The 122,442-nt window shown below is 39.8% G+C and overlaps 2 protein-coding genes and 1 long non-coding RNA gene across 9 annotated transcripts; 1 reads left to right on the top strand and 2 right to left on the bottom strand.

Moving 5' to 3' along the window:
• Nucleotides 1–4,589: 4,589 nt before the first annotated feature.
• Nucleotides 4,590–10,397, bottom strand: LOC124214523 (lysosomal acid glucosylceramidase-like). Of its 2 annotated transcripts, none has more exons than XM_046616857.1 (8): nucleotides 10,248–10,397; nucleotides 7,874–7,997; nucleotides 7,412–7,733; nucleotides 6,736–6,998; nucleotides 6,081–6,512; nucleotides 5,893–5,972; nucleotides 5,249–5,526; nucleotides 4,590–4,867 (listed from the first exon to the last, which is right to left on the bottom strand). In XM_046616857.1, the coding sequence occupies exons 2-8, from the start codon at nucleotides 7,914–7,916 to the stop codon at nucleotides 4,768–4,770; spliced, it is 1,518 nt and encodes a 505-aa protein (XP_046472813.1). In that variant the 5' UTR covers nucleotides 7,917–7,997; nucleotides 10,248–10,397; the 3' UTR covers nucleotides 4,590–4,767. The 2 variants fall into 2 exon arrangements, with proteins under 2 accessions (XP_046472813.1, XP_046472814.1); XM_046616858.1 differs by having other exon boundaries at nucleotides 7,874–7,954; nucleotides 10,248–10,387.
• Nucleotides 10,398–15,517: 5,120 nt separating this feature from the next.
• On the bottom strand, nucleotides 15,518–122,194 carry LOC124214524 (uncharacterized). Of its 5 annotated transcripts, XM_046616860.2 has the most exons (6): nucleotides 121,126–122,194; nucleotides 120,733–120,991; nucleotides 34,539–34,787; nucleotides 19,064–19,179; nucleotides 18,161–18,494; nucleotides 15,518–17,694 (listed from the first exon to the last, which is right to left on the bottom strand). In XM_046616860.2, exons 3-6 carry the CDS (start codon nucleotides 34,569–34,571, stop codon nucleotides 17,467–17,469), a joined length of 711 nt encoding a protein of 236 aa, XP_046472816.1. In that variant the 5' UTR covers nucleotides 34,572–34,787; nucleotides 120,733–120,991; nucleotides 121,126–122,194; the 3' UTR covers nucleotides 15,518–17,466. The 5 variants fall into 5 exon arrangements, with proteins under 5 accessions (XP_046472816.1, XP_046472817.1, XP_068990698.1 ...); XM_046616861.2 differs by lacking the exons at nucleotides 120,733–120,991; nucleotides 121,126–122,194 and adding an exon at nucleotides 90,748–90,800; XM_069134597.1 differs by lacking the exons at nucleotides 120,733–120,991; nucleotides 121,126–122,194 and adding an exon at nucleotides 52,753–52,855.
• On the top strand, nucleotides 71,759–73,391 carry LOC124214526 (uncharacterized). Of its 2 annotated transcripts, none has more exons than XR_006882142.1 (3): nucleotides 71,759–71,837; nucleotides 71,921–72,099; nucleotides 72,938–73,391. It is a non-coding gene; the product is annotated as an uncharacterized lncRNA (long non-coding RNA). The 2 variants fall into 2 exon arrangements; XR_006882144.1 differs by having other exon boundaries at nucleotides 71,921–72,143.
• Nucleotides 122,195–122,442: the final 248 nt, after the last annotated feature.

The raw sequence follows: 122,442 nt of genomic DNA, 5'->3' as shown, positions 1-122,442 counted from the left end.
TCTATATTATATACTGTCCTAAATTTTAAACACACAGCACAACAATGGCTGAAAGCACAATGGCAAGAAGAGAGGAGCTTTTTGCATCTTAATAGCACAGCGATGTCACGTCGGAGGATACGTACTAGTGGATCACTAGATGGGGCACAGAACTGAAACATAATTATGTTGAAAATCTTCAACATCTCTTACAGAAAGTAGGTACGTTGCCAGACCTTATATACCAACAATGAATATTCATAGAGGCTGTATTCATAAATACTTACAAAAGTAAGCTAATATTTTACCCGCATTTGCTTATTACTGATAACTTCATATGATAATATCCCCTTCCCGCCCCTCCCCGCACACATCTGCTTCTACTCCTACTCTACTCTAACTCCTTCTACTACGACTACTCCTATTCCTACTCCGACTTCTAACACTTCTACTTCTACTCCTACTACTCCTACTCCTGATCCTACTCCTACTTCTACTCCTGATTCTACTCCTATTCCTGATCCTACTCCTACTCTAATGAATATAATAAAAATGTTATACTCACAGTGTGCAAGTCCTCGTCCTCCTCCTCACTCACCTCGATCACCCGCAACCACCGCAAACTACCTCGGGTTATACCTTGAATAGTAATGAATATTTTTAGTATAAGAACACATCAAAAATATTGTTCAAGGATTAATATAATTAATTAATCAATTAATAATATAATAAATTGTATAAACTTATTCATAGCTAGTGAATATGTGCTCGCACGAAAAATGAATTGAAATAATTTATTGTAAACGTGACAAGTTTGTAACATTTCAGATGAAATATAATTACAATTGCCATCAAATATTATAAAAGTGTTTTACTCACCCAGCACAAATCCTCGTCCTCCTCGTCCTTCTCCTCGTCCTCCTCCTCGTCCTCCTCCTCGTCCACCTCCGACCACCTTCAACCACATCGAACAACCACCGATAACCACCTCAGGTTATACCTTGAATAGTAATAAATATTCTCAGTATAAGAACACATCGAAAATATTGTGTGAGGATTAATATAATTGAGTAATTAATTAATTAATTGATTAATTCATAATATAATTAATTTTATAAGCTTATTCATAGCTACTGAATATGTGCTTGCGCGAAAAATGAATTGAAATAATTTATTGTAAACGTGACAAGTTTGTAATATTTTAGATGAAATATAATTACAATAGCCATTAAATATTATAAAAATGTTACACTCACTATGCACAAATCCTCGTCCTCCTCGTCCAGCTTGTTCTCCTCGTTTTCCTCGTCCTCCTCCTCGTCCACCTCCGACAACCTCCAACGACCACCGCCAACCACCCCCAATAACCACCGGCAACCACCTCGGGTTTTACCTGGAATAGTAATAAATATTTTCAGACTGAGAACATATCAAAAATATTATGTAAGGATTATTATAATTGATTCATTAATTACTACGTAAATAATTTTATTAGCGCGTTCAAAGCTACTGAATATGTGCTTGCGCGAAAAATGAATTGAAACAATTTATTATAAACATGACAAGTTTGAAAAATTTTAAATACAACATAATTGCAATTGCCATTAAATATTATAAGAAAGTTAAACTCACCGAGCACAAATCCTCGTCCTCCTCGTCCTCCTTGTGCTCCTCGTTTTCCTCTTCATCCTCCTTGTGCACCTCCGACCACTTCCAACCACCACCAACCACCTCGGATCATACCGCGAAAACTAATTAATATTTCGAGTATTAGAAAACATCAATAATATTATGTAAGGATTAATGCCCAATTGTAATTGCAATTTTTTTATTCTGGTCGTTCGGTTCTTATGCTGATTCAAAATGTTATCCGAAGCATGCTTATTGGATCGATACTACAAAACATGACGTTTCCATTAATGAAACTTGTAAACTTGAAAATTAGTCCTGAAGGTCAAAAGTCACCAGGTCAAGGACCTGGACAGCCAGAACTATTGAGCGCTAGTCCTGGAAGTCCGGTTTCACTAGGTAGCGGACCTGGAGCGCAGGAACCATGGAGGGCTACGAAAAACTGGAAAACTACGGAAATTCCATCCTGAAGGTCGAAAGTCACTAGGTCTAGGACCTGGAAAGCAAGAACCACGGAGCGCTTGTCCTGAAAGTCAAGTTACATCAGGTAGCGGACCTAGAGCGCAGAAACTATGTAGCGCTCTTCCTGGAAGTCGAGTTTCACCAGGTCGAGAATTCTTATTCATCAGTTTCACCAGGTCATGGTCCTGGAGCGCAGAAACTATAGAGCGCTTGTCCTGGAAGTCAAGTTTCGCCAGGTAGCGTACCCTGAGCGCAAAAACCACGGAGCACCTGTTCTGGAAGTCGAGTTTCACCAGGTAGTGGACTCGTAGCGCAGATACTACGGAGCACTAGTCCTGGAAGTCGAGTTTTACCACGTACCGTACCTGGAGCGCATGAACCACGGAGCGATTGTCCTGTAAGCCAATTTTCACTAGGTGCGCACCTGAATCGCAGGAATCACGGAGCGCTTTGTCAAAAGTCACCATATCAAGAACTTGGACAGCCAGAACTACGAAGCGCTCTTCCTAGATGTCAAGATTCACTAGGTGGAGGACCTGAATAGCCAGAACTCCGGAAAATTAGTCCTAAAGATCAAAAGTCACCAGCTCACGGACCTGGACAACCAGAACTACGGAGCACTTGTCCTGGAAGTCGACTTTTATCAGGTAGTGGACCTGGAGCGCAGAAGCCATGGAGCGCCCGTTCCGGAAGTCGAGTTTCACCAGGTAGTGGACCCGGAGCGCAGATACTACAATGCACTTGTCCTGGAAGTCGAGTTTCACCAGGTAGCGTACCTTGAGCGTGGAAACTACGGAGTGCTTGTCCTTGAAATCGAGTTTCACCACGTACTGTACCTGGAGCACATGAACCACGGAGCGCTTGTCCTGGAAGTCGAGTTTCACCAGGTAGTGGACACGGAGCGCAGAAACTACGGGGTGCTTGTCTCTGAAGTCGAGTTGCATCGGGAAGTGGACCCGGAGCGCAGGATCCAGGAGGTATAGAACCCGATACTTGAAATCTGCGGAGCGCGATTCCCATAAGTCCGATGTACTGCGCGGTTGTTTCCAGACTGAGAAATTCGACTAGCAGATTTTCAAGTAGATCGATGATGTCAAGAGAAAAAAAATTTTGTGTGACGTCTCTTTCTGAACATCTGACCATCCAAACTTTGGTTTCGAACTTTAATACTATGTATTATCATGTATGATGTGATGTGTGAAGATGTATGATCTATGATGTATGATCATATGATATGATGTGTAATGAGTTCAGTTTTCACATTTTATACAAGAAATACCCACTTCATCCTTCCTGCCGATTCCAGACTCAAGCGGCCAGGCCCTTCGATGGTCAGCCCTTGACTGAAGATATATCCTTCAGTTAACGGGTCACCTAATAACGCTGCCGTTCTGCGACAGTTGGATTATGAAAACTTTTGCTCGTAACTTCCAAATGTGTGCTAAAATACACTTGAAGTTTCAAGTAGCTTCGTTTTTTCTCTCGCTATCACCTTATCAGGTCTTTAAATCACTACACTGCGTTAAATACCGTCTCATGTACGGAGCATCAATTTCATCTCGATCAAAATTAGCGCATTCGTGATGTATTACAGTTACTCTGAATATTTTTTCCCCCAAACAATTTTCGAAAAACAATTCTTCTTCTCTACCTAACATAGATACTCTACTTGCGACTAGCTAAATCAGCGTTTCGTTTCTACGCCTACGAAAATTCAAGATCGAGAGAGCAAATGAAAAGTTGTTGAAATAATTATGAATACTAATGTTATGGAATAAATCTAGCGCTCGTAGAATAGAATCCCATTTCGAAATGAATAATCCTTCTCTTTTTATATTATAGCCGTAATATTGTAGATAATCCAGTTTGTCTCCTGGAAAGTTATAAAATTCGTAGCATGCATCACGTATTAATCCTAAACGTATCATATATAACAATATCGTACCTGAACCACATATACATGTATACTTTTTGGTCTCTGCATCATTATGACATCAAATCTATTATTATTTATGATCTATGTATACATTTTTCTCTTGGGCGCGTATACTTCAATTAAATCATTGTTCTGCTATTGGATATTGGATTGGAATATTGGAAGATTTTTAGTCTCGTCATTAATTTCTTGTATCGCCGACAAGTCGGTAAGTACACACAGGCTCAGTACTGGCTTGGGCTCACCATTGCGAAGACTGTGTTACTCGTAAGGTGGATGCAGCCAGCATCATGTGGAAATCGGTAACTCTTTGATGTTCTGCAATAAGTTCTCAATTCTACCGTTGGAACATCTCAGGGGGCGCAAGCGCAAGACGATTTTCGGTTGTGACACCAAAGCCCATTACGGCAACTGCCTTTATATTCATGAGTCAACGTCTTATGTAATGGAATCAGCTTTTCTACGTCTAACCACTCAGTATCTTTTGTTTTTCTAATTATATCGTTCGGTCTATTATTAATCACCGAGAATTAGAAGTTTAATACGTCAAGTACAAAGAAATCATCGAACTGGTAACGTGATCCACGATTAAATATTCACGACGGTTTTATTCAAATAAGTTGTACATATAATGAAGAAGCAATTCGCTGACGTATAATTTCTCAATTCATTCGATTTGTAATCGTTATTTCAATAGAAATACTTCGTTGGAACACTATAATTTCTCTACACACTGCATATATTCAGTATTCCCATGTGCGTCATTTGTACAAAATGGTGTGAATTGATTTTGGTGGCAAATGTAAGTGGATGTTTCCTCTTCTTGGATCATTAATAGCAACATTTTGGTCTGTTGTGCAACTGAAAAAAAAAACTATATTTCAAAACAAGTTCTGCAATGAACAAGTGAGAAATCGCTTATGGAAAGTGCCCACGTAAAGTGAGAACCTGAATTATCATTAGTCTCATTATTACATCGTTATCGACTGAGCAGGACAGCTGGAGTAGTGTGAGATAAGCACCACAGTTTCCTGTCAATCGTAAGCTCTTAGTGCATGTGAAAATACATTTGATTGGTCGTTATAACTTGAATTAAAATGTATAATATAAGTTCAAAATTTCCGCAATGATGTCTTTGAGATAAAATCTTAGGTACAGTTCTCAACAAGTTTTAGTGATCATAACTTCAATTTCACGAACTGTGCCTGTTTCTTTGAAAGTCGTGTAGAGACTTCTCCTTACTTGTTATATATTAGAAGAATCATCTCTTCTTTGGGTGTTTCGAAAGCCATAGCTTTGACTGATGTATTGCCATGAGCAAGTCCTACCCTTATCGACCCTGGTGGTGTGAACTTGCTGAAATGTGTAAGAGCGTAGTATAACGGTTGTTTGTAAAATTCATCGACTTCCGCGTTCACGATAATTGCAGCATCCTTGTAATTGCCTTGATAATTGGGCCCACCGTACATGTTCACAGCGAGATTCCAGTCCACCCATCCAGCTACCCAGTTTTCAAAATTCTAGAACATGAACATTTTTTAATTACGAACCATCAATTGCTTGACATGAACAAAGTATTATTACAGTATTATGAAACGAAATGAGATAAGCTTTCATGATCGGCTCCAACTATAGAGTACAGGTGATTTCATTTTCCGGATAAAAATCATTTGCTTCGAGCAAATGTGTGTTTTACTTGTTACGTAAAACTTTGAGTCCTTACACTCAGAGCTAATATATTGTATTATCTATTGATAAACGTGTTCCGCAACACTATATCTGATTTCCAAGATAGAATGTTCACAGCAATCACGTGGAAAATATTTCCATAATTAATTCTGCACTGTGTATTAAGCCAACAAATACTCAGTAATATAATTACATACTTGGAACATTTCCATTATGTACACTTCGGCAAAGTCCCAAGATCCCAAAGGTACAAGTCCAGTGTCTGGTTGTGGATCCCCTGCAATAATCAAAACACTATTACGCCGTGCTACGAATTGATATAAATCGTTGTGCACATTCGCAATGTCTACAGTGTGTAATACGCATAAATCGTGATATCACTTACCCGTAGAAATCTCGGTCATGAATATGAACTTGTCGGGGTAATCTTGGTGAATTTTTTCAACTAGGACTGTGGGATACAGTGTGTCCTCATACGTATGAATAGCAATGGCCGCTATGTAACTCCTGGCTAATTCGTTCTCAAACATTATATTGATGAACGAATCCAGGTGTGATCTTACGTCGTCGTAAGTAAGAATGAGAGTTCTGTTATGCTTTGATTTGCTAATGGTTGGACCGAGGTTATTTGCAACCCACTCGCCCATGTGTTTTGGTGTGAAGCCCATAGCCCCATAGTGAGATATGTTTATGGTACCAATCCAAGGTTCGTTACCCGTTGACAGAGCCCACATTTCTAGCCCGTGATCTTTATACTTGTCCATAAACTTTAAAAGATAGTTGGCGTAAACCTGATAGTATTCTTCTAGTAGAAATCCTGTCAATCAAAGAAATTGCAGTTTAATTCAAAGATTTTTTAACAGAAGCTATGAGCTAAGAAAGTAGTTAAACAGGATCAAATTCTGCAATAGATCTATGTCGTTTCAAAAATTTGAAGACTTGAAGCTTACGGATTGAAACGATTTTCAACGAAATATTCACGTAGCACGAAAGATGATTTTGCGTTGATCAAAATATGATACGAGCTGTGCAATACACACCGTAACCTGTATAATTGTGATTCGTCCTCATCCAAGGTGGAGCAGTCCACGCTGCCGCAAAAAGTTTAAGGTCCGGATTAATTTCCAAAGCTCTTTTTATCACTGGTATTTTGTAGAGTATGTCTTCCTGTGCTAGACTGAATTTTTCCAGTAGCACATCTCCGTCGTGATCATCGTAGGTATATGCTCTTGTGGAAAAGTCAGTTGCACCAATCGTAATACGTCCAAAATTGTAATTACTACCTTCCTTACTGAAGTATGTTCTAGAAATTCGTTATCACGAAATGTATTACAAAATAAACCGGATATTGAACGATTCTGACTTAGGTACTGTATACTTTTACGGTTGGAAATTAAGAATTGCTAATATCGATGTGAGAATCGTATCCAAACTCTTGACGGTGTAATATAACTGGTGATTAACTCCATATACTGTCCAATCATATCACACCCAACAAGAATATACTGTTGCTGATAGGTAGCTATTCGGTATTTGGTCTTATGTTGTTGATTTATGGAAGTAATAATTTTCAAACAAACGTATATTTTGATCATGGTCACTCTCAACACACGCAACAATGCGGTTATAAGTACAGTACGTGAGATTATAGCCTTAGCCTGATTTAGTCTGTCTTAGTCTGTCATCTGTTGGGTTCCGTTACAATTGTTACCAAACCTCATTAAGTTCTCCTGGGCCCCTGAGCTCAAGTTTTTTATGTTTATGCACGCTGAGTCACTGAAACCGCCTCCAAATCCATAAATTGGTTGAAAAGTGATGCTGGGGTCTAGTCGGAAACTGTCAGAATGAGTAGGCACTTCTTTGCTAAAAACGCCATCGGTCTTGGAAAACCTCAAGCCGTCTTTAGACGACGTATATCGGATATAGAAACCAACGTCCGGAACCTCGGGTACCGGAGTGCTGTCGCAATAGGTAGCATTGCATACACAGACTGTTCCATTGTTTCCAAAATCGCGATGTACACAAGGATGACTTCCTACTGCAAATTTCAATATTCAATTGTAGGTGCGTACTTCTCTGAATGCCTTATATACTAAAAATTATTCGCCACTGGGTGGAATCACATGGAAATCAATGTCAAATAATTGTCCGATTCAACGAATTGGGTTCAAAATTTACCTGCGCATATCCACGTGGCCAGGAACAAGATGCAACGTCGCATGACTTTTCTTTGATCAATTACTCAGTGCAATAGATTTACTGCGAAAATTTGTATTTTTTGGAATCAATTTGTCTTCTGTAACTGCGGGCAGTAATAATTATTTGCAATGTTAGTTATTATGCATGAGCGATAACGTTAATAAGAACTCTTAGATTAATGAAAAGTAGAGTTCCGACATGTGACGGTTGCAGTGTAATAATTTTTTTCATTTTGACTTCAACTAGCAGTAAACTAATAATCGACATTGCGAAAAGTGTGCCACCTGGGAAAGCACTGATCAGTTAACCAAAGTTCAACGTCTCAACTACTAGCAAACATCAAAATATAGTCTAATGAGACAACCTACATAACATTGCACAAACGTGCATGAATCATTGCAGAATAATAAACAATCCACACTATTTATATTTTGGATGGAAAGTTTGCCTTTTCAGTCGTAGATGAACTCTGTCAACTGAACTGCAAACGATATCAAATATTATTTCAAGTGTTCACAAGAGGATAATATTCACGTTCTTTGCGCGCTTTCTATTACACTTGTTGCAATACAAATAAAAAATTGTAACCATATTGTCGCGAAGCTTTCGTTCGCAATATTGATTTTTGCAATGTAGCATATTGCGTCTATTTGAAATTCGTAGGAATGTAACGATGCAATTAACGACACACAGTAGAACAGTGACAACAGAGTCTTCGCTAGCACAAAAAAAAACACTATGTTTTTCGAAATAGCTTGGATTGATTCTTGATTGCAACATTTTCAACAGAAAAAAATTAGTGTTTTTCGTCAAAAATCAAATTTTTTCAATTTTCCAGTTTTTGAAACCCAAAAAAATCATTTGGTCATTCAAGAATTTCACTGTTTTTGTATAAGTGTATTTTTAGCAAATTTAACCCGCGATTCTCAAGTTAAGTTGCCAACTAATTTTTTCCCATATTTTGACAACGTTATGGAAAATTCAAGCAAAGAATATTAAAAAAAAGCTTCTGCGTCGGTCTTTATGGCACATTAACTATAACAATTCACAGTTAAAAAATAGTTCTTACAAAATTTTTAGCTTTCGTATGCGTAGCAACTTATAATGTTATACGATTGTGTTTCCGGAGAATAGTTCGAAAATAGTCTGTTATTTAAGGGGTTAGGTGGGTTTCAAAATTTCAAAAAATCGAATTTTTTTTTTTGCTTATCTTATAATTGAATATGTTGAGAATATTCCTTTAAAATTTTAAAACGATCCGAGTCATATTCTAAGAGATATAGCCTTTGGATGTTTCACCCATCAGGCTATAACCGAGCGTGACGCAGGTATATGGAGGCAGATATATCGAGGCAGCTGCTTAGCTATTGTTCGTTTATTTTTGTGATGCGAATACTAGGCTTAGGACTTGCCGGAAGTAAAAAATTCTGTGGTTTGATGGATATAAGTTCCTCATTCTTGAATGCATCAACGTACAATTTTTATGTTGATAAAATACATGAGTGCGTCATAACTGTTGCCGAATCAATTTTGTTGTCTGCTGCAAATCAAGAAAAAAAATTAACGTGTGATGAAAATAATGTTGAAGATACGACAGATGTTACCGCGTCAGGTGATGGCACGTGGAAAAAACGTGGGTTTGCATCATTATACGGTGTAAGTACGATTATTTACATGTTATTTGAATGTAAATCTTCAATCGCGTTTTTCTCGAAACTACATTTTTGAAATCGGTAGTCACGATTTCTCGAAAACTTATGAACCGATCTCTTTCAAATTTTGCACACTTCTTCAAAATAACATTATCTCGTGCTTGAACGAAGGAATTTTTTTTTTCTATTCCAAGTAATTTTTCAAGGCCATGAAGGGTGCAAATTTTACTCAAAATAAGGGTTTTTTGTTTTCAACGCCGCCAAAAATGTAATTTTTTTTTTTTTTTTTTTTTCCTTCGTCCAAGTACGAGTTTTAAACATCTACTAACAGAAAATTTTTAGTTTTTGCATTTCAGATGAATCTGTCATGAGTTATCCTGACTACGCCGAGAGAACTTTTTTTTGTGGGGTCATAGCAGACGACGTGTCCACGCCTTAATTTTCAATATTTTTCAATGAAAATTTCACAAACTACTTATAAAATATGTATCTTTTATGTGTTAAATTGATGGAGTGAAATATTCTGTTAATTAAGTAAAAAAAAATTCATAAAAATGTACCTATTTTGAGCTTTTGAAACCCACCTAACCCCTTAAAATTTCAGATTAAAAATACCCTCGACATTTGCACACAGTCTCAGAAGTCCCAATTACGTTCATTTTTTTTATTTTGAAAATTGATTTTTCGTTTATCAACCTTACCTTTCCTAGCACTATTCTCGTCAACTCGACGGCTGCTTTTTATTCCACGACGAGCGCTTCAAATGCACCTGGAATAAAACTAGTGTGCAATACTGACTGAGTGATCTAGTAAGTTCAACTTGCACTGTGCGTCTGTCTCTGCCGCGCCAGCTTTTCATACATTTTCTCTCCATGCGCAATTGTGTTTTTACTTAATGCTGCATACATATTGTTGATGAGGAAACAAATGATCAAATGCCTACAACCGTCATGTGGACGATATTATTACCAAACGATCATACCTCGGATATGAATACACAAGAATAACAGCAACAAAAACTGTTGATCTGGCCATTTCTCACTCACAATCGGCAAGAAACATTTTTATGATTCTCGCAAATTGCTATTCTCATATTCACTTTTTCTTGAATCATATCATATTTTGGCAAAACGATACAGCAATTCTTTCACCACATTTCGTTGGCAAATATTTACTATATTTCAAATATTCTTGTTTATTTTCACTGTGTAAATGTGATCCAAATTGAACAGGCATATAAATCGTGACTAGTTTGTAGAGCAAATTGCCCCAAAAGTTTGAATATCAAATCTATTTGAGTTCGTTCAAATTTTATTATACAAGCATAGATTTTTACAAATATAAATAAAGTTTCAACACGTATATTTTCGTATATTTTATTTCTAAACTACCTGCAGGAACAAATTTCACACATACGTACGTATGCACTTATATCCGTATGAAACAAACATGAAATTTATTTCGGATCGTGTGAAATTTTACTGCTAGCTATCTTAATTTTTGTCACAGAATATTAAACAATGTAATATCACTATGCGACAAATGTTCTCATATGCGTCGCACTTTGAGTCGTCACGCGCGTGACGACATACAAATGTGAGAAGACTCCAAAAATTATTGACAATATGTGTCGCATGAAATGAAATTGAATAGCATGGTATCTAAATTCACGATTCTTCAATGTTTTGTTACAAATCCCAGTCGAAAAAATGTAATTTTCATCCGCATGAACATTGGAGTAACAATCGCCTATATTAAGAAATAATGGAGGAGGTTGCAAAGCTTACGTACAAAAGGCTATGGAAATATACATTATACTGCGTTGCATTTTCTGTTGCACATCATTTGTAAGTTTGAAACCAATCCGGAAGGTATAGAATTAAAAACATTATTAGAAATGATATACATTGTATCATTACATATAGGAAACAAGAATCAATATTATGTAATTTCGGAATTATATATATTTAACACGACGGCTGTCTTAATCTTGGAAAAATATAATGTGTTAAAAGATCGTTGATTGAAGATTTATAAAGACCTAGTAGCTACCTTTATGGGACTTTGTGATAAGGCCAAGTTCTACATTATCGACAAGCATTACGGTAAATACAACTTCATCAGCTTGCACTCACGGTGGCCGCACGCTATACTCACCGAGTGCGACCACTATGACGTTGACTGAAAAATATAAAGACAAATACCCTTGGATAAATTTTTCTGACCAGTTTTCGGCATAAAGTAGTGTCGGTATGGAAGCTTGAGATTGAGTCGGTACAAAGTGAGTACGTAAGACTACTTGTCGACTGCGACTTAGAAATGTCGATCATCCCCGTGAGAAGACGCGTAACCGCGTCCACCGACAACCACCCCAACTACCACCTCAACCACCTCTTCCCATATCCGACCACCTTCGTCCTCCTCGTCGTCCTCGGCCTCCTCAACCACCTCCGATCACATCCAACCACCACCAAATACCTCCTACTCCCTCCAACCATCTCCGAACACCTCCTACCAACTCCGACCACCTGCAAGCACCTTAGACCACCTCGTCCTCCTCGTCCACTTCGTCCTTTTCCTCCTTCTCCTTCTCTTCCTTGTCCTCCTCGTTCGAAACCTCCTTCTGGTCCTCCTTGTTCTCCTCCTCCTCTTCTTCATCCTCCTCCTCCTCAGAAAATCAAAAGTCACCAAGTCAACGACCTGTACAGCCAAGACTACGGAGTGCCTGGAGGTCGAGATCCACCAGGTGGAGGACCTGGAAAGCTAAGTCTACAGAAAATCAGTCCTGAAGGTAAAAAGTCACTAGGTCAAGGACCTGGACGGCCAGAACTATAGAGCACTTGTCCTGGAAGTCGAGTTTCACCAGGTACCGTACCTGGAGCGCAGGTACTACGGTGCGCTTGTCCTGGAGGTTGAGTTTCACCAGGTTGCGGACTTGGAGCGCAGGAACTACGGAGCGGTTGTCCCCGGAGTCGAGTTTCACCCGGTAGCGGACCTGGAGCGCAGAAACTACGGAGCGCTTGTCCTAGAAGTCGAGTTTCACCAGGTAGCAGACCTGAAGTGCAGGAACTACGAAGCGTTTGTCCTGGAGGTTGAATTTCACCAGGTAGAGGACCTGGAGCGCAGGAATCACAAAACGCTTGTCCCTGAAGTCGAGTTTCACCCGGTAGCGGACCTGGAGAGCAGAAACTACGAAGCGCTTGTCCTGGAAGTCGAGTTTAGCCAGGTAGCGGACCCGGAGCGCTTGTCCCTGAAGTCGAGTTGCATCAGGAAGCGGACCCGGAGCGCAGGATCTAGGAAGTAGATAACCCGGAACTCGAAATCTGTGGAGCGCGATTCTCATACGTCCGCTCTAGTGCGCGATTGCTTCCAGACTGAGGAATTCGGCTAGCTGATTTTAGATTGGTTACGTCACTTTCTGACCATCCGACATCCAAAATAGGGTTTCGAACATTAATACTATGTATGTATGATGTATGATGATGTATTATGGTTCTTGTTTTCATATTTCAGACTTTATCGTTCCTTCCGATTCCAGACCCAAGCGGCTAGGCCCTTCGATGGTCAGCCATTGACTAAAGATATATTCTTCAGTTAATGGGTCAGCTAATAACGCTGCCGTTCTGCGACAGTTAGATGATGAAAATTTTTGCTCGTACCTTTCAAATGTGTGTTGAACTACACTGGAAGTTTTAAGAAGCTTCGTTCAATCTCTCCTTATACTGTCTCATATACGAAGCATCCATTTGATCTCGATCAAAATTAGCGCATGCGTTATGTATCATAGTTACTTTGAATTTTTTTCCATCCGAATCCTTTTTGAAAAACAATTCTACTCCTCTACCCAACGTAGATACTTTACTTGCGACTAGCTAAAACAGCGTTTCGATTCTATGCCTATGAAAATTCAGGATCGAGAGCAAATGAAATGGTTGGTGGAATATTTATGAATATTAATGTTATGGAATACATCGAGCGCGTTTCGAATAGAATCGCAATTCGAAATGAATAATTCTTCTATTTTCATATTATAGACGTATTATTGTAGGTAATCTAGTTTGTCTCTTGGAAACGTATAAAATTCACAGGGTGCATCACGTATTAATCGTAAATGGATCATATATATTAATATCGTACATGGACCGCATGTACATGTATACCTTTTGGTCTCGCAGACACTACACACAGGCCAAGTATTGGCATGGGCTTACCATTTCAAAGACTGTGTTACTCGGAAAGTGAATGCAGCCAGCATCATGTCGAAATCGGTAACTCTTTGATGTTCTGCAGTTCTCAACTCTACCGTTGGAACATCTCAAGGGGTGCAAGCGCACGACGATTATCAGTTGTCACACCAAAGTCCATAACAGCAACTGTGTTTATATTCTTCCGTCAACGACTATGAGTAGTCATCAGGGCGTGCTAGCATCGTGCACAGAGAAATTTCATTTGTTATAGTAACTAAAAAAATTCAGTAAAATAGGTTACGGTATAACAAACTGTTTGAATATTGGTGGAATTACGCAAAACGAGGTACACGTAACCATTTTGCGTTATTGTCGATCCTTCGCAATGGGGATCATTTCACACACAGGTGTGTATAAAATAATCCTTTTCTAGTGCTTGGCAATATTATTTTTTTGAAATATTGGAAGCAGCTTCACTCAAATATTTTATTCCAGCAGTTGTAGAAAAGGCGCCATAGTTTCAATACACATTAATGAAAAAGAAAAACCCAAGTTCCTCAACTTTACAATAATGTTATTTTATTGTCGAGAGGAACACTTTGTACCAGTCTCCCCTATGTCTTTATTCATAATCTGCGTTTGCTTGTAACTCGATCCGTGTCTTTTTTCAACTAATCAATATAGCTGCATAAGACATTCAATATTTCAACAGCTGGTATTCTACGACAGTCAAATAATAACGGTGCTGTTTGATCAAATAAAGCAAGACGGACGTTGACTAAAGATGAACGTACTGTACATAGCATTCCAGCCGAATCGGATTGTTTTCTTATTGTTCTGGTTCTACTTTTTCCCTGTTTCAGAATTTTTGATTTTTTTTTCTCTCAACTGACACGTCACGGACGGAATCAGATAAGTCAGTCCTTCCTTCTCTTCGATATCGTGCACTACCTAAACGTACAATTAACTGTTCATATCCCACGTTTGTTGGTAACGAAGCTACAGATATTGACTAATTATGTTATCATGCGAATCCTGTTCATCCTCAATGCATAGTCGAATGTGCAGCAGTCGATAATTCAGATAATGGTAAGTAGCAGTCTCCTATCTGAAGATATTCTCGACTTATATAATGCGAGCCATCTCCAGTAGATGGCGAAAGTACTAATTAATATTCACTTCACTGAAAATTGAGAAAATTCTGTGTAGTTATTTGATTTTTTCGATACAACCCGATTGAGCCACAAAAATAAATAAGAGAATAAAATTTTGTCGAAAAGCGCTTTACTGGGAAAAAAAAATTATTTCAAATAACGATGGATAACCTGTTTTGAAACCTCAGCGTTCTTTGAAAATGTCACTGCAAAAAATTCGATAGAATATACTTTCTTGCCTAAAAATTCTGGTGCTTTTTCAGTTTAATAGAAGTATAGTTTTTAGCATCCTAAAAAATTGGTTCAGATATCCACATTTTGTTTTTTAAACGTTACGTATCTAGTTCGCAATACGAAGACAACTCTTTCTTCAAAATTTGAGTGACAAAAAAAAAAAAAAAATTCACGATGAAATTATTTGAGCACACTTGGACATTTCATTAATAAATATCTGTTCGAATACTCGGAACTTTCATTCAGCGATAGAGGAAGAATTATTATTTGAATAAGTTTTGAAAATTAGTGAACTTAAACGTTTCATGACAAATATACGTATGAGGTAAATGGGAATGAAGCATTTGAAACGAAATAATATTTCACATTTGTATTAATAGTGTTTATGTACAATGTTTACACGGATGTACAGAGAGCTGCGTTTAGTCTCTGGAGGCCAAGTGTTGTATAATACACGGAAATTAATAAAAGTTAATGTTGCTACCGAGTCTCTCTCGATAATTGCATTGGGTGAGAATATTTATAGTAATTAATGATTCAATTACGTTAATAAATCGTATTTTCATTTTAGATACATTTTAACACATATTCATAAATACAACATGATGTTGTACATGGTGTAGTAGCCAACGACTGTTGCATCTTTGAGAAATTCATTCTTACTCATTACAGAAATCGATCGAAAATCACTATATTATATGATCATCGAGTTTGACAAGACTTTACTTTTCAATCAATGTTACTCTCAATATCGGTATGCCAATGATATTTTCAATGTTATCTAATAAGAATTTACGGCGATAGTGTCTTTCATTATTTTGTCGACGGTAGATAGGATCTTATCGGAAATGAAATTAAACAAATTTTTCATACCTATGTATAATAATCTACTATCGAAGAGAACAAAACAATTCGAAATAGAAGAGCGAGAAAAAAAAATCCCGAACACAATTTTTAAATTTCAATCACACCAGATTGCTCAAAGATATGGCGTCATAATTGGCACACCACGTACATTTTCTAGTCAGTTCACAAGTATCGCGATATTATACATATGTATATATGCATATATATACACATACATATATAATTAGTTAATCTATTCAATAGACAATTTCATTAAATATTTTCTAGTAGAGCTAAAAAAAAAAAATAAAAATTTTAATAATATTTTTTTTCTTAACATTTTTACTTCTCTTATTTGTATCCGGGATATATTTACATCCCAGAATACGCCCAGATCCATCAAACAATCAGATATTACTTAGAATACTGACGCGCGGCATAACTGCGCGCGTAAATCTTATGATAATTATGAAGAAATCTAATCATACATGAAGTAATCAAATATAGGTACAAATTTTCATATACAAGAATTAATAAGAACTGGCCGCATATAAAAACTATAACCTAAACGTCGTAAAGTTAAATTATTAGTGTAAAGTGGTCTCGAGACTTTTCTTTTTGTTTTATTGAATATCCCCTCGGTTCACTGATCCCGACTCACACTGAAATGTCGCGCTGATAAGTACCAAAAAGGTGAGCAGGGTCTTGTATTTCAATATCTCAAAAATCCATTAACGTTTCATTTGGATAAATTCGGAGTGATAAACCACATTTTTGCCATATCGATTTACACCTATAAGCGATAAGAGAGTCACGAAGCGCTTTTGAAATTTTTGTCACTACGTTTAAAATATGAAAACTCTTTGCACGTTATCGAATAAAGCCAACAATCAGTCAGATCCTAAGCTGACCACAGGGAGTCGAGCGAAAGTGAACTTCGGTGTATCGATAAATCGATGTATATTGGGACTCTAAACCGAAGAAGAAAATCACGATATCGTAGTTGAAAGCCACAATAAATTGGCTGTCAACTAGAATTCTTGTAAAAAATTCTTCTCCCGCCACTTATTTTTCTCTATCATATAAATGTTGACGTATTAATATGTAAAAGTTCTGACAATAAATACGATGATTACATGAGTTTTGTTTGACGCACGTGTGTGCGGGTATGAGGCCGAAAACAATTGGTCCAGATAATGGTAGGTCAATGATAATAAGGTCGTCGTCACCATGCCAAGGTTTTACTTCCGTGCGGAAAAATTGGAAAGCTTGTTAAGCGATTTCATAGGCTGCGGTCCTGTAACAACTAAGTGACAAACTTCGCGTATGTCTAAGATATAAGAAGACGTATTTCTCACTCCGCAGGTTGACTCTTGCCCGAATTCCCTGCAACATGTTCACATCGGGAAACAACCTTTAAGTTTTTCTGGACAAATTGGAAATTCCAGGGCAAATATTTACGGAATTTCTAATATGAATTTATAACAGATAAGCGTGAATCAGGCTTCAAAGTCCGGATCGTTGTCTCTTGGCTGTCGCTGTTTGCTTCTCGCCCTTTTAGCCTTCGTCGCCGAGGCTTTCTGCTTCTTGGGCTTTGGCGAAACCTCGCAGCTGCATCCGCTTCGGACTTTGATGTAGTCCAATGCCCACCCAGAACCCCCGGCTATAGTTCCGGGGACCGCCAGTATCTGGTGTCCGTGGTGGTGCCTGTGCTCGCCCAAACCACCCTGCAAACCGAAGAAAATTATTTTCTGTACCACCTTGGAATTTTGATAAAAATTACCAAAACACCATTAATTTCCCATAAAAAATCCCGAAACACCATGGATTTCCCATGAAAAAATCCCAAAACACCATGGATTTCCCATAAAAATATTTGAAGCCGCATAAAAATATTTGAAGCCGCATAAAAATTATGAAATTGTGATGAATTTCCCATACGTATCGAAATAGAAATTTTCATAATTTCACCACAGAATAGTTATTAAAATCTACATTGAAAAGTCTAGAACCGCAAACCCGGATGGAATCTCCATATAAATACATCTCCCGTAAGGATTCTTAACACTATGTCACAATGTCCAAACCGTAATGATAACTTGGAAATTACCACCGTTTCGGCATAACGAAAGGCGCTTAGCTGAGATACATTTTCTTATTTTCATATCAGGAGGTTGAGGAACTGAAACGAACCTTGTGATCGAGGGTTTTAATGATAGCGTAGGTGTAGGAGAACTTTTGTACGCATCGAGATTGGCTTTTGAGCTTCCGGTCGATGAACCTGCACGGTTTGTCGAGGACCTCCTTTTTGCAAGAGTATTCATAAAATCGTTGCTTGTTCTCTCCGTCCCGGTAGAGGTCGACGTACATGTTATCCCGGTTCGTTCCACCCAGCGGTTCCGACATCTCTGCATCGGTTGGGCAGCAGTCGACCGGGTTACCTTCGTCACCAGCCTCTCGGCGCAGCATCTTCTGCATCTCACGATACGTCATTCGCTTGTTCGACGTTTCATCCAACGGCACGTTCCTGCCGAACCATCATATCAAATGAGATTAAGTGTTTCCAACAGTTTTTTTTTTTCGAACATAAAATGGGTACATATGGGAACTTTGTTGAAGGATTGTTAAATCGTAACTAAATCCAATTCCAACTCCCAGGTAACATATATACTCTAAAGTCATTGCCAAGTAATTATGGTGCACTAAAATTTGAAATTTGAACAAAGTCGTGGATTAGTAGGCGCTTACTACATTACAGCATATAAACTGTCATATGGTGATGCATCATGCAAAGTAGTACAACTATCAAATATTACAATTCGAATGGAAGTCATCACAAGCAGCAAAATCCTTTATGCTATTCACTGTGCATGACTGAAACTCATATTTTATTGACTTTTTCACGTATTACTATTGTCTTTGATTACATATTTTACGGCACATTTTCTGTCGTCGTTGATTTCCAGGTTATTCTTGGTCCCTATTGAACTGTTCAACATACGGTTATTTTTTGTGTTTGGGAACGCACGATCGCTACTCAGGCAAGTATAATGCTAACCAGGAATAAAAATAAGTAGATACTAAATAAATCCGCACCAGGCAGAGATGTGTCCTCTGAACGGATGATCCCTGGGCCGACGTGACGTGAAGGAAGAAGTCAGGTTATTCGCGGCAACAAGCCACGGACACAGGACTGCGGTCACCCAAACCACCTGCAACATGAAGAACGATCCACGAAATGTTAACAAGTTATTCGTAAGGCAAACATGCCTGGAATATAAGAACGTTGGTCAAATGCTTTGCGAAAGGAGGTGCAGCCGCGAGACACCGCATTACTCATACGCTTAGCCCAACAGAGTTACGAGCTGAACCAGCAAGTGTGGTGCGCAAGCAGATACGGATAAAATGTGCATGTATGCTTGTAATGATGCTTGTATCTGCCAACCAGTTGGGCGAAGTGATTAATTCAAGTACCGTTCTGCCGTTAAATAATTTTTCCCACCCTCTCCAGTTTTTTTAAAAGGATTTTTTAGTCGTACCATACCAGTAAAAAGCTGTCGTGACATTGACAAATGCTTGACAGATCAAATTTAAAAGCATCAAGATTATGAAATACTATTTTTAGGTTGTCGAAGATATCTACACTTTTACAACAGTCGACTGAGAAAATTTTGAAAAATTATTGAAAGTCTGTTGATGTCTTGAAAATAGGTTCACAAGCGAATTCATTTCTACTTTTTTCTTTCTCAATTTCCACGGGACAATGCACAGTACCATGGGACCGGTTGAACAGAGGTTACGTATCGGGCATAGAACCGGGACAAAAGTAACGTAAGGTTCCAAGATCTCGTTGTGTGGTCATGTTGATCTGTTTAATTTGAATACCACCTCGGTGGCAGTGTGCACTTAGATGCCGTTAATTACACGAACACCCAACCGCGGGATGACTTAATTAAGTATCATGAACCGTTATCTCGTATCGCTACTTCTCCGAACTTGGTGTCCTTTGTATATTCAACCGAATCTCACGAACGGTGCCTTATACATGCAGCTGCCTCGGACACCGGACCTCGACACGCTGCATTCAATGCCCGACGAACCAATCCTGAGTCCTGGCCAAGAGATCAATTTTACTGCCTAGAATGCATAGAAACGCTCTACGGTAGTCTGGACTGTGGCCCAAAGGTCTTGGAATGCACTATAAGCGATACTTAATTCATTTCAGATGGCGATAATGTATGGACCATGTCCGTGGGCCACGGGCAGTATAAAACCGTATTAGGTAGATTGGGTCCCTCTACCTGAATTCAGGATATATGCATTTCATTTTCAAGTAACACTGTGTATGCTGGATATAGCTGATAACAGTTTCAGGCTCATTGTCAGTAAAATTCACAAAACAATTCATCAATAAGTCAAAAGATGGAAATCTTCCCGCTTGTTCTTTCAATCCTGCGAGTCATTCCATAGATATATTATATCTATGGTCGCGCGATGTCCGCGATCATTCGAAGCGACCACACATCGAGCTGCTGGACACTTCTTGCATGTAATCAGCTTACGGGTGTGAAGAGAATCGAGAACACGCCGACAGGTACGATTCCAAACTGTCGATAATGGACTGAGCCGAGACTCATTAGTATATCATGTCATCGCAAATAACGTCAATTTATATGATCGAAATCCTTTGCTCGCCACGTGCATGCGTAGGCAAAATTTTATCCTCGATGTGATCTGACATTCGAATAATTACCCAGAATTCATCATTTGCTCATCAGTCTGCAAATGGGATCCTATCTTCTCGCTTTCGACATGTGAATAAGTGTGGAAATAGGATTTCCTTCGTGGGATGTGACGAAATATCTCGCAACGACTTCATCCGTCACATGTAAATCGGTGCAAAAGCACCGAGGCCTGATGGCACAAGAAGATCATAACTGCGGTGATGGATGATGAGGTCGTTATCGGGACTTGATGAACGCTGGTAACAGGTTCGCACGTACTTGTCAATGATTTTCACGCTATGTTAGATTTTCTCGATGCAATTATTCGCGCAGCACACATATGTCAGCTTTCGTAATGTGGGCAAAATTTGACGTTATCCAGACGGTTAAGGCTTAACACAGACATGTGATCGGCGTATCTCGAGGACCTAGCATAGAATAGACGTTGTTATCTGAAATGGCACCGATCAGAGTTCAGTTGTTGAACGGAACCAGGAAACTCGGCAACTCGCAAAACGAAATATGTTCAACGATGCTTGAGACGAAGTGGGCTTATTCTTATTAATGAGCTTCCACGTTCAATACTTCGTATCGGACATCGGGCATGCGGTTTGACATTTCGTAACGTTAACGCTCCGAGAACTCTTGGCGATTGATACCAACGCAGAGAGTTCGAGCAGGCAATGAAACTTAATTGACGACTTTTCTACGGCTTGTATTTCAAACGAGCACGCCGACTTTCAGTGACATTCATTCGCTCAGCTGAGAAATGTGATTACACATATATTTTGTGGCTCTCTTTAATCCTACGGGTGCACATCATACCTTTCACCGTTCAACGCCGTTCTCCGTTATTCGACAGACACTGGATTGCGATTGGAGAACATGAAATGGTAGAAACTCTTTCGTTCATGTTACTGCTTTTCGAATCGTCAACATTACTTTTTGTCTTCAAAGTGCATCAAAAATCAATTTTCGATGCTTCAAAAGTACTCTAAGTACTTCTCGAAATGGACTTCCATGTATTATAACTTGCGAACTATCACGCATTACGGTTTTTAATGAAAAACCAATCGCCGAAAGAAAAAAGTCCCTGATCAACTGGCCGTCATTTCTTGAAGCCCAATGACTCGCGGACTGTCGAAGACATGATCTGATTGGGGTTACCAAGAGGTGCTGAAGGTCGAAGCAAGGAGGAACCTGGCGCAGTCGATATCGGGACCCCGCGTGAAATGCAAATATGTCGCTCCTCGAGAGAGAAACAGAGAGAGAGAGAGAGAGAGAGAAAGAGAGAGCCGAGGTACCACATGCACTTATACAACCATGCACCACTTCCCGGAGCTTGTCGTCGATTAGACAGGAATGTGCTTTCCTAGTCCTCAACGATCTCGACGGGGCAGAACGAGTCGTCAAGCAGCTCGTTCTCCGATCATCTACTGATCCGCCGGGAATATGTCCATCGAAGAAACTGGAGCGCGGCTGGTATTCAGACATCGATTCTGATTCTGAAGTTCGATATCGCCAATTTGCGACGCACGTTGGAATCTCGGCACTCGTATTACGGGGACGTGATGGTTTTTCTATGGATTTTTACGACTTCCATGCTGATTTTGTCTAGATGTCCACGCTTTTTGAATGTTATTGAAAATATGTTTCTCGATTCATCGCAAAGGGAAACAAATATACCCTGACCTTACCCCAGTCTTTACGCTGCATTTTCGAAAAGATTTTAACAATCAACCTCAACGATTTTGTTTCAAAAGATACGAAAATAACGTGATAACCTCAAAATGATTTGATACCTACAGTTATAAAACATTATGTCTCGATAATTATAGAGTGTATGTTCACGAAACGTCAGTATATAATATTGGGCTGTCCATAAGCTGTGTAGCTCCATTTTGTGAATAGCCCCTATGATTCCAATTATTTATTTTATTGTAACAGAGTCCAATTAAAGTTGAAATTCAGAATAATGAGACTGGCAAGCCCTGTTTGTTCCATAATTTTTCAAACGATACTATTTGATTCATTCATGTTCCAAACTTGAAAAAGTTTTACGCTAACACAAAATTTGGCCCACTTACTACTTGACAATAAAAAAAATCGAGGGTTGTACCATTATATGTTATTGAGATTAGTAAGGGTGCTTGAGAGATTGCGATTGATCTTGATCTTCATCTAATCGCGAGGCTTTTATCGTAATGAACATAAATTAGTGGGGACGTGGTATATCGGATTTAGCCTGGGACGCAGCGTATTCTGCTTGCAGCAGTGAAACTGGCTTCGTTTATGAATTGTATTAATCGCACGTGCGCTGCTGAGGTTATACTTTGCAATTTGGAATTGTCCCGAGTTTACAGTCCAGGCCAGAAGGGTTATTTCATGCGACAAAGAAGCAGCGATTGGCTTTCACCGGAAAAAAATTATTAAAAAACGGTGAGTCGAGAACGTGGTAAGTTCCACAATATTTACGAAGCCGTCAATGCACCGGGAGTATCATTAGCATAGCCTTTGTGTGTTCAGGAGAGAAGAACTTACGAAGAAGAAGAAGAAGAAGAACAACCCAAAGGTAAAGGCGATTTCAACACTTGGTTCGCTTCGCCATTATCGGACGTCACCGATGTGCTTCTCATTATATTCTCCAGCAGGGCGATTCCTAACGACCATAAAAAAAATCCCGACATCCATTTCTTTCGCCTCATCGATACAACGCCGATGATCGTTCCTCATGCTTCGGGCTTCGTTTCGCACCTCGCTCGCTTCAACACCACGTGTCTCTCATTTTCAGGCATCTTATTTGTGAGCCATTAACTTTGAGGATACGTTCAGAGACTTCCGTGAATGGTAGACGAGGTTCGGCGCGTGGGTGCGTTACAGTATCACGTAAAATATAAGGCACACCGTATAAACTGTATTGGCAATTAGCCAACGATTTAATGACAGTACGAAACTTTATAGCAGCCCGATCGCGAGGCCATCGGACGGTTTAACTTATTCGTTGCTTGAACGTCTTTTCCACAAAGAATCATCGTCTTAATGTAATTATTCAGTCCGCAGTCTCACTTATCACAAATTTATTACCAAAAATCTTTGCTTTGGCAAGATCTGTTTCAAAATTTGTTCTGGCGTCATGGCCCAACTTACTGTTTCAGTACAATCAGATCTGGAGATCGGTCTTAAAAGAAGTGGGAAACGCATATTGAACTAGTTGTAAGAGATGCATGTAACTCATTCTCTTCGTGAAACGATTCTCGATTATAATCCTTGTGTAGGGTGTCAAATTTGTTGCTTTTTAACTGCTGAATAGACAAAAAATATGGCCTCACCTGAACAGAATGTGAAATGATCATGAATGAAGAAAACTTCAATTCTGTTTCTGGTCATGGTTTTAGACGATTTTTTTCAATAATCGAAATTACAGTCGTGTAACTAATCACGAATAGCATTACGATCATAGTATTGAAATATTCATAAATTACGATCACTTTGTTGCAAAATAAATTTGTTTGTAATGTCTATCAACTCGTGAAATAAAAGAGTCAGAGTCGAATCATTAAGATTTGTACTTCACAATTAGATAATACAATGAAATTTTTTTTGCATATTTTCAAGTGAATCAAATGGTCTCTAAACACACCTTCCAGTTGATCAAACAAAACCATGGATCTGCGTAATGAGTATGAAATACGTCGAAAATACTAGAAGACCAAAGAGGTGATCTATCGAGGAAGTGTCTCTTGAAATATTGGAAAGGTATTAGATCAAAATGAAAAAAAATAAACAAAAAATAAAGAAATCCAGCAAAACGGTAAAAAATTAGAACGAACGTTAGATCCAAGAGCTGCTGTGCAGGTATAGAGCCATTCGAATATAATTAAGAATTTTCACCCAAACAATTTATAAATATACAGTAGCCGCACGTATGGCAAGCGGTAACTATTTAGTGCCACTTTAAGTGTCGGTAATAACAGGGATTTTTTTTTTCTCCCCGCTCCGGTACACAATGAATACCACCGTCTGTACTTCTACATAGTAACATTACCGAGTTGCGGCATTGAAGCTCCGTCGTTCAGTTGCGGGTACGTAGCACTGTACGTATGTATAGGAAAACGTACCTATGGGACTGTCTCTCTACGTTCGTCTCTGCCGGTGTCTGCGATGCCTCTAGGCTGTTTAGACAGTGAACTCTCGCCGTGTGTTGTGATTGACATATATCAACATTTACTTAGTCGCGTTGCCGTTCCGTGCTTGCGTGCTTTCGTGCTTGCGGACGCGCATGCGTGCTTGGTTTTACCGAACTCGTGAGTGCCCCGAAGATAGCCGCGCGTGGTTTTTCACATCGGTACCCGTGCAGCTTTCCCTAAGTCGTCTTTGCTTGTCATCCCCTTCGGAATGATTCGTTGCTTATCGTCGTTAGCAGACACTGCGTGAAATTATTACACGGATTTACCGACGCCAATGTTTGGTCAACGAACTTTTTGCCTTCGCAAAAAATTATGCAACGAAGGCTGAAAAACGATATTAAACTTCATCGAGCTAGTAGAACTGAATTTTATCCAATGAACATCCTTTGAGTACATAAACAATTTTAAGTAGGGGTATGCAATTTTGTATCTCAACAATTTGTAACAGATAACAATATTTCAATAACTTTTGTAACGTAAGTTGGATATAATTTTTCTAATTTTGTTGTACATTGAAAATCCGATTAAGGTGAGTGTATTAAGAACTAATTTACGATTGAAACGAACCGAACAAAAGTAGTGAAAAGTAGACAAATCGTTCTACGATAAAGAAAAATTTTAAGCATTCCTTTCGAAGATTAAAATCAACCGTTGAATGGATCCCAAGTCTGACGATTTTGAAATCTTCGTCATTCATACTCGGTTTGGTTGAACATGGAACTTTTTATTTCGTCGATATTTGGCTAAGGAAACATGCATGATTTAAAAGGTATTTGCTTTTTATTCGACGACTCGTACAATTACCCAGCGAAAGAAGGAAGAAAGTCTAACGCATCGTCGTATAATGATGACATATAATTATCCGCTGCAGGTAAACAAATCAAACCAATTATAATCGACGACAAGTGTAATCCGTGGCATTAGCATCCGTGCAGTCGTCGAGTTGCTAATATCGTTGAATAATTTATATAAATTTTCAATCCCTAATGAGATGTTAGAAATTAGAAATTAAACGAGTCTCCATTTACGCGTAGGTAGGTACGTACACACGTGCTAGTCGAAGCGGCATCGAGGTATCGTAATATCCTCGTAACAGCCTGAGACGAGTGTTTGAAACGCGGCGTTTTACTTCTGTGCAGCATCCTCGAGGACTTCGCACAGCAAATATCCTCGCTTATCCTCGCGAAATCGCGCAGCTGCTGCACCGCTGCTCGACGAATGAATTAATTACATACAAAGTGTTTGGAAAAGTGACTTTTTATATTACCTAAAGAAATTCATATTATCTGCAGCCACACTGAGAAAAATTTCACTTGTTACAGTAACTAGAAAAAGTCAGTAAAACAGGTATCGTTGAAAAAAAAAAAAAATACTGTTTGAATATTGTTGGAATTACGAAAAACGAGGTACAATTTGGATCCCTTTTTTGGGTAATTGCAACGCAAAATCTGTTTCTGAGGTTTATACTCTACTTTTTTAGCTAAACGAGGCTTTAATGTCAATTTATTGTTGCACAAGCATTAAATTTTCGCAACAGTTACAAGAAAATCTAGTAACAGCGATCGTAATGAGAAGGAATAGTAACGGATACTAGACTTCCTGTTAACAGCTACAAAACTAATTTTCATTTTGTACCTAGAACTATATTCTTCAATTGTGGTAGAAGATGAAAATATTTAAGGACTGAGCGGTGACCGGAATTAAAAATTTCTCTCAGTGCAGGCTGGCAGATAATTGATTTAATATAACGCCCACATGGTGCGCGATTCGCAATTGTCCTTGGTGTGTTTATTCCATTGTAGTGTAACCGCGCAGATTATGCAATAAAAAAACGCGAGACTGTTTGACGCGTGGTAAAAAATTTCCATCCGATAAGATTCAACGTTTCTTGTTATTTGAAATGAAAAAAAATAAATAAATAAATAAAAAAAAAAAGTGATCGGTACATAATCTTATACGTATGTATATAGTGGATAAGTCGCATACCTATTCGTATGTAGAACCGAGCATAGAGGTGATAAAATTCTTTCTCACGCGACTCATCAACTGGTACTAAAAATAAAACTCGAGTGAGTGAGATGCCGATCTGATCAAATTCGAGTGATTAAAAATCGAAATTTTGAGATTTAGCTTACCCGTTTTATTTCAACGAAGCGTTTACGTTCGATTTTCTCTTCATTGTCGGGGGATAGTTTTGGATACCGTTGGATTGTATCACCGTCTACTATTGTTATACGCCTTAGACCAATGGTCTAGATAAGAAAAGTTGTTATCAGGCTCATCTGGCTCTGTGACGTAACGATTTCAATTATACGACCTACTTCGATACTTTGCGCCAATTAGGAGATACACGGGTTGTCTAGTGAATTGTTATTGTTATTGTTATGTATGTATACCTGTACGTGTACAATATAAGCAAGGTGACGAAGTAACGACGCGTGAACTAAATTCACGTGATATCGGGACACGTTTTACATTCGGTCCGATGATAATAATTAAGTTAATTGATCGCATTCCATAAATCACAGACATTCTGCGCCTGCGGGAGCTCCGATCCCAGTAATTGCCACAAATTAACGTTACTCTTGTCGGTTCAACCCGACGAGTATACCTGTATCTTCATGCTTGAAACTCGTTTTGTCTCGCATGGAAATCGTAAACAGTTGCATAAAATTACTCCCCTCGTTCAACATAACGATCACTCATTCGGTTAATGAAACCTTTCGAGAGTATTCGTTTAACCCTGCAAGCGACAAACTCTACTTATTTAGGATGAAGCTAAATTCAAGACTGTATTTGAAAATTTAACTGTTTTATAATCATTCACAGAATTCAAAATCAGAATTTTTTATTACATTTTTGGATTGAAGATAGAAAAATTTTCACTTTTAGAAGAAAATTTTTTTTTCAAATTAACCCCTGTCCCCGCAATTCAGTGAATAAAATTTTCAAATCTTTACGAAATATCTATTGTACAAAGGACTATTGAAATAAGTATTTGCTTGGGTTTATCTTTTATTTTTCTTCGCAATGATGAGACATCTTTTCGCACAAAGCATAAACAATTTTACCGAAAACACTCTTACAACAATATTGCTACGATATCTCGAAAACGTTTAGATTTTTTACTTGAAATTGATACGCCTTATCCATATAATATGTCTTCATTAATTCATTGCTGCATTTAGTTTGAATTTATTCCCCCAACTCTCGTCTCTAATAATGTTTACGTTTTGGACAAATTCAATTTTTTTATACATTCCAATCCTTTACCGAAAAGTTACTTTGTGTTACTTTGAATTGTTAAAAAATTTACAGATCTGCTAAAAAAAATCCTTTGGCAAATAATTGTGCAGATTTATTCAGTCTCGGGTAATTTATTTTTCAATTTCATCCCATTTACTTGACAAGGATATGTGACTGTTATTTTTTCAAAGTATCCGCAGCGAACATCGTCGGCGGTTATAATGGCCATTCCCCGGGTCGATTTTTCACGGTTTTACTCGCTCGTTGAGTAGCCGGTATGCAATTTGCATACGGTGGTAATTATCGCATATTAGTGCAATAACGATTGCCATTAACGAGTATCGCGATATCAACCTATACTGGTTTGATAATGAGAAAGTAATAAGTCTTTGAAATTGCCTCGGCTCATTTCAATCCGAAGAATAAACGCAGAGCGCAGCTTTTGCCGCGTCGCGTTGCGACGCTAACTTGGATAGGTACTAATCAGTTAAGTAGCAATACGTGTAGCCGTAGATATCTGTTCCTATCCAAATATGCGCAGTACCCGTAGAAGGCTTGCGTACCTGAACGTCGCATGCCGCGTATTGAACATTCGACGCAACGGGGTAACAAACTTTGAACAAAACAAAGCGAAGCAGCTGAACTGAGAAAATTTTGTGTCCCCTCTCATGAATGTACAGATAAAATTGTACGTTATTCTTCGAAAGCTTTGATTCGACGCTTCGAATGACAACCATTTGAAAATCAAACATATCTCTGAATGTTTTTAAAAATTGGACTCAAAAGCGTTCCAACAAGACAGAACTTTTGTTGAGAAATTTAAGAAAAGAGCGAGAAAAGTTACATTTTTTCTGGAGTCTTTTTCTAAGTTTGAAACTTGAAAAATCCCAGACGATATATTATGAGAATGAGAAGTTTCAATTACCTTTTTCAATGATCGTGCGAAAGTATTTGATCGCTGAATATTTTTGCTTTGTTTTATTAAACGGCGAGTAACTTAAACGCAGTGAAAAGGAATCAAATTGCAACCATTTGAAAAACCAACGAACATATCACGTCACTTCGTGACGTCAAAATATCTCGGAACGTTTTTAAAAATTGGACCCAAAAACGTTCCAGCACAAGACAGAACTTTTTTTGAGAAATTCAAGAAAAAAGCGAAAAAAGTTACATTTTTTTTCTGGAATCTTTATCCAAGTTTGAAAATTGGAAAATCCGAGACGATATATTATGCGAATGAAAAGTTTCAATTACCTTTTTGAATGATCGTGCGAAAGTATTTGATCGCTGAATATTTTTGCTTTGTTTTAGTAAACGGCGAGTAACTTAAACGCAGTGAAAGGGAAAGGTTTATTCGCAAAAAAAAAAAAAAAACCAGATAAAGTCAGAGTAATAACGTGACAAGAATCGAGGTGAAATATGTCGAGAAAATGGGATCTCGAAAGCGTTTAAAACGAGAGTGGAACGTAAGATGAAAATATCGCGGAATCAATGACAAGGGTGAAATAAAGGAGTGATGATATCTCTTCTGCAGCAGAATTTCAAACTGTATACGTATATATATATACGGTTGTGAATTTACACGGAGGAAGCATTGGAGTGGTATCGCTGACTCGAATAAAGGACCTCTTTGGAAGTGGCTGAAACCCGGCGGCGAGATACACCCACGACTCACTAAATCACTCAAAAGATACGGCGTCGGATGAGGCGAGCCTTCTATGTATAATCCATTCGTAATATATTATTTGAAAATTGTTTTAAATTATAGGCTTCACGGCTGGGATGCCATCGGTGATAATAGAAGAGCGTTTGCTCCTCGACAGTATCATCCTACAAAAACCCTGCAGTCTGAGGATCCTGGAGAAGAGTGAGTAGAAAGTGCGAGCTGAAATGCTTTCCTTGCTTTTTTATTTTTGCCTGACATCGCTGCGCTGCTCTCGGCTTTTAGTGGGAAAAAATTATGCCGATCTCTTCTGCGTCCAATTCAGGGTTCAACGATTTTTGGGCGTCGGTTGACAGACGACGGAAACTCGGAAACGTTTTAATCGCGATTCACTTCAAGTTTACAGATAATTTTCTCGGATAATTTACGATTTACTTTTCGATAAAACTGGGACCCTTGAAATTTTACGAACAACTGACACTTCTTTTCATCTCTCAGTTTTTTTTTCATTCTTTGTTTCATTAACTGCTCAAATGATCAAGCAATACAATAATTTATGATTTTCTGATTTCATTTAGTTTTATGTCTCCGTGTTAAGTCTGATTTTTATCCGGACTTCTGTTTCCGCGACGTTTACAAACTCAGGATTAAAACAAACTAGATTTCTGACTAGACATTTGAATTGGGCCCGTTTTCTGCGTTGTTAACATAAAACATCGATTCATTCATTCTACAATTTTGTCAATTCTTAGTCATTATTCGCTGTCTTTTTTTTTATTTTTGTTTCAATAATGGATTACAGATATACTCAAACTATTTGAAAACCAGTTTTTAATCCACGTACTGCACACATGTATACGTCAATAACAAGCAACTTCATTACGTTCAACATACTATCAACTAATATAATTGGTTGTAAGAAACGAGCTTCAAATTCCGTTAGCATAGCCAAGTTTCGCTCGTAAAGCGATTACTTTATATCTTAATTTCTATCGTTAAATAAATATTCGCGAAAGGTCAACCGCGAGTCCCGATGTTACGCCCATTTTTATGTCCGCACTTCCGCGGCTTCTGCTTTTTTCGACAAACGATAATCGTCATCTGCTGAGGTAAAAATTCAGGTGAAACGAAAAAATGAAGAGAACAACGAGTGAATTGAACTTAGTGTCGATGATCCTGAAGAACGATAAGACTCTTCGAAACGAGGGCGCTTTTATGTCGTTACGATATTTGGTAATTTTGTTTCTCTTTTTCCGGCTCATTTTTTCCCTTACGAATCTGTCTCTCGGTACCTGATCTTGACCAGATGTATAATTTATAATACCAGCGATGAGATCCTCGAGTAATCCCTGCCAATTACCGAGTTTCCCACCAGCAAGAATGCAAGGAAACGATGATCATCGATGCGATCGATTCGCCGAGCGCGTTAAGCGGATTATTTATCGGAAATATCGGCGCCAGTAAATGATTAGCATATTAATATCGCGTTGCTGAATTGGCGCCGCGTTTGCGATGCGAAAAGGAATAATTGATTGCATTATACGTTAATAATTTGTTTAAAAAAAGAAATGTATCCTAATCCCTATAATCACGCCCACTGTCGACGAGCCGCGAACAGTTGTGTCGAATTGGTGCAGAGCTTGTAACAAGATAATAATCGAACGTGTCCGCGTGTCTGTGACAACCGATAGACACGCGCATTATACCTGCGGCTGCCAATAATAATATTTATCAATATCCAGGGCATGCGGATAATCACTCATGATACTGCATTGGCATGTAGCACATATTATGTAGATAGCCAAGGTATGCGCGGTGCGATAGACACTTTATCTATAAAAAGATTGAAAAACTGGCGGCAGTTATTCTTGCACTTTCATCATTTGTTGATTTTTTTTATTTTTTTTTTTATTCTTACTGCGCCAATTTGCGTACAACCCGGCAACTGAATTATCATCCAGCTCTGATTCAAACGGAACCTAGTAATTGTCAACATTGTGCAATTTGGAAAATTCAGATTAACTCGCAGTTATTCTAGTCATTATCTGACAAAATCGAATAGCTGTAGTCGGCACAAATCAAAACATCTGCTTTTTTGCAAGCCTCTTGAAAATCTGTATAGTTGGGTGCATAATAGTTGAACAAAAATAATATGAACTATCATTTTTTCAAATAAAAAATCATATATCATTCAGTTTTGGTAAATTACTTCCAAGCGGAGCGTCGGAGTGATTTTAACTGTCGAATAATTTTGAATGAAAAGAAATTTCGAAACGTATACATAAAATCGCAGCTCTTCGGAATAACTGTAAACAGAAATCTTATCGAATTCCTTTGTTCGTACGAAAACAGGCCGGAGCTTCCTAGCTAATTAACAATTTCGCACCAGACCAACGATAAACACTCGATTTTAATCGAATTCGATATGATATTGTTCAACCGTTGAATGGTAATATTTACGCTTTTAAATAACCTCCATTAATGTTCGACAAACAATAAATTAAATTATACACGCAATAACGAGTTGAAAAAATTTCTAAACCGAATCCAGAGTTTAGTTATTCTACATTGAATTTCGACCTCGCACCTGAACGTGACACATAACACATGCCGGTGACAAGAGATGGGTTTGCATTAAACTCGATTTCGATTCGATTCTTGTTTAAAACGGCATTGTAACGACGACACGACGAATGGTAAACGAGTATCTCGATCGGACCTCCTGCGAAGCAATTTGCATCTCAGCTCAAGACTGCGGCAACACGACGGTTGAATTGTCCCGAGATGTTGCGTTGACGTAGCTGATTGTAAGCCATCTTAGGTTGAGTGAGTTGCAATTTGTAAACCTTCAACCGATCGCAACAACTGCTCAAGAGTCTCTGTCACGACGTTGCGTACCTGCAAGGACTTCAACCGAAGTGGCTCAAGTCTGCATTCCAGTCCCAAGCACTGTTGAACTGAAACTTTTTCATAGCGGGATAACTTTCTGTTACGCCATGTTTCGCCACCGGTAAACAGTCAATTGGGAAAAATAGTATTTAACGGACTTCGATACTTCAGAGATTGAAAAAATTCTACCTGGATCGCAAGGGATTATAAAAATTTTATACAACAAGACTTTTCAGGGCTTCGCCGGAGTCCTCGGAAAGATTTTGTTAAATGGGTAAGAGATGACTACGAAATACGTAATTACAAACAGCTCGTTAGTGTGAATCTGGGATGGAAAGAATGAGTAGGAGGACATTGCGCAAGTCTCTTTTCTTCGTACGAACCGAAACAAAATTACCATCCATTCTCTACTCCCTCGAAAAAAAACTCGGCTCACGATGTGGAACTTTCACGCACCAAACCGTTGAGCATCTTGTTTTATATTACACTTATCTGGCGATGATGAGAAAATGTGACAAAGTCGTAGACGCCCGGAGAAGCACCCCGAGTCGTAAGGTGCGCGGTTTATCTCTTTGCGCCTGACAGGGTGAATGAAATCTGAAATCTACAGCTCTATTCTGCCTCCAGTTCACCGCGTACGCGAGTCTGGCTTCATAACACGCTAATAACACTCTCGGCAGGGGGCATTTGTGCTCATTATACTCACTCGTATCCGCTGTTCTACCGGGCAGACTGATTGCTTCTAGCCTTCATCCTCGTACGACGGATCTGAATGAAAGGATCTCCTAACTGCCGAGCACCGAACGGTTAATTTGCTACTGTAAGTTCTTCGTGTGAGAATTTGTGGTTGTTCGGAACTTGATAGTGGCCAGAAACCATTTTGAAGAAACTTGATACTCGAATGTGTCCGTACAGTAATTTGACGTGGAGCTGTTTATAATGAGGCCAGAGGATTCATTGCCACCCCCCGAAGTGAAGATTCTGTTCTTGTAAGAGATTTCCGTATTTCAGAATTACAGTTACCAAAAATGGCGGTTTGCCCCATTAGCCACGCCTTGTGACTGAAATTGCTTCCAATACCGCGATAAAAAATGATTATATTCAAATCTGTGAAGCGAAGCACGTGGCTGGTGCGTTGCCTGAAGTCGATCTCAGGCTAGCCGGAAAGATTTTCGACGTGCCTGGTAGACAACACGGAACGACGGTAAGCTGCGTAATTTATTCTCAGTGTCAAATGTCTCCGACGTAATTGCGTCGATCGAAAATCTGACCATCCTAGTTGGAAATATCTTGCGCAGCACTATAAAGTACACTATTATCCTTTTGGTTTCAACGGAGTTTCATAACCAGCTGAATTCAGCACGTTTCGAACTTGATTGAATGGTTGTGAGTGCGATTTATATATTAAAAAAAAAAAAAAAAATGGTACTTTTGAAAAAAACATCTAAAAATGGCACTTGCAGCATTTATTAATTCTCCTCTCCAATTTGTCACCAAGGAGAATTGAAGAAGGCTGTAAGTGTCATTTGGAGACATAAAATGGTACTTGTTTCTGAAAAATGGCACATTTCCAAAGAAAATGGCACTTACTGCCCTCTTTAAATATCGTCTTCAATTTGTCACCAAGAAGTCTTTGAGAAGGTTGTGAGTGCCGTTTGAAGAAAAAAAAAAAAAAAATGGCACTTTTCCAAAAAATGGTATTAACAGCCCGCCTTAAGCCTCCTTTTCAATACGTCGTCGTTGTGCCGCAAAGACCTTTTTGAGCACAGTCTCGAGCTTCAGCGAGACGCGTTGCTGGTTTCTTTGGTAAATCTGGTCGTTTCGGGGAAAAATGCGATAAGAAGGGATCGGCGAGAACTTACCGCGAGAAAGGCGCTAAGAGCTTCAATTCGCATAGTAGCTGGCCAGGCCAGCGGGGAGGCCGTAGATCCCAAGCCTCAGCTCGTCGTCGACTGTGCAGCTAAATTTCAATTCCTTCTGTAAAATCTCGTCCCCGCGGGGCGTCCTTCGGCTCAGCTCCTTGGATGGGGCCGGCGATCCAGGTCTCCTGGCTCCACGTCGACACGGCGCGCTCCTGCCCGGCGATCCCCTGACATGGCTAGCACGCCAACCTGAAACACGTACGCATATTCTTCAGTTACTTTCGACTTAGACTCGATTTGGGGTACAAATCGTGTTTCTCCGTCATCGAAGCACGGAGAGTCGATCAGCATTCAAAGATTTACCTCCACGCGAACCTTATTCATCGCTCGAATCATCGATTCTTTCTGCGTTTTTGCTCAAGTATTGAAAGGTGGTTCAAATTTTTTTTTTTTTAGGTATGCGGTACACTTCTATGTTTTTCGAAATAAATGTTTGTACGCAACACATCTCGTTCAAGTGAGTACATTGTACGACTAAACGGCTAAGACAGTGAAGAGTAAATTTCGGGAATTTATACGTCGATAACGAATAATTCAATTCGATTGGGTTTAGTTCTGTCAAAAATGTATGGACTGAACTTTTCTTTTTGTAAGTCAACCATTCCAAAGTGCCTCCTCCAAATTTTGAGATGAAGCGTTCAAGTCGTTTTTGAAAATATCGTGGGCACCATAAAAACATCCATCGTCTATTAACAATAATAATCCTTCCAATGAATCGGTTCTAATTTTGTTTTTTTTTTTAATGCGAATGAATCTGCATACTTTTGCATAAAATAAGCCCCAATCGTCTGGAATGATTTGTTGTACAGATGCAAATTCTCAAAAATCACCCACTTTTTTAACCATTTACTCGCACATGCCATCTTAAGATCACGTTTTATGTTTTTATTATCAGATATAAGCCTGGTCAACAATCTCGACATGCCAATCGGCAGTTGTTTAAAAATCAGAGAAACTGTCAATCAAATCAAGGTTCATAAGTTCATTAGCACCTGTCATGGCTGTTCACCATTTGATCCAACGTAGGTAAGATTCCCAAGGTAAGTGAAACACTGTTTTATAGTTGCATATGTTTTTTTATAATAACAGATGAAAAAAGTGAAAGCTTTTATATTTGTAGGGTAAATAGTTGTGACTAGTCGATGTGAGACGGCACGGTGCGAAAACCGTCACCAATATCACTATGCGATAATATCGTTTTCGGACTTTGATTATCATCACACACGGAAATAATAACTCGATGAAAAACGGTGGACTGGGTTAAACTGTTCCGGATCGGCGGAGTCAATCGCTAATATCATGCCGATAACGCGACGCGTTCGCTGCGGCATGTCGCGATCGACTGAACCGTGCTTTATTGATCAATCGATAAAAGTCAACTCGAGGCGCTGGTTGAAGCAATATAGAAACAAAACGGAACAAACAAAAAAAAAAAAAAAAAAACAAAAAAAAAAAAACACATATAAGAATAAACGAAATCAAACGGAAGTGCCGCCACGAACTTCAACGCACACTTTATCTTATCTTGTATTATACTTCGAAGTGTGGATGTTCCTGAACGGTCATCAACGCATAATTCAGTGCCTTTGCACCGTTGAAATTTCAGGCCGCTTTATAACTGACCTATTCCCACACATGAGTTATCCTTTTTTCCTGTTAACGATTTCTGCGCAATTTCAAAGTCCAAATTATTGCGTGACCGAACGGCGCCAAAGAAATATCTGCACTAAATTCATCGATGAGTGATTTTTCTGGAAATCTAAGATAAGATTCGTACGTTATAGTGTTGACGGAGTGGCTGAAATATTCGATTTCGTAACTTGCAGGATCAAGGGGCAAGTTGGAAAGGGGCAAATAACTTTCCGTAACTCGTTCTCGGTATCGCTTTTATCCACCGACAGACAAATATCGGAGAATCTTTGATTGATTCTGTTAGCAGTTTCGCATTCTATGGTAATTATTAGATATGAAAAACGATAAATCACCGGTTCGGCTATCGAACCACGTGGAAATCACACCGTGTAAAATGACGGAGCACCCGCATCACGTGACTCGCTGATTGCGCGAAATTCCATTGGCCGAAAAACAAAGGCGGGACGTCGAATACGTTAAATAAGATTCTACAAACCAGCCATCTCGAAAATTTCGATCATGTAGGAATTTATAGGTGCAGGTCGAGTTAAATCCGGAGTATAATAACGATTTTACGATCTTTCCAATGAATTTTTATCGCCTGTACAATCTATCGCAAACCGTAGCTGATGTTCAATTTATATCGCAAAGCAAATCGTCCGATATTAACATTCTTTAGATTAGCCATTCCGTTTCTTGATTGGAATTAGTCACGGTATTCGAGAAAAAGAAGGCCTGCCTTACAGTTTCGCTGGTCTAATTGTACCACCCCGTACGACAATAACGCTTCAAGATAATCCCAATTACGACACAGCTCGCCACTTGTGCGACCAAAGCTTTCCCCTCGAATCACGAGGATGTCTTTTACCGTAATCCACGGACTTAATCGTTGATTGGAATTCCAATCCAGATATCGACACGTTAGGCAATCAAAATTAACAGAACGAAACGTCATGCATGAATAAAAGCAGATGATGTACATACTTGTACTGTGACGATAATCAGTCTTTTAAAAAATTTACCGATCGCATCGATAGTCTAATTTCTTGGTGGAGTCCTGCACGAGCTTTATGCATGTTTAGAAAACTTTCTCCTCATTTCAGTGTAGTTAGGTTACTAAAATAAAAAATTTTCGTACGAGGGACTGAAATGTTTCCGTTTCGTGCGCAAATACATACTTCGATTAGAATTTGTTTATTTCTCTGACGCAACGTTTGGTAAAATGTATGTATCGACGCTAAAATTTGAATACGATAACTCGATTTCATCTGTCAAAAAAAGTAAACATTTTTTCGACTACATTTGAACTTGTTTCTCCTCTTTGCGTTGAAGGTAAATGACTATTCACAATCCGTAGCAAAATATCAGCTGAGTTACAATATATCTGTGACGTAGAAACAACGGTGAAATTCTCGGGAAATAACCCAACAACTAAAAATAATTATCGATGACGAGTGGATATTTTTTTTTTTTTTTCTCTCTCTCCTTGTTTTTCGCCCTCACGATTTAATCGTCTGCCAAGAAATTTTTCTACGAATCGATATACTTATTACAGGTACGAAGCGATAGCAGTGATAAGGCTGTACATCATCGATTCCAGGTAAGGAGAGTAAGTTCTGGAGTTTTTACCTATCCACGAAACGTCACAGCATCGGCATTCAACGATTCGCCGATAGGGTTTAACTTAATCCACACGATCTGAGACCCAGTGCATTTCTGACGAGTCTCCGCGCCGACGACGCCACGCATATGCGAATGTGTTTGCGTGCGTCTGTGTGTGCGTGTGTGTGTGTGCCAACGTCAGCTCACTTTATCAACGGCGCCTACAGTAAATCTGATAAGATCGGACGGTTCGCGCGGCCTCAGCTTGTACCGTTGTAACTACGCGGCGCCAGTGCTCTACTGTGTCATTATTTTATTATCATTAATTTTCTCGCTAATTGCGAAGTCTTGTATACAGGCGGCCTTCTTCGTCATTCGCGAATTTCGCCGTTCCATACACGCGGCGACGAAATATTCGACGTCACTGACGAAGCGACAATTCTTTTTGCCATGCCTCTTGCGATCGCGAAATTTTGGATTACGTAAGGCTGACTTTGAAAGCGGAAGCATCACCGGAAAAAAGCCCTTCCGTGTTCCTCAGCGTATATCATATCATAAGATCTTGATGGTAATGGAAAACCATTTGTCTGCCATTTTACCAATTCCAAAGAATGACGATACCATTGTAACTCAACTTGGTGCACAATACGAACTATTGTGCCGTTTGTATCATAACGGAGTTCGTTGTTCCAAATACATCGAGTGATGTTCGAAACCGAAAGTTGTCGGTTATCGTATCGTACACGTCGGGTCGAATGGGCTACGGTACCATTGAGTCAGGAATCCAAATCGTATTATTAAAATCTATACCTACTCAATAGCATTCTGAAGCATCATCCGATCGGGAAACTGGTTTCACGTCCTTTAATTTTGCCTTGGAATGACAACGTAAACCGTATCTGATAGTCGGAATTGAGTTGCTGGACGAAACTGTCACGATATCGGAACTATAAGCCCGGTAATCCGAATTCGGAACACGTTATTTTACTTTTGTTTATTTCACGATCACTTATGGCAGAAGCTAGGCTGTGTAACAGTAAAGATGAATAAGGTTCGATGCTTAGATTCTAGCTTCCATAAAAATATTTCAATTCGTCACTATACCAGCATATTTGAACTCCCAACAGTCTTGAAACAGTCACGATTACGTATTCTAAATGATACTTGCTGTACTAGGAAAATGTCGTTCAAGTCGTGTGGCATGCTCACCACGGAGCTTTGAGAACGAGCTTATCAGTATTCCGGGATTTGTATTGGAAGGCTGATTATTCCATGCCCGAGTAAAAACTTTCGTTTTGCGATCTTCCGCAACGTCTGCGTTGCATAAATCATGGAAGGTTTCTTCCGCCGATCAGCTTCGAGATACTTGACAGTTTTACAACTCAATCTTGCAAACGCCACCGACCCTCGTCAATCTCAAACTCGAACGTTGGGTATATAATGCGCACTCGAAAGTCGAGTTGAACAAAGCGTTGCGTGCAATAAATGAGTAGAAAAACAGGGAGAAGAAGATTAAAGCTAGTCGCTTTACTCATCCTCGGCAAGCCAAAAGCTCTTGTCGGACATTTTTGAAAAAAATAAAAATTTTCTCAGTGTTTGAAACAGGTGACGAGGTCAAGGGCGGTCGAATCAGGACTGAACCCGATTGAACCCGTTGAACCCGATTTCCGATAAAATCTCCTAGCAGCCTGTAGTTTCCGTAGTTACTATCCTTGGACTAGCATTATACCAACTCCGCCCGCAAATTACCTGCAACACCTGGACAGGGTGATCTGCGAATCAAACTGCTTCTCACCTGCAGCACGAAGACCGGGTGAGGATGAATCAATGCACACCATAGGAATTATCCTCTGAAGGAAACCGTGCCTATAATTTTTACCGAGAGTGTATATTGATCAGGCTATGGCAAAGAAAGCTTCAAATTAACCCGGAAATACCTCGCCTTGGAATAATGTAACGAAACGTTCGTTAGGAAATTGTATCGAGCGAGGGTCTTCTCTGCGTGAAAATTAACTGTAATTAAATGAAAGGTTGATGACCGAGCATTTTTATTATGCAAAGCGGAGAAAAATGCACGCGGTTAAGTATGTAACGGGTGATATAAATGAATACGTGCTTCGAAGTATCGAGAAAAGCGGTACAAGGTAGAGGAAAATGGAAAACTTGAAAAGGTAGCGGCTAACAAATTTCTGAAATTTCGGTTGGTACTTTTCATTATATTCTTAGTTTTATAAAAGTTCTCTGATTGTTCGAATAGTTGAAGTACTATCGATGGTAAAGTGTGAAAACCAACTTATCAAAAACCGCAGATGCTAGATCAGAAATTGAATAGCCACACTGAGAGAAATTTTTAGTTTCGGTTACCGCTCGGTCCTTAAATATTTTCATTTCTTACCACAATCGAAAAATATAGTTCTATGTACAAAATGAAAATTAGTTTTGTAGCTGTTACCAGAAAGTCTAGTTTTCTTTCTCATTACGATCACGGTAACTATATTTTCTCGTAACTGTTGCGAAACTTTAATGCTTGTGCAACAATCAATTGACGTTAAAGCCTTATTTAACTAAAAAAGCAGAGTAATCCTCACAAACTGATTTTGCGTTACAATAACCAAAAAGGATCGACGATAGCGCGAAATTATTACGCGTACCTCGTTTTTCGTAATTCCAACAATATTCAAACAGTTTTTTCAACGATACCTGTTTTACTCAATTTTTCCAGTTACTGTAACAAATGAAACTTTTCTCAGTGTAGGAGAACCATTTTGATCGACGTGCCGATGTTTTCGACTGAGAAAAAATTTCGAAATGATTGTTTATCAAATTCCAGCGCGTCGATCGGTAACTTCGAATTCTTCTTTCCATAGCCAACAATATTCCAAAGCAAATTTTCTAACAAGTCGTGAAGAAAAAACAATTTTCTGAATCGATCGAATACATCGAAAAAAAAAAAAAAAATAAAATAAAAATGTTTTCCGAATCGGACCGAATATGGTTTCACCCAACGACGCATATATTCTTGTTCCGAATACTCCTTTCGCGCAAACAATAGGTTTCTTTGAATGAGAAACAACACTTTTTCGCGATATCCGATCGCCGTCTTTCCTGAATCTAAAAAATCACCCAGTATAAGGGGGAGACAATAGTGTGCGTTTATCCGTGTAAAGTGAAAAACGGGTACAGGAGAGACGAGGATGCCGCAGAGGTAGGTCCGAGTACGCAACGACAGCCGGCGATCCAGGATTTCTTTAAACCGGAATCATTTAATACGTAATAAACGCGAGATCCTCTTCTCTTTGTCGGGATGGGTTTAATTAGTTACTGGTTTTGGAACCAGTAATCCTGCGCAGCCGCGCCCCCAGCTCGACGCGTCGAACGTCAACTAATTCACCTCGCCACGGCCATTCTCCGTATACCGAGCGCCATTCACAACCAACGTTCCTCGATGAATTTCGGATCTCAGCTGAAGCTGAGGAGGTACAGTCAGGGCCAAAAAGGGTTAGGCAAAAACGCGATCAGATAAAACAAGTTGAAAATTTCTCGCTTTAACTGGTCGAGAAATTACGTGAATTTTTTTTATTTCGATCGCATTGTCCCGTTTCTGATTTTCTTTTAACTTTTGTTTTTTTTTTTTTTTGTTAATCACAAAATCAATGTAATCACTTGTTTCGTTTGTAAATAAATTCTCAATAGATCGTTTCATTTAGATTTTGGATAATAGGTTACGCGCATTTGAATCAAACGCATATCGTTCGTTAATTATGATGATGGTACGTGTCAAATATTTTATCAACCGCTAATGAGTTCAATTGCAAAAATCTATCCGAGACGGTTCATAAAAAATTCGTTCACGAATAAATCGAACAATTTTTCATCACGCTCAAATCTACTAAGTGGACTGCTTTTTTATAATTTTTTTCTTTTTGGGGGCCGGCTTGATAGATTTGCAGTTGAAATTCAGTGTTTTGAAGTTCATTTCTTCATCACACATTGCCTGTTTGAATAAGAGTGAAAAAAACAATACCTATAATTTACCGATTTTACCGACGTAATTGTTGACGGCAAAATTTTATCACAGTTAATTGACTTAGTGCTTTAACATTTATCTCTGGATAAAATTAACTGGTTAGAACAAACTAGACCAAACTCGATTAGCTTCAGTTGAGCTTTCTAAGCCTCGATTTTGCTACGTTTCGGTTTCAACACGTCTTCGACCTGACTGTACGTCTTATGGATCCTCAAATTTCAGGTGAAATGTTCATTTCGTCGGACACACGGCGATTGGTATTCGCTAATCGTTCGATCACCCGTTCGCGATTCTGGATTGGGATTGGTCGGCTGGCGCTATAATAATAATTGATATTCCGATTTGCATTTGGCTATTACTCACTCGAAAGAAAAAACTTGGTGAATAAATACACGGAATAATTTGGAACTGGTTTCTCCCTCCTCAAATAAGTCCTGACCCACTGAAGCGGATTTTTTTCTCAACTTTTCGAATTTGCCTAATCCGCACTCTGATATTTTCATCCCGCTGTGCAATCGCGTTCTTGTCGATGATCTACATTTTTACCGTCTCACTTCGGATCTAAAGCAAGTCTGACGATAGAATTTATGAATTGGAAAATAACGATGTAACCAAGTTTCAGAATATAAAGTTAATTGAATTTCACATTGTTGAGAGAATTCTTTTTCAATCCAGACGGAAATTGAAGATCGGGAGTTTAGCCGCCGATTTCATGTTTCATTCTTTCAAAGCCAAACCCGAATCTTCTGCCTAATTTTTACGACTCTCTTATTTAAGAATGAATCGTCTACGAATTCACCGTATCTACTAACTTATCGTAGTAAAATACATTCTTCGATGAGTAGAATTTCAATGATTATAACCCACGATATCGCACCGTACGTTTTTTTCATTCCATAAAATCAGAAACTGACGAAGATTTTCAGAGAATTCATTAATCGAAAATTCATTGAAACGGAACGATGAGTGTTAATTGTATAAAAAATTCTTTCAAACGATTATTGCGTGCAGTTTAAATCCGTCAAATGAATGAGAAACTTTTTTTCCGTTGAAAAGAAAAAAAAAAAATGATTTCAATAGTTTTTTCTTACGTTTCGTATCGTTTCTACCCAATTTTCTTCACGACGTGCAAAAGTCTTTACGCCGATGCGTAAGGCGTGCGAAATACATTGACAGATTTTAACGAGCCAATGATAAAAACAAGCGCGTGGCGGCGGCAGAATTTTTTCATATATAATAAAAAAAATTCAAGTAAGTAAGAGCCACGAGACGGGATCGAGTTGCCATATCTTGCACCGACGCCCACGTGTACGTACATATGTGTGCATATACGTACACCTATACGACAAGGATATTACGTTCTGCCCTAAGCCATTGAGCAAAGCTCGTTATTTATCGGCAAGAAAGTCGCGTTGAGCCTTCATCGGCATTTTGTTTGCACACGCGTCAAAGCTCAAGATGGGCTCGCAGCTGTTGCAGGGTGAAATTAATGATTGAGAAGAAAGATTGCGTTGTTTTAACGGATTATTAACCGTCCTGCTGGGGCGGATCGTTAGTCGCGCGTTGTTGCTGATTCACTGACAAGTGAGCTTGCAGAATGTTACGCGCACGGCTAGTTATATATTCCGTAACATTAATCCGCGCGCAATTATTTATTATAATCCTGACCCGAGACTAAGACTGACAATGAGCTGGATTTAGTTTGAGAAATTAAACGAAGAAAGAAAGATTAGCAAAAAAAAAAAAAAAAAAGGAATCCTAATGATTCATAATACTTGTCACGATACTCGGAACGAACATGCGTCGTGTTGTTGAGAATTATTGCTTGTCAAAAGCGCATTCATCTGCATTAGCGAAATGTCATATATCCGCGAAGCGTAAGCTCGGATCACAGTTTTCTGCACTGATGGATTACACGTCCCTTGCTGTTACTGAATTACATAACTTACGACGCTGCAACGGGTATGAAACCGGTGACAAAGTAGCTATAATTTCTCATCCGATACCTGCAGAACTGTCCTTTTCTATCGGCAATAGAAATTATCCCTGATTTACGACGTCGCCCACGCGACGCCGGCTGGCAATACGCATGTGAATGTGTATATAATACATACATATACATATATATATATACACACACGCGCGTATACAATACAGATATGTGTTGTACGAGTTGGTAAATATCTGGATAATCATTCACTCATGGAGGTAAACCGATCCCTGCACGCTATTTACGCTACTTGTGAATAATCGTGCGCTTTTACCGCATACTGCATTCGCTTTATGCGCCTCGAATTGTCGTAGTCTTGATCGTAATCCAGCAATAGCCAGAGCAGAGTACGTTCTCACATCCCGTACGTTAGTTGGCCGTAAAAAAAAAAGAATTTTCACATTCCATTAGAGAAATCTCAACATACGTGTTACAGTTGCTTACACTGAGAGGAATTTTTAATTCCGGTTACCGCTCAGTCCTTGAATATTTTCATTTTTTACCACAATCAAAAAATATAGTTCTAGGTACAAAGTGAAAATTAGTTTTCCAGCTGATACCAGAAAGTCTAGTATCCGTTACTATTCTTTCTCGTTACGATCGCTGTTACTAGATTTTCTTGTAACTGTTGCGAAAATTTAATGCTTATGCTTTTTTTAACGATACCTGTTTTACTGAATTTTTCTTGTTACTGGAACAAATGAAATTTTTCTCAGCGTAGAGGAAACTAGCAAGCCCGTCACAACTTTACCAGCATCCAAAATTAAATTTAACTAAATTAATGAACATTCTATTCGGACAAAACAATCTTGCTCACAGTTTATGTTTACATACCTATTTGAATGAAGATTGATGTTTGATCCAACCTAACCTAATCTAACCAACCTCTATATGATCTGTAAGATTTCAATCAGGGTATGCAAATATCGTTATATCCGCGAAACTGTTGATTTCATTGTAACGAATTATAACCTAAAACCTAGACAGACGTTCTAGCTGTCCAGAGAAAAAAAAATTGAACGGAAATCGGTTCAGCAGTTCTGGATTTATAAGCGAACATAGGTCAGAAAAATGGTAAGTTTATTATATTTATTTGTGAGATCGATAAGATTACAACGAAATTTATAAATGAATGACGCAATGTAGTTGAATTCGAAAAAAAAAAATTAGGTTGAAGGAAGATATTTCGTCCGGTCACAGTTGACGATGATTATTGCATTTCAAATGTTAGAAATCTTGTCTAGCAATAATTTTTTCATGTCTCGCATTTGTCCAGACCGTAGAAGAAATGATATATAAAATTAGCAGAGGTAAAAATGATTAGGAGCTGTGTTTTCGGTAGATATGATCGAGTATTCAATCAGGGTTATTACTATGTAAGACACTAATCGGATTCCCTTTTGAAAACTAGATTAATTTACTTTACACCGAGCCAAAAATAAAATTGAGCAATGGATCGATATTCTGACCAGAAAGTAATGTGTTGTGAATTCGTAATTCCTTGGATCATAACGTGAAATCAAGTTTAGAATCACACATCCTGAAATCAATTTATAGACAAATTTGCAAGCCAACTTTAACACACTTTTCGAATGATTTCGAAACAGCGTTAGAAGCGATTGCGAGAAAAAATTAAAATCGAGGGATAATTAATATGTTTCTAGGAACGCTCAAATCCCGCCAGTCTGCGAAAGCTTTTTCATGCTTCAATAGCCTGAAGAATGCTCCAATATCCAAAGTAACTCGTTCGACTTTTGAACGCGCAAGTTAGAAGTGGAAAATTCCTGAACACGGCAAGTAATGATACATCGTTCAGCTACATTCTAATTGTTAATTAAGCGGTTCCCATAAAATTCTTTTGCGACTGTATGACATGGTCCAGCCCCGGAGGAAGGTGAGGATGATAAAGGAACGCCTGAAAACGTATTTACGCATCCTTGGTCCTGGCGAGATCTCTTCAAGTTATCTTAAGCACCGCGGCGAGTCGCGTAGAGATCTAATTGAGTTGCCAGTCTCGGTTATCTAAACTGCGAAGATCAAGAGCAATATCTGGAATGCCGTTATCTGAATACACTCTCGGGTATCTTACCCGAGCAGCACTTTGTACAGCCTACTTCGTTCAAATGCAAATCGGTTAATTAATATCGCTCTTGCGTAGGCACCGACAGTGCAGCTCGTCCAAAAGAGAATTTTTAGTTTTTTTTTTTTTTTTTTGTTTTTTTTATCTCGTTCTTGGATCTCCGAAAACTGTAAACATTTTTCTGGACGCTTCGTTTGAACTTCGATAGTGTAAAATAATCGCATGCAAAATTTCAAACTAAATTATTATTGAACATACTGTAATGGTGACAGATATTCAAACCCAGATGCGGAAATAAAAATGTTGAAGAAAATACCGTTTTTGAAGTGAATATTTTCATACTAGATCAGAACAACAAAGAATTTCAAACAATAATCTCTTGTTTGGAATTTTAAACGTGAATTTCGGCGACTAATTTTGAAAATAAGACGCCTTATCCGATCAGAAACGTAAAGGCTTACCTAATTGTAACCTGGACAAAATTGTAGTAGTGAATGAAAACTGTAGCAGTAAATCGATAGGGAACTATTAAAGAATTTGCAATAACTCTGGATAATGTTTGAGCAAAACGTGACACAGAAAAATCGACAGGGAAAAATTAGGAGATTTTCGAATATTAGAAATTAAACTGTTCTGAAAAGTTTGACATAATCAGTTTCGTAAATGCAGTTATCCTATTAAAATTATCTTACATATGTACAGATTTGCATGAAAAATGTGATAATCAGAAAATGTACACTGAGAAAAATTTCATTTGTTACAGTAACTAGAAAAATTCAGTTAAACAAGTATCGGTAAAAAAACTGTTCGAATATTGTTGGAAGTACGAAAAACGAGGTACACGTAACCATTTTGCGCTATCGTCGATCCTTTTTTGGTAATTGCAACGAAATATCGGTTTGTTCGGTTCACTCTACTTTTTTAGCTAAACAAGGCTTCAACGTCAATTTATCGTTGCACAAGCATTAAATTTTCGCAACAGTTACGCGAAAATATAGCAACAGTGATCGTAACGAGAAAGAATAGTAACGGATACTAGACTTTCCGGTAACAGCTAGAAAACTAATTTTCATTTTATACCTAGAACAATATTTTTCGATTGTGGTAAAAAATGAAAATATTTAAGGACTGAGCGGTAACCGAAACTAAAAATTTCTCTCGGTGTAGTATCGACAAGTATAATATACTAACTACCAACTCGTCCCACATTTTCTTGTAATTTCAACAATATTTAAATCGTCATTGTAACGATACCCATTCAACGAGAGTTTTCTACATACGGTAACTATAAATTTTCTTCAGCGCAACGTTTCACCGAATTTCCATTTCGACGTTTTTCCCTCGCGTGACGAAGACAAGGCAACCGCGTTGCCGCATTCTTTGTTCGGGGGCGTCGCGACGCCGGCGCCAGGATTAGAGGGGTTTACTCTAATCCCCGCGACGCGCGATCCTATGCTTAATTTATCACCGACGGGTTCACCGCTGGCTACGTCACGGACGGTTGACGTCGCCGGCGATAGTCGAAAGGAACGAGCTGCATAAATCCCTCGACTGCAAAAATGGCGCCCGTCCTGTGGGGGCCTTTCGAGTTCGACTCGACTGTTACCAACAGCCGGTAACTAATGGACCACGTGGGAAACCGCACTGACAAATTTACGACCGGGTAAGTGTTCCTCTCCCTCTCACTTTCTCTTTCTCTTTCTCCAGACTCCGGGATTTCTTTTATTACGCAGTTCCTTAATTTCCTTTTTTAGTTCACCCCCGCGCCACTTGATTCATTTCTTCAATTTTTTTACAACCCCTGCACCGCGACTATATATTATTCAACAGTATATCTTACCGTTTGGTTTGATACAGACCGTTATTTATTACGCACCCCTGTTTCTGAGCAATGAATATCCATTGTCAGGATAGCGAGTTCAAAGATACGGTCTTATTATTTCGGAGCAGAGTGTGTCTGAAATATATACTGAGAGAAATTTTTAGTTGCTGTTACCGCTCAGTCCTTAAATATGTTCAATATTTATCACAATCGCAAAATATTGTTTTTCGTAAATTCAACAATATTCGAAGTTTAACGATACCTGTTTTATTGAAATTTTCTAGTTACTATAACAATATCAGATTTGTACTTAATCCCACGACAAGCCGTAACAATTTGTACTAATCACAGGGAATGGCAATATCTTTGAAATCTGCAGGAGTACTCTTTTGCAAAAATCTTTCGAATCATTTGTAATTTTTGTGAATTTTGATTGAAATTCTTTGAAACGTCCGAAAATCAAATGACTTTCGCCCCTGCAGGTTCTCCGAAGAACTTGCTAAGCGTCTGTGAGCGTTATTTTGATAGATTTCAAACAAAAGTTTCAAAGTTCCAAACAATTATTAAAATCCCAGACTTATTAAAATCGTACGAAATTTGTCTGAAACTTCCTAAAAATGATCAAAATCGTTTTCAATCCGCTCAAATTATATCACATACTTCAAAATAATTTAAAATCCCATTTCATCTGAAAATCTTTCAATTTGCTGAGATTTTTGTGATACGAAAAGTTTGTGAATAGTTTAGACCAGAAAAGATGCTCGACTTATATCGACTGGGGTCAAACGGTTGGACATTGTAAAAAGTGTGGCACATAAAAAGCGAGAGTACAGCGATGGGTGAGTATTCAAGCAATTGAAAGGTGCGGGCGAATCGGGCCCTAGAAGACTGAAAACTGAAGTTGAAAAGCGATAGAAAAAAAAGGCAGAAAAAGCACGCTCGAAGAGGGGAAAGAAAATAAATACATGTATATAGAATATCATTTGCATGACTATGCCGGTATAATGTCGACGTCAGGGATTTGTTAACGAGTGAGCAAAGAAACAGACAATCTCGAGTGTCCAAGAGAACCGCACTTTTCACGCCATTCTCACGATATTGTGACACTTCTCTTCTCTCTCTCGATGATTCTTCACGTGATTTTTCCCCCCCTCTATTATCCTCCTCGTTCTCTCTACTTTCCTCTTCAACTTCTTGAGTCTTTTTTCTATTCCGTCCTATTGTATATGCAGAACGGGTTGGGGGTTAAAATAGAGAACGATGAAAAAATTGAAGAGCCACAATATAGAATCTTCTAAGACGCGAGAACTCAATTTATAGAATTGAAAGATGTAGAAGCTCGAAGTATGAAAAAGTAAAAGAATAGAAAGATCAGAACACAGAATGCCGGACTTTATAATCGTCAGAATTCTTCTTGAAAATATAGACTTTGCCGTTCTATGTTTTGACCTTCCTGTATTTTGTCATTCTGTACTTCGACTTTCTATACTTACAATTTTCTATGCCTGGACTTTCCGCATTTAAAAATTTTACGAATCAGATTTTCGCATCGATGAACATTCGATATCCTGTTCCTTCTATCGATCGAAATTTCTAGTTTTTTACCCCTACCCTGCGGAGGGAATTTCCAACTACTTCACGTTCCTTCGTTCGCTAAAATTCAATGCGCACGCGCCACAATCCGGCGACTTATTTCTAACCTAAAAAATTTCAACAGTTACGAATCGAGCAAATTTTTTGAGGTTAGATACATCGCGATAAAATATCGTCCAAGTTTATAACAATCGATCCCGGATTGCGTGCGCGTGCGCATTAAATTTTAGCAGACAACGAAACGTGCTACAGTAGTTAGATTATTGCTTCGATGATCCCCAATAAAGTTCACTCAACTTTAGAGGGATTGGTTATAAAAGATCTAACTTTGGCGTGAAAATTATAATCCAAGTAACTTTACGAACCCCGATGATAAAACAATTATCTTCTACGTTTATACACAGGAGTTGACTGTTTTATCATCGGAGTCCGTAGAGTTACTTGGATTACAGTCTTCGCGTGAAAAATAGGTTTTTTGTAATCAGTCTCTCTAAAAATGGGTGAATTTCATTTGGAGAGATCGCCTTGGTATGCCAGTTTTCCGAAACTCTGCATAACAAGTGCAGATCGGGTCGAGATGCGTCATCGAAATCCATCAGGCGCATCATACCTTGTAGTTTTAAGGTACTTTCGCTTATGTCAGCCCGCGACTCCAGGGAGATATGACACCACTCGAGGCGATCCGGGGCAACGCGCGCGTAAACATTTAAACCGTGATTCCCAAGGTAAATAATACGGTGTTCAAAACGTTTACAAATACCCCGCGACTTTGTCCCGCATATGGGAACGCAAACATCATTGACCGTCTGCACCCAGCCACCAATTGACTCATATTGAGGAAGCCTGTTGAATGTCAATATCTAAGTAAATATCGACACCCTGCACCGAAGTCAGTTCTTTCTGCTCGCCACGCCTTCCTCAAAAGCACGTGAGAAATAATTCCAATTCCGGATATGGTGAAAAGAATACGCTTCGCCTACTGGCGCCAGGCACGTGTGCCTCTCGAAAATCACCTTCCTTTTCACGCCTCGTAGTGCTTCTCGTGTCATTTTACCAATAACTCAACGCCATACCCACGCTGAGAGAAATTTTTAGTTCCGGTTACCGCTCAGTCCTTAAATATTTTCATTTTTTACCACAATCGAAAAATACAGTTCTAGGTATAAAATGAAAATTCACTTTTGTAGCTGTTACCAGAAAGTCTAGTATCCGTTACTATTCTTTCTCGTTACGATCACTGTTACTAAATTTTCTTGTAACTATTGCGAAAATTTAATGCTTGCGCAACGATAAATTGACGTTAATGCCTTGTTTAGCTAAAAAAAGTAGAGTAAACCGAACAAACTGATTTTGCGTTGCAATTACCAAAAAAGGATCGACGACAGCGCAAAATGGTTAGGCGTACCTCGTTTTTCGTAATTCCAACAATATTCAAACAGTTTTTTTAACGATACCTGTTTTACTGAACTTTCCTTGTTACTCTAACAATTTAATAATTTCACGATGAAACTGTCACTACATTACACGGACTATATATTTTCACGACACATCCGATGTCAATATTATTTCCCACGAGTAGTCCCACGAGATAACTTTATCATGCGTTAACCGAATTATTATGCAACAGTATCTTGAGAACTTTTTCATACCACGGTTTTCAATCATATATTGAACAAACAAACACACTTCAAGTTACTCCTGAGATATTCAACCGTTTTATAACGTTAATTTATACAACGATATAATCGTTTCCTAACATCCTTCGTTTAACGTTTGAAAAAATACTTTACAATCTTGATGTCCACCTACAATTTTTGATTGATCTCAAGTCTTTCACACAGTATCTCCACGAATACCAGTTTTTTCTTGCTTTTTTTTTCATTTACTTTTAAAATCAAAAAGAATTCACTTGAAAACGAAACTATCAAAAATTCAGGAAAGTTATAAAGACATAATTGAAAATTGTTTTGTTTTTCAAACGACATTGTTTGTGTCAAATTGATCTGTATATCAACTCAAGCAATAGTTTTAAAAGTTTGTTTTACAATTGTTTGTATCGTCACTGTTTCGTGTTTCAGACAACGAAGAAAGCAAAGTGACGCGAAATCGATCCGATATGTTATCAGATACGAAAGTGCGAACGATGAAACGAAGATGTTGCATGAATTTGTCAGGCTTGAGTGTCTTGTAAAGACGATAACAGGAAATCTAGACGAGTTGTTAACTGACGTTAAAAAACAGCTTTCAAATATCGATAAGTGCTGCCGATCAGCCGGAAGATCGAGTCGAAAATCAGAATCGTAAGCATGAGTTTCAGGTGGAGAGAGTGACAAGAGAACCGCGACTGATAAGAAAACTTTATTTTTTCGTATCTCTGACAGCTGTCAAAGCTATATATTCAAACTTTGAACAAACCTCAAGAATTTTTCCAGGCCCACGACAGACTGCTTTTATTCAAATGCAAGCCAGCGAAGGGTTTTAAACCAGGTTTATTGCGGTGCCTGAAAAAGTGTTGTATATTACAACTGTAGTATGTATCAAATGTGTAATTTGCCACGATTGCAGTGGTATTAAATTTTTACTTCACCAGATACGTTCGCTCAAATCTGCATTCGGTAGCAAAGAAGTCAAGAATTTTGAGAAATTATTCTCAAGCCGAATCGCGCGCGTAATTTTGTTTGCATATAATTGTAAATTTACGGTAATACGTGTGCAGAATCCGTACGCAAATTTGTCGAATTACAGGCACGAAAACCAGTAGACGTAAAATTGCGGAAAAAAACGTATTTGATTCTTAAATGAAAATATGTACTTTGGAAACAAAGATCATGGTGTCGGTGATAAATCTCGTTTATTTAAATTCCCGAATAAACAAATGTTCTCAATGCAAACTCGATACAAACTCATTTTCAGCCGGTTAATAAGTAGCTAATTTTCACAAACTTCGCAGTTGTTTAGTTCAGCGTTCACGAGATACGGAATATTTATGTTCAAAATGTTTGAACGCGAAGAGACGCACACGTGCGTCAAGATGATAACAAAACAATAGTAGAGTTTATCACACTCCGTAGAAGAGGATAGATTGGTCTTATTGGGTATGAAGGTCAGTCTCCACAAAAAAAAAAAACTTTTATTTATAAAAACATAAAAATATAAAAAAATATTAATTTTCACACGGGTAAAGAATTATAACGATAAAACTGTTGTCAGACATAATTCGTTGAATATTTTTTTTTTTTTGAGGTTTTTGGGACCCCACTTCACATTGAGAACCAAGAATTTATAATAAGTTTAAATTTAAGTTATTAAAAATTATTTTTAATGTAATATCGGTCAACAAATAAACACAATTTGTAACTGTTTTTTTTCTTTTTTTAGAAATTTTAGATGACAGTCAATTTCACTTACGTGTTCTTATCTTCTATCACGCGTCAAGATGTTGTTTGAACGCGTCCCAGTGGAGAAGTGATCGAACATCGATTGTTACGCGAGGAGCAGCTTTTGACAAAATTATTAAGAGGTCAAGTAATTGATGGCTCGGCTTATGGAAATGCTCAAGGTTAAGTATGGTATGGACACAGCAATCAGAGCTGCGGGGACTCCTTTGGAAGCCAATGCAATAACACTTCCAACAATTGCAGCTAGTCTTCCTTTGATAACAGTTTCCCCTCTTCGTAGCTGGTCTTGGAAGAAACATCTATGACCCCTCGATAGCTTTTGGAGAGGATTACAAAAAGATGCCAAATGCATTCTTCTCCCCCACGATCTTATCTGTATTTCCTCTTTCCTATGAGATTCGAAGAGCACAAGTATTCTTGTGTTCAGTGATGACTGATGATGTTCTGCGTAAGAATGAACCTGGGAAGAAGACTAAGCTGATAGTTATGCTACAATATTTCCAGGCATCCAACGTTTTGTTTTTATAAATAAAAGTTTTTTTTGTGGACACTGACCTTCGTACCCAATAAGACCAATTTATCCTGCCAACTACAAAGGTCAAGAACATTCTTTCAAACTCTGTAGAACGGTCTTTGTACTGTAGTAGAAATTCGCGTGTACGGTTAATTTTTAAAACTACACGTGTCATACTTTATTATATGTTCAAATTGGAAATCGTGAGACAATTTCGGTATCACTAAATAAAATTGAAACGGCGTAGCTGTATTTGCGAAAATTTGACATCAGGAAATTATCTAATGAACGGATGATTAATGTGATCTGTTGATGATATCGTGACCTAATTATTCCGTAATAATTGAAGAGGAAAATCAAAAACAGCTGTAGGTACAGTTTTTATTATTATTATTTCTATTTATTGAAAACGGTTGTATCATTTTTTCACATAAATTGAATAAGGCTACAAGTACCATTTCTTTCTTTTTTGACAAAAATTGCACTTGTGAAAAAAAATGGCAATGTTGAACGGTGAATGGCGAATGACGAATAATGTGATCTGTGGATGATATCATGACCCAATTATTCCGTGATAATTGAAGAGGCAAATCAAAAACGGCTGCATCATTTTTATTTTTACTTTCATTTATTGAAAACGGTTGTAAGTGTCATTTTTTGACGAAAATTATAGAAGGCTATAAGTACCGCTTATTTCTTTTTCGGCAAAAATAGCACTTGTGAAAAAAAAAAAATTATCATATTGAACGGTTTGTCCGGTGAGAGGTGTGTAATTCGAGCACGTATGTTTTATTTTTTGTCAATATTATATCGTTGCCCAATTATTGCAGCGATTGAACGAGGATTTTTCTAATCGATTTGAAGGAGAATTCAACACAGCTATGAGTACCATTTCTTCTTCTTTTTTTTTTCGACAAATGACACTTGTGAAAAAAAAATGACGACTTCGAGAAGAAATTGCACTTACAACCGTATTTAACTCTAGTTTTTAATTTTCAAAATTATCGTCAAATCGCTGGCAATTACTGGGCGCCGATATAATATTGAAGAAAAAAAAGAAAACGTGTGCTTAAATTCCACTTGTTATAACGAGACAAACAGTTCAATCTTGCGAGTGTCAGAAAACGCTTGAGACTTATCACTAGACGTGCAAGACTGATGTTCAGAGGCTTGACAGCGTTGTTGTTACCGATGTCACGCCGGCAACACGCAGTCGTGACGTATGATCCGGGGATTCTGAACTCACGTGAGTCGAAAATAAGAGCTGCGCGATGCCGGTCTGCCATAAATTTCAGCACCGGCCTTTTCATCCTCTAAATATAGGCGAACGCGTGACGAATCTAAGCTCGGGAGGTGATAGATCGGAGCTTTCGCATATAATCGTCTCTGTCCAACGTCGCCTGGAAGACCTTTTGTGTGACACACCGAAGGAATGTACGTTCCTATTTATCTTAATCTGCTCAAACTTCACCCACGAATGATGAATAAGGTTACCAAGTGGTGGAATCGCGAATGAGCTTCAAGCGGATTTTCAAAGACGTGAAAATCAAATTTGCAAAATCTTTGCTGCATCAAAATTCCTTGTTTGGTAGGATATTGTGCAGCCCAAAGTTGGGCTCAAAGTCAAACAAACCAGTTTCTTCCATATATTAAATAAAAAAAAAAAAAAAAACCAAGGTAAATACCAATTTTGAGGAAATGAAAAACATCGAGATGCTCGGAATATCAAGAATTTGGAGAATTTTTTAATCGTTGCTGAACCAACGGCTGGATGAACATACGATTATTACTTTGTTGCTGATGATTCTACATTCTGCATTCAGATCTACAAATTTTGATAACGATGCATTTTATATTTTTTCCTGTACTTTTGAATTTTTAACCTTTTGGTTGATCATGTTCGGTTGAATAACAAGATTTATAATCTTTAATCATAGTTTGATTAGTTGAATCTGCAAGCATCGTGAATTTGAAATTCAATTTTCTCAATTTAATGTATATTATCAATTCTGATCTTTTTTCAATTAAGAAACAACAAAAAATATGCCCTTCGTAACCTAATATAACCTTTCGGAGTTTGACTCTCAAAAAAAGCTACAACAAATTGTGGATCACAATTTGATTTCATTAGTATAAAAATTTTTTCTTAAAACGTAATTGAGGCATGCAGAATTTTTGTGCTTTGCAAGCTTCTTTGCTAATTAATTTATTCCGGCTTCGTTTCCCTATGCCAAAAATATCGTTGTTCTGTTTAGGTAAAATAAAACTTTACCTCGGACAGTATTTTTCCTTTTCACTTAAAAATTGAAATTCTGATACAGTTATAAAAAATTTTATGCCTTTTCGCATGTTTTTCGGTCGGAACGTTTTTTCATCAAAGTGTTTGGCGAAGAAATGCTCGGCATTTTTCAACTCGTTCTCATGTCAAATCTCGAAAGATGTAAAATCTATAATTTATGATCCACTTCGACCAACGATCGTCTGTTAGCGTTACACTCAACGCATGCTTAGATTAAAAGGAGAGTGACAATATATTTGAGTAGTTATGTCGACCCTTGAGTAAACGACACTCAAAACTAGGTTTCGTTCCTCCGAAGAAAAAAAGAAAAAAAAAAAAAACAAAAGAAGAAGAATAATAAGAATAAGAGAAAGAAAACATATTTTGTACTTGTAGATCACTCGTGATTTTTTATCGACTTCCATATTTTACTACCGGCTTCTTGAGAATGAGACATAATTTTATTTTCAACAGTGTCCTCATCCTCCCCCGCCTCTTGCCTCGAGAGGAAAGAAGATGTGTAAACTTTCTCTGTCTTCCTCCCAAGAACAACACTTGACTCGGATTTCTTCTCACTGCACATGCATCTCTTAATTTCTTAGACCCGCGTGCGAAAGCTCCAAAATACGTTTTATAAATACGCTTGGAGCGAGGTTGAGGACGGTTTTTAATATCCGATGCAAATTATGCAGCGTCGCTTCAGTTCGTACAGAGATCTTGAGATCTCGAGAGATAGAGATGGAGAGAGAGAGAGAGAGAGAGAGAGAGAGGCAAGAGGAGCAATTAAATTACAATTTCACGGCTTAACGTCCCATAAAAGAGTGTGCCGTTTTATCACCTTGAACCGCAGTCCCTTGTTGCGTCACTCTCAATTTCCCATTTCGAATATCCGTTGCCTTTCGCGTGGCCTGTTGATCCCGTAAAAAATCCTACGTCAGGTTTTATATCACCGTGCAGTTAATAACGTGCCGGGTGTTCGCCATCCCTCACTTTTCCCCTCGGCTTTCGCCCCGATATATTCACAGCTCTTCGGCGTCTCGATACCCTCGTAAATAACGATCGGGAACGTGTAAAGTAGATATGTGTACGCATACACGTCACATCATGCGATAACAGACTGGAGAGTAACACCTTTCCTCGTACGATAGATCATGTCACGTTTTATTCGATTCAAGTCTTCACAATCCTGAAGTCGCCGTTTTACTTTTCGAACGGTATATTCAGCCAGCTTTGCTCCGTCGCGGAGTTTTTCAGTCTTTCTCAGTCTCGTTAATATTTCGTTGAATTCATCGCGATTGACTGAAATTGAATTACTGATAACCAACGAACAGAGTTCCGGGCTTCTTGTCTACGGCTATTTTGGACCACCGACCGATGAAAGATTCATATTTCTTTTTACGCTCGTATAATGAACATAAAAACATGATTTATAGATATTTTCGGATGGAGTGAATTTACTAGTGATTTTATAGGAATTTAAAAACTTTATAACCACTTCCACATCCGCGTTATGGAGACGTATACATAATCGTGTATCATAAAGCGTAAGAATACTCACAGCGCGAGATATCAAAGAAATGGTCTGTTAGAGATTATACGAAAATAATAAAAACACTCGAAACAGAAGTTAACAAATCACTTGAAGCCTCCCCGAGTTAACGAAGGGAATAAACTATATATGTAATTGACAATATACGGAAAAAGTAATTTCCATCAATTCTACCGAAAACTAGCGTTATTTTACCATTCGAGCAATTCCCGCAGGTAGTAAAAATTTTGTTATCAAAATACGAGGGAAGACAGTGTAAGATTATACAAATTGACATATTTACGACAGATCATAAAATCCCTGATACATTTACGAGCCGGGAAACTAATTTATTAAACACACACGCGGAAAACAGAAAACGAACAATAAAAAAAAAAAAAAAAAAGACACCTCGCATAACTTTCTATGATAAATTTAACGAAACGGATTTCGGTAGCAATGTAAAAACAACAAAAATAAATTACTCGTCTCCGTTACTTCGTTCTCAAAACTGACTTTAAGGGCCAAACGACAGTTCCTCATTCAAAAATAACTCGAGAAGTGATTAAATTCCAGAAGGCGTCGTTAATCGAAAAAATCATGCTTGAATTTACGACTCGATCCGTGTGCGCGATCCACGGTTCTTTCGCAGTTCCAGGCAATCGTCAGCCGTTTTAGTGAAAAATTCTGAGTAATCCGAATCCTAAAAATGACAAACGGTCAAGTTTCATGCAACGTAAAGTGGGACGCGGCAAAAACCAGTGGGCACGATTAGAAGGAGCGAGTCGCCTTCTCAGCGGTTCCGAGTTCGAGTAACCGAAGCCGTTGTTGCTGCAGAGTCGACAAGTTGAGCTTGCAAGCACGAGTGCTATGTAGACGGTACGTTAAATTACGAGTCCATGGTGTAAAAGAAGAAGAAGAATAAGAAGAATAAGAAGTCGAGAGGATGCGGAGTACCGACTCACGTGAACACGTGCTTTACGCTTCTGGAATAATAATTTCCCTATCGCGTTTTCTCTAGGATCCAAGACTCGCGGGGCTACCGAGCTGATCGAGCGATACAAGCTCGACACATGTGATGAACGTACTTTGCGGGGGACATTACAACCGCCTCCGTTGGAGAAACCACGCCTAAAAGGAGCCAGGCATGTCTGCCATACGTCGGTTCGACTGAGAGAAATTTTTAGTTCCGGTTACCGCTCAGTCCTTAACTATTTTCATTTTTTACCAAAATCGAAAAATATAGTTCTCGGTACAAAATGAAAATTAGTTTTGTAGCTGTTACCAGAGAGTCTAGTATCCGTTGCTATTCTTTCTCGTTACGATCATTGTTGCTAGATTTTCTCGTAACTGTTGCGAAAATTTAATGCTTGTGCAACGATAAATTGACGTTAAAGCCTCGTTTAACTAAAAAAGTAGAGTGAACCGAAAGAACTGATTTTTCGTTGCAATAACCAAAAAAGGATCGACGATAGCGCAAAATGGTTACGCGCACCTCGTTTTTCGTAGTACCAACAATATTCAAACAGTTTTTTTCAACGATACCTGTTTTACTGAATTTTTCTCGTTACCGTAACAAATGAAATTTTTCTCAGTATACGAAGTCAAGTCAAGTCAAGACGCTTAACCTTTGCGAGCTGGGCCGAGAAAGCGGAGATTAACCAGTGAATAAATCATCCGGTGCCCACATTCAGGAAACGCCGGTGGCCAACACCTACGGCCGACCTCCATGTAATCATTTCACCATTTTCATACCGCGTGAGAGGAATTGTCATAGTTGTTATCCGGATTGTCAACTGCAATTAAATATATTTCATTCGATTTGACAGCTGCTGCGGGAGAGTTGTGGGTTAGGTACTGACTGTAATACTCACCGTTATGACATTTCTAACCGAGTTTCATTGCTCCGAATGCATTGCGAAAGACGGCGACTACTGAATATGAAATTTGCATACAGAATAGATAGTTCACACGTCCTTTGGAAATTTCTCGTCAACTGCGCGCACAATGATCAGAACAGGACGTTACGCGCAGGCACTTATGCAGCAGGCTGTTTCGTAGAGACTCACTTGAGGAGGATGATTGGTCGAGAATCGATACTTTTTAGTGATTTTGTTTCGAAGATGTCTTAAAAAATGTGAAAACAGAAGATGTCAGTTTGCTTTTACTCTACGATTGTTGAAATTCAAACTTTTTATCGTGCTTGCATCGTGGAATATCTCATTTTAGGACATTGCGCCAATGTTGATCATGATCGGCATAAATGGCAGTAATGAATCGAGTGCTAGAAAGAAAGAATCTGTGACAGTAACTCAATAGAATATAATCTTCTAAACATAATCATCCATTTTTAGATCGGAAACGAAAGTATCTACTAGATTTTTACCAAGTTTAAATCAGTGTGAAATGAAGCTTCGTCATCTAATCGTACACCGCTCTTCATAATTCCAGTATTTTCTATTTCCGTGTTTCTAAAATTATCTTCGAAGCTTAGGAATGTAATAATTAAGTGAATTTTTAATGTGCTATTATCTTGTAGTAAAGTTACCAAAAAAAGTCCAAATCCTCCGTCCAAAAAACTCTGAAGAGTTTCATAAAAATCTTAAAACTGTTTCTTAAAATATTGTCGCTGTTATTGGGTAAAAATAAACGTATAACGATGTTATGTTTTGTTTTTGCTTAGCTAAGTTACGGTTTGATCAAGAAAAGAGCAGAATGAGAAAGAAATGAAAGATATCAGCGAAATTTGATCGCAGGCACGGATTGTCAGATTCGAAAGCGTGATTCCGAATTTTGCCTCGATAGAACAAAATCAGAAATCTAGAGAAAAAAAACAAAAAAAAAAAAGAAAATTGACGAAAATAACGCGAATTCTATTCAACCGGATGTTCTTTGAAACATTATTTTTAAGTTGATCGAAAAATGCCTCAACGCATAAATTTTTTTCTACAGTACGAAGGCACGTGCGTGTAAAGAAGAACCTGTAAACATGAACTGATTCGAATCTGAAGTATTTGAGAAGCGTGGTATTTTCGGGTTTCAACGCATTATTATAGCTTTCTATAAACAATTAGAAATACGTTCAACAGACATTTTCACCAGGGCGTAGTTTATTTCCTGTAGACTCCCGAATTTCAAACACGTCTATAGTCATCCATCACGTTTTCGTCTCAATCAGGTAGCCGAAATATTTTCAGAGAGGAAGAAGTGAAATTCAGAAATATTTTCGCCCGCAACATAAAAAAGATCCTGAAAAAGTTGGACAAATGGACTTTGAAATGATAATTGTTTTTGATTGCACAGTAATTCACAGTTGTTTATTTTAATACAAACTACCGAGAGAATTTTTCGTTCTACTTCAGTCGGCGCACCGAGTAGTAAAAATAAATATTTCGCATGGAAATAAAGCCGAGGGGATGAAAAGACGGCAAGTCCGATAGGTGAACCGATTTTCGCGTAACAGCCTGTTTTCACATAATTCACATGACGTATAATCGCTGTATAATCTTTCACGCGTCGTTCCCGCAGAGTTATTTCGCTTCGGGGAGTAAATCGTGAAGGTAATAGCGCGGTGTGAAACACACATTTTAATGTCTTCAGCCAATAAATTACTGTACTTTTTCGTAATCAAACAGCTTATTCGACTTGTCAAGTTGCATGGCTTTTATCGATAGTAAATATAAAAGTCACCGATTGATCGTAAACCGAGTAAACTTACACAGTAATCGCGAGTTCATGATGCCATTTTGTCATTATAACCGCAACTAATCTCTTTCCAATTTATTTCTCCATATCTTTGCCTTCATCTCGATTTTGCGTATTCGTCACTTTGATTCGATATTTTCCCTCGAAATCGACTAACGGAAATAATATGGAACTTACGATTCGTTTCGCACTAAGCTTGGTAAAAAGCTTGTTGAAACGGAATAAAAAGAAATGGTTCCGTTAAAAAATTTGCCAGTAATTGCGCTGTTTATACGCCGGAAGCGACGCTGGACGTCGATTATTAACTCCGGCGTACTTACGCACTTCGGATAAGTAACACCACCGGTTCACAGTTCCGCTCAATGATTGAACTGCAATCACCAACCGCCTTCTTATTAACCCCTCCCGTCACCCTTCTTTGTTCCTCCGTCTGCCACTTCGCGTAATACATAAACAAGGTGAAAATATGAGGAAGTCATTGCAGACTAAAGTGATCAAAAATTTACACCACCCAATAAATGGCTGAAAAACGGGGACCGAGTTGGAAGCAAAGAAAAATAGATGAGTCTGATTAGTCATGAATGAAATTAATCAAGAAAAATACTGCAGGTTTATCGGTTGTTAACATTGTTTCAAATAAAAAAAAAAAAAGAGAGAAGACAAAACAGCTATGGACGAGCATCGGTTCTTCAGAGATATTTTGTTCTGACATCCATGCACCCTCTTGACTTTCCATAAGCTCATTCTGAGTACCAGCTTCAAGAGATTAGAAGTAAAACGAGGTACTTGTGAACTCGTCTCTTGAAATTCGTTGACACAATCTGTCTCAAAATGAATTAGATATAATCTGAATTGAAACTCACGAGATATTGTATCATTCATTTACTCAATACTGGCTGCAAGATGAACTCCACCTTCCATTTGAAATGGACACGATGTGTATCCTTCACTTATTCGGTCAGACAAAACGTTTTCAAATCAAATAAACATTCACTGGAACGTAAATGTGTACGAAAGGTTATAATTAAACGGTCGACTTGAATTGCAGAAAAAAAACAATCGGTCCGTCTAATCGAGATCCTGGATAAGGTTATAATAAGTTTCATCCAACTCGTTATGGGATCGTTAAATGGCGATGATTCGGACCTGAGGATCGGACCTGTACGAGAATCTTGACCAGGAGTCGCAACGTTTTATTTTATAAAAAAAATTCTTGTCGGCTTGGTTCTGATTTCATTCATCACTAACAATGAAACCCTTTTGTTTGCAAGCAATAAATTTCAGGCTATTTTATGACGTAAAATCACCATAATTATTTTACTGATTGCTACTTGTATGTCATGCGTAGAATCGGGTTCTTGACGTACCGTAAATAAAAAGACTTGTTTTTAATAACACTTTCGTTAGACTTGAAGGAAGTAGTCAATGGCACTCCTTTAATCACTCGGCCCAATTTCAGGAATGTAAATTTTTTCGTCCGAACTACGGTTCAAGCTATATATGGGAATGAAATATAACCCAATCAAAACATGTTCAACACGAATATTAAAAACGTGTCATTTACTCGACGTTCTATTTTAATCAGCCTATTAATCGAAAGCCGGCTAATGTTAAAAAGAGTCCTTGACCCAGTGATTATCTTCTCTACCTTGTACGGGCATATAGAGGCAAGCCACCTCTAACGAGCGGTCTGAGATAGGAATTTTGTTAACATGATTTCACCAAATATTTCACCGCAAAGGTATCCCGGGAAAGAAAGGAACCCGACCACGAAGAAAAAGATCGTTTATCTGTCGGGACATTCGTCGAATGCCTAGATCCCCGTCCCAAGAGTTTCCATGGTGATCTTCAACGCGTTCACGTACCTCGAATGGAAAACAATCTCCACATGTGACCGTCCAAACACCCGGTAACTTGTTGGTACTGCATTCTGATTGACTGATTAGACGAATCCAAATCTGTGTCATGTTTTTCTGAACACGCGACTACCGCGGGATCCAGAACGTAAGGATCACGGATCGTTTCTGAAGGAAAAAAATCAGTTCGTCGATCGACGAGCTGTTACCCTTGTAAGACATTCACACCGTCTTCTGGGACAAGTGGAACGACAGCCTTCGAATGGGTTTTGGAGTGACAAATAGCGGCGCGAGAGAAATAACGCGTCGGTTTAAAATCCATCCGCAATATATCACCTTTGACTCGGCATTTGCACATAGCTGGTTGGTCTTTTTCCACTACAGAAATACACGTCACACCGATGATTGTGGCGCTTAATCGAAGGTGCGCGTAATCACGAGTGTTATTCGCATACCGGAGGCTTCAAATTTTTTATCTTCTTATCACTTTCGATTATTATCGTATGAAACATTCCGTTGAACAGCCTACGTTTCTTCGCAAAGAAGATAAATATAGAACTTGAAAGGTGTATCGAGATATGCGCGCTGTTAGGCTATATACGATTACCGGAATTGATTTTTGTCCCTATCTCGAGCTTTCAATTGAACCTTGCGGATCGTTGGTTTCATTTTTCAGATCGTAGTATCAGACTAGGAGTTTTATGCACAGTATACTTGAATGAAATTTTTTTTTAACGATTCAAACTCGCAACGCTTATGCCAGAAGAATGCCAGAATAATTTAAACAAATGTATTCTCGATCAAGGTGATAAATTGATGATCTAACGTTGATCTTCGATCATCGGCTACCAATTTCTGGTACCGTTGACGGCCCGTATAATATTTGTTTGCCCCGGCTTTGTCTTTTTTCTTCACCTTATACTACCGTGTTCGTACGTTATATGCATAGCAATATCATAGTTTGCGCTCCTTGACTTTTCAAGTTTGAGTCACCAAGTACCCTGCAGCACTTCGGGTGCATTCTCAAGAGGCGATACAATGAAACTGAGGAAAAAAGAGAATTGGAAAAAAGAGAGAGAGAGATAGAGAGAGAGAGAAACCCGCGTGAATCCAAACAGAAAGCGTTCATTTTTGGAATTATTTACACAATCTATTTGGTTGCTTAGGTCTAAAATCCACATAATTACTGTGAGAATCAGCTTTGGTCACCTTCCCCGCGATGAGCTGCAGCTAGCCAGCTAGTCCGGGTATTTCCCTCTCTTGAAGAGGGTGGTGCGCAGGGTCGAACGAACGAACTCGAGGTTTCGTCGGGAGATCTGTTTGTTTAGGGTATAGTTTCTCCTTTTGTTTCTGTATCTAGTTTCCCAACGGGGATACTTAAGCGTCTTTAAGAGTGCGAGGAGCAGTGTCTCGTGGCGTCTCCCTCGTCACTCGACTCAAGTCTCGTACACTTCTTCCTCCACATCTGGTTACATCCTAGTCGTGTGTGCTGTATACATACGGACACCTCTGCCGCCGCAGCGCCGACACAAGAAGCGTCGAGATGTTATCACGGTATTTGCTTCTTGGTGGTCGAAGCGAAGTGCGCTTCCATTGCTGTTCTCGTCACACGGTGCATGAATTTTGCCAGGACCTTGTTAATTGCCGTTGAGGACAGCGTGTCGCATTGTTCCTCATCGTCGTTACTCGAACAGTAATTGTTTCCAAGGCTGGACTCACGTGCCACTGAGTAGGTGCAGTCGGGTCCCGTGGACCTTGAAGCGGGTGTGATCTGCCGGAGAAAACACCTCGGCGGAGCGGATCGGACTGAATTGAATTCCTGCGATTTGATTCGCCGACTCTCCGGCTCGGGAGGACCGATAAACGAGATTGTTCGTAACATTGTCGCACGGTGCATTAACGGCGAGCGTATGTTGGACGGTTGTAACGCCGTTTAAGACCCACCGGAAAAGGCGCGAGACAACCGGCTTGTGAAGGGTAAAACCGCCACCACTGTAACTGACAACTGTGACGCCTGACAGCACCGTGGGTGGCAAGGTCATACCCTGGGATGAAACCAGTTCCTCGTCGATCTAACCACTGGGCAAAAGTCACGAGAGATCATTTTTACGCAAAGATTCTACAAGGAGGGAACAGCGGCGTTGTTAGAAATCCGTTCACAAGTGGTATCGGACCACTTGTCAGAAAACGAAACCATTTTCTAGCAGTTCGCAGCATCTCAGATATTTGTAAGGCAATAATTCGTACTTAATGTATATAATACGTGCCTACAACGTAAGGTGTTGTGTATATAGGTGGTAGGCTTTGCGTAATCAAGAAGTAATATTTTTGTCTGGTGATAAAACGATCCGAGTGATCATAGAAAGAAACTCCAGAACTCAACTTGTTGTTACGTTTGCAATGATGAATAGAGTGGCTGATCGTGATCGGAATCCAGACAATGGAAGCTTCTAGACACGAGAGATTAACGATGAAATTTGTTTCCCAGCTTTTTTCAATCGGCTACGTGCTTGGGTACCAGCGCGTAAACGGGTACATCAAGATCTAAATCTCCGGGTTATAATGGCGATTGGTATTGTTACTGACATCCGCGAACGATGATAAAATCTCTTGGAGTGATATTTCATCGGTCGATTTATCGCGAGCTTTTCAATTATGCTCCATCAATCTCCGAGCAAACTGTCCGCACTATCGCTTGATGTATATATGGACTAACAAACTGACGTACAATCCTGAGGTGCGTTTGCTATTGCGATATAACTTATTAAACGCCCTAATAGCAATGAATTGCCGGCTTTGGCAACTCGTAATCCATCTGGGCGATTAAACGCCAATAATCGGCTTTGCGTGCAGGTTCCTTCTACCGATGGGCGGCATAGCTTCAGGCTACGTCAAGCATCCCGGCGTCGACAAAAAGCCTGTAAAAGATGATCCGCCAAAGCTTGAAGGAGTGCATTTTTCCTGTCAGCCAAGCGATCATAATCCGCCAAGTTGTGCTCCGGGAATGAGCATCGTTCTCCAATAATTGCTTCCCAAAAAACATCGTGCTGCTTATTCGATCTGTCTGCGTATCTCATACTTGGTTATTATAATCCCTGGAGGATCGAAGGCAACAACGTAATTTGTGCACGTTTGTATGCTAACGAGTGTCTCTCGACCAACTGTTCGGCTTGGAATTTTCTAGAAGAAACTCTCTCGCCTTTTGCGGAATATAAATTTGCTGGTTAGCCTACTTCGGTATATTTCACGAAACATCAATTTTCGAGGCATCACCTTCAGCTGCCAATCGAGATGGAGGAACTCAGCGGACCAGCTATTAAAACAGGATTAAATCTTATTCACAGCTTCGGTTCAAACCAGTGTCTTGTCGATTTTATTTCCTCACTTAAAATTTGAGAGGCATTTTTGAAGGTCGTTAACTCCACTTGGTGTATTTTATCAGCAGGCTCGAGCACCATCACAAGCTTTTCTACGGTTCAAATAGACGGTTAAACCGGAGACCCGGTCAGTTGACCAAGTCCACCTTCTATGACAGCAATGATATGTGCCTGAAAACGATTATCAAACTTTTAACGGGACTTGGCGTATGACGAGTTTTAATTTTTAACCTGAAATTCGCACTCCAACAAGTAGGAAAGCGACTGTTTGGGCAGAAATTTTTACTTTGCGGTCTAAAAATGGTTAGAAGCTACCGTCATCAAGAAGCGTGAAAGCTCGTAATGTCCGTCGCGCTTAGCGGCGTATAATTTTTAAGATCCGCAGATCAGAGACACGCGTTTAAAAGTGGCCGTAAGCAGACGCATAACCGAGTGCCAAGCACGCTTGCGATATCCAGAAGATCGAGGAGATACGCCAACGCAATAAGTGACCACTTGTAACCGCTTCCGACGTGTGTGACAATCAATTTGAAACAGAGTGAATATATCTCCGAGGACTCAGATCGTATCGTTGTCAGGTTGGTAATGCGTTAAGCAGTAGCCACCGCTGCAGGCCGACTGGCGCTGTTGCACGTCTCGTCGGCTCCTTCGTGATCCTTTTACGGATGTCCATGAAACATGCATTCCATCATTCATTCTGCGCGAGCACCACCCGTGTGATTCGGCTCATGCCAAATGGGCGGAGAGCATATCACGAAGTGTAACCAACCGGTGGGTGGAGACTCTATTCATACCCTTTTAATCTGATGTCACATATGAAGGTCTCAAAGCACTCGTACTCTGCAGCGTGCGGATTACTGGTTTTGTAACAAACGATGGAAAGTTGATAGTCGCTCATCAAACCGAATGGACCCTCTTAGGCACGAGACATTTTGACTGACAGTATATTAGTTTCGACCGTTCCTCGCGAATCATTATCCGTCCATCAGAGGAAAAGATAAGACCATACGGAAGGTTTAGAGTAATCATTGATACAACCCGGGTTAGAAATTATTGGTATCGCTACTGTCGCTTTGGTGAATCGTTCCAACATTTATCTGTAACAGTTCGGGATTCTTTTTATTTTAATTCATAAATATTTATGTCAGTTTCTCGGGGATTCTTTGAAAAATACTAAACCAAGGTAGAAATACCGAAACTGTAGATCTGTAGCACTGTCCTCTTTGCTCTTTACTTTTGCACTTTACAGTCGTAGGAAATGTGTGAATCGTCAGAGAGTCAAGCGAGAACTACTGACAGTCTACAAATGAAACTGTTAAAGTAAAAAAAAACTGCAAATTTCATGAAAATAGATGAAAAAATTTCTAACCATTCAGTACGCCGAAACTTTGGGTACACAACAGAGTTTTGAATTGTCCGTACGGGTAGAATAAATTCACCTTTGAACTGGTGCAAGTACTTTTTTTTTGTGTTTTAAATTTTATTTGTTTCGTTTTTTTGGCCGTCAACTGGACGAACAGGGTGCATCGGTCCTTGACTAACGTCCCCTGACGTTCGGCAAAGAGTTCGTGATGCGAATATAATTAAACTTGCCACGACGTATGAGAGAGGAGAAAAAAAAATATTACGTCTACATTACAGAGCCTCGAGTTTATTCGAGATTCGAATTACCGTATTTCATTCCCATAATTCCGGAACAGTATGAAGCCGAAGGTTGGAAAGTAAACGATGCACCTGCAGTAGATGACGGAATTTGGAATGAAATTTATATACGAGAGCTAATGTATAAGGTATGTGAGTAAACATTTGAGTAGATTCGAAAAGCGGCAGAAACCAATTGATTTTAGGATATATACTTTCCACTAGTTTGATTCAGAAGATGCGCTGGCAGCAGCTGACGTGGCCAGACTTGAAATGTACAAGGTTCGTTAAGAGTATTTATAGGTCCTAACATCGAGAACGTTTGAGGTTTAATTTATGAAAATGTATGTTAAGGTAATCTGGGGGATATGTAATATGCATACAAACATAAGCACTGCACAGAATGCTTCCTGTTGGCCGAAGATTTCTAATGTTGAAAATATGTGAGATGCAGTAAAGCATTTTACGAAAAAGTTCCTCCACACAAATAATTGCATGTTAATTACATTCTCGAGCGAAGGAACTCTCGGTAAGTTTTTCCAAAGTGCACACCGAGAGTACATAAATCCGCTAAGGAAGTGCCGGGCCCGAGTTCAACAAGATTCTCTACGAGGCTGGAAGCTGTTCAACCGTGAGCCAGCGCTTGCTGCTCTTTCGGTTGTTTGGAACAGTTTTCGGGTCATTGTGGAGCCATGTGTAAACCCTTGAGCATGAGGGTGAAAAAAAGCTACGCTTAGCGCCGTGTGATCGTGACCAAAACCACGGACACGCTTATAAATCAGTCGACGACGTGTCCCACGAAACGCAAGCAGAAAAGAAATCCTCACATATTTTATGATCCAAATAGCTGGGCGGGTGGGCCCTTTTTTGAACGCAGCCTACTTTCCGAATGGGAAAACACGCGCGCAGGGCACGTAATCTGACCCCACTTCTTATTTTGATATATTGTACAGCCAGCCGTTCACCAGAACACAACATTTAGCGAAACTATTCACCACTTCACACAATCTTCAGTCAAGCTTCCATCAGCACTTACCCCCAATTGTGAAGGAAATTCACGCCTGAGTTTGGTTACTTAGCAAAGTACGATGGTCCCGAAGCCTTTGGCATTAATCGGTGTAAAGAAAATGCTCTGTAGTCCTAAAAATCATTGGATTGAATGCGAATGTTCATGCACTTGGACATTCAGACGTACGCTATGTAAGTTATTAAAATTGCATCAAACGGTGTCTTTCACGTCTGTCTGCATGTGAAAATATTGAAAATAGATTTACTCCGACCACAAGTAACCGCGTAAAGAAGTACCGTTACTTCAAAAAGAGATCAGATTCGTCCCAATTCGGGTGCACCGTATAAATACCGGTTAAGTTCCTGTTACCTGCCAAGCGATGAAGAATTTATTAATTGCCGAACGGCTGTTGTGGGTTTACCAGGCGGACGATAAATTCAAGGTTTAGGAGACAGCTTTCATATTATTATAGTTACGATATTCGTGCTCGGTCCGTGATGTAATCGGTAATCGCTACCGCAGTTCCACCGACTGCCCGGATTCCTCGAGTGCTCGGAATGTCCGAGTGGGAACCCGACACGGTCAACTAATTGTCAGAAACACCCCCAGAGACCTTTGATTTGCTGGTTCTGTAGGGCGGTTATATCACGATCCGTGTCAACGACTAGTTCGTAATGGTGAGCATCTACGATACGACAGTGTGCACGTGACCTAAAACACGCAACGCTAAAATGCGATGGCATGTGTTAACAGATTGCACTTTATCGCCGTTTTGGGTTACTGAATTACGCATGACGGGGGCCAGATTATGATAATCATGATGCGGCTCTGTTCGTCGCGGGATCGTTTTTAAGAGCCGTTTGATGTGTGCGCAACTGGATCGAATTGAGTCTACGAAAGTCTTCCGGGCTGGACGAGCGCAGCTTACGGGCAAAAAATATACAGCGTATCGTAAAGATGAACCGATGATTGATTGACCCTTGACGGTATTCGTGTACCACGAATTGCACTGACGTAGACACTGGAATGGCCGTTAAAAAGATCCGTAAATCAATTGGCGAATGGTCACATTGGAAACACTCGTAAACCATACGGATCATTATAATACCCATTTCATAATTTGAGTCGAGCTACACGATGTAGTGTTGAAAACAAAATTTTATATGGTAATTTCGACATTTTCTTCCAACATCCCAGAGCTGGTCCATTCAAGAATTTATGTTTCTTTACAACACGCCGATGATGTTGGCTCCCACTAATGAACATTCTGCTTTTTCAATAATAACTGTGGCATGGATGTTCTTCTAACATTCCGATAGCCCTGAGTAGAAATAAATTTCTGATCTTACACGACTGTAATTTACCATTGAGTCAACTACGAGTTAAACAACTGTAACTTGTAACGAATTCCCAAATTTGCGACATCACCGTACACTCGGTAAACTGTATTCAATACTTAACTCGTGCTCCAAGCATTGACTAACATACTCTGTGCAAGGTCGAGGTATCTTCAAGTCCGTGTCACGAAACAAACAAGACTCACCCTTTTCGCATATTAACAATTCCAATCGCAAGTACTCGCACGTATTCGTGATGAAAAAGATGGGACCGAGGATCCTGTGAACAGGATTTTCTTTATGCAAGCCGTTGAAGGTACCTACTACACGCTATGAAAAAGTGAAAAAAAAAGTCAATAAACTTCATAACTAATATCTCGCTCGTGCTAGGGGGTAAAAGATTGAAATACCCAGGCGGAAGTTGGTCAACACCAGGTTCGAAGCGGTGCGTGTTGTTCCAGCGGTGGAATCAAACAGCTTGACCCCAGCCACCGGGGGGCCGTCGAAACCAACTTGCCGGTCGTCGATCACGGTCTCGAGGCGCATCATCGAGCTTGGCTCGAAGCTCAGCCTGCGGAGTAAAAGTGGTCAGCGTGGACAAGACTCCGCGTCAACACGCCTAGAACCCCGCCTCTTTGATAGCACGGCTCGCTTATAAATCTATTTGTCATCCCGCCCTAGCGTGTTGCCAGCTATGGATTGTGCTATCCGTGTAAGACTAACACCGACAACCGAGACGCTGTAATTTTATAATCACTGCCGTGTCCTGGCTCAGCTGCTAGGTACCGATTAATACCGCCGAGTCCCTGGAGTTTCAGGGGGAACGGAACACTTCGGTAATGCTATCGACCACAGGCGCCAACTTTTGTAAAACCCAGGGGTTGCTTTATAGAGCTTCGTCGCGAGTGGTGGTAGAGATGTAAAAAAATTAACCATCTTCAAAACAGAAATCTCAAATCAAGAAGCTGATGACTCATGTTAAAAATAAACCAACTAACGGAGAGGTGTAAAAAATTTATTAAGTTACACCTGAGCAACCCCGGAGTCGACGCCTATGCTGTCTATCAACGCTCATTTACAAAGCGCTTTAGCACTGCACCGCATTGCATTTAATGGCACTGCAACTCCGGTTTGTGCACTGTTGGTGATGCGTTTGAGCGATATTATGTCCGAGAATAGTTCGAAACGAGTTATTGATGTTTTATCAATCTTATACCGATCTTTGTTTCAGTCACTGTGTACAGATGTTATTTTTTTCTTCTCCGAAATTCAGGTGTCATTTGGAATTTGAGTGGGTCATCCATATCGATTCCTAAAATAGTGATCTGCAGTGTAAGTGCTGAGTTGAGATAATTGAAGGAAGACTAGAGTCTTCGGTCTTGTATGAGATAAGTATTCAATAACAAAGGCATAAGAAAAAGTTTGTCAGTTTGGTATGCCACTTACGATTATAAGCTGTACATTATTAACAGTATGTGCAGTGAATTGCAAGCTCTCGTTATATAGTATGGTTGAAAATACTGTGTTTCTATTTGAGAGACGCTATGCACCAACGACTGTGACATGGTATATCCGTTGAATGCAATGCCTCGCAAGTTCGACGGCGAGTTAAAAGTATACAACGATCACAATTCAAGTATATCGTTGAAGGCTACAACATAGCAATTGACGCAGGTGATCTATAATTATTACTCATATAGTATAAGCCGCGTTATCTTGTAACAGGAGCAATATAGTTCGATCGGAATGCGGGTACAGGCAAGTTTTATCGCGGTTTTCGATACGTCGCGGTTAAGGCGTTGCGAGCCAGAGCCAATGCCGTTCAGCAAGCGTGATAATTAACCGAGCAGGTATTTCTGGCGCCATTAAACGATCTGTCTGGCCAATACAGCCGTGTAAACTAGTCGAGTATCTATTTTTATTTTTACGCTAGGTTGGCGAAATTCTTAACGCAGACTTTCGCATGTTAATGCTGCAGGCACGTCGCCGTGCGGATTGGCTCGGCATGGGACGCGGCTTCGGGAACCGCCGGTTCTGATACGTGCCTCCGGGAAGTCGGACCCGTGTAATATACACCCATGCACACACGAGATGCATATGGATATCGCAGAGGTGAGAGTTTCCTGGACGTGTTCAACGCGCCACTTATATGCCGGGTAACGTTCGTTCGCTAAACTATAATTTCCAACTTGAGATCAATTTTATTACCTCGGCGTACGGATGTTCTTGATTAGGACTTTGATTCCGCATGCGAAGAACTACTTCCTCGGCTCTTTATAGAACAGAAATGAGACCGAACACTCGTTATTGAACCATGGCACTTATAGCGTGTTAACCGTGGTCAAGGCTCGATACCGTTCCGAACACTACATTTCGACATCTCTAGCCGTGTGTTAAATGCAAATTTTCCATCGCCATTTTATACCGACTTAAACACATTCCGCGGAACAATCATTTGTACCAACCTATACCATTTTGCATTTCAAATTGGAACATTCCCCTTCGATTCAAACCCACGCACAATCGTTACAGTACCAGTCGTACAGCTGTTTCTCTTTTTTTTCAATACAGGATCGAATCAAATTGCCAATCTGTAGACATTCTAGAAAAAAATTATTTGATAGTCATAAAAAATTTAAGTTTTGTGGACAATTTCATCGGGCTTCAATTCTCATGACGAATGTTTTTCAATTTTAGCCTAAAAATCGTTGACTTGCGAGATATTTCGAAACTCTTTATACATCCTTCTTCGTTCTCTTTTTCTCTTCTTCGTAAGCGTAGCTTACGCAGCTGATATGATCCTTGCACGGATGCAACGATGCCTCGGTGAGCAATAAGAGCAATTGCTGATCCTAAGCAGCTTAGGAAGTTTAAAGGTTACCAGAAGCTTGTCGTCGTAATCCGTATTTATCAGCACTAAAAGTCGTATTTTCCTGCATTGGATTTACAGATCCCAAATGTACGGGCACAAATGGAGAACATATTAAGCAGACACTCGTTATATTGCCATGGTCACTTGTAAAAGTTTTATCGGCGTTCTCCAAGGGGATCAAGACTTTGATAAAATGGTTTGAAAAGTAAACGAATTGCGAACTCTTATTGCCAATTCGTTACACGTGTCAGCCCGCGATTTCGCCCAATGGTAATTTATTTTTATTATACTACGTAATGTTTCCACTTGTTAATGCCAAATTTATGTACATTTCTTTTTTTTTTTGTCTTTATTTTCATTTGGCCAAGTGGAAACGCAACGAATGAGAAACGACCGGAAAACCATTGATAAATGTTGACGTAAGATCAACTGATTGAGCCAGGAAAAAATTTACGAACTTCCTTTGGGATCCATTCCAAAATATCAATAAATAAACATAAATTAAGGACTCGATAAATCAACGTTTCAAAAGTAGTTGATTTCAATTTTAAAGTTTAGTTTGCTCATTAGTCGTGTGCAAACAAAAAAAACGAAAGAAATATGTTACAAAAAGCAACGAAACATAGTGTATTCAAAACCTAACAATTCGTGACTTTGGCAAATAGTTTTTTCAAACTTTTTAGAAATTTTAAAACCAGTTGATCAAATAAACTAGTAAGTGAATAGATTATAAAAAACACCGAAATCTCCCGTCAGAAAGCCGCAGGTTCCGAGTAACGTCGTGTTCTATATAAAGCGACGAGCCTGAGCAAGAGAGAGACACGTTCTATTTTCAAAATAGTCGTATCTCGACAATTCTATTAGAGCGTAGCCAGTCAGTCGGATTAATCCGGATGACAGGGCGGATTTTTTCGTCATACAGAAACGACAATGACTTTCCGAACCTCGTGAGGTTAGTCTCGTATCATAATTCAGAGTCCGAGATGAAAAGTTTCAGCTCTGCATCGCGGTGACACGAGGTCTGTAGGATACGTCAACGGCCAGACTAATGAAAAATAAACGGCGGTGCATAAAAGGGGGATGAGACCCCGTCGGTGTTGTTGAAAACGGGGCTGTTCGTATGATCCGGAACCCGACGGCATTATGAAACTTCAAAAAAAAAAAAACAACTTCCTCCGAAGCCCAAAGGCACGACGAACTCAACTTGCGATGTGGTTTGAAATCGAGAGGGATTTTATTGATTCTAGAAAGTGATATCAGAGAGAAGACGTTATTATCACCACGCGACAAAAGTGGGCCAAATTTTGGTCAAAAGATTTTAGTACCAATAACGCTATTTACAGCGCTGGTGTCGTTTGTTTCACTGCGCCTGATGACTGGCAATACTAACGTATTGGTTCACTTCTGCGCGCGCATATTCTCCATGCAACAAACGACACTAGCGCTGCGAGTGGCGTTGTCGGTACTACGAACTTTTTACACGAATCTGTTCCACCACTATGGAGTGTATAGGAGGACACTCTCTTACGAACGGCGCGTTCAAAATGTGGTCAAATTTTGTAGGCAAAGAAGGGTTCATAAAATAACCGACGTGGCGCTGATCGATGCAAAATTGAATATCGGAATTAGTTACACAGTTACACTTATTATATCTTAATCCAACTTTGGATGGGCAAATTACTTTAAATAGCACCACCTTTATTCGCGCCCAAAATCAGCTCACTTTTTGTAGCCCTAAAATATTCGTTCTTCCATTAAACAATCCATATGTTCCACTTTTGCCATGTGACATAGTAGGGTGAAATGTCTCCTCCTTAATGATGCAAAGTGAACAAATAAAAAAGTCTGTCCAAATTTGTTGCGGCGATTTGAGCCGTGAAATACGGCGGAATAATGGCAATTTGAATACTGTGATACGCGAATCGGGGCGAATGGTATAAAGGGATATTCGTGGATCGCGTGTTCTTGCGGACCGACGGCATAAACAAGGCTTAGCACAAGCCCGGTATCAAGGAGTGTGATCTTGTTTTTGCGAGTTCTCCTCACGCTTAAAATGACGATAATATTAGGAGGCCGTTGACGCCGTGCGCCCGCTGGCTCTTTGAAGAAATTCAAACATCAAATACTGAGCCACCGTCGAACCAGGCCCGCATATACATACCTTTACACGACGTTAACTTACTTTCGCAAATTCCAAAGGCTTACAGACACGGCTAAATGGCCGAACGTCGCGCTGCTTGAGGACCTTTTTCACCGAGTTTTATCGAATCTCTAAGGATATAGTCGGATTAAATGATCACAAGCGATAAGAACTCGGGACTGGTTTGCTTTCGAGAATCTACCGATGGTGGTTGGTGCTAAATGAAGTAACGATTCAGTAGATTAGCAGTTCGAAGAGAAATAAGAGAACAAAAATTAAGGATAATCGAGAAAATATCAGATACCGGATAAACAAAGCTCGGTTTCCAACATTCCCGAATAACATGAATATTAATTTTCAACGTGTTTCTTGTTGAAAATATCAAATTTTTGAATTCATTCGAAACGGTTTTCACAGATCTCACTTTTTTTTTTTTCTTGAATGATAAAGTTTATTTGAAACTCTTTTCGACCTCGCAACTACGCCGGAATTCCACTGATCTCATCATTTCCTGCTTCAATCAAAATCTACGATTCGATATTCTGCACAGGTATGTTATTTATTTTCGTACAGTCTGCGGATGTTGCTAAGAATCTAGTGATAAGTTGAGGATGAAACAATAATAAAATAACAAATCTCAATCTATGCTGTTTAAAAGAACTGCTTAGAAAAATTATTCCTTCCTCAAAATCCAACAAACAACTTACAAGTTACCCGAAAACGATCATTTCAATATATTTTACGCGAAATTTAAATAATTGAAATGAAAATTTTAACACGTTTCAAAATAATCGAGGAAACATTGAGGAAAAAATCGCTATCTTACAATTTCAAAACGACTTCGAACGAGTTCAAGATGTTTAAAACCAAATGAATATGGTCGGCTTCATTGCGGTTTACTGGACTTCAGACAAGTCTCAAGTTGCAAAGTGACGTAACTGATTTCGGGATTTTCACTGACTAGAAGAAAAAAAAAAAAAAAAAACAACAATGTCTCACAAGCGGTCGGTGACTTTGGGCTACTCCGTTGTTCTACACAGTCTGTACAAGTAAGTTACTGTGTCTATAATTCACTGATTATACTCACTTGGCCGAGTCTTGAAAGTGAAAAGTTCTCGAAAATTAGAGGGTTGAACCCGGTCATTAGGGTTCGAAGAAGAGCAGTGGCCGGTCGACAATCCTGTCAAAGAACCGTGCCGGCAGTTTATTCCTACCGTATAGATATAACAGTAATGCCTTTAAACTCTGAGATGCGCCGCAGCGGTGGATTATAGCCGAGAAGAATCCCTCGTCCAAACCCTCTTGCGGTAAACGACACACAGTGACACATAATCAACAGGAAAATATGCTGGCGATCATTGACGTCACTTGTTAGACGCGGGCAACCTTCGTTCCTTTGGTATGTTCATACATCAGCCGCGAGTCAATATGAGACTGGATTTTGTCGAACTTTGTCAGTCCCAAGCCAAAAATAGTTCAAGTTGCATGTCAAAGAGGCAAAAATTTAGTTGACCCGACCACTTAATGTTTCAACAATTCGATTAGAAAATCAACTTTCTGAAGTTGACAACTTTTACTAATTTTATTACGAGACAGCTGTATTCGTAAGCTGCGGAAATCTCTTTAAAATAGAAAAGTAAAAAAAATTACCGCATTCGTTCCTTTTCACTTTGCTATGCCTTTTTGTGTTCAAAAGATTTTTTTCTCAAATTTACTAGAACTTTAATCGTTAACTTGTTTCGTCATTATCTATTTTTCATTTCGTAAAATTTCTGAAAATTTTTCATCCGTACAGTTAATACTGGTTTTTACTTTTCTCGACAGCAATTTCACTTGTTTTAAATTGAAGAACCAACAACAACGTTTCAACCGAATTTTCGACATCGATCGAAACGCGAAATACGTTCTTAGTTTCATGTGTACTCAATTTCTTCGAAGCAGAAGCAAAAAAAAAGCGCAACGCAACAAAAAGGTTTAGTTGTTAAAATTTATATTCAGCGCCGCAAAATTGGCCTTAAAAAATTGTTTCAACGTACAAAGAAACTGTTTTTTTTTCACCTCGTTTCTTCCGATCGTGAAATTCTATGTCACGTCTCATCTCACCGATTATCATCCGTAAGAATATTTCCGAGGCAGCACCGAAGCAAGAGTACGAATCCTGTGGGTCGAGACAAGTGTTGAAGAGAAAATTTTGCAAATTTTGTATTGGTCAGAATTTACGGTGCTTAAAATGCGGCATTTTATACGAGCGCTAAACAACAGGCGTGTAACGGACTTGAAAGAAAGCGAAGAGGAGATAAACCCTCAGGATCCAAGCGGGGCGGGAATCCGTGGAGTTCGTATTCCTGCGGCCTATTAGCGGCTGGCTTATGCCTGGCTATTAAACGCCGGGCGTACCGAAACGTGGTCGTTACTTTTGCCCGATGTTTTTTCTCGTATTTAAGCCATCTGATCCCGCGGGATATGTGACTGCGTAAACAGAGGTCTTACTTACTCCTCGGTGTCAACTATTTCTGATGCACGTTTTCAGAGGGGTGGAAAGACGCTGAACCGTTTCTGGAAGAAGCGTTCTGCCGATGAACCAGGACAATCTATTGAAACTTGAAAATCAACCGCGCATGCGCCAAATAATTCAATATCATTGGTCGGCGAAATCTTTCCGCAGCGATATTCTTTGTCTGCGACGCAGGCGTGCCAACGTACGCAAAATATGTACGTTTGAAATTTCAAAGAGCATAAGCGTTAAATTCCGACCGTTCTTTGAAGAATCAACTTTCCGACCCGATAACAAATCCTTCCGAAACGTTTCCGAGTCGCTACCTCAATTATTCGAGATTCTAACCTCGAAAATTTGTGTCAACTACATCGCCGTCAGATACAGTTTGACAGCCGAAACTCGGGATGGTCAGCCTGCACGAACAGTCGATAAAACTCGCGCATGCGCGGTTGATTTTCAAGTTTCAAAATTTTTCTGGTATGCATGTATTAGGGTGATCCTTATTTGGGGGTAGGAAAAATTTTCATTGGGAAGTGTACCAGATCTGTTCCAAACCGTTAAAAAAAACCTCTGTGTAAAGTTTAAGCTTCTACGTCAACTGGAACACGTACCTGAAAGCTCCGAAAGTTTGAATGTAAAATACGTGTAGTTTATGTAAGCAGTTATTTCGTTTTGTATAACTTTGGTGTAAATTAAGGGACCGATTCGAAACTTGACAGAGTTGTTGCTTGTAATAAGAGGGAACTGACTGAAAATTTCAACATTTAATAACTACTGTTTCCTCATATATAAGCTTAATAAAAGTGATACTGTGAGGCTTATATTGAAAAAAATGCATATTTCAAAATTATGTCGCAGGTTTAAAATTTTCAGGGTTTGTTTCTATCACTGTAATCTGAATACATACTTATATATATATATATATACCCACAAAAATAGTGAGGACAAAAATGTGTAAGCATCGAAAAGTTGAAGGGATATATTATCCAATTTTCAAAAACGAGAAATTCTATTTTATAGAATTCTAGAATGTAAAAAATCGAAGTACAGACAAATCTAAATTTGCAGAAAGGTCAGAGTATATAAAACCAAAATAAAGAATAGTGACAATTGTATGTTTTGACTTGTTCAACGTCTTATCGATTCTGACGATTCATATTTTGACTTGCTTAGTTTTCTGTTTCAGCCTGTTAGAGTTGATAAGTTGTTAATTAATACCTGAATAGATTTTTTTCCATACCGTAAGTAGATGGTGATAAAATAGTAATGCAAAATCGGTTTGTACAAAACAATGTCAATTTTCGCGGGTGTGTCTTTGAATAAAAAAAAAAAAAAAGTGTTTAACAAATACTTAACAAAATAACTCGCTGCTCGGTGAAGAAAATAAACGAATTTAGGTGCTAAGAATAACACGTAACACGGGTGATGTAGCAATATAATAGAAGATACTTTTACCGATTGTATATTGTAACGTCCGCCAGAAGAATTCCGAAATGACATAAAGTTTATTTAAATTCGAGAGGTAAGAAACGCTTTGATGGATCGGAGCGAAGCTTGAATGATACGAAGATCAATGAAATCCGGATCGAAACGTGGGTGGAGGCGAATTTTAGCCGAGGCAATCGCAGCGTGGCGTCGTTGATTGAAGCGAGATTACGTCTTTCAAAATTTTTACACTGTCTGCAGAAGGTGCGCAGAATATAGATCTATAATAAAACAGCGTTAAAAAAAGCGGCGTAATCCTTGACCTATCCCAGCAAGCCGGAATGATCCACAGCATCCAACGGAGCTGTCTCTATTATAAGATTCTGTTGTCGTGCCATGGAGTTCCGAGAATGAATGTTGACCGATTCGAATCACTCGATCAATCGCAGATCGCAGACGCATATAATATTTTTATTTCAACGGTGAAATTGACTGTCGGATTTTTATTTCCAGAGCAAACAATCGCCTTTTACACTGGCCGTGAGCCAGCCCTCGAACTCCCCCGTTCTCACACTGCAGGTTCCAAGTTCATAAAGAAAAGGAAACAGTAATATCAAGTTTGAATTTCGAACTGCAAATTCAAATTCATGATTAACGATTTCAAAGCCCTTGAATACCATATTATATGATAATATGAGGATTTTTTTTATTTTGAGCCTCTTTAAATGGCTCACCATTATAAATTTTGAAAATCTGACCTTAGATTTGTTATCGGTCACGTAAAAAACTTCGTTCACCAATTTCTACCAAAATTGGAATATATTTAGGTTGTTTTCCACCATATTATATCGCCATTTTGGATTTCGTTATCTGACTTCAAACCGATGAGTCCCAGTTTTCATCCGAGTCCAAATTTTTTCAGTATTTTTTTTTTTTTTTCAGCTCATCGAATACGCCAAATTTAAATTTTGCAAATCTGACCTTAGATTCGTGACTAGCGACAGAAAAAACGTCGCAGTACTAATTTTCATTCAAATCTATTCATCCATTCTCAAAATATCATTATTTTTAAATCATTTTTTGGAATTTTGTTATTCAAGTAACTGGAAGAGAATAGAATCGATCAAAGCCACACTCTGATCAGTTCTAAGTTTGGAAAAGCCGCGTCGATTGAAATGAAAATCATTGAATTCCGGTAACTCGTTCTCGAGATATCGTCGGACAAAAATATTGGTCACATACGTACAGACATACACCCATACAGGAGTTTATCTGAAAATCATTGGAGGTGATTTTCTAAACATTTAAATGTGAAAATCTAGCAAAAACTCAGCTTTTGATTTTCAGGTTGATAACAATGAATTTCTTTTTTCTCCGAAAACAGAGAAACGGGAAGTTGAAAAGGAAATGATGAGACTGGATCAAGTGTCGCCGCTGCTTTAACACCTGCAACTTTCGTTATCTCCGTCAGCGAAGGGCAAGTTTGTCGCTCGAAACGTTACACCGATGAAGGTGAACTTGACGGTTCGGTATAACACCGGAATATAATTATTTCTAAAAAAAAAAAAAGGAGGCAGGGATAAAGAAGATGAAAGGAGAGAAATTTTCATCGCCTTCGGTTAAGATGATGCAGCATGGCGATGAGAGCGGTGTCATTGGGAATGTGCAGCCAGACTCCCCAGATTTTCAACAACTGGTTTTAAAATGCAGTATATTACGCGACGTTCTCATCTCGCAACAGCCGGACAATCGGTGCCAGAAATTTTCTGGACGTCGGCCAGAGCCGGGAGTAAGTCACACGAATTATAAGTGCACCCGGAGTTTGAACACGTGTTTTGGCTTTCAGAACTTACGGCGGGCTCGTGAATCCCGAAAGCTTCCAGGCTGTGGCGATAACTCAAGCACGACGAAGAGCGCGCGATAAAGCTTGCCGAGATTTGTGCCAGGGAACGAATTTCATTTTATTTTATTTACAAATTTTATTGCCATCAAAACCATGCGAATAAATCGTCTGCCGCACTCGGAACTAATAATTATTGTCTGATCCTGTACGAATTGGAGTGAAATGGATATCTTTTGCAAACTTCATGCTGATTCATATTTATTGCGATCATTTTTTATCGAATTCGAGAGTTTAGCTAATTCTGTTACTCGCTAACTTCTGGTGAACATTTTTCGATGCCAAGTCTCGTGCGGACTCTTTGAATCAAGTATTCGAGACAGATTTCTCCGAAATTTCATACATTATTCGAAAAAAGTTATAATTTAGAAAGTGAAAGATAAATTTCAAAGATTTACAAAAGACATACACTTTTTCTTAAACTCTAAATTCTCTCTCTCGCCTCGTACAAATCTGAGCTATTACAAAAAGTACAGAATTTTTAAGAAAAATCCTTACAATCGGTATATCTACTGGGATTTTGTTTCAGCACTTTTCAATTCTGTAATTCCTTTTCTTCTGTCAAACAGTATTCACAAGTTTTAGATTACAGGAAATTTCGAAAGGATCACACTAAGGCAAATGAAAAATTTCAATTCAAAGATACTAAAAGACTATCGTGAATCAAACAATGGTTATCTTATTCACTAACCAACAACTGTCTATCGATGATAAAAATCTAGCCAGTCTTGTTATTTTTTGACTGTAACTTTCCGATCAGTTTAATAATTAGGAAAAACCAAGTTTCGACGGAATATTCGACAGACTTCTTTCCGACTCAACTTCAAAGCTACAAATATACCACGAAGTAGACCATCGGGAATGTAGATTTTACGAATGCAGGTCAGTCATGATGACGATGAGGTTGCAACTTCGGGGAAAATTCTAATCCAAATGAGTCACTTGAAAGTAGAATTAATCCATCTCCATAACAACTCCAACTTCCGACTGTTCCGGTGAACAAATCTTTCAGCGTTACCGTCGCCCTACGAGACGATCAGAGTGAGCGATGCGCCTCTTCGTAGCTGAGTTTACGCCACAAAGTCCGACGTCGAAGTCCGCGGAGCATTCTATATTTGTAATTCACGTAGAAGCGACACGACGCAGTCGAGTTGCATCGTCGAAAACGAATGGAATCGGTATATCGGCCTGACCGAGTTTCGAGTCCTCCTCTCGGCACGAGACGCGAGGCCGAAAAGAGACTGAAGACAAACGAGCCTCCGAGTCCCGAAGTCCCGAGTAATTTACCTGTCAGATTATCGTCACAAAATCGCATCTCAATTATCGCCCTGTCAGTACTTCCAAGGTGACAGCTGCCGGTCCTCGGGACTTTGAGCCGCCGCTTTTCTCGCTAGCTACGTGCAGCCGAGCCGTTGGACTGGAGAACACGTGACATTGTCAAGTTCGGAGGCTGGACCGACGCTGAGATCACGCGTTACAAACCGTAGACGAAATATCATCCACCAGCAGCTGGGATACTCGGAATTCTGCACGATAAACGCCACGCCGATCTGCGACAATAATTATTATTGCGAGCTCGGTCACCCTTACCAACGACTCCAAACAGCACGTGACTTCGTCGTGGCGAGGGATATATTTACAGAATTGCATAATGCCTGCAATCACGTTCAGGAGACGGTAAATGCTATCTGAGGGAGCTTAAATTCGGTTTTACCGTTGTACAGAGTCACGTACGATAGAAATTTCGAATATGCCGTTGGTCTGTGTTTCCGAATTGTTCGAAGTAACTATCCAGTGATCAAATTTTCGAGAGATTCAAATTACGAGTCCGTGAAAAATCGGAGTGTCTTGTCTCGCGTCATGTGAAAAGAATCTGCTTGACCACTGATATGATCTACTCAAAAATGTTCAACCATTCCAAATTTGAAATAGCCTGAAATTCTACGATGCGTTACAGTGGAAGAAGAATATGGTGAAAATTGTCCACAACTCGAAATAAGCTATCCAAAATGTTATAGTGATCATCAAAAGCTTATAAATTAGGATTAAGCCCCTACCAGTATGCATGAGCAAATTTTTACACTCATTGTCAGTATACAAGTGCTCATCAAAATAGTTCGGAGCATCTGACACCTTAGACATTCGTAAATTCAAATCATTCGGAGTGCCAACTGCTTGGAAATTCAGCTATTCACAATCTTGGTACTGTAAAATTTGAACGAATTAAATAATACGAAACATTCAGAGATTCGACCGAATAACGGATCTGAGATTTTATGTTACGGAATTTCAAACCATGCGACAAATGCGACTATGTGACTAATTGCAAATTCGATTATCGTATCAGAGTAAAACAACCGTACCTAAAACAGGAAGGGAATTGAAACCAGTAGAAATACTAGGCGATATATTTTTGCGCGTTACTCCCGGTTGTAATAAGAATAAATCAATAGGTGGAGGAACAACGCATCGGTTGGGAAAACATTACAGCTGCAACAGAGACTGAATTACGATCAGAGTTTCGCAGAGTTATGCAACAACAGTATTTGTCTAGGCACTTCCGAAGTATAATAAATACCTACGACCAGAGTTCTACACGAGACTCTCTCGTTCAGCGGGCAATAGGCCCTAGAACCGAGCCTCTCTTATCTCCGTAAAACGGTGATCGGGTTGACATATCGTTCCTGTTTATTGGTCAGATCGTACCTTAACGATAGGGAAATAATCGGGCGCAGTTGCACTTCATGGATCGTAGAAGTTGGGCTTTTGTGATAATCTCTTCGCAGAGGCGTGCAGATCCTCTAGACACGTGTGTAACAACTGCGTCTGGCGATGCTGATACCCTCCTCGAACCGATTCATGAGAACGAAACTGTGAACAATAAGGACCGACGAGTAATCCTGATGAGAATTGCAGGGAACCACCGGTGTGTCTGTGTGGACATGGGAGCGACTTGATGGGAAGAGAGAGAGGGAGAGAGAAAGAGGGAGAGAGAGATGACCGCCGGTATCCCAACGCACGACTTAATGGGCAGTAACTCTCGGATGATTCCCTCAGATCTTATCTAACTTTTAATGGAAATAGTTCTTTATACGACGCTGTGGAATGTGTCAAGATTCGTTTGAACTGATTTTTCGAAGAGAGAACTTGAAGGGGTTACTTTTCTCAGGATAGTTCGGACTTGCGTAACCATGAAACGTACTAAATTTTATCGAAAGTCAATCGTCAAGTTCTAGCTAAAAAAAAAACGTAAGGAAGAAGAGGAGCACTGTGAGAAAAATTTCGGTGTCGACTTCTGTTTGTGGTAACAAAATATCGTTTGGCGTCAATCTAACACTATCTGACGTCAGTATCATACTATCTAATATCAACGTAATACTACATGATGTCAATATCATGCTATCATCTGTTTTGAATCTAACACTACCTGATGTCAGATTAAATCTATTTCATATCAATACAACACTATTCGACGTCAATATCATACTATCTGATTTCCATTGAATAGTACCTGGTGTCAGTATGACACTATTTGATGTAAGTTTAGCATTATCCGATGTCAATCTAGCGCTACATGATGCTGGAATTGGTCAAAAATATTCTTCTACACATACCGATACCATTCAATTCATTCAATTTCAACTTTACTCTCTTTACAATTGCGGTGATCGGTTCCAAGCTCGGATACAAGAAACACGTATCCTGCATCGGGACGGCGGCAATTCCAGGAAATATCAGCCGCTACCGTCACGCTACTATACAAAAGTTTTTGTTTCTTTTCAAGTTCCCTCGGTTCATTTGCCGGATCGTACAAGGGAGATCTTTATTACCATCGAGCGATGTGTCAGCTGGCCATAAATTTGTACCACCTAAGAATTGACTCGTCATAAACCCCAGACAAATACATTTACAACGTGGAACGAATAAATAAACCGTGGGAGTACAACGGCCGGGGTAACTCGGACGAATATCTCGACGGTTTCATCGACTTGCAAGCACGAGAGTAAGAGAATTACGGAAAGCTCGATCGACAGGGGAAGTTCTCTCCGTGCGGTTGGTTGTCAAAGACACCAGCGCAGGGACATCAGCGAGACTGAAGTCAAAATTCAGGAAGGCAAACCTGCAGGTTTATCTCGATAAATTACTCAGGATACTTGATCCATCCCGTTACTCGATCGACTAACGTGAACACACAATATCCATTAGTAGCAATCATAGATGCAGAGTGTAGGTAGGGCGACAGGAAAAATCAGGTTAATAAATAGACAAATAAATGTCGTCCTGTCGCGTCAAACGGGAGTCGATAACTGAACTAGTTACGGATGTCAACTGGCCTCGATTGCTGACCTTTTTTACCTCCGGAACCGCAGATTGATCGCCGTTTGTGAACGAGGACTAAATTGGAGCTGCAAGTTCTCCAATTTCGGATCAGATCGGTTGAAAAAAGTATTATTTTCAAATTTCTACTAAATGTTGTACGTTGGACATCGAAACAGTATATGAGATTTGCAAAAAGTTGCTTCGTTTTTTATCCATCTCTTTGCGAAACGATGTTCTGGATTGAAGATCAGTCGATACCATACCGTCTAATGCAGACAATGTGAATAATATCCATACAACATAATCAAGCTTCCAGACTAGGAAACAGAGCGTCAGAAATAGTCTCGTCGAATTGACAAAGGGCGACGCGACGGTGAGCGAGAGCGGCAGTCAAGAAGGATCTCGCTTGAACTCTTCTCGTACCCTTATTAATACCGAGAGTCTACGAAGACCGGAGTAAGGAAGGGAGGGAGGATTCATTTTGGTTCAGTTAATATCCACACAAAGGCGGGGTGGCGTACAGATAAAATCAAATCCCTCCTTGAAATAATAAATGAGGTTTCGGGTCGGGGCGTCGCGTCGTGGCGCTAATACCGCATAGACATGGCTATGTATAGAGAGGAGACGATGCCGCCAACGTCGAGGAGACCGACGCGTGTCACGCGACGAAGCGGCGGCGGGTCGAAGACGAAGACGAAGACTCGTTGATACGTAGTGCCGAGGGCTGAAAAGTTGAGCCGAAACTAAAACGCAAACGCGCCTCGTTTGCCACAACAGATAGACAGCTCCGACTTCGGTGGCGGCACCACTTTTCTTACTTTTCATGCCAACCGTCGAAACCGAGCCACTAGCTTCAGTGGTTGCCGGCTAACCCTTGGCTTTGAGGTTTTATAATCAACCACGCCGCTCGTTTCTTTCTCAGGTTCCAGTCGGCGCGTGAGACTTACAGCCCAAGATCAGAGGATCCGGGAGAATCGTTCACAGGATTAGCACCTTTCCTGTTTTACCGACCAATTCACCGATCGTATTTCACACTTCGTTTCTTCTGAGTAACGAAGTCTCTCATCATACGTCTGGAAATGATGAGATTTGGGATCGTAATTGTGGTAAGGGTGTTAGAAATAAAAAACAGTATGAATACGCATACTGGCAACTGATTACTCGCTTCTAGGTTATGTTACGCTAAGGTAGAAATCTGAGTTTCATGTTTTTCACGAATCTTATCACCGTTTCACCTGTGTTTGATTGTCATTAAAAGTCATTTTACATTCCTCCGAGCATTGAGTGAGTGATTTTTATCACTCAGGAGTAGAAAAAACTCCAAAATACAATTCGCTCATTTTTTTCTTGATGTTCGACATTATAACCTCGGAGCTATACGTAAAGCAAATTACAAACATTAGTGAGTCAATAAAAGGGTTCTGATTCAACGATTATCTTCAACTCGCCGCGAAGGAATTATTTTTGTGCCTTCGTAGTTCCGCGTTCGCAAAATGCAATTAATCACATAAGGGAAGCAATTAGTAGCTCAAGTCGCGCTAATCAAGTAAAACTACCTGTGCAACTTTCATGTAAATGAGAGAGTACCAGATTCAAGGAAACTTGTATCGTGCCTAGAAAAAAATCAACCTTGCAATTAGACTGATTAAGATTTATACACCTAATTAGTTACAGATAAGTGAAACAAGTTGAAATTGAATCATATTTTATGTCCATCGTTTTTTTTTTTCTATTCTAAACTCAAACTTGAACTTGACTACCGGGCGTAATACATAGAGTCGCATTTTCAAAATTGATAAAAAAAAAATTCATGCAAATTTGACAGAAAAAGAGAAAGGAGCGTCAATGAAAAGTGCAGACGAACGTTCCAAGACACGAATCACCTTGTGTGTGATACGCGGGTTATTTCACCGGCTGCGAACGTGTTTCACACTTTCGTATGTAATAGCCGTCGCGTAGCGTTATTAATACGCGGGAGATAAATCTCTCGGAGCAAGTATGCCATTACATCGCGCGTTTAAAACACGTAACCGTGGCTCGGTTATAAGGTATATTTCTACCTGTTTTAAGAACCAGATCGCGCGATGCGACGAGTCGAGCGTTTCAGCGCCATGCTCGAAGCCCCAGCTTTCAGCTCTGGGGCGAAGAATCACCGGAGATAAGATCTTGCCCATGAATCGCCATCGGTTAATCCTATGTAACTAACTACTTTTCCGTGATTGAGGACATGATTAACCCCCTTAGAATATGTAATGTACCGGCAGGAAAATTTCACGCTGCAGATGTTTATCGAGACAAATTAGATGGCAAAAACATCGCGATATAATTCTTACTTCCAACGAAAACAATAACGTATTTTTTCTTTTTCTTTTTTTAGGGGTGAAAAAGCTGAGACCATCGATTTAGCAACAATTATGGAACCTCACAAATTTTTTATCAGAGCTGAATCAAAGAATCGAATTTTGATATACAAATAAAATGCGTAATTATGTATTCGATTTTTGAACGGACGACAGTCTTTTGTTAAAAAAAAAAAAAATAACGTAAGAAAATTATAACATGACTATCTCCTACTTTCATGCATATCAGGTTCAAAAAAATTTGTCAAAATAATCTGAAAATTGTTAGATTTGATAATTCGTAAATTTAATCTCTGCATTGATGAAATTAGAAATAAAAAATTTCCGGAAAACTTATTATATTTTCATCGTCGTAACATGATGTATAAAAATACAAAGACCAATTGTACTTTGACGCGAAAAATTATAAGAGTGATGAATCATTGGTTTCAGCCCAAATGATACCAGCGATATTCCGATGATCTCGGTATCCAAACAGGAGCAAATAGCCCGAGCATGCGGCCGGGAGTCTCCCGCTTTGCACTGGCACCGTGTAACACAGTGATAACCATCTGTTGAGTACAGGGCGGTACAAGAATGTAATATGCGATTGGCTGAAGGCGATGTCGTTGCGATATAGCGAAAACTTGTTGTAAATTACTCGGGTGTTACGCGTTGCAGCGAGCAACTAAAGGCACTGAACGTAGCCATCATCAGCTCAGTTTTACCGTTCCGTTTGAAGCTACGGCTACAGTGCTGACCGCGAGGCAGGGTCCGCCTTTTTCATTACCCCTGCAACGCGGTTGAAGCGATGAAAACAAAATGGCGATCATTTGCCGTGTAATTGAACGGCTGCATTACACCCGTGATCCGTAATCCTGCATTCACCTTTTTTCCTCTCTCTCTCTCCCTCTTTCTCACTCTTGCAACGTTGTCTCTTTTCCAGTCTTCGTCTTCAAACGCATGCGGCAACTTTCCAATTGCCGTAACTGCCATGTCTCGAGTCGGTTATTATGCGTGATGGAATCTTAAAACTCCGTCTCATCTTCGAATGTTATATCGAGCGGAAACCGTGAGACTTAGCAGATTGAGCATCCGACTGCGCATGCGCAAGTTTTCACGAATTTGCTTTCAGGACTGCCGACTCAAGCTTCAACTGTCAAACGCAACTTGGGGAGGTTATGTAGGTGACGCGAATTCTTCTGGATTAACCAGATGTTACATAGTCGATGCAATGATTGGAGAAAAATTGGAAAACTTTTATTGACAACTGACTAATGACCGATGACTGTCAACGTAATAACATAATTTCAAACCACCACTTGACACGGGGGATTTTAACATGTCCCGCTTTGTTTCGAGTAAGTTGAGTTCCCTGCCTAGCAGACGAAATTATGCCAGAGTATGGTTCCAAGGATCGTAAACAGTTTCAAAACTGCAGGTAAGAATATCAAACGCTGCAAAAAAACAGTACATTGCAAAAAAAGTAATTAAGGTTAGGTCACATGATATTGTGAAAAATTTTCAGAAAACGGAATTAGTATACAGACGAGTCTATCATAAGCAATCAAACGATCTTCGTATCAACTTATCAACTGACAAGTAACATTTCTTCATCTCTTTTCTTGGAGTTCAGTCATAATATTTCAGAAACGTGCACAATTATGAGGCTCCAATACAGCTTCTGCACTAACGGGAGGGACCGAAAAGTTGGTGAATGCGCATAAAGCGGGGGGAGTGAAGTAGGCACCGACTGGCGCCGTTGCTCCCGCAGGTGATAACAGAGAATCCTTTCACCCGCAGACCACGGCCAATTAGAAAACGCGCTTCTACAAGCCGAGGAGTCGTCGCACCACTCCAGCTGGCATCACGTGCAATTTGATTCACGTTAGCACCTGTGTATCCCCAAGCTCTCTGGGCACGATAAGTGTATGCCGAGTCCAAACGCGGCGAGATGACTTGCGTTAGAAAGGTTTGGTATGATTCGGAACACAGTCACTATTCATTTTGGTGAATATAAGGCGAACTGTACAGTGTATACCCGTGATAATTGGTAAAGCAAGTATAACAGACTGCACTTGAAATGATCTCGACTTCGAAATTGTACCAGTACTACAGTGATTTACGGCACTGTTGTTGATAATTTCATTCATTCCCTAAATGGATTCCGTTGTTAATATTATTGACAGTTCATATTTCTTCTATAAACTCCAAGAAAGGGAATAATGATAATTTTTCTAGCCAATAGCGGTGCTTTCTTTTGAAAAGTCGTTTGGATTTGACCTAAACGATTGCGAACAAAGTACGTCATCTTATACGCAAATGTTCTCTTCGTTTTCTTACTCTATTTTCGAATTTGGCATCACCATCGATCGTGTCGAAACTCCAGCGGCAAAACAAAAATCGGAATACACCGCCAGTGAGAAAATAAACGGGAAAAAAGTACTGAAGCTTTAAATTGATGCCAATTGGTGCTGATCGATTAAGTTCTTGTGCCGGCTCGACAACCTTCGAACAAATATCCCGGCTTAGATACGCAGTTGGCTCTGGAGACTCAGTACAATTTTCTACCAGCCATTCACCAAAGATACAAGTGCTTTTACGTATACAAACTTTCGTTTGGATTTGCAGTTGAAAATTTGACTCAAATATACGGTTATTAGATAATGAAGAATGTGAACTCTTCATTTCAAGGTTACCTTGAACGTACGTATTCTTTTTTCGCATGTGTTCCATTACACTGGGTGTATATTAATCATTGCCAGATAATAAATCGTGAAACATCAGGGGCTGAAGATGAAAAAAAACTTATAATTGAATGGTCGCCAAAAGTTACGGCCACCGTTAATACGGAGAAACATATTCCAGGGGCTTCTGCAATGACCATATCACGTTACGATCAACGGACAAATTATACGGACCATATGAGGATATCAATTTCAATTGGTATCAGGTATTGTATCAGGAGAACAATCCATAAGAAATATTAACCTATCGTTGCCTTTAACCATTCCGAATAGTGACTATCTGGATAATATTGACCATTCGCCAATTCAAACCATTCGGTCCAGAAAGATTTGGTGTATAGTATTTGATGCTACAGTATCAGGACAATATAACCAGTTAGTGATATTAACCTTCCGTTGTCTTCAACCATTCTGAGTAATGACTATCTGGAGTATCGACCATTCGCAAATTCGAACCATGCGGACTGGTAGAATTCGATGGCATAGTATTAGGACAATATAACCAATTAGTGATATTGACCTTCCGTTGCCCTGGACCATTCTGAATAATGACTGTCTGCAGTATTGACCATTCGCAAATTCGAACCATTCGGACCGAGGGGATTTGTCGAAACGGCCACCTGAGTCTGACCATCCGTGATGTCGGCCCGCAGCCACCGGTTCCTTTGCCATCCAACCGTTCCCTCGCCTACCCCTGTTCCACTTGAGGTGTCTCTGACACGTTGGACGAGTAGGTCGTACGTGCCGCCTCGACGATTTCATGGGGGCTGCTACCATCGTCTCGGTAGGTCGGCGCGGCTTGAAGGGCACGACGGTATTCGGCTAGAACAACGGTCCCAGTCACAGAGGTGAAACGCGCGTCGTTGGAGGGGGCGGACATTAGGCTTATAACTGATTGTACAAACCTTGGACATCGGGCGGGAACTCGCGTCGCCGACCCGCCACCGACGGCGTTCCCACACGGGCCCCATCGCATCTCTTCCGTCTTGGGAGAGAGCCCGACTCGATAATTGTACTAATGCATGCTGTTTGCCGAGTTCGCCTCTCCTAAGGACATTGGGAAACCGCCCGAGTCCCACAGCTCGCGGAGCCCGCGGGAAAGGATTCGATCCTTCGACCCCGAAGGTGTTTGTACCCAAAAGCTCCGAGCCGCTTGGAAAAAGCACACACACAGACAGACACGCACACGGATGTACGTACGTGTCTATAGCAATTCACACAACTTCCTCCCATCTCTGCATCCCCTCAAACCGAGATCCATCCGCGAGTGAGGACAGCTTTACACGTCCGTCTCTTCAGATGTTACTGCGGTTGACATTCGGGGACTGACTTATTTCTGCTCATCCGGCTGAAATTTATGATTCCTCAGTGAGAGTAATTCCTTGCCCAGGTTCATCAGCGTCTGTCTCGATGGGCCGAATTTAGGGATGAACAAAAAATTAAAAAGGGAGAAAAAATCGTTTGAAATATATAGCATAACGCTATTCGCCCCACTGAACGTCAACACGAATGAAACAATAATATCTCCTACGTGATTGAAATGAATCTTAACAAGTTTGATAAACACAAGCTAAAATACCAGCAGCTCGATAAAAGGTTTTATATATTTTTTGTACGTTCAAAATGATTAAACTCTGGTGTTTTTCATCCGATTTTTATGTTTTTGGCCTCATTTTTTGGCTGAGTGAATTATACGTCTAAAACCAGCCAAGAAATCTGGTATCAAGGTTACAATGCGATCATGGTTGACAAAATAAGTCAACCATTAGAAAATTACCAAAGAGCAATCATCTCGAACGTTTGAATTATGAAACCCTTTTCTCATAATGTTCATACCCCAATACCTTGGGTAATTCGAACTTGCTCAGATTCATTTGAATTTCATAATACCTACGTATTCTTTCATTCGCCTTCACTATCGACATTGATGCAAAACAGCCTTCTTGGCAACTTTTGAAACGATTTTTGCTCTTGTCCCAACTTTCGATTCAGACAGTCCAGCCCATTCATGATCCTAAAATGAGTGGAGTCTTCTCATGCTCGGATTTTGATAAGATCACGACCGGTATAGCCGAAAAGCGAGGGATAAGTCTCATGAAGCGTGCAGCGGACTGTCACGTGAGAGGCTCAGGGGCGAGGGGGTGGGGATTATTTATTTTCAGGTTGAGGGGAGCTAAATTACACCCTGTCTTCGAGATAAGTAAACATCGGATATGTGCCGACTCTATCTAGGCTCGCGGGTTGGTGGGGGAATGGGGGGGGGGGGGAAGGGGGCGAGTGAAGGATGGCGGTTACCCGTCTCTGTTTATCTAGCGGAAACCCGTAAACACAAGACTGACATATCATTTACCAACGTAAGAGGTTGGCCCGATGCGGCGGGGCGTCTGCGTACAGCGATCCTCTTCTCCTCTTTCATCTCGTCTCGTCTCCTCGATAGTACCGGAACAATTGATTCGTTCAATTAGTAATCGATGAGCCAGAGCAATAACTCACGAAGGAACAAGATTCGAAAAATACTAAAGTCCTGAAAATCCTCAACTACGGTAGGATTAGATTACTTTGACCCTTCGGTTTTACGACTTCTTCTACACCCGCCGAAGCATTTCTCTTTCGCACTTTACCCGCCGCCGCCACTTTTATCTCAGCTTTCTATGGCTGACGAATCATCAAACCGAGAATTTTTCTGAGGAACAGGTTTTTTCCCGTGTTATACAGAGAAGACGGCGAGCTGTAAAATGTAGATCAGGATTTGATCACAAGATTAAACCCTCGACGTATAACGAATGACTGGAAGAAGATAACGTCTCACACGCTTGCGACGCAAGTTGAGACGTCGACGTCGGTGAATGCATGTCTTTCGCCGAATGTCAATTCCAAGACGTCGAAACCAACCGTCAATTATTATGGAGCCAATGCAATCTTTCGTCAAACTAATTCCTCCTACGATAGTCTGCGTCGCGTATCTATACGCACAAATTTCACCGTGTGAGGCACGTCTGGTGTTGATAGTGACACGCGGTATTATATTTATCACGTTACGTCCAAGTACAAAACGTACAGCGAATTTCATTAGCGGTACGTCATCGCCGAATGCAATGCTTGATGTAATTAACTGAAACCGATACGATAATTCCAATTTTTTCAAAAGATAATTATAACATTTCGATAATTGCTCGTTCCTGACCACTGGTTCACTATACAATAGTCTTCTTTCTCGTACAAGGAAACGGTACAATGAGAAAAGCAGAGAAAAAGGTGATCTATCTGTGAATATATTAAATGTTCAAAACGTGATGATGTAATTTTGAATAAGGAAAAGTCCGACAATGAGAAACTAACTTCTCAGCTTTGAGATCCGTATTTCGTAATTCATAATTTTTTTATTTTTTTTTCATCGTCGTAACGCATCAACGATGCTTTTTGCAAAGGCTTGCGGTTTACAGCGAGCCGCGTTCTCTTTGAAATTACAGCGTTCGCTGCAGCAGGTATCACACAGTAAGGCTGTAAGGATATACCGTATATACGTATATGTTATAATACACGTACCGCAGCCGTAGAATCCGGTCGTTAATAAATCATGCAACGGGGGAACGGCCGCGACTTAAACTCTACGATTATCCTATGTTCAACTACCGTAACCCTTGAACCAGTGAATTATGATTCTCGATATTGCGGCTGTAAAATTCCCTACGAATGACATTCGGACGTTGATCTTATCCGACTACTTATATGCCTCTGATTTTCTACCACGATCAATATCCCTGCAGTAGGACTAACTTTTGATACTAATGTTTATCACCCGTACGAATTTCGACCTCGTCTCAGAAATGTTACTTTCACTTCGTCTTCGGACTCGAAATTTTAAAAATGGTAAGAGATCGATGTATCACAGCAATTATAGACTAAAAATCTTGGATCGACTGTTTCAAAAATATATCATTTACCACCGACAGTTTGCAGCAACAAATTGAAAGAAAATAAATAACAAAGAACAGTAAATTTTCTCACCAACTGTCAATACTCCGTCTAAAGAATCAGAATTCGCATAACGTGACGAAGAGTTTTCAAAACCGAGTCGAAAAACGGTATTGAGAAAATAGATTTTCGCGGAAATCGACCCTTTCGCCGAAAATGACCGTTCTTCCTGTGCGGTCTGTCCTCGTGTTCAATCTTCTTCTATTTCCGAATACAGGGTGGCCATAAATTTTTGGAAAAAAAATTCCATGACATTTCTAGGTTTTCTCCGACATTTTCCCAGTTCCAATAAGTTACCAAAACCTAAATCGTTCAGCTTATCAACTCTATATTCGGTTCACATTAAATTCGAATTGAAGAAAAATATAATGTACAAAAAAAAAAAAAAATTAGTTCAAGCCAATTTGATTTCTCGACGGGAAAAAGTAAGCTTGTTACCTCAAAAGATCATTTCTAATTTCCATGATACAAAACTGATATTTTTAGTTTTTTCCATCGCGAAATTAAAAATCCCCCGACAATTCCAGGTTATGCACGCTCGCTTTCAAATACCCTAAAATTGTCAGTGTTTCCAGATACGTGGCTACCCTGCGAACAGTAGTAAGCGACGAATTTTCTCGTCCTCGAAGCCACGTGGTGAGAAACATTCCGGTATTGCCAACCTTCAATTTTTTCCGGTAATGGTATAACGACAAATGAGAATAGTCACGGACTATTAATGTAACATTATGTTAGCCACAGGCATAGGCGTTTTTCTCGGTCAAACGCGACGCGGGTGTCAAGATAACCGGATACATTCAGCGGTTTGCGGTCGGAGGTTTTACGGATGCGAGAGATGAGGGCTGTGCAGCTCCGTGACGTTTGAAGTGATTTAAGAAGGTTCGCCTGTTGGCAAATTGAGCCGACGCACATGGCCCGCAGCAGCGGTAACTGTTGTGGCATATAAACGTGCCTCACTGCCTTGGCAAAATCGTAAACAACGCTATATGTTTAGTCGGCAGGGAGCTTATGGATACCGGTAATTCCGAATTTGATACTTTCGCAAACAGCATCGTGTATAAGGTGAGAGGCCGCTTTTTTCGCCCTCTGCAATTCGCCCCTCCTTCGGTTCCCTCCATAATACGGGAGAAAAGTACACTTTGTATCGTTTCTAAAATTACAATTTGTATGGACCGAAAATACACATACACTGTTTTTTTTTTTTTTTTTCAACCACAACGATTTGCCCTCTCGATATTTTTTTCTCGCTGATTTATGTCTACAAATTTTTGATTCCTTGGAATGAAGGAGGAAATTTAAAAATCATTACAATCGTTACAATTTTGTAGACCAAGTCTTAAACAAAACCTTCGTGTTCTAGAATAACTTTGTCGTTTAATTGCACCTGTTTTATTATGTCATTCGTGAAAATTGTAAATGTTGTAAAAGTTTTTCAAAATTATCGAAATCGTTGGTCATAAAATAGAAACTACGGAAACTAAAATTCATTCGTTTTCCCGTGACGATTATCACCAAAATCTCAAATCGCGTAATTGTGAAAATTGATTTCTCGCAGCATTATTACAAAGGAAGTAAAGCTCAGTAATCGCATTTCAATAATAAAGTAATAACAAAGTTGGTAAAATAAAACAGTATCATTATTTCATTTGAAATATCCTCGATATCTCGGAGCTCTATAAATTCCAAATTATCACGGGTATTATTGTAATTATGGATACTTGAGCGCGATGCGTGGAGCTTAAAAAGCTGCTTAAGCTAATCGTTTTCGCTACGTGCACGCTGGAAAATGGGCCGATCTGAGCCCGATCTAATTTATAGTAAAGGATCTAATTTCGTAGAAAATTCAATTTCAACTATCATATTGTTCGTTTGTCAATTTTTGTGAAAAAAAATTGTCACATAAAGAATGGAGGAAATTCTGACAGCTCGTATTTGAGCCAAGATATTTGACTTTCGATTGAAAAAAAAAAAAAAAAAACTACGTGAAGCCGCAACATTGTCCAGAAAATCAAATCGTGCCAATGAATCGCTGACGATCAATTAGCGGTAAAGAGCATGAAAAAAAAAACGGCGAGTCTTCATTCGCTGAAATGGCCACAGAAACTGTGGCCGAGTTGAAAAAGGTAAGAAAGAAAAGAGAAGAAAAAGACTTCGAGTTTCGCGATCATCGTGAATAAATTACGAATGAACGCTTCATCGCTTGAAGCCATTCGTACATATTATTTCGGTTGGCATCCCGCAGTTGGAAATGAGACGTTAATTCGAGGCGGCATCTCCGGAGGCTTGAAACAAGATCTTAACAAGACTGATAAAAGCTCAGCGAGAAAGCTGGGAACAAGGCTCGACCCATGTTTCAAAGGGTCTCGTCGACGTCTCGAAAACCACGTTAAAGAACTTTCAGAGATTCTCATCGCGCCATTCAGGCTTCAAATTTAGACGACCTGCTCCATTATACTTTCACAGATTTCATTTCGCAAATTCAACCATAGATTTTCGCGTATCTGATCTCGTTATACGCTCACTAGCTCCGGGCTCATTCCCCGGCGGTATAATAACATAAACTCGCGAGACAAAAAAACTACGCGGGATATTCAAAGGCCCAAGCGTTTGAATTGATCAGGGATCAAGTGGACGATGCTGGTGTTGGATGCCCTATTCAGATTTGGCAGTCGTTAACCTTCCATTTATCACGCGCCGTTTCTGAGGCGATAAATACGAGCCAAGATATCGAAGAGAGATGGATGGAGAAGAAAATATTAACTGAATATCAACTGTGGGGCATCGTGTTCGTTTCACTCGAAGTTGAAAACGAAAATGATCGACGATTACGAGATTTGAAACGATGATAAATATTTTTCACGAGAAAAATTAACCGGTCGAGTAGGGGATAAAATGGTAGTTTATAATTGATTCGTAAAAAAATTATAACACGATTCGGTGAAAGAAAAAAAAAAAAAAAAAAACTCTAGAAAACCACTTGTTTATAATTGTAAGTTAAGTTAAACTTCAAAAATAGATCAACAGGTATTAGGTTCGCACTTGCTTATCCAACCGAACTGTCCAAAAACTGTCGAATTCCAACAATAACTCGATTCACATATATTATCGAAACTAGTGGATAGAAACTACTTTTTTTTTCCGACATTCGAAATTCCTTTGACGATGGAAATGAAAATCTTTGCGGAGAAACAAAACTAAACTTCTTGAAGTTGAACAGTCATTGATGATTTTGACTTATTTCAACAATGCTGAACACTACCGGCACTTATCGATACAAAATAAGTTCGATACAAAAGTTACAATCACTTCGTTGAAATCATGGTCAGAGCCACAGAAACATGACCAAAATGAAGAAAAATAATGAATATCACCGGTGAAGTAACAATTTTTTTGAATACACGTTAACGATTATATAAAGTTTCCCAGACCCCATATAAATTGTAAATAGTAACGATAAAATCACAGTTACCAGTTATCAAGGGTTCAGGGCACGCCAGACCGCAATCAGAAATCGCAGTATCTTCTGTCTTCTGAAAACGAGTGTAACTCCGAAATTATTTTCACACTATCACCAGAGGAAGAATAAGGAGAAAAAAAAAAAAAATCGCACTGCACGTTATCACTCGATGCCTACATCACGATACAGTTTGTAATATATTCGTCGGAAACGCTGCGCGTGAAACAACTTTTCGACCAAATACAGGCGCGCTGTAACAATATTCTAAATTCCCTTTCGCACACCGTCTGACGCGGAATAAATTGACGAGAAAACGCGACGAGGAATGATCCGAAAGAGCGTAAGACGCGAGCCGAGCCGCCGATCGCCGAATGACACGCGACTCCGCCGCAGAAGACTTTGTGTATCCGTCAGTCTCGGTATCCAGGAGGCAACAAATATACTCCCACGAAAGTTCGGGATACTGAAATTCGGAAGCATCCCGCGGTGCGCCCGTGGCTCTTGTTCGCTGTCAGGGGACCTGGTGGGAGGGTTCGGACCGTCGGGTTTCGGGCTCGGCCCCGAGAACCAAGCCTGCTTATTTACACTGGTCACTGCACCCTTGCGCTGGTCGAGGTCCACTGCTCATCCCCGATTTTCGGTCGGCCAACCGACTGACCGAGTATCCCACTTTGCGAATCGACCGACGAAAATCGCGCGTTTCTCACCACCGCCTAACCTGAGCCACGTCTTGTGGAAGACGGAAGCCTGCTAACGGGATCTTGGAGCGGTAGAAATTCGTTGCCGGAATCGCGAGGATTTTGCTGACCGGATTTAGAAGCGAATTTCTTTCATCGAAGGATTCGAGCATCGGTTGCGTTGTGTTTCGGCTGTGGGTGAGAATTCCTTTTTGAAAACTAGGAGGAAACCAGACTGTTAATGACCAGGAATCGATGAATATGACTGCTGAAGTCATTGGAGATCAGGACGAACATCAGGAAATCACACTACAGGCGTTGGAATTCATGGAAATCGATGCGTAAGTCTTGCGGTGAACGACAAATAGTCTCAATCGTTGAAATTTCATTGTTGCACTAAAAATCATCAAAGATTGCACTCCAATTTCAAGCAATCAATAGAAATCATTCGAAAGCAATGTAATTGAATTGGAAGTATTCATATACGGTGCCTCGTATGTATGAAAATGAACCCTTTCGACCCTTTTTACACTTTTTGACATCATCTTTAGTTACTCAATTTCAAACTTGTGGAAACTGATTATACTTCAGAGCTACGCCGAAGTAAAAATTTCAGTAAATATAACGCACGAAAATGGACATCTACAAACGAGTCGTTGAATCGAGCATCGCTATCTCTGACTCATCGAAATTATCTGGAATCTGTACCGTAATTCAAAATAATCAGTCAACTCGCGAAAATATAGACACCTGAAATTGGAAGGCAAATGAGAACGAGGCTAAAGTTAGTAACACGAAGCGTAACGAAACGTCGGGGGAAAAATCATTATTGCCCAATTTCTGAATGAACTTAAAGGAGTTGACTATCCAAAATATATGAGTACGTTTTGATTATCATCATGATTTGCCAAATCTCAGACAATGGTTACTGACTTCATTCTCGTAAATGAGAAAACTTGTTCTTCTCGTTTTATTACCAATTGGACTGATTTTTTCAAAGAGCGAAGAGAGTGTCAACGGACGGAGGAAGGTATGAATGAAGGAGGATAGACATTTCTTACTTCGGCGGCTGCTATAGTCGAAATCCAAGGGGCGGGGACTCACTAATAACCGGCCCGTGGGGCCTACGCTCCCTGTGGTCCTAGAGCTCAGGGGTTTTGGTCTATAAGCAAAGGCCGACGATTTGTCAAAGTAAATCAGCCCTGGTCTGACGTCTTGACCAGCAGCCTCCGTGAAATCAGATTTTTCCGGCACTACTGCATCTTGCACTTCACTGGACTCGCGGCTTCTAGTCTTACTTCTAAACGCGGTGTTATCGAAATGTAAAGCGAACGACAAAAGGGCGCCAAGAATCACCGATGTTTGCTGAGAGAACTCATGACTTGGTAGATAAATTTGGAACAAATTTTATAAAACACTTTTTTTTTCGAATACGGAAGAAGTTTTACATCCAAGTAAGCTGAAACTAGCAGCAATAATTAGCAGCCAAACGTTCTAATGTTCATTTGAATAAGGCAGTTGAGTCTGAAAATGAAAATTTTGTGAAATACCTTGAGCCCCAAATACTTTCATAGAATTTCGAGCACAAGACTGAACAGCATTTTTCTATTACGAAAAAGTTTAACACGTTTGCCTGCTAGTTTCAGCTTCATTAAATCCATAATTTTTAACTGAAACACGTGATTGTCAACGAAATTGTATAGAACTCTCAATCTACAACTTTTTTTTAACTAACAACCAAATAAAAATAACGTATTCGCAATAAGTATCTATAAATCTTAATTTTACATCATTTATATGGCTCTCGACGATATTTTCCCTCATACCGTATTTTTTTAATTAATCCATTAGCTCGAAAAAACAGCCCATCTTGGAAAATGTGGTAAAGAAATAATTCACGATGTAAAATGAGCTGATTCCTAACGAAACTGAACAAACGATACATATCTAGTACTGAAAAAACTGCAAAATAACGCCACGTAAAACGTCTACGATGTTGATGAGAAGTGGATTTTTCGAGTAGAAATTAGCACGGATCTCAAATATTTTTTGTACCAGACACGATTTCTTACTCACAGACGGGTGGATTAAATTTGATTTGATAAACTATTCTACAAAAATTCTTTCCCGACGTTCTTGATTAAAATGCATACTTCACCAGTTGTGAAAAAAAAATTAAAAAAAAACGTGACACGCGTAGTAATTTATATAAAAAAAATTGTACGAACACCTAAAAGAAACGCTTCTTTCATGAGCATCTTGGAGAAACAAGGGAACGAAAGAAAAACACAGAAAATGTTTGAAACAACTCTGGATGCATGTGAAAATTCGGTTACCGGTATAGCAAAGCGCTTATGTAGTTTATACGCAGCGTGATGCCGAGTTGGTGGAATTTCTCCGGCATGGTTCGCCGGCCTCTGGCAATTCAGACGCGGGTGTTTAACACAAAATTGAAACGTGATATCGTTCTGTAGTGACCGTCGCCGTCACGAGTTATAAATTTGTGGTCCCATTCCGAGGCACATGAAACAGACGAGTTACTGTACTGATTGGATCCCAGAAGGGGGCGCGACAGGTCGATTTATCGTCGGCTCCCGGTCACACGAACCTGCCTGCAGTCGCGGAACATTTGGGGGAACGTACTCGATCTATAGGAACCGGACGACGAACGGAAAAAAAGAAAAGAAAAATCAGAAGAACAAAAAAAAAAAAAAAACAATAAGTAAATAGATTCGGAATATTTAGCCGCGTGGGCTCGCGTCGCTTCCGGTATGATAATTCGACCAGCTTGCATGCTTGATTCGGGGCCATAATTCGATATGGAGACTGCTTTTTCATCGGTCAGCGGTCGATTTACCTATAAATGAATCACCTGTAATTGCGGCGATCTGTATACGCCCTGATTACGTAATTTAATGGATTGTTAGATAGGTAGAGAGAGAAAATATGCGACCGTCCTTATGCGCTATGAACATGCGCTATAAACAAGTACATAAAATGATCGGATCGACACTTTTCGTGTTTAGCTAAGTCGATGATGTGTTTTTTTTTCTTTTTTTCTTCTCAAACTATGATTTCAGGGTTGATAAACTTGGAAGGGAAGAACACCCGTCACGGCGTTCCAACAGAGCGAAAAGAATGTGGCACGTTTCAAGGGGTTATATGGACGGTCATATAATGGATCTGTTGAGGCGGAAGGCGAAGTAACAAACTGACCGAAATTCAGAGTTCATAAAAAAAAAAGCCCCGGTGCATGGCTTAATCGTCAGTGACGCTTTGCCCTCCGGAGGTCAATTAGTCCGGTAAATTTTGCCACTTTTCAGTATTGTTATAATGATCTTGGACGTGGATATCGCAGACTAGGAAATTTCCTTTTCAGTTGTGGTTCAAGATTTGCGCCGTTTCTTTGAATTGAATATTCAACTGGTTTAGTTCGGTCAAAAGCCAGGGTCAATAATCTAATGTTATACGCGTGAAACTGTCTACTTCGGTATTCGAATTGACTTTGCCATTGGAATTTTGTTTTATGTGAGTCACAGTTTGTAAATTACTAACTTTGATCGGTATTTGTTGAAAACCAGATAAATCAAGTCATTTTTCTCTTCAAATTGAAGTGACCACGAACATCCCTTCGTTTCCAATCGTCGTGGGCAAGTTATAATTAAAGTGTTTAGATACACATTTTACAAGATCTCACGAAACTTGGCTAATTTTTCACGATCATTTCTTTTTCCATCTTTCCCGTCGCCAGTAGGTTTGTGAAATCATTATAATTCACCTGAAACGATGAAAATTAACCGAGAAATAACGTTGATTTGAATCAGTTTGGATTCCTACCAGAATTATCTGATTACAGAGAAATAAAAAAATGATATCGAATTAAAAAACATCGATTCGAATTTTCAGGAAATACAAAAGGAGTAGAAATTTTTCGAAACCTGCTTGAATTAGAATGAATTGGAGATGTATCGATAAAAAAAATTGCAATTCATGAATTATGAAACGAATCGAGTTGGAATAAAAAAATTTATCTCAAGTAAAAAATTTGATTCAAATTAACTCGACTCAAAAAATTATCGTCTCACTCAAATATCGAGTTATTTCTCCCTCGCCTTCCCGCTTCTGCAGAAAATCATTCGTAAAGTTCAAAGCGATCAAAAGTTCCATTCAAAAAGCCCACGCCAATACTGAAAACGACGTCAGGATTAGTACAGAGTAACCTTAAGAGCATCGCAGATGATGATGAAGCGAAATTGTGGGGGATAAAATTTTGGGGAAAGGGATGAAGGATAGTCTGTTTCGAAAGTACGCCCGGGGGACGCTCTGCCGATTTTGCCATTATTCTTTGCGCCATGTTAAATTATGGAGAGTGTGAATGAAATGAGTCGATAATACCCGAACGCACATAGCTTCGGGCCGAGACGCGTTGTGACTTATAGCGGAATGGTAATGGGCCTTTTGTGCGTTGTGTAGGTGGTCGTCTGCAGGCTACGCGATAGGCGCCCGCCGACCTGGCCGACCATGACTCGTCTCTTCGCATTTCATGCCTTAAGCGTACCGGGACAATCTTTTGAAACTTGAAAATCAACCGCGCATGCGCCAAATAAATCAATCTCATTGGTCGGCGAAATCTTCCCGCAGCGATATTGTTTGTCTGCGACGCAGGCGTGCCAACGTACGCAAAATGTGTACGTTTGAATTTTCAAAGAGCATAAGCATCAAATTCCGACCGTTATTTGAAGAGTCAACTTTCCGACCCGATAACAAATGCTTCCCAAACCTTTCCGAGTCACTACCTCAATTATTTAAGATTCTAACCTCAAAAATTCGTATCAACTACCTCGCCGCCAGAAACAGTTTGACAGCTGCAAACTCAGGGTGGCCGGCCTGCACGAACAGCCGGTAAAACTCGCGCATGCGCGGTTGACTTTCAACTTTCAAGAGATTCTCCCGGTATACGCATGTACACAAAATCGCCGGATCTTTTACCGGGCCCTAAACATCCCCAACTTTTCGTTTACACGTCACAGCTCAGGTTTGATAGTCTGGTCACAATGGGTGTGCGTTAAAAATATTCGGGATATGGCTAGATTTTTGTGTAAAGGGGTTTTTGATCCTCAGGAAATAAAATCTAAACAACGAAATTAAAGGTTTTTTTTTTTTTGAGTTTCCCTCAAAAATTGCTATCGATGGATTAAAAATGAGTTGACCATCGTGTGCAGCGGAAATGTTACATCGAATTATGTCCTCGTATGTCGGAAAGGGAGTCTCGGATTAACAAATTGAGAAAAAAGGAAAAAATCGAACTTAGTACTTCACGCACGCTCCGATATCTAACCAAAAGATTTTATGTTGGATTTTTTTTATTTCTGTTACGGTTTTAATGGCAATGAAATATTTTAGGTCCGAATAGTAAATAAGAAGAGTCAAATGCATTAATCCTGTCAGACAGTTTGAATTGCGTATAACTAATTGATCCGAATCGAACGTAATTTCTCGGACGATTGAATAATCTCAAAAACGATGGTCAATGAATTCTGAGATCCTAGAAATTAGGCGTTAGCGGGGGGGAAAAGAAACTCGTGAGAATCTATCGCCGCTATTTACAAACGCAGATAGGTACGAGCAGCTAATGGAAAACGAAACCGCAACGATCTCTGACCAATCACTTTGTTGATTGCTTTTAAATTGATAACCAAGATCGTTATTACGGTGTTATAAATTTCCTACAATTATAACCCGAACACGCATTGCTTCTTCGAAATTCTTCGATCTCTGCTCTCGGCTTTAACCTGTGCAGTGGTCAATGACCATCACGTGCTCGCTAACGAGCCTCGCGATAACTTCGCGTATAACGCGATAATTCGATGCTTTACATTATGTCTTTTATACGTTGTTATCTATTCTAATTGTGAGGATGCGTAACAGAGGTGAAAATTTGTGAAATCTTGTTACGTTTCAGTATAACGGACCAAATTAGCGAATTACTTCAACACATCGACTCGAAGGAATCACATATATCGTAACCAAAATTTATCTGGGTCAGAAGTTCTTGCGTTGATTTCATGCACCGAAAAAAAAATTTCCACTTCGAAAATCGGACGACTTTTATCTCGATAAAATTTAACGCAACGCGGAATGTTGTTCTTGTGTAAAGTTGAGCAAGTTTTAGTTGACTGACATATCTTACAGCTTGTTTCAAAGGAAATGATTATATACGGATTCCCCTACCCTTTTTTCAAGACATTTCCCTTTCTGGAACCGGTATGGTAAGGACACATATTGTGTCAACGATTTTCCCCAAGTTCCTCGCTCGCTTAACATTCTGCGATGAGCGTTAATTGATAAATTGTGCAGAGAGCGGAATAAATTTGCCATGTAAAATTACATCCAACAGTCCATGCAACGTTCTTTGCCCACATTTATCCTGACCAACATTTCCTTCTTCCTTGTTCATATAATTCGATCCTATATCTACGCCTTTTCATATTTCTTAAGGAAATACAAAACAGGATATGAAACTCGCAGCAGGCGGCATGAGTTAAAAATTCATCCCATTTACGTGTCAATATATTCGAATCAAGATCAATATCCTATTTGTTGTTTACGTATTACCATTTCGAACAGCTGACAGCGGTTTTCAATTCATAAACATTTCTAGAGAGCAATTTTTTGCGCATTTTACACAGCATTTGAGCTTTTCTTCAAACATCGCGATCGCGACTCAGAATCCGGCATGCCAAGCTCTGTTCAAATTTTCCAAGTTGAATCTTGGAAATGATTCTCAAATCATGGAAATATTTTCTTGCACCCCAAAAAGGCAAGATAATTCGAAGACGTACCCTACAGCCTTTTCCTTTTTACTCGGCATCGAAAATAACAGTTGCAACTGTGTTTCAGTGGGAAAAAACGGCGTAAACTAAAAGCCATTTAAAGTGCAAAACGACGATAGGGCGGGGCTCATTGACTCGGGCGTTAAGATAGAGGGAAAATACGGGGCAACCGTAACGGCCGAAGGGTGATTATTATAGATACGTCTGCGGCGAGTTTACGAGGCTTCTTCCTCCGTACAAGGCCTTGTTCCTCGGACTGGTTATGCATCGCGGATCATCTCTCGTTAGCTCGAGTGCGTATACCATTCTCGGTTGGTCATCGACGACTTGTTGTAATTAGAAGGCTGGAGGATTTACAGATTGTTTTTACTTTGATTTTAAGCATACTTGTAAAATTTAAAAGTGATTTTCTGAATCATACTGGAGTTACTTTACTTCTCATTTTCCGTCATTTTACTTTGAGTCTGAAAGTTTTCCCATAAGGATCAATCACAGATCGGGTGGAAAGCGATTTCATGCGATTTCAAGCGATTTTAAAGTAACTACTTTTCGAAGTCGTTTGGAATTTCAACAGGTAAATACACGTGTGGCTTCTCGTGATTTCAAGAAATCGCATACGACTTCAGGCGATGTCAAATGGTTTGAAATCATTTGAAGCGATTTCTAACTAACTGCTTTCCAAAGTAACTTGCGCGTTCAACATGTGAATACACCTCCGATTTCACGCGATTTTAATCGATTACACGTGATTCCACACGATTACACATCATTTAGAGTGATTTCAAATTGACTGCCTTCCAAATGGCTTATGATTTCACAAGCGAATGCCACCTCGGACTAGCGCAGCGTGATATTACACAAAATTGAAAGAAAAATAACTCGGTTACAGTTCGGACAACCGCTTTCAAATCTGGTACAGATGTCCAAATTAAAAGTGAGAACAATTGGTATAATTTTCGTTGACCTAGTACGATTTCGATCCACAAGCCAGCACATCCTTAACCAGCTTGCGAGAGCCATGTTCAGCAGCGGATGATGGCGATGTTGATATTCACTTTACGATGAAACATGGAAAATCGAAGAACTGTCCGGAATTTAATGCCCACCGATTGCAGACGAAATGCACTTGAGAGTCTCGTTTAACAACTCGTGGGAAAAAACGGAGGGAAGGTATCGACCGAAGTCTAGTTCTAGGAAGAAGAGGACCTGGTAGCATTTCGGATTTTGTACACACGCACGCCTTGTGCAGAGGGAGACTGTAATCCATGCGTATATAGTAGAGCCGCGACTCATGTGGGCGTGAATTATGACCTGCACCGAAAATCATACGAGCCGATAAAGCGACTACCGTAATTAAGTGTCTTTAATTCAAAATAATGAGGTAGATCTTGTGAGATAGTACAGCACTCATGACCACCCACCAAGAATTCTGTCGACTGTACAAGCCCAATCTCGTTTCGAATCGATGAAGTTCTGGATAATCAAGTACCGATTACATCTTCACATGCTCACAAACCGGCTCCACCTTTGAGGTAGGTAATTAATAATTCCGTTCATTGTTTCATTAGTCTTGAAACTCAACGGCGCGAGCTTTGATACGCGAGAGAGAGAAAGATTGAGAAACATGCGTGCTGGTGGTTCATTGACAACTGTGGCAATTGGAATGTGTGACGCTGAAAATGTTTTCCATAAAGATTCTTCAGATAATGTATTGCGAAATCGTTTTTGAGTATCCCGAAGACGATCGGTAACTATCCGGTAGTCCGATAAAACGACGAATGAAGATGAACCGATAACTCAGTCACCCCGATTACGAACATTTACGGTAATCATACGAAATTGTACGCGTCCTGTTCACTTTCAGAGAAACATGATTCTGTTGACGGATATTATATGTCCAGTACTCTTTGTATACAGACGTTAAAGGTCCAGAAATGGGGCCTTTGTTGTACCGCACGAAGTGCTCAAACTCTATTGGACCAGAAGACAAAGAAAATTGATATTCATGGCGCCACGAGGGACGTCATGCCGCGGAGTTGAGAAATTTTCTTGGCTGGTTTTCGAATAACTGGACACAGGACGAAGGTGGATAACCCGAAGAACCGAGAACAATTGTGTGTGACCAAAGCACTCCTGGAAGGTACATATTTTTCAGCCAACAGTGAAACAGTTACTTGGCTTGAAAGTTCTCGATTCCATAGGACTACGAATTCGAGTTCCAAGTTATCAAAGAAGGTCTCAAATTCCCAACATTTTTTTTTTTTTTTTGTTTTGTCACTTTTTTTGTGTAAAGTGCACCGTGAAACGTGTCCGCAAAGATGTTATCCGTCGCGCAGCTTCAGAGAGAAAGTGTAAACAAAGTAGCGGTGCGTCCCGACACGACATCGCTTTGCTGAGATCCGACTGCAGCTACTGCAGAGAGCGGAAAAAAGGCAGATGTTTCACCAATCTCAATATTGAGTATACTTTTCACGTCAATTTTGAAGAAAAACCTCGAACAGCAGGAACAGAGGTCCAAGTTCAGTCCACGACTCCACAACATTATGCTTTCGAAGATGAATACTCTGGCAATAAAATGCAGAAGCCAAGTTTTCAACCCGAAAACATCTTGGATCTGACAATATAACCTTAAGTCAAAGTACTGAGCACTATTTTGTCATCGACAATTCTCTGTTTCGAACTTTGACGTCTAGGAGCAATTGAAACCATTGGTTAACTGGCATTACAAATGTGAGGACCATGAAACATTTGATCTACGGCTATGACGAACAGCCATTTTTTTGGTCATTTTATGACTCATATAAAATTTGGTAGGTTTATTTCATCTGACAATGATCACTCGTGTGATCAGATTTCCGGCTTTCACTATGACTACTGTGGCTGAATGCGACATTGTGTTCCAAATATTACCCACTACACAATTCATCCCAACGTGTTGCGAAACCGTAATGAGTTTCAGGTGTCGAGTTATAAATTTCAAAGCATAGAGTGTGCACACGTTAATTCTCTCCACGAATGATATTTATTAGAATTTTTGTCATGCTGACCATGTTCTGGCGGTTGTGTGGGCGATATTTAGAACACGGTTTTGCGCTTTTTAATAAACGAGCAACATATTTTCGGACTCAAATGAAACCCTGCCGTTTCCAATTTTCGATAGATAAATCGAGTCCTGCTGGTTTCACGGTTCTTAGAATAAACTCAGCCGCGCGCAAGCAGATTGAACTATAAGTGAAAAGTTTGAGGACAGCCCGAGTTTTCCTCCCTGAGAATTTCAGTACCTATTTGCGTTTCACTGAGGATGGCCATGAATCCAATCTCCGCGTCACGTGACGCAAAAGGTACGTCACAGTAGTGATATCGTTTGATAAGTTTATTTTGGTCAGGTCGAGTACTGTTCATCGATGGCCGATAGCGCCATGTGCGATAAATGTCTATTTGAAGTAGGTGTCGCATGCTTGGTGTTACAATTGTCGATAAGAAGATTATACTATAGGCGTTTTGGTGAAGCAATCATGGCACGATCACGTATAACTCATAAAACACGTACGACTTCCTCAATTAGGCAGTCATAAATCTTCAGAGCCGAGCACGCCGATCGAAGGTATTAAAAACTATGCACAGTCGACTCTAAACTGAAAATAAATTTGACCTGTTTATAAACGGTCACTCTTTAATCACAGCCAGCGTGTGCCTGCTACACGAAATGCGAATTGCACAATTTGTTTTCTACAAAGCGCAACGGGGAACAACTTGGGAGGCGCTTCCAAGAGGGTTCTGCGTGAGGAAACGTCGGAGAACTCCCGTCTCTGACTCATTGTCAGGGGCCAAGCGATATCCAACCCAAACAAAACGCGTTTTACGAAACGACCAATTCTAACGAAGTCAGTGTCCAACCCTCGATCGTAATTATCCTCGAATTTAATCACCCTGACATTTATCGAGGCTATTTCTGTCAATGGTGATGGATTTATCGAAACTCCACTTTGTACCCTGTACGTGGTGCGTGCCATCATGAAACGGAACACACAAGCTTAAAAAATTAACGCCAAGCCGTAAAACATTAGGAAAAATGGTTTGATTTTCCTGTGGAAGCAGCGATCGACTGCATTTCTTCTTTGTCCAGAATGCCTGGAAGCTATAAAGTGTGATTCAATCGCTACAAGTGTCTGCCTATCCGTTCCGTCAGGCAAATAATCAAGTGAAGCAGCTTGTGCAAGATTACGGTGACTCAATATTGCGAGATTTGGAAGAATCCGGATTAAATGTTATTTTTTCGGGTGCAGTAAGCGATGTACGGAATACTAAAGTTATTGTTGATTAGTGAAATTTCAGCGTGAAAGTAGGCAGGTAAAAGTTCTTGGAAGCGAAATGTTTTTTTCATGAAAGTACAATGAATAAGCAAGCGTAAACAAACGTGAAGTTTGAACGTTCAATTTGTTAATCGAAGCCTACGATAATCCGTGAGAAAATGTTGGTTCCTAATGTGTAGAAACAGGCCAACTACCATATGCGCATCCCCCGAAGCCATTGATTTTTCATTTAACGTATTTTTTCAATACCTCGGAAGGATTTACGACACACTAATTTGTAACGCTTCAAATGCCTCACGGTGGGACACAACACTGGGATCAGTAGATTCATTGCCTAAAAAACGAGCGTTGAGTTTCCAGAAAAAAAGGCGCCTTCTTTCAGCGCTGAGAAACCCATTCGTCACGCATAAGAAATCAGATGAGTTTACGAAGAATTTTATTTTTAAACATAGCTCGCGTACACAAGCAGCAGCCGAGTAAGTACATACCGTCTTAGAAGTGTAAAAAAAAAAAAAATACATCATATAAATGACAATATTGATCCTAAGCCCTGGGGACAGAATTCCAGCCTCCCATCCGTTCAACAGAGAGCACTGACGCACGAATATTTTGTCCGTGCCACCCGAAGTCATACTATGACATAAGTGTAAAGCCGTCACTTCGTGCCTAGGCATACATACCTACCTATCTACCTACCTGACTAACTGCCTCGGTACCAATAATTCTCTTTATAACTATACGTCAATGGCTATCGCCCAATGGCCGTAACGAAACCCAAATACGAAAAACATGTTGGGTACTTGCGGTAATGCTCCATGTGGACCTCAGCCGACCTACATATGGGTAAAGGTCCGAGCCACGGGAGGTTCCCTTCTATTGTTTCTACCAGGAGACCTTCTCAGGATCGAAGCAACGCTCATGTAGTCACGCGAGTGTTTCGCACCTCGAGTTTCACTAGAATCCACAAAATACATTCTCCGTCTGCTTCTGTTTACACCAGCATCAAATACCGAAGCGAAATTCACGGAAATAATCCACTAGACAGAAGTTTTTTCGTGTTTCAATAGTCATGGGATGAGTCATTGAGGTCTACCCTGGATATAATTTTAAGCAAGACTGAAAACAAGAACTTACTCTTTGGAATGACCTGAAATTTACTCTACGTTCATCGCAATAGCATTCACCAATATCGAGGATTATGAATTGATTTTTCACGAGAAACAAACCATTTTACTATTTATATTGAAAAATTGTCTGTGTTCATGGTTTATAATTATGCAGTTGAACCGTGAACTACCCATGATACGCAGAAATAGATACCTGAGATATTTATATTCCATTCTAAATTGGAAAGGACCAGGCAATTGTTTTTATCCAACCAAGGAAAGCGACCGAGTTCTCAATCTCGGCCGTTTCACGGAACTTTATTCTCAGTTTGTAGCGAATGCGAATCACGAAGAACCGATAAACAAAAGTCTGTAAACAAAACGTGATTGATAAACATTATCAGTCAGATGTGTGTGTCTAAAATGTTTCGAAACTCCGACAGTACAGACACTTTCGTACGATACCCTGAAGAATGGAACTAAAAGTGACTCAATTCCACATGAAAACTGATAATGTGGTTTTCGTATCGTCGACGACACCAAATTAGTGGTGAACTGATCAAAGACTGTTGCCGATACCTTTCAGAAGTAAAAATTCTACCATGAATCGCCGGCGTGGATTAAAAATCGTCGGAGGAATGGTGAATGGCACTGCAAGTTTCTCTGTACCGATACGAGGGAGGATGATGGAAATACGAGGTACCCATTTCATCTTTCCACGAGGCGTCGATGTTTCTGGAAATATCATAGCGTAGTATAGAGTGATCTCGGGGTGGGGGCACCCGTGAATGAAACTAACCACGCGCTCTGAATGGACCCGAGGGAGCCAGGAGCGTGGTGAGTGTATTTCCGACGGTGTTTACACAGAGAGACGGCCGCGCAAAGATCACGCGGGATTTGAAACATAACAGAACCCTCTACACCTCCGCACTTGGCGTAGGGGTGGCTACGGAGGTGGTGGCAGTACACTCTTTGGCCACAGGGCCTCGTCTAAATACCGTCTATTTCGAGCCACACGCGGTTTCACGATTCTGTGATTTTAGAAAGCTAGATAGTTTCGACCATAAAAATAGCCACCACTGTATCACCATCGGAGTATTACCCAAAAGATTCGGGTACTTTGTCTGTCTCCTTTATCCGTTGCAACAATCAACACTTGAGTGGTTTTTCCCCATTCTTCAAAGCATTTTGGTCACAAAATATGCAGCATAAAACTAGCCACCTCCATCACTACCGAAGTTATAATGTTCCTGAAGGGATTTGAGCACTTTGTGCTCTTTTCTTCATCTCCCAGAGAAGTCCTTTTCGAAGGACTTTTCATCAGTCTAATTAATCGCACCGTGCCACAACCTGCGGTTGGTTCGAGTCAATGCCGTAATGATTCTACGAAGATGAGAAACTACCATTGAAGGAAGCTTTTCACTGAGTGGGAACCTGTTACATTAGAAATCCATTGGTCCCCAGCTCATTTGCGCGTTTATCTATCAAAGTTGACTCTCGTGAGAAAACTACGCCCAGTTTCGCCGAGGCTCATTAATCTTATAATTATGTGCTCTCTCTTCGATTTGCAGGCTTGGAAATTGAATGTCGCAACTCAACATTTGCGAATGTTGCGCGATGTTGTGTCCTGATTTAACGTGTTATCCGGTCGCTACCTTTCTCCTCATTTCGATTTTTTTAATGCCCCGAACATGTCTCGGAAACGCTGAACGAGAGTGAAACTGATTGTGAGTAAAATTTTATCTACGCATATTTACTCGGATCATACTGTGGCGCTGTTCCCACAATCATCGTACTTCGTCAAATTCGGTTGCGCGTGATGCGAACGGTTAAACTTATTTGTTCTTGCCTCGGTCAGTGTTCGTCTCACAGACGTGACACGCACGATCGAGTACGTGACCGATTTCAGAACGACCGGTACGTAAAGCTTGGAAGGTTTCGTCCTCTGGTACTGCGATGCAACTGCAGCAGTTTAAACACGATAACCGTGTAATTCATCGGATGAATTGAAGCTGTTCAAATCATGCGTCTGCACGCAACATGAAAAGGATAGACATGAGGACGCGGTCGGTATGAAGCGACTATTTATGTCCTGAAGCACGAAATTCTCTTGAACACGAGAAAATGAATTACAATACCTGTTTCACGGAGAAATGAGATGGGAAAAAAAACCGTCCAACACAACGTTTTATTCCACGGCTTACACTGTAGAAATATATCACTCACGCGCTGTTATCTTGTTTTAATGAAATTTGGGCATGGTTCTGACACGAGTTACATGGTTTCGATACGGTGTTACTCATGTGTTAGAAAACAGCTTGACTCAAAGACGGACACGTTATGTGGTAACGATGTGGTAAGCATGGCAGTATGCGCATAAGCTGATGAGAAACCACGATATTCGTCCCATAATAATTTCAAAGGATGAGGTTGAATTTTCATGGTATTCTTATGCGGCGAGTTATCCGAGAACAATTCACGAGGTACATAGGCAAAGAATACACTTGACGAACGTCACTGAAAGATTAATAACAGTGAATCCGGTACTCGTCAACCACAAAGACAACGACCCTATAAAAATCTGGACCTAGAGTGAAATCAATGGTAAATAAAAAACGAATAATATCGAAGAACTGTCAAGTATCAAAATTGATCCAATGTACCAAGAGGTACTCTACAAGCCACGGTTTGAAGATTGCAAGATTTGATGAAGTCGACGAGGCTGAAGAATCAATGCTTAATTCACACGATGGCAATGCACGCTGTGAAAGTTTCTTGGCAGGTAGAACTGCGCTGATTTTGAATGACCGATTACTTCTACAGAAGTATCAAGCAAGGTCAAAAGTCTATGAGATATTTGAAAATGGCAAAGTTTGTATAGTTTGCCGACTCCTGACACTCACTTAGCCTAGTTGGCTATAGCTGAAGGACACATATCCATCTCGTCTGTAATTGCTACTGTCGAGTTGCGTTGATGAAGAATTCGAGAGATTTTTTGCGTCGAGGAAGAGATACCGATTTCTTGAATATTTTTGAAATTAATGATCGAAAACAACTTATGCATCGCTGAACGGTCTCTTCGTGTTTGATTACACGAACGTATCATGCGAATATTGTGAATATTATGAAGCCGGTTTCGCATTACTTGTATTAGTCGGGGAATGCGCAAATATTGGAGTACTTAACGAACTTTTAAGAGTATTTATATTCGACGAACCTCCCGCACAACTTATTATACCTTATTTGGCGAGCATTCGCACTCGAGTTCATTCTCCAAATTCTTCAGTTCTTCTTTCTTCGTCGTTACTATGCCTATCTGTGTATACATATTACTCGCGAATGTTGATATGTTCATAGAATATTCACGAGTGGTCTGGGAACGGCAACAAATATCAACATAATTACGTCATCTTGCGTCACAAGCTCATATATACATTTATCTTTATATACCATAACGATTCGCGGTACATAATCTGCAATATAATTGAATTTGAAATAAAAACGAGACGAGTATTTACTTTCTCATAAAAATTTTCTCATACTACTTTAAATAGTATCTCGACAGGAAAAAATTTCCTGATTTCAAAATGTACCGTGTTTCCTTGAATATAACTAACAGCCACGCCAAGTCCGTTAGAGTGTAGGTATAGGTACACTGGACGAAACCCATTCATGAGCAATTGAGGAAATAAAAAACATGTAATTGAGCTCATGTATTAACCATCAATATTTTTGTGCAAACAGTTAGAAATGGGAATTAACAGGGACGCAAAGCCATACCGATTCTACGGATCAATTCAAAATTACCCAACAGACACTGGTACACCATAGTACTTGATTACACCGGTAAACACGATTTTTGAGTTCGGATTCTAGATCCCAAATTTTCATTTCTTCCACGTAAATAGTTTTGTTAGATAAAGTTTGCTTTTGTAGAAACGACAAGTTTGTTTAACTGTTATTTATAATCAATTGTTTGAAGAAATGGGTAATTTTTCATACAATCCAAAATATTGATCTGGTTTCTACAAAAGTAAACCCTATCTAATAAAACTACTTTTTCTCTTATTAGCTACATCTAAGAAATTAAAATTTGACATCTAGAACCCAGACTCAAAATTCGTGTTGACCAGTGTTATTTATCAACATAAAAAAAAAACAAAATCAGAATTTATTTATTTAAATGTAGACTCGAGAAAAAAAACAAAAATTTTATTGACCCGTGTTATCATTAGTGTGTATTTTTCCAATAAATACACGAACGAAGTGTTGGCGATGGCAAGTATCACGAATTACCAAATCTTGTGTATAATTAAAAGCAAACCTTCATCATTGTGGATTGAAATTTATTCGTGGTCGGTATTTTTATGCAGGATCGCGAGGCGTAAGTGCGGCCTCTTACAGATTCGTCTTCAACTTGGAAACATGTGTCATGAATAGCATATTCATTTCTCAGCATATTTTTCTCCAAACTTTTTTGTGTCCAATTGTCCAAATACTTAACGCGCGTGGAAAGAATTAATTTTTCGTGTCCCAAATTCCAAAGCAGTGACCTACCGATTCGGGGTTGAAATATGGGAGTTTCTTTGATGGTCCTTGAGTCAAATCGCAGCGGTAAAAAGCCCTCAGACTTCGAACGAAGCTTGGTTACGTTCATCGTCGAGAGCTGGTTCGTTCCGATACTGTTAAAATATTATTGATGAAGTTCCCGTCGAAGAGGGTCACGGGTCGTCGGCTCTCCCCAACAACTCAATTTATTTTCGTGCTCACGGTAAGTGATTAGAGGCGTCTGTTTATCCAGTGTCTCTTCCATCCTTCGGCTCTCAGTTGGCCTGGACTGTGTGTATACTTTATACACGCAGCTCCCGGATTGACGACGCCATTTAAGCCCGCTGGCTAGGCTACTCTCCTAACGCTCTAGCCCCGCGTGTTTATTTCTTTACAATTACGACAGACGGAATATTTTCACCTATTCCCCAACCATGTTTCATCAACAATAAACAATACGTGTCAATCTTATCGTTGCACCGCTTTTTAGCCAGCTGACGAGTGATCCGCTCCATGATCGCCCGGCGCCCTGAACGTCACTCATGGGTTAAAAAGCATCGCCGATGTACCGTCTCACTCTCGTCAAAGTGTCCATGGCTACGTTCGCACGTTTCTCGGTGCTCAGAGTCCATCGAATTTTTTACACCTTCTCAAAGATTTTCATAATCCGAGAAGAAAAAGCCTCCCACACGGATTTCCATGGCTCTGAGTTTTGGCACATGTTACAATTAAGACTTGTAACCATTAGCAGTCACCGTTCGCCGTTTCCTAACAAATAATACGTAAAAAAATTAAAAGATTTTTAATGGAACAGGAGGGAAATGGAAACAACCCGGTGGCAGATGCTCCAGCAGCAGCATCGGGCCTGAGAATCGAATGTGGAGAATATAACTTTGAAGCTGGATGTCGGGAGCATAAACACGTCAACGTGAACTAAACTTGACTTTAGACTAATTTACTCTCTCCAAATGCCAAATGAATTAGCATCGTCCTCTTACGTATCAAAGAAATTTATATAACGCCTGTTCCATCAAGGTTGAGGATACTGGATAACTAGACGGAAAATGAAATTGACGAAACAAAAGGTCTGAAATAATGACGGTTTTACGACATTTCAAGTTCTACTTCAAACGATTCCTAAAAAACAGAGAAATTCAAACTTGACAGGACCTCGCAAGGCTTTGAAGACTTTACAGATTTTGTCATGTGGAATCCAACAAGACTTTGCGGAACTTGATGGTATTTCTCAGATTTCGAAGACATCGTTGGATTGAATTGTCAGAATTTATGGATATTACGAGGAGTTTAAACGATATTAATAAAAGTTCCAGAGACGTAACGTGTAAAATTAACAATAATTCACATAAATTTGTGCTGTTCAAGGCATTTGCAAAGACTTCGCAAGGATCCGCAGAGCTTTACGAGTATCCCATGGGACTCGAGGTGCGCCAGTGTAAACCGGACTTTGAGAATAATTAACCCCTCGACGATTGAAGAGAAAAATAATAAAAATTCTCACTTTCCCTACGCTGAGATAGACACGGCGTTACATGTATATATGTATATTACGACGCGCGTTGCATGCACGCAGAAATTTCCAAAGAGGTTCATAACTGCGGAGGCGCTTCCTTGCGCATCGAGGAGCTTACGTGAGGTCGGGTGAGAACGGTAAGTTGGGAGGGAGGGAGAACGGAGCGAAGGGAAAAAGGTCGAAGGAAGTAAATAATACGTGGGGGCAAGAATCCGAACCCCCTTTTTAACCCCGTTGCAGGATGTAATCACGGGTAGAGAGCCACGCGGTGTATAGGCCACTAGGTAATTCTCCGAGGAGGCGAGAATATATTTATTGTTTATTCAACGAAAGTCCGCGGAGCCCCATCAGTTAACCGGCGAGGAGGCGCAACAACAGCCTCGAACGCATGCCTGCGCACACGTGTGTGTGTGTGTAAAATACGCGTACATACTGTAGGTTTGAGTAATAAATCGTCGGCCTCATGCTTCGCACCATGCAATCAACGGGGGTCGAACAATCTGCGTTTACACATCGCGACGAGCTGCCAAAATTACAGCCATTATCACGATAAAGGTGAGAACCTCGCGGTGTTTGCTTAGCTGATCAGGACCTCGAGAGCCGCGGATCTCCTTCGACGTTAAAACTCGTACGCTACGCGGTATTACCAAATGCAATAGAGATTGTCAATTCTTCGAGGTGTGCGCGTATCTGTGTGTGCATATAATACGATACATATCAGCTCTGCGCAACACCGGTATTTAAATAGACATAAATATTGATCTTGTTGGCTCCGTGCCCATAATACGCGTGAATACATCAGGAGGAGGAGATAATATATCGTCGAAAAGAAAACGGAAAAACGTTTTCACTTCTTCGAGTGTCGTATTATATTCGGGAACGGTTCGCGTTTACCAAATACGGGGAAAGGATTCCATTGAAAATCAAATAATTTTTCGGTAGTTTCAATTTTTTCACGTATTCCAGCCTTTTTTCGTTACGGATAGCACGCTTTTTTATAATCAGAGTTGTACCGAAGATTACGATTTGACTTTTGAATATTATACTTGCGATAACTTGTAATTTTCACTGAACGTTCACATCCGTGTGGGGGAATCGTAGTCACGAACATTTGATTATCTTCCGACGTCTTCAAAAACCGTGTCAGTAAAAGAAAAGTCAGCAATTAATTGTACTCTTGTTGCCGTCCTTTCAACCGACTGCATTCTTCATCCGTTCAAGTGACAATCTCGATTAATCCAATCGGAATTCGTCTAACCGGATAAATAATGGAATTGGTTTAAAAACCGCCGATTATTGTCTGTAAGTATTAATCGTTTGGTAAAGAGAACGTTTAATTGAGTCAATTTGGAATCAACTGGTTCGGATAATAAATCACACGTAATGATACCGCTATAATTGATCTACGGAATTTCTTTCAGTTGAGGTAACAAAATAGATCGACGAAGACGAAATATCACGCTGATAAAAACCTAGGTCTGCAATTATCTGTTCCAAACAATCGTTTCATTCGGAATTTGCAAAACTTTGTAACGTCTGAAATGAACGTGGAAAATTTTCACCATAGCAATTCCGATCGCTAAGTGAACCAGTGATTTATCTACTTATATTATAATTCTGTTGAAAATCACCACAAGTTCCTGGTTTTCTATCGCGGCTCTTATCTGTCTAATCCGCATTCCAGTTGCGCTCTCGCGAAATTTAGTAGGATAAGAGTTACGGAAAATTCAAAACGACTACGTACTTATATTATACAAGATATAAAATTAATGTGTGACAGATTTTATGGTCGCTGATTTGTATAAATAATTCTGTATTAATATGCAACGAGGATAAATGCTCGTTTTGCACGAGCACTCTTGCGGCGGTGGTTAAGGAGAGGAAAGAGCGAAAATAAAAATAAAATCGGCCGCACCGACACGTTCAGCTCCGTTAGCGAATACCCCGCAAACTGTCAGCCGGCAAGCGTGCAATTAGCTTGCATCGGCCCGCGGGGATTTTCATGCCTTTTAGAGCGGGTCGTTTTGGAGTTCGCACCCATCCCCCTCAGCTCGTCAAAGGAATACACGAAAATTCGCAAATTATATGGACCGGCGATATTGGCCGTGACGAAGTCGTCAGAGGTGAGATTTTTCAAATTACCCTTTCGACCAGGGTCGTGAAACCTGATCTTAAGAATATTCAAAAGATGTGCGAATAATAACAAATTTCGCATTAATTTTCTCATTACCATACATTCGGCAAGGTCTCTGTGTATAAGTGTCATAACCTTAGGAATACAGCTGTGTAACAGTTTTAGATTCTGGTGAAACCGCAGCGGAATGTTGTGTCGTCGACTGTCACGTGTCGCATTTTAATGTTCGACAATTCGAGCAATATACAAACTTGTATGCATACGTCGTACTATGAACTTAAATTTGAGATTTCATTTCTGTTATTCGAGCTGCCTGAAAATATATACGGGCCACTTGGCATCGACTCGATGATTCGTCGTTGTCGGATTCTTTTTTATTCGAGTACAAATTTTCAAGTAACATGTTGATCATGACAATGTTGGGATTTCCTATTTTTACCACCCTGGGGAAATTCGGGACGTTTTTTTGTTTGTAAGCTTTCAAGTACATAATGCGTGGTACACTGTTAAAAATTTCTGTATGGAACTTCTTACACTGTATTAGAAATTTTATTCCGATACGGAACAGTGAATTCACCATACATTTACCGTGTATTCAATTTACGAACACAATAAATTTACTACAAAGTTTAGTGAAATCAAATTAATTTTTTGTGTTTTTCCTGTCAAATTTAGTAAAATCAAAAATTTTTATTGTAAATTTCAGACAAATGCATAGTAATTTACGTTGCTGCATTGAATTTGTAAATTTACACCTCTTTTGTGCAGTAAATGTGTAGCATATTCACAATCATTTTCAACAGTGTGCGTTAAACGCATTATCTTGAATCGTACCGTCACTTTTACGAAAAAAACAATACGAGCGAGTTGACAGATCGAGTCATATTTGTGATGTTTACAAAGTGAGGTAGTTTCAAATATTTTCGACAGTTTGAGCGAAAAATGAACAACAATAAGTGTCAACGTTTGATCCTTTAAATATACATGAGCGTGAATTTATTGAAATATTTTACCAATTACCGATACAATTGTAATGAAATTTCATTTTAATCCTAGAAAAAAATACAATTTGTTTACCAGAATAGTTGTCAATTTTTTAATTTGCGAAAACATGTGACTTTTCTCAATCACAATAACTGAAGTTCCTCTTTTTTGTTATAATTCAACTATAATAATGATATTTTTCAGAAACGGAAACAGGAAAATTGCAAAAGATATTCGCGGTCGTTACAGCTATTCAAAGTTGCGTGTTAAATTCCAATTCGTATTTATATTATAACCAGCTGTCAAACGATTAGAATAAACAGCTAATTACACCGACATAAATTTAATTAATCCTTGAAGAGATGAGCCGTACGATTGCGCGACAAAAAACTGACTCCGGTGACTTTTTAATTAAGAGTGAGAAGGTGAGGTTGAAATTATACCCAAAGACTTGCTACTTAAGCCGTTACGTGAATAATCGAAAAATAAACTTGAAAACCGATTCATTTTTCACACGTTTCGAAAGATTAAATCATCACATTAAGTACAACTCTGAAGTAAAAATATACTTTCTTGGCTGAAAACTTTTTTTTATCGATATAGTTAGTAATATTTGAGATGTAAATTTAAGATAAACTGACACAGAGCCCTAGTAAAAAATAAATCTTTTACCGTCAATTATGCACTGGAAATAATCTGCATTAATGATAATTACATTTTACCAAAAATTCGGCGAACATTCCAGGCAAACATTTTCATTGTTGACACTTTTTGCGGTGAACGAAGAGGAAAAAAAAATATTGCACAGCTGACGAGTGTCTGAATCGATGCAAAATGTGCTCCAAATATATGTGAATAGGTAATTAGCTCATTGAAACAAGCATATGCGACACAATCTGTCTTCTAGCTGATCACCGATCGATTAAAATAATGTATAAATGACTTACCGCTCAGAGAAGTTGAGGCAAAGAAGGCAGCCCGCACCATCCGATCCTTTGAACACGGGATGAACAATATTACGTGTCACAAAAAATGAAACTCACACACTGAATGAACAATTCACAAGCTGCTGCACAATGCGAAGTTACCGAGCGTATTTTCACGGTGCAGAGTGAAGAAGAATATCAGTGATCGCGCAAATTGTTTGGAACGTAGCGTTGTAGCGACGTGACGCGTTCCTCGCGCTAGTACTTAGGTATCACTAAACTAAACAACGCGTAGCGAACATAAAACCGGGATCGTATTTCGTAAGATAAAGAAAGATGAGAGAAGCGTGTAGAAAAAAAAAAAAAAAAATAGATGGAATAAAGAATCACACTTATAAATTAAATAAAACGAACCAAATGTTCCGAAAACAGTTTGTCGTAATACCAATATAAATCAAAATCACACTCGCGATTACGGCAAGCCCATACTGCTGAAGAATTTCACCGTCGCAAGTAGAACTGCACAGAACATAATTGTAACGTCGCAACGATATTGTGATAATTTATCTACCGTGTGCTGTAATCGAATTGATTATTCCTGTTCTCCGAAACGTTCCGTGCTCGAAAATAGCAACGCCGTCGTAACAGCGAAATGCATAACTGTGGCAAATATAATTTCACTGATAGCTCGTTGGACTCTGTGTCGGATAATTAATAAATCGTCCGCCGTATATTGATATAGAGCAGCAGAGATGCGATCGTCTGATAACGCGTCGCGACAAACGAAGAGAAGAAAAAAAAAAAAAAAAAAATTAACGTACAAAGTATAATAAAAAGGGGAAGGAGTAACAAATATTTGTTCTATACGATGACGAATTTTTAAACCAAGCACAACACACACTCGTTCAACCGGCGTTCAGTCGCGTGGCGAGTAGCAGCTGGTTGATGGATCGATCGTAATGCATGTCAAAAATCGGTCGAAACTGCAAGTGTTCAGGCTGAAGCGCGGAGGGGAGGGATCCGCGATCGATATCGAACGGCGAAAAACCGTTCCGCAAGGTAACTTATCGACTGGGCCCATGCACTTCGATCCTGTATCACTGACTCCTCCTCCGGGGGCTGCGAGCGTCGCGATGCGAGTGAGAAAAAACTCATGAAACCGGGATGAACAGGGGTCCGGAAATCCCGCCGAGGGTTGGACCGCCTTCGGTGGTTGCAAGCTCCTCGAGGACCGTCGACACCTTTCCTGAACTAGCGGCGAGGGCGGATAAGGCCCGGGGGGTTAGTCCGGGTTCGGGGCCCGGCCGATCCTTGGATTCCGATTTTTGGACCCAAGAAAAAATCCTGCCGGTGATTCTCGTGCTCGTCGTCTCCTTGGCGTTGCTGCTACGGCGGTACGGTTTGGGCGATAGTGCGGCGGACGCCAGTTGTGCGCGACGCATGGCCAGACAGGACAGTGCGAGCCGAAGACTGAGCCACGCGGCGACTCCTGGCCAACGAGCTGAGGACGCCCACGAGACCCGCCCGAGAGCCACGAGCGCTCGAGCGATCCCTCGATCCTCCACCGTTCGTTCGCGCCCCACTCCAAACGGGGGACGCGTGTCGTCGGGCCCCGAAACGGACTCCGATAACTTTCCGCGCTCGGCTATCGGGCCCCTCGTTTCTCGCTCCGAATTCGCTCGTCGATCAGCTGATCGCCAGCCGCAATAAGCCGGACACCATGCGCTTTTG

The sequence above is a fragment of the Neodiprion pinetum genome, chromosome 3, assembly GCF_021155775.2.
Source record: "Neodiprion pinetum isolate iyNeoPine1 chromosome 3, iyNeoPine1.2, whole genome shotgun sequence".
In the NCBI taxonomy this organism is placed as follows: domain Eukaryota; kingdom Metazoa; phylum Arthropoda; class Insecta; order Hymenoptera; family Diprionidae; genus Neodiprion; species Neodiprion pinetum.
Note: the sequence above shows the minus strand (reverse complement) of the source record. Positions and strands in the feature narration are given on the sequence as shown.

Bases quoted from the DNA above. Each gene is read 5' to 3' on its own strand.
- LOC124214523 (XM_046616857.1), bottom strand. From the start codon at position 7,916: ATGCGACGTTGCATCTTGTTCCTGGCCACGTGGATATGCGCAG. The intron at 6,999-7,411 runs GTTTGGTAACAA...ACGAATTTCTAG, and splicing joins GCCCAGGAGAACTTAATGAG to AACATACTTCAGTAAGGAAG. The intron at 4,868-5,248 runs GTAAGGAGAAGT...TTTTTTTTTCAG, and splicing joins ATTCTTCTAATATATAACAA to TTGCACAACAGACCAAAATG.
- LOC124214524 (XM_046616860.2), bottom strand. From the start codon at position 34,571: ATGCGAATTGAAGCTCTTAGCGCCTTTCTCGCG. The intron at 19,180-34,538 runs GTAAGTTCTCGC...TTCATGTTGCAG, and splicing joins CTCTTAGCGCCTTTCTCGCG to GTGGTTTGGGTGACCGCAGT. The intron at 17,695-18,160 runs GTTCGTTTCAGT...TTCGGTTTGCAG, and splicing joins TTAAAACCCTCGATCACAAG to GGTGGTTTGGGCGAGCACAG.